Below are 140,778 nucleotides of genomic sequence, written 5' to 3' on the forward strand. Positions count from 1 at the left end.
GGACTGATGGTCGACCTCGCGGGTCTTTGGACATGAGTCCGAGACGCCCGGGGGTATACTCGACACCGCTGGCACCCGTACCCGAGCCAGAGTAGCCTAGGAAAAATGGTCGACCCCATGGGCCATCGCACATGAGCTCGAGTCGCCCGGGGGTGCTGGTGGACACTGCGGGACCTCGGAACAGAGCTCGAGTCGCCCGGGAGAGCTGGTGGACACCGTGTGCCCTCGGAGAAGAGTGCGAGTCGCCTGGGAGAGCTGGTCGACTTCGTGGGTTAAAGGAGCCGGGCGCGAGTCACCTGGGAGAGCTGGTCGACCCCGCGGGCCCTCGGAACAGGGCCCGAGAAGACTGGGACAGCTGGTCGACCCCGCAGACCATCGGACCCTGGCCCGAGACGCCCGGGAGAGCTGGTCAACCCCGCAGGCACTGGAACACGGCCCCAGGTCGGCCGGCACATCGGGTCGAGCCCGCAGGCCCTCAGGCATGGGCCCGAGTCTCCCAGGAGAGCTGGTCGACAACGTGGGCCATCGACCGGAGCGCGAGTCGCCTGGGAATGCTGGTGAACCCTGCGGGACCTCGGAACCGAGCTCTAGTCGCCCGGGAGAGCTGGTGGACCACGCGGGACCTCGGACCATAGCCCGAGAAGCCCGGGACATCTGGTCGACCCCACGGGACCTCGGACCCCAGCGCGAGTCGCCCAGCAGAGCTGGTCGACACCGTGGGCCCTCGGACACTGGCCTGAGTCGCCCGGGAGAGCTTGTTGAAACCACTGGCTATCACAGCCGGGCACGAGTCGTGCGGTAGAGCTGGTCGACCCCGCGGGCCCTCGGAACAGGGCCCGAGAAGACTGGGACAGCTGGTCGACCCCGCGGGACCTCGCAAGCGAGCACGAGTCGCCAAGGATTGCTGGTCGACACTGCGGGCCCTTGGACCGGAGCGCGAGTCGCCCGGGAGAGTTGGTGTAACCTGCGGGTCATCGGACCCGAGCACGAGTAACCCGGGAAGGCTGGTCGACCCCATGGGCCCTTGGACCTGAGCGCAAGTCATCAAGGACACTGGTCGACATCGCGGGCCTTCGGGCGAGGGCCCCGAGACGCTCGGGAGAGCTGTGCGACACCGCAGGCAGTGGAACTCCACCCCAGGTCGGCCGGGACATCTGGTCGAGCCCGCAGGACCTCAGGCTTGGGCCCGAGTCTCCCGGGAGAGCTAGTCGACAATGCGGGCCCTCGACCGGAGCGCGAGTCGCCCGGGAATGCTGCCGGACACCGCGGGCCCTCGGAGAGGACTGCGAGTCGCTCGGGAGAGCTGGTCGACCTCGCGGGTTATCGGAGCCGGGCGCGAGTCTCCCGGGAGAGCTGGTGGACCCTGCGGGCCCTCGGAACAGGGCCCGAGAAGGATGGACAGCTGGTCAACCCCGTGGACCATCGGACCGGGGCCCGAGTCGCACGGGACTGATGGTCGACCTCGCGGGTCTTTGGACATGAGTCCGAGACGCCCGGGGGTGTACTCGACACCGCTGGCACCCGTACCCGAGCCAGAGTAGCCTAGGAAAAATGGTCGACCCCGTGGGCCATCGCACATGAGCTCGAGACGCCCGGGGGTGCTGGTGGACACTGCGGGACCTCGGAACAGAGCTCGAGTCGCCCGGGAGAGCTGGTGGACACCGTGTGCCCTCGGAGAAGAGTGCGAGTCGCCTGGGAGAGCTGGTCGACTTCGTGGGTTAAAGGAGCCGGGCGCGAGCCGCCCGGGAGAGCTGGTCGACCCCGCGGGCCCTCGGAACAGGGCCCGAGAAGACTGGGACAGCTGGTCGACCCCGCAGACCATCGGACCCTGGCCCGAGTCGCCCGGGAGAGCTGGTCAACCTCGCAGGCACTGGAACACGGCCCCAGGTCGGCCGGGACATCGGGTCGAGCCCGCAGGCCCTCAGGCATGGGCCCGAGTCTCCCAGGAGAGCTGGTCGACAACGTGGGCCATCGACCGGAGCGCGAGTCGCCTGGGAATGCTGGTGAACCCTGCGGGACCTCGGAACCGAGCTCTAGTCGCCCGGGAGAGCTGGTGGACCACGCGGGACCTCGGACCATAGCCCGAGAAGCCCGGGACATCTGGTCGACCCCACGGGACCTCGGACCCCAGCGCGAGTCGCCCAGCAGAGCTGGTCGACACCGTGGGCCCTCGGACACTGGCCTGAGTCGCCCGGGAGAGCTTGTTGAAACCACTGGCTATCACAGCCGGGCACGAGTCGTGCGGTAGAGCTGGTCGACCCCGCGGGCCCTCGGAACAGGGCCCGAGAAGACTGGGACAGCTGGTCGACCCCGCAGACCATCGGACCCTGGCCCGAGTCGCCGGGAGAGCTGGTCAACCCCGCAGGCACTGGAACACGGCCCCAGGTCGGCCGGGACATCGGGTCGAGCCCGCAGGCCCTCAGGCATGGGCCCGAGTCTCCCAGGAGAGCTGGTCGACAACGTGGGCCATCGACCGGAGCGCGAGTCGCCTGGGAATGCTGGTGAACCCTGCGGGACCTCGGAACCGAGCTCTAGTCGCCCGGGAGAGCTGGTGGACCACGCGGGACCTCGGACCATAGCCCGAGAAGCCCGGGACATCTGGTCGACCCCACGGGACCTCGGACCCCAGCGCGAGTCGCCCCGGAGAGCTGGTCGACACCGTGGGCCCTCGGACACTGGCCTGAGTCGCCCGGGAGAGCTTGTTGAAACCACTGGCTATCACAGCCGGGCACGAGTCGTGCGGTAGAGCTGGTCGACCCCGCGGGCCCTCGGAACAGGGCCCGAGAAGACTGGGACAGCTGGTCGACCCCGCGGGACCTCGCAAGCGAGCACGAGTCGCCAAGGATTGCTGGTCGACACTGCGGGCCCTTGGACCGGACGCGAGTCGCCCGGGAGAGTTGGTGTAACCTGCGGGTCATCGGACCCGAGCACGAGTAACCCGGGAAGGCTGGTCGACCCCATGGGCCCTTGGACCTGAGCGCAAGTCATCAAGGACACTGGTCGACATCGCGGGCCTTCGGGCGAGGGCCCCGAGACGCTCGGGAGAGCTGTGCGACACCGCAGGCAGTGGAACTCCACCCCAGGTCGGCCGGGACATCTGGTCGAGCCCGCAGGACCTCAGGCTTGGGCCCGAGTCTCCCGGGAGAGCTAGTCGACAATGCGGGCCCTCGACCGGAGCGCGAGTCGCCCGGGAATGCTGCCGGACACCGCGGGCCCTCGGAGAGGACTGCGAGTCGCTCGGGAGAGCTGGTCGACCTCGCGGGTTATCGGAGCCGGGCGCGAGTCTCCCGGGAGAGCTGGTCGACCCCGCGGGCCCTCGGAACAGGGCCCGAGAAGGCTGGACAGCTGGTCAACCCCGTGGACCATCGGACCCGGGCCCGAGTCGCACGGGACTGATGGTCGACCTCGCGGGTCTTTGGACATGAGTCTGAGACGCCCGGGGGTATACTCGACACCGCTGGCACCCGTACCCGAGCCAGAGTAGCCTAGGAAAAATGGTCGACCCCATGGGCCATCGCACATGAGCTCGAGTCGCCCGGGGGTGCTGGTGGACACTGCGGGACCTCGGAACAGAGCTCGAGTCGCCCGGGAGAGCTGGTGGACACCGTGTGCCCTCGGAGAAGAGTGCGAGTCGCCTGGGAGAGCTGGTCGACTTCGTGGGTTAAAGGAGCCGGGCGCGAGTCACCTGGGAGAGCTGGTCGACCCCGCGGGCCCTCGGAACAGGGCCCGAGAAGACTGGGACAGCTGGTCGACCCCGCAGACCATCGGACCCTGGCCCGAGACGCCCGGGAGAGCTGGTCAACCCCGCAGGCACTGGAACACGGCCCCAGGTCGGCCGGCACATCGGGTCGAGCCCGCAGGCCCTCAGGCATGGGCCCGAGTCTCCCAGGAGAGCTGGTCGACAACGTGGGCCATCGACCGGAGCGCGAGTCGCCTGGGAATGCTGGTGAACCCTGCGGGACCTCGGAACCGAGCTCTAGTCGCCCGGGAGAGCTGGTGGACCACGCGGGACCTCGGACCATAGCCCGAGAAGCCCGGGACATCTGGTCGACCCCACGGGACCTCGGACCCCAGCGCGAGTCGCCCAGCAGAGCTGGTCGACACCGTGGGCCCTCGGACACTGGCCTGAGTCGCCCGGGAGAGCTTGTTGAAACCACTGGCTATCACAGCCGGGCACGAGTCGTGCGGTAGAGCTGGTCGACCCCGCGGGCCCTCGGAACAGGGCCCGAGAAGACTGGGACAGCTGGTCGACCCCGCGGGACCTCGCAAGCGAGCACGAGTCGCCAAGGATTGCTGGTCGACACTGCGGGCCCTTGGACCGGAGCGCGAGTCGCCCGGGAGAGTTGGTGTAACCTGCGGGTCATTGGACCCGAGCACGAGTAACCCGGGAAGGCTGGTCGACCCCATGGGCCCTTGGACCTGAGCGCAAGTCATCAAGGACACTGGTCGACATCGCGGGCCTTCGGGCGAGGGCCCCGAGACGCTCGGGAGAGCTGTGCGACACCGCAGGCAGTGGAACTCCACCCCAGGTCGGCCGGGACATCTGGTCGAGCCCGCAGGACCTCAGGCTTGGGCCCGAGTCTCCCGGGAGAGCTAGTCGACAATGCGGGCCCTCGACCGGAGCGCGAGTCGCCCGGGAATGCTGCCGGACACCGCGGGCCCTCGGAGAGGACTGCGAGTCGCTCGGGAGAGCTGGTCGACCTCGCGGGTTATCGGAGCCGGGCGCGAGTCTCCCGGGAGAGCTGGTCGACCCCGCGGGCCCTCGGAACAGGGCCCGAGAAGGCTGGACAGCTGGTCAACCCCGTGGACCATCGGACCCGGGCCCGAGTCGCACGGGACTGATGGTCGACCTCGCGGGTCTTTGGACATGAGTCCGAGACGCCCGGGGGTGTACTCGACACCGCTGGCACCCGTACCCGAGCCAGAGTAGCCTAGGAAAAATGGTCGACCCCGTGGGCCATCGCACATGAGCTCGAGACGCCCGGGGGTGCTGGTGGACACTGCGGGACCTCGGAACAGAGCTCGAGTCGCCCGGGAGAGCTGGTGGACACCGTGTGCCCTCGGAGAAGAGTGCGAGTCGCCTGGGAGAGCTGGTCGACTTCGTGGGTTAAAGGAGCCGGGCGCGAGCCGCCCGGGAGAGCTGGTCGACCCCGCGGGCCCTCGGAACAGGGCCCGAGAAGACTGGGACAGCTGGTCGACCTCGCAGACCATCGGACCCTGGCCCGAGTCGCCCGGGAGAGCTGGTCAACCTCGCAGGCACTGGAACACGGCCCCAGGTCGGCCGGGACATCGGGTCGAGCCCGCAGGCCCTCAGGCATGGGCCCGAGTCTCCCAGGAGAGCTGGTCGACAACGTGGGCCATCGACCGGAGCGCGAGTCGCCTGGGAATGCTGGTGAACCCTGCGGGACCTCGGAACCGAGCTCTAGTCGCCCGGGAGAGCTGGTGGACCACGCGGGACCTCGGACCATAGCCCGAGAAGCCCGGGACATCTGGTCGACCCCACGGGACCTCGGACCCCAGCGCGAGTCGCCCAGCAGAGCTGGTCGACACCGTGGGCCCTCGGACACTGGCCTGAGTCGCCCGGGAGAGCTTGTTGAAACCACTGGCTATCACAGCCGGGCACGAATCGTGCGGTAGAGCTGGTCGACCCCGCGGGCCCTCGGAACAGGGCCCGAGAAGACTGGGACAGCTGGTCGACCCCGCAGACCATCGGACCCTGGCCCGAGTCGCCGGGAGAGCTGGTCAACCCCGCAGGCACTGGAACACGGCCCCAGGTCGGCCGGGACATCGGGTCGAGCCCGCAGGCCCTCAGGCATGGGCCCGAGTCTCCCAGGAGAGCTGGTCGACAACGTGGGCCATCGACCGGAGCGCGAGTCGCCTGGGAATGCTGGTGAACCCTGCGGGACCTCGGAACCGAGCTCTAGTCGCCCGGGAGAGCTGGTGGACCACGCGGGACCTCGGACCATAGCCCGAGAAGCCCGGGACATCTGGTCGACCCCACGGGACCTCGGACCCCAGCGCGAGTCGCCCCGGAGAGCTGATCGACACCGTGGGCCCTCGGACACTGGCCTGAGTCGCCCGGGAGAGCTTGTTGAAACCACTGGCTATCACAGCCGGGCACGAGTCGTGCGGTAGAGCTGGTCGACCCCGCGGGCCCTCGGAACAGGGCCCGAGAAGACTGGGACAGCTGGTCGACCCCGCGGGACCTCGCAAGCGAGCACGAGTCGCCAAGGATTGCTGGTCGACACTGCGGGCCCTTGGACCGGACGCGAGTCGCCCGGGAGAGTTGGTGTAACCTGCGGGTCATCGGACCCGAGCACGAGTAACCCGGGAAGGCTGGTCGACCCCATGGGCCCTTGGACCTGAGCGCAAGTCATCAAGGACACTGGTCGACATCGCGGGCCTTCGGGCGAGGGCCCCGAGACGCTCGGGAGAGCTGTGCGACACCGCAGGCAGTGGAACTCCACCCCAGGTCGGCCGGGACATCTGGTCGAGCCCGCAGGACCTCAGGCTTGGGCCCGAGTCTCCCGGGAGAGCTAGTCGACAATGCGGGCCCTCGACCGGAGCGCGAGTCGCCCGGGAATGCTGCCGGACACCGCGGGCCCTCGGAGAGGACTGCGAGTCGCTCGGGAGAGCTGGTCGACCTCGCGGGTTATCGGAGCCGGGCGCGAGTCTCCCGGGAGAGCTGGTCGACCCCGCGGGCCCTCGGAACAGGGCCCGAGAAGGCTGGACAGCTGGTCAACCCCGTGGACCATCAGACCCGGGCCCGAGTCGCACGGGACTGATGGTCGACCTCGCGGGTCTTTGGACATGATTCCGAGACGCCCGGGGGTGTACTCGACACCGCTGGCACCCGTACACGAGCCAGAGTAGCCTAGAAAAAATGGTCGACCCCGTGGGCCATCGCACATGAGCTCGAGTCGCCCGGGGGTGCTGGTGGACACTGCGGGACCTCGGAACAGAGCTCGAGTCGCCCGGGAGAGCTGGTGGACACCGTGTGCCCTCAGAGAAGAGTGCGAGTCGCCTGGGAGAGCTGGTCGACTTCGTGGGTTAAAGGAGCCGGGCGCAAGCCGCCCGGGAGAGCTGGTCGACCCCGCGGGCCCTCGGAACAGGGCCCGAGAAGACTGGGACAGCTGGTCGACCCCGCAGACCATCGGACCCTGGCCCGAGTCGCCCGGGAGAGCTGGTCAACCCCGCAGGCACTGGAACACGGCCCCAGGTCGGCCGGGACATCGGGTCAAGCCCGCAGGCCCTCAGGCATGGGCCCGAGTCTCCCAGGAGAGCTGGTCGACAACGTGGGCCATCGACCGGAGCGCGAGTCGCCTGGGAATGCTGGTGAACGCTGCGGGACCTCGGAACCGAGCTCTAGTCGCCCGGGAGAGCTGGTGGACCACGCGGGACCTCGGACCATAGCCCGAGAAGCCCGGGACATCTGGTCGACCCCACGGGACCTCGGACCCCAGCGCGAGTCGCCCAGCAGAGCTGGTCGACACCGTGGGCCCTCGGACACTGGCCTGAGTCGCCCGGGAGAGCTTGTTGAAACCACTGGCTATCACAGCCGGGCACGAGTCGTGCGGTAGAGCTGGTCGACCCCGCGGGCCCTCGGAACAGGGCCCGAGAAGACTGGGACAGCTGGTCGACCCCGCGGGACCTCGCAAGCGAGCACGAGTCGCCAAGGATTGCTGGTCGACACTGCGGGCCCTTGGACCGGACGCGAGTCGCCCGGGAGAGTTGGTGTAACCTGCGGGTCATCGGACCCGAGCACGAGTAACCCGGGAAGGCTGGTCGACCCCATGGGCCCTTGGACCTGAGCGCAAGTCATCAAGGACACTGGTCGACATCGCGGGCCTTCAGGCGAGGGCCCCGAGACGCTCGGGAGAGCTGTGCGACACCGCAGGCAGTGGAACTCCACCCCAGGTCGGCCGGGACATCTGGTCGAGCCCGCAGGACCTCAGGCTTGGGCCCGAGTCTCCCGGGAGAGCTAGTCGACAATGCGGGCCCTCGACCGGAGCGCGAGTCGCCCGGGAATGCTGCCGGACACCGCGGGCCCTCGGAGAGGACTGCGAGTCGCTCGGGAGAGCTGGTCGACCTCGCGGGTTATTGGAGCCGGGCGCGAGTCTCCCGGGAGAGCTGGTCGACCCCGCGGGCCCTCGGAACAGGGCCCGAGAAGGCTGGACAGCTGGTCAACCCCGTGGACCATCGGACCCGGGCCCGAGTCGCACGGGACTGATGGTCGACCTCGCGGGTCTTTGGACATGAGTCCGAGACGCCCGGGGGTATACTCGACACCGCTGGCACCCGTACCCGAGCCAGAGTAGCCTAGGAAAAATGGTCGACCCCATGGGCCATCGCACATGAGCTCGAGTCGCCCGGGGGTGCTGGTGGACACTGCGGGACCTCGGAACAGAGCTCGAGTCGCCCGGGAGAGCTGGTGGACACCGTGTGCCCTCGGAGAAGAGTGCGAGTCGCCTGGGAGAGCTGGTCGACTTCGTGGGTTAAAGGAGCCGGGCGCGAGTCACCTGGGAGAGCTGGTCGACCCCGCGGGCCCTCGGAACAGGGCCCGAGAAGACTGGGACAGCTGGTCGACCCCGCAGACCATCGGACCCTGGCCCGAGACGCCCGGGAGAGCTGGTCAACCCCGCAGGCACTGGAACACGGCCCCAGGTCGGCCGGCACATCGGGTCGAGCCCGCAGGCCCTCAGGCATGGGCCCGAGTCTCCCAGGAGAGCTGGTCGACAACGTGGGCCATCGACCGGAGCGCGAGTCGCCTGGGAATGCTGGTGAACCCTGCGGGACCTCGGAACCGAGCTCTAGTCGCCCGGGAGAGCTGGTGGACCACGCGGGACCTCGGACCATAGCCCGAGAAGCCCGGGACATCTGGTCGACCCCACGGGACCTCGGACCCCAGCGCGAGTCGCCCAGCAGAGCTGGTCGACACCGTGGGCCCTCGGACACTGGCCTGAGTCGCCCGGGAGAGCTTGTTGAAACCACTGGCTATCACAGCCGGGCACGAGTCGTGCGGTAGAGCTGGTCGACCCCGCGGGCCCTCGGAACAGGGCCCGAGAAGACTGGGACAGCTGGTCGACCCCGCGGGACCTCGCAAGCGAGCACGAGTCGCCAAGGATTGCTGGTCGACACTGCGGGCCCTTGGACCGGAGCGCGAGTCGCCCGGGAGAGTTGGTGTAACCTGCGGGTCATCGGACCCGAGCACGAGTAACCCGGGAAGGCTGGTCGACCCCATGGGCCCTTGGACCTGAGCGCAAGTCATCAAGGACACTGGTCGACATCGCGGGCCTTCGGGCGAGGGCCCCGAGACGCTCGGGAGAGCTGTGCGACACCGCAGGCAGTGGAACTCCACCCCAGGTCGGCCGGGACATCTGGTCGAGCCCGCAGGACCTCAGGCTTGGGCCCGAGTCTCCCGGGAGAGCTAGTCGACAATGCGGGCCCTCGACCGGAGCGCGAGTCGCCCGGGAATGCTGCCGGACACCGCGGGCCCTCGGAGAGGACTGCGAGTCGCTCGGGAGAGCTGGTCGACCTCGCGGGTTATCGGAGCCGGGCGCGAGTCTCCCGGGAGAGCTGGTCGACCCCGCGGGCCCTCGGAACAGGGCCCGAGAAGGCTGGACAGCTGGTCAACCCCGTGGACCATCGGACCCGGGCCCGAGTCGCACGGGACTGATGGTCGACCTCGCGGGTCTTTGGACATGAGTCCGAGACGCCCGGGGGTGTACTCGACACCGCTGGCACCCGTACCCGAGCCAGAGTAGCCTAGGAAAAATGGTCGACCCCGTGGGCCATCGCACATGAGCTCGAGTCGCCCGGGGGTGCTGGTGGACACTGCGGGACCTCGGAACAGAGCTCGAGTCGCCCGGGAGAGCTGGTGGACACCGTGTGCCCTCGGAGAAGAGTGCGAGTCGCCTGGGAGAGCTGGTCGACTTCGTGGGTTAAAGGAGCCGGGCACGAGCCGCCCGGGAGAGCTGGTCGACCCCGCGGGCCCTCGGAACAGGGCCCGAGAAGACTGGGACAGCTGGTCGACCCCGCAGACCATCGGACCCTGGCCCGAGTCGCCCGGGAGAGCTGGTCAACCCCGCAGGCACTGGAACACGGCCCCAGGTCGGCCGGGACATCGGGTCGAGCCCGCAGGCCCTCAGGCATGGGCCCGAGTCTCCCAGGAGAGCTGGTCGACAACGTGGGCCATCGACCGGAGCGCGAGTCGCCTGGGAATGCTGGTGAACCCTGCGGGACCTCGGAACCGAGCTCTAGTCGCCCGGGAGAGCTGGTGGACCACGCGGGACCTCGGACCATAGCCCGAGAAGCCCGGGACATCTGGTCGACCCCACGGGACCTCGGACCCCAGCGCGAGTCGCCCAGCAGAGCTGGTCGACACCGTGGGCCCTCGGACACTGGCCTGAGTCGCCCGGGAGAGCTTGTTGAAACCACTGGCTATCACAGCCGGGCACGAGTCGTGCGGTAGAGCTGGTCGACCCCGCGGGCCCTCGGAACAGGGCCCGAGAAGACTGGGACAGCTGGTCGACCCCGCGGGACCTCGCAAGCGAGCACGAGTCGCCAAGGATTGCTGGTCGACACTGCGGGCCCTTGGACCGGACGCGAGTCGCCCGGGAGAGTTGGTGTAACCTGCGGGTCATCGGACCCGAGCACGAGTAACCCGGGAAGGCTGGTCGACCCCATGGGCCCTTGGACCTGAGCGCAAGTCATCAAGGACACTGGTCGACATCGCGGGCCTTCGGGCGAGGGCCCCGAGACGCTCGGGAGAGCTGTGCGACACCGCAGGCAGTGGAACTCCACCCCAGGTCGGCCGGGACATCTGGTCGAGCCCGCAGGACCTCAGGCTTGGGCCCGAGTCTCCCGGGAGAGCTAGTCGACAATGCGGGCCCTCGACCGGAGCGCGAGTCGCCCGGGAATGCTGCCGGACACCGCGGGCCCTCGGAGATGACTGCGAGTCGCTCGGGAGAGCTGGTCGACCTCGCGGGTTATCGGAGCCGGGCGCGAGTCTCCCGGGAGAGCTGGTCGACCCCGCGGGCCCTCGGAACAGGGCCCGAGAAGGCTGGACAGCTGGTCAACCCCGTGGACCATCGGACCCGGGCCCGAGTCGCACGGGACTGATGGTCGACCTCGCGGGTCTTTGGACATGAGTCCGAGACGCCCGGGGGTATACTCGACACCGCTGGCACCCGTACCCGAGCCAGAGTAGCCTAGGAAAAATGGTCGACCCCATGGGCCATCGCACATGAGCTCGAGTCGCCCGGGGGTGCTGGTGGACACTGCGGGACCTCGGAACAGAGCTCGAGTCGCCCGGGAGAGCTGGTGGACACCGTGTGCCCTCGGAGAAGAGTGCGAGTCGCCTGGGAGAGCTGGTCGACTTCGTGGGTTAAAGGAGCCGGGCGCGAGTCGCCCGGGAGAGCTAGTCGAACCCGCGGGCCCTCGGAACAGGGCCCGAGAAGACTGGGACAGCTGGTCGACCCCGCAGACCATCAGACCCTGGCCCGAGTGGCCCGGGAGAGCTGGTCAACACCGCAGGCACTGGAACACGGCCCCAGGTCGGCCGGGACATCGGGTCGAGCCCGCAGGCCCTCAGGCATGGGCCCGAGTCTCCCAGGAGAGCTGGTCGACAACGTGGGCCATCGAACGGAGCGCGAGTCGCCTGGGAATGCTGGTGAACCCTGCGGGACCTCGGAACCGAGCTCTAGTCGCCCGGGAGAGCTGGTGGACCACGCGGGACCTCGGACCATAGCCCGAGAAGCCCGGGACATCTGGTCGACCCCACGGGACCTCGGACCCCAGCGCGAGTCGCCCAGCAGAGCTGGTCGACACCGTGGGCCCTCGGAACAGGGCCCGAGAAGACTGGGACAGCTGGTCGACCCCGCGGGACCTCGCAAGCGAGCGCGAGTCGCCAAGGATTGCTGGTCGACCCCGCGGGCCCTCGGAACAGGGCCCGAGAAGGCTGGACAGATTGTCAACCCCGTGGACCATCGGACCCGGGCCCGAGTCGCACGGGACTGATGGTCGACCTCGCGGGTCTTTGGACATGAGTCCGAGACGCCCGGGGGTGTACTCGACACCGCTGGCACCCGTACCCGAGCCAGAGTAGCCTAGGAAAAATGGTCGACCCCGTGGGCCATCGCACATGAGCTCGAGTCGCCCGGGGGTGCTGGTGGACACTGCGGGACCTCGGAACAGAGCTCGAGTCGCCCGGGAGAGCTGGTGGACACCGTGTGCCCTCGGAGAAGAGTGCGAGTCGCCTGGGAGAGCTGGTCGACTTCGTGGGTTAAAGGAGCCGGGCGCGAGCCGCCCGGGAGAGCTGGTCGACCCCGCGGGCCCTCGGAACAGGGCCCGAGAAGACTGGGACAGCTGGTCGACCCCGCAGACCATCGGACCCTGGCCCGAGTCGCCCGGGAGAGCTGGTCAACCCCGCAGGCACTGGAACACGGCCCCAGGTCGGCCGGGACATCGGGTCGAGCCCGCAGGCCCTCAGGCATGGGCCCGAGTCTCCCAGGAGAGCTGGTCGACAACGTGGGCCATCGACCGGAGCGCGAGTCGCCTGGGAATGCTGGTGAACCCTGCGGGACCTCGGAACCGAGCTCTAGTCGCCCGGGAGAGCTGGTGGACCACGCGGGACCTCGGACCATAGCCCGAGAAGCCCGGGACATCTGGTCGACCCCACGGGACCTCGGACCCCAGCGCGAGTCGCCCAGCAGAGCTGGTCGACACCGTGGGCCCTCGGACACTGGCCTGAGTCGCCCGGGAGAGCTTGTTGAAACCACTGGCTATCACAGCCGGGCACGAGTCGTGCGGTAGAGCTGGTCGACCCCGCGGGCCCTCGGAACAGGGCCCGAGAAGACTGGGACAGCTGGTCGACCCCGCGGGACCTCGCAAGCGAGCACGAGTCGCCAAGGATTGCTGGTCGAAACTGCGGGCCCTTGGACCGGACGCGAGTCGCCCGGGAGAGTTGGTGTAACCTGCGGGTCATCGGACCCGAGCACGAGTAACCCGGGAAGGCTGGTCGACCCCATGGTCCCTTGGACCTGAGCGCAAGTCATCAAGGACACTGGTCGACATCGCGGGCCTTCGGGCGAGGGCCCCGAGACGCTCGGGAGAGCTGTGCGACACCGCAGGCAGTGGAACTCCACCCCAGGTCGGCCGGGACATCTGGTCGAGCCCGCAGGACCTCAGGCTTGGGCCCGAGTCTCCCGGGAGAGCTAGTCGACAATGCGGGCCCTCGACCGGATCGCGAGTCGCCCGGGAATGCTGCCGGACACCGCGGGCCCTCGGAGAGGACTGCGAGTCGCTCGGGAGAGCTGGTCGACCTCGCGGGTTATCGGAGCCGGGCGCGAGTCTCCCGGGAGAGCTGGTCGACCCCGCGGGCCCTCGGAACAGGGCCCGAGAAGGCTGGACAGCTGGTCAACCCCGTGGACCATCGGACCCGGGCCCGAGTCGCACGGGACTGATGGTCGACCTCGCGGGTCTTTGGACATGAGTCCGAGACGCCCGGGGGTATACTCGACACCGCTGGCACCCGTACCCGAGCCAGAGTAGCCTAGGAAAAATGGTCGGCCCCATGGGCCATCGCACATGAGCTCGAGTCGCCCGGGGGTGCTGGTGGACACTGCGGGACCTCGGAACAGAGCTCGAGTCGCCCGGGAGAGCTGGTGGACACCGTGTGCCCTCGGAGAAGAGTGCGAGTCGCCTGGGAGAGCTGGTCGACTTCGTGGGTTAAAGGAGCCTGGCGCGAGTCACCTGGGAGAGCTGGTCGACCCCGCGGGCCCTCGGAACAGGGCCCGAGAAGACTGGGACAGCTGGTCGACCCCGCAGACCATCGGACCCTGGCCCGAGTCGCCCGGGAGAGCTGGTCAACCCCGCAGGCACTGGAACACGGCCCCAGGTCGGCCGGGACATCGGGTCGAGCCCGCAGGCCCTCAGGCATGGGCCCGAGTCTCCCAGGAGAGCTGGTCGACAACGTGGGCCATCGACCGGAGCGCGAGTCGCCTGGGAATGCTGGTGAACCCTGCGGGACCTCGGAACCGAGCTCTAGTCGCCCGGGAGAGCTGGTGGACCACGCGGGACCTCGGACCATAGCCCGAGAAGCCCGGGACATCTGGTCGACCCCACGGGACCTCGGACCCCAGCGCGAGTCGCCCAGCAGAGCTGGTCGACACCGTGGGCCCTCGGACACTGGCCTGAGTCGCCCGGGAGAGCTTGTTGAAACCACTGGCTATCACAGCCGGGCACGAGTCGTGCGGTAGAGCTGGTCGACCCCGCGGGCCCTCGGAACAGGGCCCGAGAAGACTGGGACAGCTGGTCGACCCCGCGGGACCTCGCAAGCGAGCACGAGTCGCCAAGGATTGCTGGTCGACACTGCGGGTCCTTGGACCGGACGCGAGTCACCCGGGAGAGTTGGTGTAACCTGCGGGTCATCGGACCCGAGCACGAGTAACCCGGGAAGGCTGGTCGACCCCATGGGCCCTTGGACCTGAGCGCAAGTCATCAAGGACACTGGTCGACATCGCGGGCCTTCGGGCGAGGGCCCCGAGACGCTCGGGAGAGCTGTGCGACACCGCAGGCAGTGGAACTCCACCCCAGGTCGGCCGGGACATCTGGTCGAGCCCGCAGGACCTCAGGCTTGGGCCCGAGTCTCCCGGGAGAGCTAGTCGACAATGCGGGCCCTCGACCGGAGCGCGAGTCGCCCGGGAATGCTGCCGGACACCGCGGGCCCTCGGAGAGGACTGCGAGTCGCTCGGGAGAGCTGGTCGACCTCGCGGGTTATCGGAGCCGGGCGCGAGTCTCCCGGGAGAGCTGGTCGACCCCGCGGGCCCTCGGAACAGGGCCCGAGAAGGCTGGACAGCTGGTCAACCCCGTGGACCATCGGACCCGGGCCCGAGTCGCACGGGACTGATGGTCGACCTCGCGGGTCTTTGGACATGAGTCCGAGACGCCCGGGGGTATACTCGACACCGCTGGCACCCGTACCCGAGCCAGAGTAGCCTAGGAAAAATGGTCGACCCCATGGGCCATCGCACATGAGCTCGAGTCGCCCGGGGGTGCTGGTGGACACTGCGGGACCTCGGAACAGAGCTCGAGTCGCCCGGGAGAGCTGGTGGACACCGTGTGCCCTCGGAGAAGAGTGCGAGTCGCCTGGGAGAGCTGGTCGAATTCGTGGGTTAAAGGAGCCGGGCGCGAGTCACCTGGGAGAGCTGGTCGACCCCGCGGGCCCTCGGAACAGGGCCCGAGAAGACTGGGACAGCTGGTCGACCCCGCAGACCATCGGACCCTGGCCCGAGTCGCCCGGGAGAGCTGGTCAACCCCGCAGGCACTGGAACACGGCCCCAGGTCGGCCGGGACATCGGGTCGAGCCCGCAGGCCCTCAGGCATGGGCCCGAGTCTCCCAGGAGAGCTGGTCGACAACGTGGGCCATCGACCGGAGCGCGAGTCGCCTGGGAATGCTGGTGAACGCTGCGGGACCTCGGAACCGAGCTCTAGTCGCCCGGGAGAGCTGGTGGACCACGCGGGACCTCGGACCATAGCCCGAGAAGCCCGGGACATCTGGTCGACCCCACGGGACCTCGGACCCCAGCGCGAGTCGCCCAGCAGAGCTGGTCGACACCGTGGGCCCTCGGACACTGGCCTGAGTCGCCTGGGAGAGCTTGTTGAAACCACTGGCTATCACAGCCGGGCACGAGTCGTGCGGTAGAGCTGGTCGACCCCGCGGGCCCTCGGAACAGGGCCCGAGAAGACTGGGACAGCTGGTCGACCCCGCGGGACCTCGCAAGCGAGCACGAGTCGCCAAGGATTGCTGGTCGACACTGCGGGCCCTTGGACCGGACGCGAGTCGCCCGGGAGAGTTGGTGTAACCTGCGGGTCATCGGACCCGAGCACGAGTAACCCGGGAAGGCTGGTCGACCCCATGGGCCCTTGGACCTGAGCGCAAGTCATCAAGGACACTGGTCGACATCGCGGGCCTTCGGGCGAGGGCCCCGAGACGCTCGGGAGAGCTGTGCGACACCGCAGGCAGTGGAACTCCACCCCAGGTCGGCCGGGACATCTGGTCGAGCCCGCAGGACCTCAGGCTTGGGCCCGAGTCTCCCGGGAGAGCTAGTCGACAATGCGGGCCCTCGACCGGAGCGCGAGTCGCCCGGGAATGCTGCCGGACACCGCGGGCCCTCGGAGAGGACTGCGAGTCGCTCGGGAGAGCTGGTCGACCTCGCGGGTTATCGGAGCCGGGCGCGAGTCTCCCGGGAGAGCTGGTCGACCCCGCGGGCCCTCGGAACAGGGCCCGAGAAGGCTGGACAGCTGGTCAACCCCGTGGACCATCGGACCCGGGCCCGAGTCGCACGGGACTGATGGTCGACCTCGCGGGTCTTTGGACATGAGTCCGAGACGCCCGGGGGTGTACTCGACACCGCTGGCACCCGTACCCGAGCCAGAGTAGCCTAGGAAAAATGGTCGACCCCGTGGGCCATCGCACAAGAGCTCGAGTCGCCCGGGGGTGCTGGTGGACACTGCGGGACCTCGGAACAGAGCTCGAGTCGCCCGGGAGAGCTGGTGGACACCGTGTGCCCTCGGAGAAGAGTGCGAGTCGCCTGGGAGAGCTGGTCGACTTCGTGGGTTAAAGGAGCCGGGCGCGAGCCGCCCGGGAGAGCTGGTCGACCCCGCGGGCCCTCGGAACAGGGCCCGAGAAGACTGGGACAGCTGGTCGACCCCGCAGACCATCGGACCCTGGCCCGAGTCGCCCGGGAGAGCTGGTCAACCCCGCAGGCACTGGAACACGGCCCCAGGTCGGCCGGGACATCGGGTCGAGCCCGCAGGCCCTCAGGCATGGGCCCGAGTCTCCCAGGAGAGCTGGTCGACAACGTGGGCCATCGACCGGAGCGCGAGTCGCCTGGGAATGCTGGTGAACCCTGCGGGACCTCGGAACCGAGCTCTAGTCGCCCGGGAGAGCTGGTGGACCACGCGGGACCTCGGACCATAGCCCGAGAAGCCCGGGACATCTGGTCGACCCCACGGGACCTCGGACCCCAGCAAGAGTCGCCCAGCAGAGCTGGTCGACACCGTGGGCCCTCGGACACTGGCCTGAGTCGCCCGGGAGAGCTTGTTGAAACCACTGGCTATCACAGCCGGGCACGAGTCGTGCGGTAGAGCTGGTCGACCCCGCGGGCCCTCGGAACAGGGCCCGAGAAGACTGGGACAGCTGGTCGACCCCGCGGGACCTCGCAAGCGAGCACGAGTCGCCAAGGATTGCTGGTCGACACTGCGGGCCCTTGGACCGGAGCGCGAGTCGCCCGGGAGAGTTGGTGTAACCTGCGGGTCATCGGACCCGAGCACGAGTAACCCGGGAAGGCTGGTCGACCCCATGGGCCCTTGGACCTGAGCGCAAGTCATCAAGGACACTGGTCGACATCGCGGGCCATCGGACGAGGGCCCCGAGACGCTCGGGAGAGCTGTGCGACACCGCAGGCAGTGGAACTCCACCCCAGGTCAGCCAGGACCTCAGGCTTGGGCCCGAGTCTCCCGGGAGAGCTAGTCGACAATGCGGGCCATCGACCGGAGCGCGAGTCGCCCGGGAATGCTGCCGGACACCGCGGGCCCTCGGAGAGGACTGCGAGTCGCTCGGGAGAGCTGGTCGACCTCGCGGGTTATCGGAGCCGGGCGCGAGTCTCCCGGGAGAGCTGGTCGACCCCGCGGGCCCTCGGAACAGGGCCCGAGAAGGCTGGACAGCTGGTCAACCCCGTGGACCATCGGACCCGGGCCCGAGTCGCACGGGACTGATGGTCGACCTCGCGGGTCTTTGGACATGAGTCCGAGACGCCCGGGGGTGTACTCGACACCGCTGGCACCCGTACCCGAGCCAGAGTAGCCTAGGAAAAATGGTCGACCCCGTGGGCCATCGCACATGAGCTCGAGTCGCCCGGGGGTGCTGGTGGACACTGCGGGACCTCGGAACAGAGCTCGAGTCGCCTGGGAGAGCTGGTGGACACCGTGTGCCCTCGGAGAAGAGTGCGAGTCGCCTCGGAGAGCTGGTCGACTTCGTGGGTTAAAGGAGCTGGGCGCGAGTCGCCCGGGAGAGCTGGTCGACCCCGCGGGCCCTCGGAACAGGGCCCGAGAAGACTGGGACAGCTGGTCGACCCCGCAGACCATCGGACCCTGGCCCGAGTCGCCCGGGAGAGCTGGTCAACCCCGCAGGCACTGGAACACGGCCCCAGGTCGGCCGGGACATCGGGTCGAGCCCGCAGGCCCTCAGGCATGGGCCCGAGTCTCCCAGGAGAGCTGGTCGACAACGTGGGCCATCGACCGGAGCGCGAGTCGCCTGGGAATGCTGGTGAACCCTGCGGGACCTCGGAACCGAGCTCTAGTCGCCCGGGAGAGCTGGTGGACCACGCGGGACCTTGGACCATAGCCCGAGAAGCCCGGGACATCTGGTCGACCCCACGGGACCTCGGACCCCAGCGCGAGTCGCCCAGCAGAGCTGGTCGACACCGTGGGCCCTCGGACACTGGCCTGAGTCGCCCGGGAGAGCTTGTTGAAACCACTGGCTATCACAGCCGGGCACGAGTCGTGCGGTAGAGCTGGTCGACCCCGCGGGCCCTCGGAAGAGGGCCCGAGAAGACTGGGACAGCTGGTCGACCCCGCGGGACCTCGCAAGCGAGCACGAGTCGCCAAGGATTGCTGGTCGACACTGCGGGCCCTTGGACCGGAGCGCGAGTCGCCCGGGAGAGTTGGTGTAACCTGCGGGTCATCGGACCCGAGCACGAGTAACCCGGGAAGGCTGGTCGACCCCATGGGCCCTTGGACCTGAGCGCAAGTCATCAAGGACCCTGGTCGACATCGCGGGCCATCGGACGAGGGCCCCGAGACGCTCGGGAGAGCTGTGCGACACCGCAGGCAGTGGAACTCCACCCCAGGTCGGCCAGGACCTCAGACTTGGGCCCGAGTCTCCCGGGAGAGCTAGTCGACAATGCGGGCCATCGACCGGAGCGCGAGTCGCCCGGGAATGCTGCCGGACACCGCGGGCCCTCGGAGAGGACTGCGAGTCGCTCGGGAGAGCTGGTCGACCTCGCGGGTTATCGGAGCCGGGCGCGAGTCTCCCGGGAGAGCAGGTCGACCCCGCGGGCCCTCGGAACAGGGCCCGAGAAGGCTGGACAGCTGGTCAACCCCGTGGACCATCGGACCCGGGCCCGAGTCGCACGGGACTGATGGTCGACCTCGCGGGTCTTTGGACATGAGTCCGAGACGCCCGGGGGTATACTCGACACCGCTGGCACCCGTACCCGAGCCAGAGTAGCCTAGGAAAAATGGTCGACCCCATGGGCCATCGCACATGAGCTCGAGTCGCCCGGGGGTGCTGGTGGACACTGCGGGACCTCGGAACAGAGCTCGAGTCGCCCGGGAGAGCTGGTGGACACCGTGTGCCCTCGGAGAAGAGTGCGAGTCGCCTGGGAGAGCTGGTCGAATTCGTGGGTTAAAGGAGCCGGGCGCGAGTCATCTGGGAGAGCTGGTCGACCCCGCGGGCCCTCGGAACAGGGCCCGAGAAGACTGGGACAGCTGGTCGACCCCGCAGACCATCGGACCCTGGCCCGAGTCGCCCGGGAGAGCTGGTCAACCCCGCAGGCACTGGAACACGGCCCCAGGTCGGCCGGGACATCGGGTCGAGCCCGCAGGCCCTCAGGCATGGGCCCGAGTCTCCCAGGAGAGCTGGTCGACAACGTGGGCCATCGACCGGAGCGCGAGTCGCCTGGGAATGCTGGTGAACCCTGCGGGACCTCGGAACCGAGCTCTAGTCGCCCGGGAGAGCTGGTGGACCACGCGGGACCTCGGACCATAGCCCGAGAAGCCCGGGACATCTGGTCGACCCCACGGGACCTCGGACCCCAGCGCGAGTCGCCCAGCAGAGCTGGTCGACACCGTGGGCCCTCGGACACTGGCCTGAGTCGCCTGGGAGAGCTTGTTGAAACCACTGGCTATCACAGCCGGGCACGAGTCGTGCGGTAGAGCTGGTCGACCCCGCGGGCCCTCGGAACAGGGCCCGAGAAGACTGGGACAGCTGGTCGACCCCGCGGGACCTCGCAAGCGAGCACGAGTCACCAAGGATTGCTGGTCGACACTGCGGGCCCTTGGACCGGAGCGCGAGTCGCCCGGGAGAGTTGGTGTAACCTGCGGGTCATCGGACCCGAGCACGAGTAACCTGGGAAGGCTGGTCGACCCCATGGGCCCTTGGACCTGAGCGCAAGTCATCAAGGACACTGGTCGACATCGCGGGCCTTCGGGCGAGGGCCCCGAGACGCTCGGGAGAGCTGTGCGACACCGCAGGCAGTGGAACTCCACCCCAGGTCGGCCGGGACATCTGGTCGAGCCCGCAGGACCTCAGGCTTGGGCCCGAGTCTCCCGGGAGAGCTAGTCGACAATGCGGGCCCTCGACCGGAGCGCGAGTCGCCCGGGAATGCTGCCGGACACCGCGGGCCCTCGGAGAGGACTGCGAGTCGCTCGGGAGAGCTGGTCGACCTCGCGGGTTATCGGAGCCGGGCGCGAGTCTCCCGGGAGAGCTGGTCGACACCGCGGGCCCTCGGAACAGGGCCCGAGAAGGCTGGACAGCTGGTCAACCCCGTGGACCATCGGACCCGGGCCCGAGTCGCACGGGACTGATGGTCGACCTCGCGGGTCTTTGGACATGAGTCCGAGACGCCCGGGGGTGTACTCGACACCGCTGGCACCCGTACCCGAGCCAGAGTAGCCTAGGAAAAATGGTCGACCCCGTGGGCCATCACACATGAGCTCGAGTCGCCCGGGGGTGCTGGTGGACACTGCGGGACCTCGGAACAGAGCTCGAGTCGCCTGGGAGAGCTGGTGGACACCGTGTGCCCTCGGAGAAGAGTGCGAGTCGCCTGGGAGAGCTGGTCGACTTCGTGGGTTAAAGGAGCCGGGCGCGAGCCGCCCGGGAGAGCTGGTCGACCCCGCGGGCCCTCGGAACAGGGCCCGAGAAGACTGGGACAGCTGGTCGACCCCGCAGACCATCGGACCCTGGCCCGAGTCGCCCGGGAGAGCTGGTCAACCCCGCAGGCACTGGAACACGGCCCCAGGTCGGCCGGGACATCGGGTCGAGCCCGCAGGCCCTCAGGCATGGGCCCGAGTCTCCCAGGAGAGCTGGTCGACAACGTGGGCCATCGACCGGAGCGCGAGTCGCCTGGGAATGCTGGTGAACCCTGCGGGACCTCGGAACCGAGCTCTAGTCGCCCGGGAGAGCTGGTGGACCACGCGGGACCTCGGACCATAGCCCGAGAAGCCCGGGACATCTGGTCGACCCCACGGGACCTCGGACCCCAGCGCGAGTCGCCCAGCAGAGCTGGTCGACACCGTGGGCCCTCGGACAGTGGCCTGAGTCGCCCGGTAGAGCTTGTTGAAACCACTGGCTATCACAGCCGGGCACGAGTCGTGCGGTAGAGCTGGTCGACCCCGCGGGCCCTCGGAACAGGGCCCGAGAAGACTGGGACAGCTGGTCGACCCCGCGGGACCTCGCAAGCGAGCACGAGTCGCCAAGGATTGCTGGTCGACACTGCGGGCCCTTGGACCGGAGCGCGAGTCGCCCGGGAGAGTTGGTGTAACCTGCGGGTCATCGGACCCGAGCACGAGTAACCCGGGAAGGCTGGTCGACCCCATGGGCCCTTGGACCTGAGCGCAAGTCATCAAGGACACTGGTCGACATCGCGGGCCATCGGACGAGGGCCCCGAGACGCTCGGGAGAGCTGTGCGACACCGCAGGCAGTGGAAATCCACCCCAGGTCAGCCAGGACCTCAGGCTTGGGCCCGAGTCTCCCGGGAGAGCTAGTCGACAATGCGGGCCATCGACCGGAGCGCGAGTCGCCCGGGAATGCTGCCGGACACCGCGGGCCCTCGGAGAGGACTGCGAGTCGCTCGGGAGAGCTGGTCGACCTCGCGGGTTATCGGAGCCGGGCGCGAGTCTCCCGGGAGAGCTGGTCGACCCCGCGGGCCCTCGGAACAGGGCCCGAGAAGGCTGGACAGCTGGTCAACCCCGTGGACCATCGGACCCGGGCCCGAGTCGCACGGGACTGATGGTCGACCTCGCGGGTCTTTGGACATGAGTCCGAGACGCCCGGGGGTGTACTCGACACCGCTGGCACCCGTACCCGAGCCAGAGTAGCCTAGGAAAAATGGTCGACCGCATGGGCCATCGCACATGAGCTCGAGTCGCCCAGGGGTGCTGGTGGACACTGCGGGACCACGGAACAGAGCTCGAGTCGCCCGGGAGAGCTGGTGGACACCGTGTGCCCTCGGAGAAGAGTGCGAGTCGCCTGGGAGAGCTGGTCGACTTCGTGGGTTAAAGGAGCCGGGCGCAAGCCGCCCGGGAGAGCTGGTCGACCCCGCGGGCCCTCGGAACAGGGCCCGAGAAGACTGGGACAGCTGGTCGACCCCGCAGACCATCGGACCCTGGCCCGAGTCGCCCGGGAGAGCTGGTCAACCCCGCAGGCACTGGAACACGGCCCCAGGTCGGCCGGGACATCGGGTCGAGCCCGCAGGCCCTCAGGCATGGGCCCGAGTCTCCCAGGAGAGCTGGTCGACAACGTGGGCCATCGACCGGAGCGCGAGTCGCCTGGGAATGCTGGTGAACCCTGCGGGACCTCGGAACCGAGCTCTAGTCGCCCGGGAGAGCTGGTGGACCACGCGGGACCTCGGACCATAGCCCGAGAAGCCCGGGACATCTGGTCGACCCCACGGGACCTCGGACCCCAGCGCGAGTCGCCCAGCAGAGCTGGTCGACACCGTGGGCCCTCGGACACTGGCCTGAGTCGCCTGGGAGAGCTTGTTGAAACCACTGGCTATCACAGCCGGGCACGAGTCGTGCGGTAGAGCTGGTCGACCCCGCGGGCCCTCGGAACAGGGCCCGAGAAGACTGGGACAGCTGGTCGACCCCGCGGGACCTCGCAAGCGAGCACGAGTCACCAAGGATTGCTGGTCGACACTGCGGGCCCTTGGACCGGAGCGCGAGTCGCCCGGGAGAGTTGGTGTAACCTGCGGGTCATCGGACCCGAGCACGAGTAACCTGGGAAGGCTGGTCGACCCCATGGGCCCTTGGACCTGAGCGCAAGTCATCAAGGACACTGGTCGACATCGCGGGCCTTCGGGCGAGGGCCCCGAGACGCTCGGGAGAGCTGTGCGACACCGCAGGCAGTGGAACTCCACCCCAGGTCGGCCGGGACATCTGGTCGAGCCCGCAGGACCTCAGGCTTGGGCCCGAGTCTCCCGGGAGAGCTAGTCGACAATGCGGGCCCTCGACCGGAGCGCGAGTCGCCCGGGAATGCTGCCGGACACCGCGGGCCCTCGGAGAGGACTGCGAGTCGCTCGGGAGAGCTGGTCGACCTCGCGGGTTATCGGAGCCGGGCGCGAGTCTCCCGGGAGAGCTGGTCGACCCCGCGGGCCCTCGGAACAGGGCCCGAGAAGGCTGGACAGCTGGTCAACCCCGTGGACCATCGGACCCGGGCCCGAGTCGCACGGGACTGATGGTCGACCTCGCGGGTCTTTGGACATGAGTCCGAGACGCCCGGGGGTGTACTCGACACCGCTGGCACCCGTACCCGAGCCAGAGTAGCCTAGGAAAAATGGTCGACCCCGTGGGCCATCGCACATGAGCTCGAGTCGCCCGGGGGTGCTGGTGGACACTGCGGGACCTCGGAACAGAGCTCGAGTCGCCTGGGAGAGCTGGTGGACACCGTGTGCCCTCGGAGAAGAGTGCGAGTCGCCTGGGAGAGCTGGTCGACTTCGTGGGTTAAAGGAGCCGGGCGCGAGCCGCCCGGGAGAGCTGGTCGACCCCGCGGGCCCTCGGAACAGGGCCCGAGAAGACTGGGACAGCTGGTCGACCCCGCAGACCATCGGACCCTGGCCCGAGTCGCCCGGGAGAGCTGGTCAACCCCGCAGGCACTGGAACACGGCCCCAGGTCGGCCGGGACATCGGGTCGAGCCCGCAGGCCCTCAGGCATGGGCCCGAGTCTCCCAGGAGAGCTGGTCGACAACGTGGGCCATCGACCGGAGCGCGAGTCGCCTGGGAATGCTGGTGAACCCTGCGGGACCTCGGAACCGAGCTCTAGTCGCCCGGGAGAGCTGGTGGACCACGCGGGACCTCGGACCATAGCCCGAGAAGCCCGGGACATCTGGTCGACCCCACGGGACCTCGGACCCCAGCGCGAGTCGCCCAGCAGAGCTGGTCGACACCGTGGGCCCTCGGACAGTGGCCTGAGTCGCCCGGTAGAGCTTGTTGAAACCACTGGCTATCACAGCCGGGCACGAGTCGTGCGGTAGAGCTGGTCGACCCCGCGGGCCCTCGGAACAGGGCCCGAGAAGACTGGGACAGCTGGTCGACCCCGCGGGACCTCGCAAGCGAGCACGAGTCGCCAAGGATTGCTGGTCGACACTGCGGGCCCTTGGACCGGAGCGCGAGTCGCCCGGGAGAGTTGGTGTAACCTGCGGGTCATCGGACCCGAGCACGAGTAACCCGGGAAGGCTGGTCGACCCCATGGGCCCTTGGACCTGAGCGCAAGTCATCAAGGACACTGGTCGACATCGCGGGCCATCGGACGAGGGCCCCGAGACGCTCGGGAGAGCTGTGCGACACCGCAGGCAGTGGAAATCCACCCCAGGTCAGCCAGGACCTCAGGCTTGGGCCCGAGTCTCCCGGGAGAGCTAGTCGACAATGCGGGCCATCGACCGGAGCGCGAGTCGCCCGGGAATGCTGCCGGACACCGCGGGCCCTCGGAGAGGACTGCGAGTCGCTCGGGAGAGCTGGTCGACCTCGCGGGTTATCGGAGCCGGGCGCGAGTCTCCCGGGAGAGCTGGTCGACCCCGCGGGCCCTCGGAACAGGGCCCGAGAAGGCTGGACAGCTGGTCAACCCCGTGGACCATCGGACCCGGGCCCGAGTCGCACGGGACTGATGGTCGACCTCGCGGGTCTTTGGACATGAGTCCGAGACGCCCGGGGGTGTACTCGACACCGCTGGCACCCGTACCCGAGCCAGAGTAGCCTAGGAAAAATGGTCGACCGCATGGGCCATCGCACATGAGCTCGAGTCGCCCAGGGGTGCTGGTGGACACTGCGGGACCACGGAACAGAGCTCGAGTCGCCCGGGAGAGCTGGTGGACACCGTGTGCCCTCGGAGAAGAGTGCGAGTCGCCTGGGAGAGCTGGTCGACTTCGTGGGTTAAAGGAGCCGGGCGCAAGCCGCCCGGGAGAGCTGGTCGACCCCGCGGGCCCTCGGAACAGGGCCCGAGAAGACTGGGACAGCTGGTCGACCCCGCAGACCATCGGACCCTGGCCCGAGTCGCCCGGGAGAGCTGGTCAACCCCGCAGGCACTGGAACACGGCCCCAGGTCGGCCGGGACATCGGGTCGAGCCCGCAGGCCCTCAGGCATGGGCCCGAGTCTCCCAGGAGAGCTGGTCGACAACGTGGGCCATCGACCGGAGCGCGAGTCGCCTGGGAATGCTGGTGAACCCTGCGGGACCTCGGAACCGAGCTCTAGTCGCCCGGGAGAGCTGGTGGACCACGCGGGACCTCGGACCATAGCCCGAGAAGCCCGGGACATCTGGTCGACCCCACGGGACCTCGGACCCCAGCGCGAGTCGCCCAGCAGAGCTGGTCGACACCGTGGGCCCTCGGACACTGGCCTGAGTCGCCCGGGAGAGCTTGTTGAAACCACTGGCTATCACAGCCGGGCACGAGTCGTGCGGTAGAGCTGGTCGACCCCGCGGGCCCTCGGAACAGGGCCCGAGAAGACTGGGACAGCTGGTGGACCCCGCGGGACCTCGCAAGCGAGCACGAGTCGCCAAGGATTGCTGGTCGACACTGCGGGCCCTTGGACCGGAGCGCGAGTCGCCCGGGAGAGTTGGTGTAACCTGCGGGTCATCGGACCCGAGCACGAGTAACCCGGGAAGGCTGGTCGACCCCATGGGCCCTTGGACCTGAGCGCAAGTCATCAAGGACACTGGTCGACATCGCGGGCCATCGGACGAGGGCCCCGAGACGCTCGGGAGAGCTGTGCGACACCGCAGGCAGTGGAACTCCACCCCAGGTCGGCCAGGACCTCAGGTTTGGGCCCGAGTCTCCCGGGAGAGCTAGTCGACAATGCGGGCCCTCGACCGGAGCGCGAGTCGCCCGGGAATGCTGCCGGACACCGCGGGCCCTCGGAGAGGACTGCGAGTCGCTCGGGAGAGCTGGTCGACCTCGCGGGTTATCGGAGCCGGGCGCGAGTCTCCTGGGAGAGCTGGTCGACCCCGCGGGCCCTCGGAACAGGGCCCGAAAAGGCTGGACAGCTGGTCAACCCCGTGGACCATCGGACCCGGGCCCGAGTCGCACGGGACTGATGGTCGACCTCGCGGGTCTTTGGACATGAGTCCGAGACGCCCGGGGGTGTACTCGACACCGCTGGCACCCGTACCCGAGCCAGAGTAGCCTAGGAAAAATGGTCGACCCCGTGGGCCATCGCACATGAGCTCGAGTCGCCCGGGGGTGCTGGTGGACACTGCGGGACCTCGGAACAGAGCTCGAGTCGCCTGGGAGAGCTGGTGGACACCGTGTGCCCTCGGAGAAGAGTGCGAGTCGCCTGGGAGAGCTGGTCGACTTCGTGGGTTAAAGGAGCTGGGCGCGAGTCGCCCGGGAGAGCTGGTCGACCCCGCGGGCCCTCGGAACAGGGCCCGAGAAGACTGGGACAGCTGGTCGACCCCGCAGACCATCGGACCCTGGCCCGAGTCGCCCGGGAGAGCTGGTCAACCCCGCAGGCACTGGAACACGGCCCCAGGTCGGCCGGGACATCGGGTCGAGCCCGCAGGCCCTCAGGCATGGGCCCGAGTCTCCCAGGAGAGCTGGTCGACAACGTGGGCCATCGACCGGAGCGCGAGTCGCCTGGGAATGCTGGTGAACCCTGCGGGACCTCGGAACCGAGCTCTAGTCGCCCGGGAGAGCTGGTGGACCACGCGGGACCTCGGACCATAGCCCGAGAAGCCCGGGACATCTGGTCGACCCCACGGGACCTCGGACCCCAGCGCGAGTCGCCCAGCAGAGCTGGTCGACACCGTGGGCCCTCGGACAGTGGCCTGAGTCGCCCGGTAGAGCTTGTTGAAACCACTGGCTATCACAGCCGGGCACGAGTCGTGCGGTAGAGCTGGTCGACCCCGCGGGCCCTCGGAACAGGGCCCGAGAAGACTGGGACAGCTGGTCGACCCCGCGGGACCTCGCAAGCGAGCACGAGTCGCCAAGGATTGCTGGTCGACACTGCGGGCCCTTGGACCGGAGCGCGAGTCGCCCGGGAGAGTTGGTGTAACCTGCGGGTCATCGGACCCGAGCACGAGTAACCCGGGAAGGCTGGTCGACCCCATGGGCCCTTGGACCTGAGCGCAAGTCATCAAGGACACTGGTCGACATCGCGGGCCATCGGACGAGGGCCCCGAGACGCTCGGGAGAGCTGTGCGACACCGCAGGCAGTGGAACTCCACCCCAGGTCGGCCAGGACCTCAGGCTTGGGCCCGAGTCTCCCGGGAGAGCTAGTCGACAATGCGGGCCATCGACCGGAGCGCGAGTCGCCCGGGAATGCTGCCGGACACCGCGGGCCCTCGGAGAGGACTGCGAGTCGCTCGGGAGAGCTGGTCGACCTCGCGGGTTATCGGAGCCGGGCGCGAGTCTCCCGGGAGAGCTGGTCGACCCCGCGGGCCCTCGGAACAGGGCCCGAAAAGGCTGGACAGCTGGTCAACCCCGTGGACCATCGGACCCGGGCCCGAGTCGCACGGGACTGATGGTCGACCTCGCGGGTCTTTGGACATGAGTCCGAGACGCCCGGGGGTGTACTCGACACCGCTGGCACCCGTACCCGAGCCAGAGTAGCCTAGGAAAAATGGTCGACCCCGTGGGCCATCGCACATGAGCTCGAGTCGCCCGGGGGTGCTGGTGGACACTGCGGGACCTCGGAACAGAGCTCGAGTCGCCTGGGAGAGCTGGTGGACACCGTGTGCCCTCGGAGAAGAGTGCGAGTCGCCTGGGAGAGCTGGTCGACTTCGTGGGTTAAAGGAGCTGGGCGCGAGTCGCCCGGGAGAGCTGGTCGACCCCGCGGGCCCTCGGAACAGGGCCCGAGAAGACTGGGACAGCTGGTCGACCCCGCAGACCATCGGACCCTGGCCCGAGTCGCCCGGGAGAGCTGGTCAACCCCGCAGGCACTGGAACACGGCCCCAGGTCGGCCGGGACATCGGGTCGAGCCCGCAGGCCCTCAGGCATGGGCCCGAGTCTCCCAGGAGAGCTGGTCGACAACGTGGGCCATCGACCGGAGCGCGAGTCGCCTGGGAATGCTGGTGAACCCTGCGGGACCTCGGAACCGAGCTCTAGTCGCCCGGGAGAGCTGGTGGACCACGCGGGACCTTGGACCATAGCCCGAGAAGCCCGGGACATCTGGTCGACCCCACGGGACCTCGGACCCCAGCGCGAGTCGCCCAGCAGAGCTGGTCGACACCGTGGGCCCTCGGACACTGGCCTGAGTCGCCCGGGAGAGCTTGTTGAAACCACTGGCTATCACAGCCGGGCACGAGTCGTGCGGTAGAGCTGGTCGACCCCGCGGGCCCTCGGAAGAGGGCCCGAGAAGACTGGGACAGCTGGTCGACCCCGCGGGACCTCGCAAGCGAGCACGAGTCGCCAAGGATTGCTGGTCGACACTGCGGGCCCTTGGACCGGAGCGCGAGTCGCCCGGGAGAGTTGGTGTAACCTGCGGGTCATCGGACCCGAGCACGAGTAACCCGGGAAGGCTGGTCGACCCCATGGGCCCTTGGACCTGAGCGCAAGTCATCAAGGACCCTGGTCGACATCGCGGGCCATCGGACGAGGGCCCCGAGACGCTCGGGAGAGCTGTGCGACACCGCAGGCAGTGGAACTCCACCCCAGGTCGGCCAGGACCTCAGGCTTGGGCCCGAGTCTCCCGGGAGAGCTAGTCGACAATGCGGGCCATCGACCGGAGCGCGAGTCGCCCGGGAATGCTGCCGGACACCGCGGGCCCTCGGAGAGGACTGCGAGTCGCTCGGGAGAGCTGGTCGACCTCGCGGGTTATCGGAGACGGGCGCGAGTTTCCCGGGAGAGCAGGTCGACCCCGCGGGCCCTCGGAACAGGGCCCGAGAAGGCTGGACAGCTGGTCAACCCCGTGGACCATCGGACCCGGGCCCGAGTCGCACGGGACTGATGGTCGACCTCGCGGGTCTTTGGACATGAGTCCGAGACGCCCGGGGGTGTACTCGACACCGCTGGCACCCGTACCCGAGCCAGAGTAGCCTAGGAAAAATGGTCGACCCCGTGGGCCATCGCACATGAGCTCGAGTCGCCCGGGGGTGCTGGTGGACACTGCGGGACCTCGGAACAGAGCTCGAGTCGCCCGGGAGAGCTGGTGGACACCGTGTGCCCTCGGAGAAGAGTGCGAGTCGCCTGGGAGAGCTGGTCGACTTCGTGGGTTAAAGGAGCCGGGCGCGAGCCGCCCGGGAGAGCTGGTCGACCCCGCGGGCCCTCGGAACAGGGCCCGAGAAGACTGGGACAGCTGGTCGACCCCGCAGACCATCGGACCCTGGCCCGAGTCGCCCGGGAGAGCTGGTCAACCCCGCAGGCACTGGAACACGGCCCCAGGTCGGCCGGGACATCGGGTCGAGCCCGCAGGCCCTCAGGCATGGGCCCGAGTCTCCCAGGAGAGCTGGTCGACAACGTGGGCCATCGACCGGAGCGCGAGTCGCCTGGGAATGCTGGTGAACCCTGCGGGACCTCGGAACCGAGCTCTAGTCGCCCGGGAGAGCTGGTGGACCACGCGGGACCTCGGACCATAGCCCGAGAAGCCCGGGACATCTGGTCGACCCCACGGGACCTCGGACCCCAGCGCGAGTCGCCCAGCAGAGCTGGTCGACACCGTGGGCCCTCGGACACTGGCCTGAGTCGCCCGGGAGAGCTTGTTGAAACCACTGGCTATCACAGCCGGGCACGAGTCGTGCGGTAGAGCTGGTCGACCCCGCGGGCCCTCGGAACAGGGCCCGAGAAGACTGGGACAGCTGGTCGACCCCGCGGGACCTCGCAAGCGAGCACGAGTCGCCAAGGATTGCTGGTCGACACTGCGGGCCCTTGGACCGGAGCGCGAGTCGCCCGGGAGAGTTGGTGTAACCTGCGGGTCATCGGACCCGAGCACGAGTAACCCGGGAAGGCTGGTCGACCCCATGGGCCCTTGGACCTGAGCGCAAGTCATCAAGGACACTGGTCGACATCGCGGGCCATCGGACGAGGGCCCCGAGACGCTCGGGAGAGCTGTGCGACACCGCAGGCAGTGGAACTCCACCCCAGGTCGGCCAGGACCTCAGGCTTGGGCCCGAGTCTCCCGGGAGAGCTAGTCGACAATGCGGGCCATCGACCGGAGCGCGAGTCGCCCGGGAATGCTGCCGGACACCGCGGGCCCTCGGAGAGGACTGCGAGTCGCTCGGGAGAGCTGGTCGACCTCGCGGGTTATCGGAGCCGGGCGCGAGTCTCCCGGGAGAGCAGGTCGACCCCGCGGGCCCTCGGAACAGGGCCAGAGAAGGCTGGACAGCTGGTCAACCCCGTGGACCATCGGACCCGGGCCCGAGTCGCACGGGACTGATGGTCGACCTCGCGGGTCTTTGGACATGAGTCCGAGACGCCCGGGGGTGTACTCGACACCGCTGGCACCCGTACCCGAGCCAGAGTAGCCTAGGAAAAATGGTCGACCGCATGGGCCATCGCACATGAGCTCGAGTCGCCCAGGGGTGCTGGTGGACACTGCGGGACCACGGAACAGAGCTCGAGTCGCCCGGGAGAGCTGGTGGACACCGTGTGCCCTCGGAGAAGAGTGCGAGTCGCCTGGGAGAGCTGGTCGACTTCGTGGGTTAAAGGAGCCGGGCGCAAGTCGCCCGGGAGAGCTGGTCGACCCCGCGGGCCCTCGGAACAGGGCCCGAGAAGACTGGGACAGCTGGTCGACCCCGCAGACCATCGGACCCTGGCCCGAGTCGCCCGGGAGAGCTGGTCAACCCCGCAGGCACTGGAACACGGCCCCAGGTCGGCCGGGACATCGGGTCGAGCCCGCAGGCCCTCAGGCATGGGCCCGAGTCTCCCAGGAGAGCTGGTCGACAACGTGGGCCATCGACCGGAGCGCGAGTCGCCTGGGAATGCTGGTGAACCCTGCGGGACCTCGGAACCGAGCTCTAGTCGCCCGGGAGAGCTGGTGGACCACGCGGGACCTCGGACCATAGCCCGAGAAGCCCGGGACATCTGGTCGACCCCACGGGACCTCGGACCCCAGCGCGAGTCGCCCAGCAGAGCTGGTCGACACCGTGGGCCCTCGGACACTGGCCTGAGTCGCCCGGGAGAGCTTGTTGAAACCACTGGCTATCACAGCCGGGCACGAGTCGTGCGGTAGAGCTGGTCGACCCCGCGGGCCCTCGGAACAGGGCCCGAGAAGACTGGGACAGCTGGTCGACCCCGCGGGACCTCGCAAGCAAGCACGAGTCGCCAAGGATTGCTGGTCGACACTGCGGGCCCTTGGACCGGAGCGCGAGTCGCCCGGGAGAGTTGGTGTAACCTGCGGGTCATCGGACCCGAGCACGAGTAACCCGGGAAGGCTGGTCGACCCCATGGGCCCTTGGACCTGAGCGCAAGTCATCAAGGACACTGGTCGACATCGCGGGCCATCGGACGAGGGCCCCGAGACGCTCGGGAGAGCTGTGCGACACCGCAGGCAGTGGAACTCCACCCCAGGTCGGCCAGGACCTCAGGCTTGGGCCCGAGTCTCCCGGGAGAGCTAGTCGACAATGCGGGCCCTCGACCGGAGCGCGAGTCGCCCGGGAATGCTGCCGGACACCGCGGGCCCTCGGAGAGGACTGCGAGTCGCTCGGGAGAGCTGGTCGACCTCGCGGGTTATCGGAGCCGGGCGCGAGTCTCCCGGGAGAGCTGGTCGACCCCGCGGGCCCTCGGAACAGGGCCCGAGAAGGCTGGACAGCTGGTCAACCCCGTGGACCATCGGACCCGGGCCCGAGTCGCACGGGACTGATGGTCGACCTCGCGGGTCTTTGGACATGAGTCCGAGACGCCCGGGGGTGTACTCGACACCGCTGGCACCCGTACCCGAGCCAGAGTAGCCTAGGAAAAATGGTCGACCGCATGGGCCATCGCACATGAGCTCGAGTCGCCCAGGGGTGCTGGTGGACACTGCGGGACCACGGAACAGAGCTCGAGTCGCCCGGGAGAGCTGGTGGACACCGTGTGCCCTCGGAGAAGAGTGCGAGTCGCCTGGGAGAGCTGGTCGACTTCGTGGGTTAAAGGAGCCGGGCGCAAGTCGCCCGGGAGAGCTGGTCGACCCCGCGGGCCCTCGGAACAGGGCCCGAGAAGACTGGGACAGCTGGTCGACCCCGCAGACCATCGGACCCTGGCCCGAGTCGCCCGGGAGAGCTGGTCAACCCCGCAGGCACTGGAACACGGCCCCAGGTCGGCCGGGACATCGGGTCGAGCCCGCAGGCCCTCAGGCATGGGCCCGAGTCTCCCAGGAGAGCTGGTCGACAACGTGGGCCATCGACCGGAGCGCGAGTTGCCTGGGAATGCTGGTGAACCCTGCGGGACCTCGGAACCGAGCTCTAGTCGCCCGGGAGAGCTGGTGGACCACGCGGGACCTCGGACCATAGCCCGAGAAGCCCGGGACATCTGGTCGACCCCACGGGACCTCGGACCCCAGCGCGAGTCGCCCAGCAGAGCTGGTCGACACCGTGGGCCCTCGGACACTGGCCTGAGTCGCCCGGGAGAGCTTGTTGAAACCACTGGCTATCACAGCCGGGCACGAGTCGTGCGGTAGAGCTGGTCGACCCCGCGGGCCCTCGGAACAGGGCCCGAGAAGACTGGGACAGCTGGTCGACCCCGCGGGACCTCGCAAGCGAGCACGAGTCGCCAAGGATTGCTGGTTGACACTGCGGGCCCTTGGACCGGAGCGCGAGTCGCCCGGGAGAGTTGGTGTAACCTGCGGGTCATCGGACCCGAGCACGAGTAACCCGGGAAGGCTGGTCGACCCCATGGGCCCTTGGACCTGAGCGCAAGTCATCAAGGACCCTGGTCGACATCGCGGGCCATCGGACGAGGGCCCCGAGACGCTCGGGAGAGCTGTGCGACACCGCAGGCAGTGGAACTCCACCCCAGGTCGGCCGGGACATCTGGTCGAGCCCGCAGGACCTCAGGCTTGGGCCCGAGTCTCCCGGGAGAGCTAGTCGACAATGCGGGCCCTCGACCGGACCGCGAGTCGCCCGGGAATGCTGCCGGACACCGCGGGCCCTCGGAGAGGACTGCGAGTCGCTCGGGAGAGCTGGTCGACCTCGCGGGTTATCGGAGCCGGGCGCGAGTCTCCCGGGAGAGCTGGTCGACCCCGCGGGCCCTCGGAACAGGGCCCGAGAAGGCTGGACAGCTGGTCAACCCCGTGGACCATCGGACCCGGGCCCGAGTCGCACGGGACTGATGGTCGACCTCGCGGGTCTTTGGACATGAGTCCGAGACGCCCGGGGGTGTACTCGACACCGCTGGCACCCGTACCCGAGCCAGAGTAGCCTAGGAAAAATGGTCGACCCCGTGGGCCATCGCACATGAGCTCGAGTCGCCCGGTGGTGCTGGTGGACACTGCGGGACCTCGGAACAGAGCTCGAGTCGCCCGGGAGAGCTGGTGGACACCGTGTGCCCTCGGAGAAGAGTGCGAGTCGCCTGGGAGAGCTGGTCGACTTCGTGGGTTAAAGGAGCCGGGCGCGAGTCGCCCGGGAGAGCTGGTCGACCCCGCGGGCCCTCGGAACAGGGCCCGAGAAGACTGGGACAGCTGGTCGACCCCACAGACCATCGGACCCTGGCCCGAGTCGCCCGGGAGAGCTGGTCAACCCCGCAGGCACTGGAACACGGCCCCAGGTCGGCCGGGACATCGGGTCGAGCCCGCAGGCCCTCAGGCATGGGCCCGAGTCTCCCAGGAGAGCTGGTCGACAACGTGGGCCATCGACCGGAGCGCGAGTCGCCTGGGAATGCTGGTGAACCCTGCGGGACCTCGGAACCGAGCTCTAGTCGCCCGGGACATCTGGTCGACCCCACGGGACCTCGGACCCCAGCGCGAGTCGCCCAGCAGAGCTGGTCGACACCGTGGGCCCTCGGACACTGGCCTGAGTCGCCCGGGAGAGCTTGTTGAAACCACTGGCTATCACAGCCGGGCACGAGTCGTGCGGTAGAGCTGGTCGACCCCGCGGGCCCTCGGAACAGGGCCCGAGAAGACTGGGACAGCTGGTCGACCCCGCGGGACCTCGCAAGCGAGCACGAGTCGCCAAGGATTGCTGGTCGACACTGCGGGCCCTTGGACCGGAGCGCGAGTCGCCCGGGAGAGTTGGTGTAACCTGCGGGTCATTGGACCCGAGCAGGAGTAACCCGGGAAGGCTGGTCGACCCCATGGGCCCTTGGACCTGAGCGCAAGTCATCAAGGACCCTGGTCGACATCGCGGGCCATCGGACGAGGGCCCCGAGACGCTCGGGAGAGCTGTGCGACACCGCAGGCAGTGGAACTCCACCCCAGGTCGGCCGGGACATCTGGTCGAGCCCGCAGGACCTCAGGCTTGGGCCCGAGTCTCCCGGGAGAGCTAGTCGACAATGCGGGCCCTCGACCGGACCGCGAGTCGCCCGGGAATGCTGCCGGACACCGCGGGCCCTCGGAGAGGACTGCGAGTCGCTCGGGAGAGCTGGTCGACCTCGCGGGTTATCGGAGCCGGGCGCGAGTCTCCCGGGAGAGCTGGTCGACCCCGCGGGCCCTCGGAACAGGGCCCGAGAAGGCTGGACAGCTGGTCAACCCCGTGGACCATCGGACCCGGGCCCGAGTCGCACGGGACTGATGGTCGACCTCGCGGGTCTTTGGACATGAGTCCGAGACGCCCGGGGGTGTACTCGACACCGCTGGCACCCGTACCCGAGCCAGAGTAGCCTAGGAAAAATGGTCGACCCCGTGGGCCATCGCACATGAGCTCGAGTCGCCCGGTGGTGCTGGTGGACACTGCGGGACCTCGGAACAGAGCTCGAGTCGCCCGGGAGAGCTGGTGGACACCGTGTGCCCTCGGAGAAGAGTGCGAGTCGCCTGGGAGAGCTGGTCGACTTCGTGGGTTAAAGGAGCCGGGCGCGAGTCGCCCGGGAGAGCTGGTCGACCCCGCGGGCCCTCGGAACAGGGCCCGAGAAGACTGGGACAGCTGGTCGACCCCGCAGACCATCGGACCCTGGCCCGAGTCGCCCGGGAGAGCTGGTCAACCCCGCAGGCACTGGAACACGGCCCCAGGTCGGCCGGGACATCGGGTCGAGCCCGCAGGCCCTCAGGCATGGGCCCGAGTCTCCCAGGAGAGCTGGTCGACAACGTGGGCCATCGACCGGAGCGCGAGTCGCCTGGGAATGCTGGTGAACCCTGCGGGACCTCGGAACCGAGCTCTAGTCGCCCGGGACATCTGGTCGACCCCACGGGACCTCGGACCCCAGCGCGAGTCGCCCAGCAGAGCTGGTCGACACCGTGGGCCCTCGGACACTGGCCTGAGTCGCCCGGGAGAGCTTGTTGAAACCACTGGCTATCACAGCCGGGCACGAGTCGTGCGGTAGAGCTGGTCGACCCCGCGGGCCCTCGGAACAGGGCCCGAGAAGACTGGGACAGCTGGTCGACCCCGCGGGACCTCGCAAGCGAGCACGAGTCGCCAAGGATTGCTGGTCGACACTGCGGGCCCTTGGACCGGAGCGCGAGTCGCCCGGGAGAGTTGGTGTAACCTGCGGGTCATTGGACCCGAGCAGGAGTAACCCGGGAAGGCTGGTCGACCCCATGGGCCCTTGGACCTGAGCGCAAGTCATCAAGGACCCTGGTCGACATCGCGGGCCATCGGACGAGGGCCCCGAGACGCTCGGGAGAGCTGTGCGACACCGCAGGCAGTGGAACTCCACCCCAGGTCGGCCGGGACATCTGGTCGAGCCCGCAGGACCTCAGGCTTGGGCCCGAGTCTCCCGGGAGAGCTAGTCGACAATGCGGGCCATCGACCGGAGCGCGAGTCGCCCGGGAATGCTGCCGTACACCGCGGGCCCTCGGAGAGGACTGCGAGTCGCTCGGGAGAGCTGGTCGACCTCGCGGGTTATCGGAGCCGGGCGCGAGTCTCCCGGGAGAGCTGGTCGACCCCGCGGGCCCTCGGAACAGGGCCCGAAAAGGCTGGACAGCTGGTCAACCCCGTGGACCATCGGACCCGGGCCCGAGTCGCACGGGACTGATGGTCGACCTCGCGGGTCTTTGGACATGAGTCCGAGACGCCCGGGGGTGTACTCGACACCGCTGGCACCCGTACCCGAGCCAGAGTAGCCTAGGAAAAATGGTCGACCCCGTGGGCCATCGCACATGAGCTCGAGTCGCCCGGGGGTGCTGGTGGACACTGCGGGACCTCGGAACAGAGCTCGAGTCGCCCGGGAGAGCTGGTGGACACCGTGTGCCCTCGGAGAAGAGTGCGAGTCGCCTGGGAGAGCTGGTCGACTTCGTGGGTTAAAGGAGCCGGGCGCGAGCCGCCCGGGAGAGCTGGTCGACCCCGCGGGCCCTCGGAACAGGGCCCGAGAAGACTGGGACAGCTGGTCGACCCCGCAGACCATCGGACCCTGGCCCGAGTCGCCCGGGAGAGCTGGTCAACCCCGCAGGCACTGGAACACGGCCCCAGGTCGGCCGGGACATCGGGTCGAGCCCGCAGGCCCTCAGGCATGGGCCCGAGTCTCCCAGGAGAGCTGGTCGACAACGTGGGCCATCGACCGGAGCGCGAGTCGCCTGGGAATGCTGGTGAACCCTGCGGGACCTCGGAACCGAGCTCTAGTCGCCCGGGAGAGCTGGTGGACCACGCGGGACCTCGGACCATAGCCCGAGAAGCCCGGGACATCTGGTCGACCCCACGGGACCTCGGACCCCAGCGCGAGTCGCCCAGCAGAGCTGGTCGACACCGTGGGCCCTCGGACACTGGCCTGAGTCGCCCGGGAGAGCTTGTTGAAACCACTGGCTATCACAGCCGGGCACGAGTCGTGCGGTAGAGCTGGTCGACCCCGCGGGCCCTCGGAACAGGGCCCGAGAAGACTGGGACAGCTGGTCGACCCCGCGGGACCTCGCAAGCGAGCACGAGTCGCCAAGGATTGCTGGTCGACACTGCGGGCCCTTGGACCGGAGCGCGAGTCGCCCGGGAGAGTTGGTGTAACCTGCGGGTCATCGGACCCGAGCACGAGTAACCCGGGAAGGCTGGTCGACCCCATGGGCCCTTGGACCTGAGCGCAAGTCATCAAGGACACTGGTCGACATCGCGGGCCATCGGACGAGGGCCCCGAGACGCTCGGGAGAGCTGTGCGACACCGCAGGCAGTGGAACTCCACCCCAGGTCGGCCAGGACCTCAGGCTTGGGCCCGAGTCTCCCGGGAGAGCTAGTCGACAATGCGGGCCATCGACCGGAGCGCGAGTCGCCCGGGAATGCTGCCGGACACCGCGGGCCCTCGGAGAGGACTGCGAGTCGCTCGGGAGAGCTGGTCGACCTCGCGGGTTATCGGAGCCGGGCGCGAGTCTCCCGGGAGAGCAGGTCGACCCCGCGGGCCCTCGGAACAGGGCCAGAGAAGGCTGGACAGCTGGTCAACCCCGTGGACCATCGGACCCGGGCCCGAGTCGCACGGGACTGATGGTCGACCTCGCGGGTCTTTGGACATGAGTCCGAGACGCCCGGGGGTGTACTCGACACCGCTGGCACCCGTACCCGAGCCAGAGTAGCCTAGGAAAAATGGTCGACCGCATGGGCCATCGCACATGAGCTCGAGTCGCCCAGGGGTGCTGGTGGACACTGCGGGACCACGGAACAGAGCTCGAGTCGCCCGGGAGAGCTGGTGGACACCGTGTGCCCTCGGAGAAGAGTGCGAGTCGCCTGGGAGAGCTGGTCGACTTCGTGGGTTAAAGGAGCCGGGCGCAAGTCGCCCGGGAGAGCTGGTCGACCCCGCGGGCCCTCGGAACAGGGCCCGAGAAGACTGGGACAGCTGGTCGACCCCGCAGACCATCGGACCCTGGCCCGAGTCGCCCGGGAGAGCTGGTCAACCCCGCAGGCACTGGAACACGGCCCCAGGTCGGCCGGGACATCGGGTCGAGCCCGCAGGCCCTCAGGCATGGGCCCGAGTCTCCCAGGAGAGCTGGTCGACAACGTGGGCCATCGACCGGAGCGCGAGTCGCCTGGGAATGCTGGTGAACCCTGCGGGACCTCGGAACCGAGCTCTAGTCGCCCGGGAGAGCTGGTGGACCACGCGGGACCTCGGACCATAGCCCGAGAAGCCCGGGACATCTGGTCGACCCCACGGGACCTCGGACCCCAGCGCGAGTCGCCCAGCAGAGCTGGTCGACACCGTGGGCCCTCGGACACTGGCCTGAGTCGCCCGGGAGAGCTTGTTGAAACCACTGGCTATCACAGCCGGGCACGAGTCGTGCGGTAGAGCTGGTCGACCCCGCGGGCCCTCGGAACAGGGCCCGAGAAGACTGGGACAGCTGGTCGACCCCGCGGGACCTCGCAAGCAAGCACGAGTCGCCAAGGATTGCTGGTCGACACTGCGGGCCCTTGGACCGGAGCGCGAGTCGCCCGGGAGAGTTGGTGTAACCTGCGGGTCATCGGACCCGAGCACGAGTAACCCGGGAAGGCTGGTCGACCCCATGGGCCCTTGGACCTGAGCGCAAGTCATCAAGGACACTGGTCGACATCGCGGGCCATCGGACGAGGGCCCCGAGACGCTCGGGAGAGCTGTGCGACACCGCAGGCAGTGGAACTCCACCCCAGGTCGGCCAGGACCTCAGGCTTGGGCCCGAGTCTCCCGGGAGAGCTAGTCGACAATGCGGGCCCTCGACCGGAGCGCGAGTCGCCCGGGAATGCTGCCGGACACCGCGGGCCCTCGGAGAGGACTGCGAGTCGCTCGGGAGAGCTGGTCGACCTCGCGGGTTATCGGAGCCGGGCGCGAGTCTCCCGGGAGAGCTGGTCGACCCCGCGGGCCCTCGGAACAGGGCCAGAGAAGGCTGGACAGCTGGTCAACCCCGTGGACCATCGGACCCGGGCCCGAGTCGCACGGGACTGATGGTCGACCTCGCGGGTCTTTGGACATGAGTCCGAGACGCCCGGGGGTGTACTCGACACCGCTGGCACCCGTACCCGAGCCAGAGTAGCCTAGGAAAAATGGTCGACCGCATGGGCCATCGCACATGAGCTCGAGTCGCCCAGGGGTGCTGGTGGACACTGCGGGACCACGGAACAGAGCTCGAGTCGCCCGGGAGAGCTGGTGGACACCGTGTGCCCTCGGAGAAGAGTGCGAGTCGCCTGGGAGAGCTGGTCGACTTCGTGGGTTAAAGGAGCCGGGCGCAAGTCGCCCGGGAGAGCTGGTCGACCCCGCGGGCCCTCGGAACAGGGCCCGAGAAGACTGGGACAGCTGGTCGACCCCGCAGACCATCGGACCCTGGCCCGAGTCGCCCGGGAGAGCTGGTCAACCCCGCAGGCACTGGAACACGGCCCCAGGTCGGCCGGGACATCGGGTCGAGCCCGCAGGCCCTCAGGCATGGGCCCGAGTCTCCCAGGAGAGCTGGTCGACAACGTGGGCCATCGACCGGAGCGCGAGTTGCCTGGGAATGCTGGTGAACCCTGCGGGACCTCGGAACCGAGCTCTAGTCGCCCGGGAGAGCTGGTGGACCACGCGGGACCTCGGACCATAGCCCGAGAAGCCCGGGACATCTGGTCGACCCCACGGGACCTCGGACCCCAGCGCGAGTCGCCCAGCAGAGCTGGTCGACACCGTGGGCCCTCGGACACTGGCCTGAGTCGCCCGGGAGAGCTTGTTGAAACCACTGGCTATCACAGCCGGGCACGAGTCGTGCGGTAGAGCTGGTCGACCCCGCGGGCCCTCGGAACAGGGCCCGAGAAGACTGGGACAGCTGGTCGACCCCGCGGGACCTCGCAAGCGAGCACGAGTCGCCAAGGATTGCTGGTTGACACTGCGGGCCCTTGGACCGGAGCGCGAGTCGCCCGGGAGAGTTGGTGTAACCTGCGGGTCATCGGACCCGAGCACGAGTAACCCGGGAAGGCTGGTCGACCCCATGGGCCCTTGGACCTGAGCGCAAGTCATCAAGGACACTGGTCGACATCGCGGGCCATCGGACGAGGGCCCCGAGACGCTCGGGAGAGCTGTGCGACACCGCAGGCAGTGGAACTCCACCCCAGGTCGGCCGGGACATCTGGTCGAGCCCGCAGGACCTCAGGCTTGGGCCCGAGTCTCCCGGGAGAGCTAGTCGACAATGCGGGCCCTCGACCGGACCGCGAGTCGCCCGGGAATGCTGCCGGACACCGCGGGCCCTCGGAGAGGACTGCGAGTCGCTCGGGAGAGCTGGTCGACCTCGCGGGTTATCGGAGCCGGGCGCGAGTCTCCCGGGAGAGCTGGTCGACCCCGCGGGCCCTCGGAACAGGGCCCGAGAAGGCTGGACAGCTGGTCAACCCCGTGGACCATCGGACCCGGGCCCGAGTCGCACGGGACTGATGGTCGACCTCGCGGGTCTTTGGACATGAGTCCGAGACGCCCGGGGGTGTACTCGACACCGCTGGCACCCGTACCCGAGCCAGAGTAGCCTAGGAAAAATGGTCGACCCCGTGGGCCATCGCACATGAGCTCGAGTCGCCCGGTGGTGCTGGTGGACACTGCGGGACCTCGGAACAGAGCTCGAGTCGCCCGGGAGAGCTGGTGGACACCGTGTGCCCTCGGAGAAGAGTGCGAGTCGCCTGGGAGAGCTGGTCGACTTCGTGGGTTAAAGGAGCCGGGCGCGAGTCGCCCGGGAGAGCTGGTCGACCCCGCGGGCCCTCGGAACAGGGCCCGAGAAGACTGGGACAGCTGGTCGACCCCACAGACCATCGGACCCTGGCCCGAGTCGCCCGGGAGAGCTGGTCAACCCCGCAGGCACTGGAACACGGCCCCAGGTCGGCCGGGACATCGGGTCGAGCCCGCAGGCCCTCAGGCATGGGCCCGAGTCTCCCAGGAGAGCTGGTCGACAACGTGGGCCATCGACCGGAGCGCGAGTCGCCTGGGAATGCTGGTGAACCCTGCGGGACCTCGGAACCGAGCTCTAGTCGCCCGGGACATCTGGTCGACCCCACGGGACCTCGGACCCCAGCGCGAGTCGCCCAGCAGAGCTGGTCGACACCGTGGGCCCTCGGACACTGGCCTGAGTCGCCCGGGAGAGCTTGTTGAAACCACTGGCTATCACAGCCGGGCACGAGTCGTGCGGTAGAGCTGGTCGACCCCGCGGGCCCTCGGAACAGGGCCCGAGAAGACTGGGACAGCTGGTCGACCCCGCGGGACCTCGCAAGCGAGCACGAGTCGCCAAGGATTGCTGGTCGACACTGCGGGCCCTTGGACCGGAGCGCGAGTCGCCCGGGAGAGTTGGTGTAACCTGCGGGTCATCGGACCCGAGCACGAGTAACCCGGGAAGGCTGGTCGACCCCATGGGCCCTTGGACCTGAGCGCAAGTCATCAAGGACCCTGGTCGACATCGCGGGCCATCGGACGAGGGCCCCGAGACGCTCGGGAGAGCTGTGCGACACCGCAGGCAGTGGAACTCCACCCCAGGTCGGCCGGGACATCTGGTCGAGCCCGCAGGACCTCAGGCTTGGGCCCGAGTCTCCCGGGAGAGCTAGTCGACAATGCGGGCCATCGACCGGAGCGCGAGTCGCCCGGGAATGCTGCCGTACACCGCGGGCCCTCGGAGAGGACTGCGAGTCGCTCGGGAGAGCTGGTCGACCTCGCGGGTTATCGGAGCCGGGCGCGAGTCTCCCGGGAGAGCTGGTCGACCCCGCGGGCCCTCGGAACAGGGCCTGAGAAGGCTGGACAGCTGGTCAACCCCGTGGACCATCGGACCCGGGCCCGAGTCGCACGGGACTGATGGTCGACCTCGCGGGTCTTTGGACATGAGTCTGAGACGCCCGGGGGTGTACTCGACACCGCTGGCACCCGTACCCGAGCCAGAGTAGCCTAGGAAAAATGGTCGACCCCGTGGGCCATCGCACATGAGCTCGAGTCGCCCGGGGGTGCTGGTGGACACTGCGGGACCTCGGAACAGAGCTCGAGTCGCCCGTGAGAGCTGGTGGACACCGTGTGCCCTCGGAGAAGAGTGCGAGTCGCCTGGGAGAGCTGGTCGACTTCGTGGGTTAAAGGAGCCAGGCGCGAGTCGCCCGGGAGAGCTGGTCGACCCCGCGGGCCCTCGGAACAGGGCCCGAGAAGACTGGGACAGCTGGTCGACCCCGCAGACCATCGGACCCTGGCCCGAGTCGCCCGGGAGAGCTGGTCAACCCCGCAGGCACTGGAACACGGCCCCAGGTCGGCCGGGACATCGGGTCGAGCCCGCAGGCCCTCAGGCATGGGCCCGAGTCTCCCAGGAGAGCTGGTCGACAACGTGGGCCATCGACCGGAGCGCGAGTCGCCTGGGAATGCTGGTGAACCCTGCGGGACCTCGGAACCGAGCTCTAGTCGCCCGGGAGAGCTGGTGGACCACGCGGGACCTCGGACCATAGCCCGAGAAGCCCGGGACATCTGGTCGACCCCACGGGACCTCGGACCCCAGCGCGAGTCGCCCAGCAGAGCTGGTCGACACCGTGGGCCCTCGGACACTGGCCTGAGTCGCCCGGGAGAGCTTGTTGACACCACTGGCTATCACAGCCGGGCACGAGTCGTGCGGTAGAGCTGGTCGACCCCGCGGGCCCTCGGAACAGGGCCCGAGAAGACTGGGACAGCTGGTCGACCCCGCGGGACCTCGCAAGCGAGCACGAGTCGCCAAGGATTGCTGGTTGACACTGCGGGCCCTTGGACCGGAGCGCGAGTCGCCCGGGAGAGTTGGTGTAACCTGCGGGTCATCGGACCCGAGCACGAGTAACCCGGGAAGGCTGGTCGACCCCATGGGCCCTTGGACCTGAGCGCAAGTCATCAAGGACACTGGTCGACATCGCGGGCCATCGGACGAGGGCCCCGAGACGCTCGGGAGAGCTGTGCGACACCGCAGGCAGTGGAACTCCACCCCAGGTCGGCCGGGACATCTGGTCGAGCCCGCAGGACCTCAGGCCTGGGCCCGAGTCTCCCGGGAGAGCTAGTCGACAATGCGGGCCATCGACCGGAGCGCGAGTCGCCCGGGAATGCTGCCGGACACCGCGGGCCCTCGGAGAGGACTGCGAGTCGCTCGGGAGAGCTGGTCGACCTCGCGGGTTATCGGAGCCGGGCGCGAGTCTCCCGGGAGAGCTGGTCGACCCCGCGGGCCCTCGGAACAGGGCCCGAGAAGGCTGGACAGCTGGTCAACCCCGTGGACCATCGGACCCAGGCCCGAGTCGCACGGGACTGATGGTCGAACTCGCGGGTCTTTGGACATGAGCCTGAGACGCCCGGGGGTGTACTCGACACCGCTGGCACCCGTACCCGAGCCAGAGTAGCCTAGGAAAAATGGTCGACCCCGTGGGCCATCGCACATGAGCTCGAGTCGCCCGGGGGTGCTGGTGGACACTGCGGGACCTCGGAACAGAGCTCGAGTCGCCCGGGAGAGCTGGTGGACACCGTGTGCCCTCGGAGAAGAGTGCGAGTCGCCTGGGAGAGCTGGTCGACTTCGTGGGTTAAAGGAGCCGGGCGCGAGTCGCCCGGGAGAGCTGGTCGACCCCGCGGGCCCTCGGAACAGGGCCCGAGAAGACTGGGACAGCTGGTCGACCCCGCAGACCATCGGACCCTGGCCCGAGTCGCCCGGGAGAGCTGGTCAACCCCGCAGGCACTGGAACACGGCCCCAGGTCGGCCGGGACATCGGGTCGAGCCCGCAGGCCCTCAGGCATGGGCCCGAGTCTCCCAGGAGAGCTGGTCGACAACGTGGGCCATCGACCGGAGCGCGAGTTGCCTGGGAATGCTGGTGAACCCTGCGGGACCTCGGAACCGAGCTCTAGTCGCCCGGGAGAGCTGGTGGACCACGCGGGACCTCGGACCATAGCCCGAGAAGCCCGGGACATCTGGTCGACCCCACGGGACCTCGGACCCCAGCGCGAGTCGCCCAGCAGAGCTGGTCGACACCGTGGGCCCTCGGACACTGGCCTGAGTCGCCCGGGAGAGCTTGTTGAAACCACTGGCTATCACAGCCGGGCACGAGTCGTGCGGTAGAGCTGGTCGACCCCGCGGGCCCTCGGAACAGGGCCCGAGAAGACTGGGACAGCTGGTCGACCCCGCGGGACCTCGCAAGCGAGCACGAGTCGCCAAGGATTGCTGGTTGACACTGCGGGCCCTTGGACCGGAGCGCGAGTCGCCCGGGAGAGTTGGTGTAACCTGCGGGTCATCGGACCCGAGCACGAGTAACCCGGGAAGGCTGGTCGACCCCATGGGCCCTTGGACCTGAGCGCAAGTCATCAAGGACCGTGGTCGACATCGCGGGCCATCGGACGAGGGCCCCGAGACGCTCGGGAGAGCTGTGCGACACCGCAGGCAGTGGAACTCCACCCCAGGTCGGCCGGGACATCTGGTCGAGCCCGCAGGACCTCAGGCTTGGGCCCGAGTCTCCCGGGAGAGCTAGTCGACAATGCGGGCCCTCGACCGGACCGCGAGTCGCCCGGGAATGCTGCCGGACACCGCGGGCCCTCGGAGAGGACTGCGAGTCGCTCGGGAGAGCTGGTCGACCTCGCGGGTTATCGGAGCCGGGCGCGAGTCTCCCGGGAGAGCTGGTCGACCCCGCGGGCCCTCGGAACAGGGCCCGAGAAGGCTGGACAGCTGGTCAACCCCGTGGACCATCGGACCCGGGCCCGAGTCGCACGGGACTGATGGTCGACCTCGCGGGTCTTTGGACATGAGTCCGAGACGCCCGGGGGTGTACTCGACACCGCTGGCACCCGTACCCGAGCCAGAGTAGCCTAGGAAAAATGGTCGACCCCGTGGGCCATCGCACATGAGCTCGAGTCGCCCGGTGGTGCTGGTGGACACTGCGGGACCTCGGAACAGAGCTCGAGTCGCCCGGGAGAGCTGGTGGACACCGTGTGCCCTCGGAGAAGAGTGCGAGTCGCCTGGGAGAGCTGGTCGACTTCGTGGGTTAAAGGAGCCGGGCGCGAGTCGCCCGGGAGAGCTGGTCGACCCCGCGGGCCCTCGGAACAGGGCCCGAGAAGACTGGGACAGCTGGTCGACCCCACAGACCATCGGACCCTGGCCCGAGTCGCCCGGGAGAGCTGGTCAACCCCGCAGGCACTGGAACACGGCCCCAGGTCGGCCGGGACATCGGGTCGAGCCCGCAGGCCCTCAGGCATGGGCCCGAGTCTCCCAGGAGAGCTGGTCGACAACGTGGGCCATCGACCGGAGCGCGAGTCGCCTGGGAATGCTGGTGAACCCTGCGGGACCTCGGAACCGAGCTCTAGTCGCCCGGGACATCTGGTCGACCCCACGGGACCTCGGACCCCAGCGCGAGTCGCCCAGCAGAGCTGGTCGACACCGTGGGCCCTCGGACACTGGCCTGAGTCGCCCGGGAGAGCTTGTTGAAACCACTGGCTATCACAGCCGGGCACGAGTCGTGCGGTAGAGCTGGTCGACCCCGCGGGCCCTCGGAACAGGGCCCGAGAAGACTGGGACAGCTGGTCGACCCCGCGGGACCTCGCAAGCGAGCACGAGTCGCCAAGGATTGCTGGTCGACACTGCGGGCCCTTGGACCGGAGCGCGAGTCGCCCGGGAGAGTTGGTGTAACCTGCGGGTCATTGGACCCGAGCAGGAGTAACCCGGGAAGGCTGGTCGACCCCATGGGCCCTTGGACCTGAGCGCAAGTCATCAAGGACCCTGGTCGACATCGCGGGCCATCGGACGAGGGCCCCGAGACGCTCGGGAGAGCTGTGCGACACCGCAGGCAGTGGAACTCCACCCCAGGTCGGCCGGGACATCTGGTCGAGCCCGCAGGACCTCAGGCTTGGGCCCGAGTCTCCCGGGAGAGCTAGTCGACAATGCGGGCCCTCGACCGGACCGCGAGTCGCCCGGGAATGCTGCCGGACACCGCGGGCCCTCGGAGAGGACTGCGAGTCGCTCGGGAGAGCTGGTCGACCTCGCGGGTTATCGGAGCCGGGCGCGAGTCTCCCGGGAGAGCTGGTCGACCCCGCGGGCCCTCGGAACAGGGCCCGAGAAGGCTGGACAGCTGGTCAACCCCGTGGACCATCGGACCCGGGCCCGAGTCGCACGGGACTGATGGTCGACCTCGCGGGTCTTTGGACATGAGTCCGAGACGCCCGGGGGTGTACTCGACACCGCTGGCACCCGTACCCGAGCCAGAGTAGCCTAGGAAAAATGGTCGACCCCGTGGGCCATCGCACATGAGCTCGAGTCGCCCGGTGGTGCTGGTGGACACTGCGGGACCTCGGAACAGAGCTCGAGTCGCCCGGGAGAGCTGGTGGACACCGTGTGCCCTCGGAGAAGAGTGCGAGTCGCCTGGGAGAGCTGGTCGACTTCGTGGGTTAAAGGAGCCGGGCGCGAGTCGCCCGGGAGAGCTGGTCGACCCCGCGGGCCCTCGGAACAGGGCCCGAGAAGACTGGGACAGCTGGTCGACCCCACAGACCATCGGACCCTGGCCCGAGTCGCCCGGGAGAGCTGGTCAACCCCGCAGGCACTGGAACACGGCCCCAGGTCGGCCGGGACATCGGGTCGAGCCCGCAGGCCCTCAGGCATGGGCCCGAGTCTCCCAGGAGAGCTGGTCGACAACGTGGGCCATCGACCGGAGCGCGAGTCGCCTGGGAATGCTGGTGAACCCTGCGGGACCTCGGAACCGAGCTCTAGTCGCCCGGGACATCTGGTCGACCCCACGGGACCTCGGACCCCAGCGCGAGTCGCCCAGCAGAGCTGGTCGACACCGTGGGCCCTCGGACACTGGCCTGAGTCGCCCGGGAGAGCTTGTTGAAACCACTGGCTATCACAGCCGGGCACGAGTCGTGCGGTAGAGCTGGTCGACCCCGCGGGCCCTCGGAACAGGGCCCGAGAAGACTGGGACAGCTGGTCGACCCCGCGGGACCTCGCAAGCGAGCACGAGTCGCCAAGGATTGCTGGTCGACACTGCGGGCCCTTGGACCGGAGCGCGAGTCGCCCGGGAGAGTTGGTGTAACCTGCGGGTCATTGGACCCGAGCAGGAGTAACCCGGGAAGGCTGGTCGACCCCATGGGCCCTTGGACCTGAGCGCAAGTCATCAAGGACCCTGGTCGACATCGCGGGCCATCGGACGAGGGCCCCGAGACGCTCGGGAGAGCTGTGCGACACCGCAGGCAGTGGAACTCCACCCCAGGTCGGCCGGGACATCTGGTCGAGCCCGCAGGACCTCAGGCTTGGGCCCGAGTCTCCCGGGAGAGCTAGTCGACAATGCGGGCCATCGACCGGAGCGCGAGTCGCCCGGGAATGCTGCCGTACACCGCGGGCCCTCGGAGAGGACTGCGAGTCGCTCGGGAGAGCTGGTCGACCTCGCGGGTTATCGGAGCCGGGCGCGAGTCTCCCGGGAGAGCTGGTCGACCCCGCGGGCCCTCGGAACAGGGCCCGAAAAGGCTGGACAGCTGGTCAACCCCGTGGACCATCGGACCCGGGCCCGAGTCGCACGGGACTGATGGTCGACCTCGCGGGTCTTTGGACATGAGTCCGAGACGCCCGGGGGTGTACTCGACACCGCTGGCACCCGTACCCGAGCCAGAGTAGCCTAGGAAAAATGGTCGACCCCGTGGGCCATCGCACATGAGCTCGAGTCGCCCGGGGGTGCTGGTGGACACTGCGGGACCTCGGAACAGAGCTCGAGTCGCCTGGGAGAGCTGGTGGACACCGTGTGCCCTCGGAGAAGAGTGCGAGTCGCCTGGGAGAGCTGGTCGACTTCGTGGGTTAAAGGAGCTGGGCGCGAGTCGCCCGGGAGAGCTGGTCGACCCCGCGGGCCCTCGGAACAGGGCCCGAGAAGACTGGGACAGCTGGTCGACCCCGCAGACCATCGGACCCTGGCCCGAGTCGCCCGGGAGAGCTGGTCAACCCCGCAGGCACTGGAACACGGCCCCAGGTCGGCCGGGACATCGGGTCGAGCCCGCAGGCCCTCAGGCATGGGCCCGAGTCTCCCAGGAGAGCTGGTCGACAACGTGGGCCATCGACCGGAGCGCGAGTCGCCTGGGAATGCTGGTGAACCCTGCGGGACCTCGGAACCGAGCTCTAGTCGCCCGGGAGAGCTGGTGGACCACGCGGGACCTTGGACCATAGCCCGAGAAGCCCGGGACATCTGGTCGACCCCACGGGACCTCGGACCCCAGCGCGAGTCGCCCAGCAGAGCTGGTCGACACCGTGGGCCCTCGGACACTGGCCTGAGTCGCCCGGGAGAGCTTGTTGAAACCACTGGCTATCACAGCCGGGCACGAGTCGTGCGGTAGAGCTGGTCGACCCCGCGGGCCCTCGGAAGAGGGCCCGAGAAGACTGGGACAGCTGGTCGACCCCGCGGGACCTCGCAAGCGAGCACGAGTCGCCAAGGATTGCTGGTCGACACTGCGGGCCCTTGGACCGGAGCGCGAGTCGCCCGGGAGAGTTGGTGTAACCTGCGGGTCATCGGACCCGAGCACGAGTAACCCGGGAAGGCTGGTCGACCCCATGGGCCCTTGGACCTGAGCGCAAGTCATCAAGGACCCTGGTCGACATCGCGGGCCATCGGACGAGGGCCCCGAGACGCTCGGGAGAGCTGTGCGACACCGCAGGCAGTGGAACTCCACCCCAGGTCGGCCAGGACCTCAGGCTTGGGCCCGAGTCTCCCGGGAGAGCTAGTCGACAATGCGGGCCATCGACCGGAGCGCGAGTCGCCCGGGAATGCTGCCGGACACCGCGGGCCCTCGGAGAGGACTGCGAGTCGCTCGGGAGAGCTGGTCGACCTCGCGGGTTATCGGAGACGGGCGCGAGTTTCCCGGGAGAGCAGGTCGACCCCGCGGGCCCTCGGAACAGGGCCCGAGAAGGCTGGACAGCTGGTCAACCCCGTGGACCATCGGACCCGGGCCCGAGTCGCACGGGACTGATGGTCGACCTCGCGGGTCTTTGGACATGAGTCCGAGACGCCCGGGGGTGTACTCGACACCGCTGGCACCCGTACCCGAGCCAGAGTAGCCTAGGAAAAATGGTCGACCCCGTGGGCCATCGCACATGAGCTCGAGTCGCCCGGGGGTGCTGGTGGACACTGCGGGACCTCGGAACAGAGCTCGAGTCGCCCGGGAGAGCTGGTGGACACCGTGTGCCCTCGGAGAAGAGTGCGAGTCGCCTGGGAGAGCTGGTCGACTTCGTGGGTTAAAGGAGCCGGGCGCGAGCCGCCCGGGAGAGCTGGTCGACCCCGCGGGCCCTCGGAACAGGGCCCGAGAAGACTGGGACAGCTGGTCGACCCCGCAGACCATCGGACCCTGGCCCGAGTCGCCCGGGAGAGCTGGTCAACCCCGCAGGCACTGGAACACGGCCCCAGGTCGGCCGGGACATCGGGTCGAGCCCGCAGGCCCTCAGGCATGGGCCCGAGTCTCCCAGGAGAGCTGGTCGACAACGTGGGCCATCGACCGGAGCGCGAGTCGCCTGGGAATGCTGGTGAACCCTGCGGGACCTCGGAACCGAGCTCTAGTCGCCCGGGAGAGCTGGTGGACCACGCGGGACCTCGGACCATAGCCCGAGAAGCCCGGGACATCTGGTCGACCCCACGGGACCTCGGACCCCAGCGCGAGTCGCCCAGCAGAGCTGGTCGACACCGTGGGCCCTCGGACACTGGCCTGAGTCGCCCGGGAGAGCTTGTTGAAACCACTGGCTATCACAGCCGGGCACGAGTCGTGCGGTAGAGCTGGTCGACCCCGCGGGCCCTCGGAACAGGGCCCGAGAAGACTGGGACAGCTGGTCGACCCCGCGGGACCTCGCAAGCGAGCACGAGTCGCCAAGGATTGCTGGTCGACACTGCGGGCCCTTGGACCGGAGCGCGAGTCGCCCGGGAGAGTTGGTGTAACCTGCGGGTCATCGGACCCGAGCACGAGTAACCCGGGAAGGCTGGTCGACCCCATGGGCCCTTGGACCTGAGCGCAAGTCATCAAGGACACTGGTCGACATCGCGGGCCATCGGACGAGGGCCCCGAGACGCTCGGGAGAGCTGTGCGACACCGCAGGCAGTGGAACTCCACCCCAGGTCGGCCAGGACCTCAGGCTTGGGCCCGAGTCTCCCGGGAGAGCTAGTCGACAATGCGGGCCATCGACCGGAGCGCGAGTCGCCCGGGAATGCTGCCGGACACCGCGGGCCCTCGGAGAGGACTGCGAGTCGCTCGGGAGAGCTGGTCGACCTCGCGGGTTATCGGAGCCGGGCGCGAGTCTCCCGGGAGAGCAGGTCGACCCCGCGGGCCCTCGGAACAGGGCCAGAGAAGGCTGGACAGCTGGTCAACCCCGTGGACCATCGGACCCGGGCCCGAGTCGCACGGGACTGATGGTCGACCTCGCGGGTCTTTGGACATGAGTCCGAGACGCCCGGGGGTGTACTCGACACCGCTGGCACCCGTACCCGAGCCAGAGTAGCCTAGGAAAAATGGTCGACCGCATGGGCCATCGCACATGAGCTCGAGTCGCCCAGGGGTGCTGGTGGACACTGCGGGACCACGGAACAGAGCTCGAGTCGCCCGGGAGAGCTGGTGGACACCGTGTGCCCTCGGAGAAGAGTGCGAGTCGCCTGGGAGAGCTGGTCGACTTCGTGGGTTAAAGGAGCCGGGCGCAAGTCGCCCGGGAGAGCTGGTCGACCCCGCGGGCCCTCGGAACAGGGCCCGAGAAGACTGGGACAGCTGCTCGACCCCGCAGACCATCGGACCCTGGCCCGAGTCGCCCGGGAGAGCTGGTCAACCCCGCAGGCACTGGAACACGGCCCCAGGTCGGCCGGGACATCGGGTCGAGCCCGCAGGCCCTCAGGCATGGGCCCGAGTCTCCCAGGAGAGCTGGTCGACAACGTGGGCCATTGACCGGAGCGCGAGTCGCCTGGGAATGCTGGTGAACCCTGCGGGACCTCGGAACCGAGCTCTAGTCGCCCGGGAGAGCTGGTGGACCACGCGGGACCTCGGACCATAGCCCGAGAAGCCCGGGACATCTGGTCGACCCCACGGGACCTCGGACCCCAGCGCGAGTCGCCCAGCAGAGCTGGTCGACACCGTGGGCCCTCGGACACTGGCCTGAGTCGCCCGGGAGAGCTTGTTGAAACCACTGGCTATCACAGCCGGGCACGAGTCGTGCGGTAGAGCTGGTCGACCCCGCGGGCCCTCGGAACAGGGCCCGAGAAGACTGGGACAGCTGGTCGACCCCGCGGGACCTCGCAAGCAAGCACGAGACGCCAAGGATTGCTGGTCGACACTGCGGGCCCTTGGACCGGAGCGCGAGTCGCCCGGGAGAGTTGGTGTAACCTGCGGGTCATCGGACCCGAGCACGAGTAACCCGGGAAGGCTGGTCGACCCCATGGGCCCTTGGACCTGAGCGCAAGTCATCAAGGACACTGGTCGACATCGCGGGCCATCGGACGAGGGCCCCGAGACGCTCGGGAGAGCTGTGCGACACCGCAGGCAGTGGAACTCCACCCCAGGTCGGCCAGGACCTCAGGCTTGGGCCCGAGTCTCCCGGGAGAGCTAGTCGACAATGCGGGCCCTCGACCGGAGCGCGAGTCGCCCGGGAATGCTGCCGGACACCGCGGGCCCTCGGAGAGGACTGCGAGTCGCTCGGGAGAGCTGGTCGACCTCGCGGGTTATCGGAGCCGGGCGCGAGTCTCCCGGGAGAGCTGGTCGACCCCGCGGGCCCTCGGAACAGGGCCAGAGAAGGCTGGACAGCTGGTCAACCCCGTGGACCATCGGACCCGGGCCCGAGTCGCACGGGACTGATGGTCGACCTCGCGGGTCTTTGGACATGAGTCCGAGACGCCCGGGGGTGTACTCGACACCGCTGGCACCCGTACCCGAGCCAGAGTAGCCTAGGAAAAATGGTCGACCGCATGGGCCATCGCACATGAGCTCGAGTCGCCCAGGGGTGCTGGTGGACACTGCGGGACCACGGAACAGAGCTCGAGTCGCCCGGGAGAGCTGGTGGACACCGTGTGCCCTCGGAGAAGAGTGCGAGTCGCCTGGGAGAGCTGGTCGACTTCGTGGGTTAAAGGAGCCGGGCGCAAGTCGCCCGGGAGAGCTGGTCGACCCCGCGGGCCCTCGGAACAGGGCCCGAGAAGACTGGGACAGCTGGTCGACCCCGCAGACCATCGGACCCTGGCCCGAGTCGCCCGGGAGAGCTGGTCAACCCCGCAGGCACTGGAACACGGCCCCAGGTCGGCCGGGACATCGGGTCGAGCCCGCAGGCCCTCAGGCATGGGCCCGAGTCTCCCAGGAGAGCTGGTCGACAACGTGGGCCATCGACCGGAGCGCGAGTTGCCTGGGAATGCTGGTGAACCCTGCGGGACCTCGGAACCGAGCTCTAGTCGCCCGGGAGAGCTGGTGGACCACGCGGGACCTCGGACCATAGCCCGAGAAGCCCGGGACATCTGGTCGACCCCACGGGACCTCGGACCCCAGCGCGAGTCGCCCAGCAGAGCTGGTCGACACCGTGGGCCCTCGGACACTGGCCTGAGTCGCCCGGGAGAGCTTGTTGAAACCACTGGCTATCACAGCCGGGCACGAGTCGTGCGGTAGAGCTGGTCGACCCCGCGGGCCCTCGGAACAGGGCCCGAGAAGACTGGGACAGCTGGTCGACCCCGCGGGACCTCGCAAGCGAGCACGAGTCGCCAAGGATTGCTGGTTGACACTGCGGGCCCTTGGACCGGAGCGCGAGTCGCCCGGGAGAGTTGGTGTAACCTGCGGGTCATCGGACCCGAGCACGAGTAACCCGGGATGGCTGGTCGACCCCATGGGCCCTTGGACCTGAGCGCAAGTCATCAAGGACACTGGTCGACATCGCGGGCCATCGGACGAGGGCCCCGAGACGCTCGGGAGAGCTGTGCGACACCGCAGGCAGTGGAACTCCACCCCAGGTCGGCCGGGACATCTGGTCGAGCCCGCAGGACCTCAGGCTTGGGCCCGAGTCTCCCGGGAGAGCTAGTCGACAATGCGGGCCCTCGACCGGACCGCGAGTCGCCCGGGAATGCTGCCGGACACCGCGGGCCCTCGGAGAGGACTGCGAGTCGCTCGGGAGAGCTGGTCGACCTCGCGGGTTATCGGAGCCGGGCGCGAGTCTCCCGGGAGAGCTGGTCGACCCCGCGGGCCCTCGGAACAGGGCCCGAGAAGGCTGGACAGCTGGTCAACCCCGTGGACCATCGGACCCGGGCCCGAGTCGCACGGGACTGATGGTCGACCTCGCGGGTCTTTGGACATGAGTCCGAGACGCCCGGGGGTGTACTCGACACCGCTGGCACCCGTACCCGAGCCAGAGTAGCCTAGGAAAAATGGTCGACCCCGTGGGCCATCGCACATGAGCTCGAGTCGCCCGGTGGTGCTGGTGGACACTGCGGGACCTCGGAACAGAGCTCGAGTCGCCCGGGAGAGCTGGTGGACACCGTGTGCCCTCGGAGAAGAGTGCGAGTCGCCTGGGAGAGCTGGTCGACTTCGTGGGTTAAAGGAGCCGGGCGCGAGTCGCCCGGGAGAGCTGGTCGACCCCGCGGGCCCTCGGAACAGGGCCCGAGAAGACTGGGACAGCTGGTCGACCCCACAGACCATCGGACCCTGGCCCGAGTCGCCCGGGAGAGCTGGTCAACCCCGCAGGCACTGGAACACGGCCCCAGGTCGGCCGGGACATCGGGTCGAGCCCGCAGGCCCTCAGGCATGGGCCCGAGTCTCCCAGGAGAGCTGGTCGACAACGTGGGCCATCGACCGGAGCGCGAGTCGCCTGGGAATGCTGGTGAACCCTGCGGGACCTCGGAACCGAGCTCTAGTCGCCCGGGACATCTGGTCGACCCCACGGGACCTCGGACCCCAGCGCGAGTCGCCCAGCAGAGCTGGTCGACACCGTGGGCCCTCGGACACTGGCCTGAGTCGCCCGGGAGAGCTTGTTGAAACCACTGGCTATCACAGCCGGGCACGAGTCGTGCGGTAGAGCTGGTCGACCCCGCGGGCCCTCGGAACAGGGCCCGAGAAGACTGGGACAGCTGGTCGACCCCGCGGGACCTCGCAAGCGAGCACGAGTCGCCAAGGATTGCTGGTCGACACTGCGGGCCCTTGGACCGGAGCGCGAGTCGCCCGGGAGAGTTGGTGTAACCTGCGGGTCATTGGACCCGAGCAGGAGTAACCCGGGAAGGCTGGTCGACCCCATGGGCCCTTGGACCTGAGCGCAAGTCATCAAGGACCCTGGTCGACATCGCGGGCCATCGGACGAGGGCCCCGAGACGCTCGGGAGAGCTGTGCGACACCGCAGGCAGTGGAACTCCACCCCAGGTCGGCCGGGACATCTGGTCGAGCCCGCAGGACCTCAGGCTTGGGCCCGAGTCTCCCGGGAGAGCTAGTCGACAATGCGGGCCATCGACCGGAGCGCGAGTCGCCCGGGAATGCTGCCGTACACCGCGGGCCCTCGGAGAGGACTGCGAGTCGCTCGGGAGAGCTGGTCGACCTCGCGGGTTATCGGAGCCGGGCGCGAGTCTCCCGGGAGAGCTGGTCGACCCCGCGGGCCCTCGGAACAGGGCCTGAGAAGGCTGGACAGCTGGTCAACCCCGTGGACCATCGGACCCGGGCCCGAGTCGCACGGGACTGATGGTCGACCTCGCGGGTCTTTGGACATGAGTCTGAGACGCCCGGGGGTGTACTCGACACCGCTGGCACCCGTACCCGAGCCAGAGTAGCCTAGGAAAAATGGTCGACCCCGTGGGCCATCGCACATGAGCTCGAGTCGCCCGGGGGTGCTGGTGGACACTGCGGGACCTCGGAACAGAGCTCGAGTCGCCCGTGAGAGCTGGTGGACACCGTGTGCCCTCGGAGAAGAGTGCGAGTCGCCTGGGAGAGCTGGTCGACTTCGTGGGTTAAAGGAGCCAGGCGCGAGTCGCCCGGGAGAGCTGGTCGACCCCGCGGGCCCTCGGAACAGGGCCCGAGAAGACTGGGACAGCTGGTCGACCCCGCAGACCATCGGACCCTGGCCCGAGTCGCCCGGGAGAGCTGGTCAACCCCGCAGGCACTGGAACACGGCCCCAGGTCGGCCGGGACATCGGGTCGAGCCCGCAGGCCCTCAGGCATGGGCCCGAGTCTCCCAGGAGAGCTGGTCGACAACGTGGGCCATCGACCGGAGCGCGAGTCGCCTGGGAATGCTGGTGAACCCTGCGGGACCTCGGAACCGAGCTCTAGTCGCCCGGGAGAGCTGGTGGACCACGCGGGACCTCGGACCATAGCCCGAGAAGCCCGGGACATCTGGTCGACCCCACGGGACCTCGGACCCCAGCGCGAGTCGCCCAGCAGAGCTGGTCGACACCGTGGGCCCTCGGACACTGGCCTGAGTCGCCCGGGAGAGCTTGTTGACACCACTGGCTATCACAGCCGGGCACGAGTCGTGCGGTAGAGCTGGTCGACCCCGCGGGCCCTCGGAACAGGGCCCGAGAAGACTGGGACAGCTGGTCGACCCCGCGGGACCTCGCAAGCGAGCACGAGTCGCCAAGGATTGCTGGTTGACACTGCGGGCCCTTGGACCGGAGCGCGAGTCGCCCGGGAGAGTTGGTGTAACCTGCGGGTCATCGGACCCGAGCACGAGTAACCCGGGAAGGCTGGTCGACCCCATGGGCCCTTGGACCTGAGCGCAAGTCATCAAGGACACTGGTCGACATCGCGGGCCATCGGACGAGGGCCCCGAGACGCTCGGGAGAGCTGTGCGACACCGCAGGCAGTGGAACTCCACCCCAGGTCGGCCGGGACATCTGGTCGAGCCCGCAGGACCTCAGGCCTGGGCCCGAGTCTCCCGGGAGAGCTAGTCGACAATGCGGGCCATCGACCGGAGCGCGAGTCGCCCGGGAATGCTGCCGGACACCGCGGGCCCTCGGAGAGGACTGCGAGTCGCTCGGGAGAGCTGGTCGACCTCGCGGGTTATCGGAGCCGGGCGCGAGTCTCCCGGGAGAGCTGGTCGACCCCGCGGGCCCTCGGAACAGGGCCCGAGAAGGCTGGACAGCTGGTCAACCCCGTGGACCATCGGACCCAGGCCCGAGTCGCACGGGACTGATGGTCGAACTCGCGGGTCTTTGGACATGAGCCTGAGACGCCCGGGGGTGTACTCGACACCGCTGGCACCCGTACCCGAGCCAGAGTAGCCTAGGAAAAATGGTCGACCCCGTGGGCCATCGCACATGAGCTCGAGTCGCCCGGGGGTGCTGGTGGACACTGCGGGACCTCGGAACAGAGCTCGAGTCGCCCGGGAGAGCTGGTGGACACCGTGTGCCCTCGGAGAAGAGTGCGAGTCGCCTGGGAGAGCTGGTCGACTTCGTGGGTTAAAGGAGCCGGGCGCGAGTCGCCCGGGAGAGCTGGTCGACCCCGCGGGCCCTCGGAACAGGGCCCGAGAAGACTGGGACAGCTGGTCGACCCCGCAGACCATCGGACCCTGGCCCGAGTCGCCCGGGAGAGCTGGTCAACCCCGCAGGCACTGGAACACGGCCCCAGGTCGGCCGGGACATCGGGTCGAGCCCGCAGGCCCTCAGGCATGGGCCCGAGTCTCCCAGGAGAGCTGGTCGACAACGTGGGCCATCGACCGGAGCGCGAGTCGCCTGGGAATGCTGGTGAACCCTGCGGGACCTCGGAACCGAGCTCTAGTCGCCCGGGAGAGCTGGTGGACCACGCGGGACCTCGGACCATAGCCCGAGAAGCCCAGGACATCTGGTCGACCCCACGGGACCTCGGACCCCAGCGCGAGTCGCCCAGCAGAGCTGGTCGACACCGTGGGCCCTCGGACACTGGCCTGAGTCGCCCGGGAGAGCTTGTTGAAACCACTGGCTATCACAGCCGGGCACGAGTCGTGCGGTAGAGCTGGTCGACCCCGCGGGCCCTCGGAACAGGGCCCGAGAAGACTGGGACAGCTGGTCGACCCCGGGGGACCTCGCAAGCGAGCACGAGTCGCCAAGGATTGCTGGTCGACACTGCGGGCCCTTGGACCGGAGCGCGAGTCGCCCGGGAGAGTTGGTGTAACCTGCGGGTCATCGGACCCGAGCACGAGTAACCCGGGAAGGCTGGTCGACCCCATGGGCCCTTGGACCTGAGCGCAAGTCATCAAGGACACTGGTCGACATCGCGGGCCATCGGACGTGGGCCCCGAGACGCTCGGGAGAGCTGTGCGACACCGCAGACAGTGGAACTCCACCCCAGGTCGGCCAGGACCTCAGGCTTGGGCCCGAGTCTCCCGGGAGAGCTAGTCGACAATGCGGGCCATCGACCGGAGCGCGAGTCGCCCGGGAATGCTGCCGGACACCGCGGGCCCTCGGAGAGGACTGCGAGTCGCTCGGGAGAGCTGGTCGACCTCGCGGGTTATCGGAGCCGGGCGCGAGTCTCCCGGGAGAGCTGGTCGACCCCGCGGGCCCTCGGAACAGGGCCCGAGAAGGCTGGACAGCTGGTCAACCCCGTGGACCATCGGACCCGGGCCCGAGTCGCACGGGACTGATGGTCGACCTCGCGGGTCTTTGGACATGAGTCCGAGACGCCCGGGGGTGTACTCGACACCGCTGGCACCCGTACCCGAGCCAGAGTAGCCTAGGAAAAATGGTCGACCCCGTGGGCCATCGCACATGAGCTCGAGTCGCCCGGGGGTGCTGGTGGACACTGCGGGACCTCGGAACAGAGCTCGAGTCGCCCGGGAGAGCTGGTGGACACCGTGTGCCCTCGGAGAAGAGTGCGAGTCGCCTGGGAGAGCTGGTCGACTTCGTGGGTTAAAGGAGCCGGGCGCGAGTCGCCCGGGAGAGCTGGTCGACCCCGCGGGCCCTCGGAACAGGGCCCGAGAAGACTGGGACAGCTGGTCGACCCCGCAGACCATCGGACCCTGGCCCGAGTCGCCCGGGAGAGCTGGTCAACCCCGCAGGCACTGGAACACGGCCCCAGGTCGGCCGGGACATCGGGTCGAGCCCGCAGGCCCTCAGGCATGGGCCCGAGTCTCCCAGGAGAGCTGGTCGACAACGTGGGCCATCGACCGGAGCGCGAGTCGCCTGGGAATGCTGGTGAACCCTGCGGGACCTCGGAACCGAGCTCTAGTCGCCCGGGAGAGCTGGTGGACCACGCGGGACCTCAGACCATAGCCCGAGAAGCCCGGGACATCTGGTCGACACCACGGGACCTCGGACCCCAGCACGAGTCGCCCAGCAGAGCTGGTCGACACCGTGGGCCCTCGGACACTGGCCTGAGTCGCCCGGGAGAGCTTGTTGAAACCACTGGCTATCACAGCCGGGCACGAGTCGTGCGGTAGAGCTGGTCGACCCCGCGGGCCCTCGGAACAGGGCCCGAGAAGACTGGGACAGCTGGTCGACCCCGTGGGACCTCGAAAGCGAGCACGAGACGCCAAGGATTGCTGGTCGACACTGCGGGCCCTTGGACCGGAGCGCGAGTCGCCCGGGAGGGTTGGTGTAACCTGCGGGTCATCGGACCCGAGCACGAGTAACCCGGGAAGGCTGGTCGACCCCATGGGCCCTTGGACCTGAGCGCAAGTCATCAAGGACACTGGTCGACATCGCGGGCCATCGGACGAGGGCCCCGAGACGCTCGGGAGAGCTGTGCGACACCGCAGGCAGTGGAACTCCACCCCAGGTCGGCCAGGACCTCAGGCTTGGGCCCGAGTCTCCCGGGAGAGCTAGTCGACAATGCGGGCCATCGACCGGAGCGCGAGTCGCCCGGGAATGCTGCCGGACACCGCGGGCCCTCGGAGAGGACTGCGAGTCGCTCGGGAGAGCTGGTCGACCTCGCGGGTTATCGGAGCCGGGCGCGAGTCTCCCGGGAGAGCTGGTCGACCCCGCGGGCCCTCGGAACAGGGCCCGAGAAGGCTGGACAGCTGGTCAACCCCGTGGACCATCGGACCCAGGCCCGAGTCGCACGGGACTGATGGTCGACCTCGCGGGTCTTTGGACATGAGTCCGAGACGCCCGGGGGTGTACTCGACACCGCTGGCACCCGTACCCGAGCCAGAGTAGCCTAGGAAAAATGGTCGACCCCGTGGGCCATCGCACATGAGCTCGAGTCGCCCGGGGGTGCTGGTGGACACTGCGGGACCTCGGAACAGAGCTCGAGTCGCCCGGGAGAGCTGGTGGACACCGTGTGCCCTCGGAGAAGAGTGCGAGTCGCCTGGGAGAGCTGGTCGACTTCGTGGGTTAAAGGAGCCGGGCGCGAGTCGCCCGGGAGAGCTGGTCGACCCCGCGGGCCCTCGGAACAGGGCCCGAGAAGACTGGGACAGCTGGTCGACCCCGCAGACCATCGGACCCTGGCCCGAGTCGCCCGGGAGAGCTGGTCAACCCCGCAGGCACTGGAACACGGCCCCAGGTCGGCCGGGACATCGGGTCGAGCCCGCAGGCCCTCAGGCATGGGCCCGAGTCTCCCAGGAGAGCTGGTCGACAACGTGGGCCATCGACCGGAGCGCGAGTCGCCTGGGAATGCTGGTGAACGCTGCGGGACCTCGGAACCGAGCTCTAGTCGCCCGGGAGAGCTGGTGGACCACGCGGGACCTCAGACCATAGCCCGAGAAGCCCGGGACATCTGGTCGACCCCACGGGACCTCGGACCCCAGCGCGAGTCGCCCAGCAGAGCTGGTCGACACCGTGGGCCCTCGGACACTGGCCTGAGTCGCCCGGGAGAGCTTGTTGAAACCACTGGCTATCACAGCCGGGCACGAGTCGTGCGGTAGAGCTGGTCGACCCCGCGGGCCCTCGGAACAGGGCCCGAGAAGACTGGGACAGCTGGTCGACCCCGCGGGACCTCGCAAGCGAGCACGAGTCGCCAAGGATTGCTGGTCGACACTGCGGGCCCTTGGACCGGAGCGTGAGTCGCCCGGGAGAGTTGGTGTAACCTGCGGGTCATCGGACCCGAGCACGAGTAACCCGGGAAGGCTGGTCGACCCCATGGGCCCTTGGACCTGAGCGCAAGTCATCAAGGTCACTGGTCGACATCGCGGGCCATCGGACGAGGGCCCCGAGACGCTCGGGAGAGCTGTGCGACACTGCAGGCAGTGGAACTCCACCCCAGGTCGGCCGGGACATCTGGTCGAGCCCGCAGGACCTCAGGCTTGGGCCCGAGTCTCCCGGGAGAGCTAGTCGACAATGCGGGCCATCGACCGGAGCGCGAGTCGCCCGGGAATGCTGCCGGACACCGCGGGCCCTCGGAGAGGACTGCGAGTCGCTCGGGAGAGCTGGTCGACCTCGCGGGTTATCGGAGCCGGGCGCGAGTCTCCCGGGAGAGCTGGTCGACCCCGCGGGCCCTCGGAACAGGGCCCGAGAAGGCTGGACAGCTGGTCAACCCCGTGGACCATCGGACCCGGGCCCGAGTCGCACGGGACTGATGGTCGACCTCGCGGGTCTTTGGACATGAGTCCGAGACGCCCGGGGGTGTACTCGACACCGCTGGCACCCGTACCCGAGCCAGAGTAGCCTAGGAAAAATGGTCGACCCCGTGGGCCATCGCACATGAGCTCGAGTCGCCCGGGGGTGCTGGTGGACACTGCGGGACCTCGGAACAGAGCTCGAGTCGCCCGGGAGAGCTGGTGGACACCGTGTGCCCTCGGAGAAGAGTGCGAGTCGCCTGGGAGAGCTGGTCGACTTCGTGGGTTAAAGGAGCCGGGCGCGAGTCGCCCGGGAGAGCTGGTCGACCCCGCGGGCCCTCGGAACAGGGCCCGAGAAGACTGGGACAGCTGGTCGACCCCGCAGACCATCGGACCCTGGCCCGAGTCGCCCGGAAGAGCTGGTCAACCCCGCAGGCACTGGAACACGGCCCCAGGTCGGCCGGGACATCGGGTCGAGCCCGCAGGCCCTTAGGCATGGGCCCGAGTCTCCCAGGAGAGCTGGTCGACAACGTGGGCCATCCACCGGAGCGCGAGTCGCCTGGGAATGCTGGTGAACCCTGCGGGACCTCGGAACCGAGCTCTAGTCGCCCGGGAGAGCTGGTGGACCACGCGGGACCTCAGACCATAGCCCGAGAAGCCCGGGACATCTGGTCGACACCACGGGACCTCGGACCCCAGCACGAGACGCCCAGCAGAGCTGGTCGACACCGTGGGCCCTCGGACACTGGCCTGAGTCGCCCGGGAGAGCTTGTTGAAACCACTGGCTATCACAGCCGGGCACGAGTCGTGCGGTAGAGCTGGTCGACCCCGCGGGCCCTCGGAACAGGGCCCGAGAAGACTGGGACAGCTGGTCGACCCCGCAGACCATCGGACCATGGCCCGAGTCGCCCGGGAGAGCTGGTCAACCCCGCAGGCACTGGAACACGGCCCCAGGTCGGCCGGGACATCGGGTCGAGCCCGCAGGCCCTCAGGCATGGGCCCGAGTCTCCCAGGAGAGCTGGTCGACAACGTGGGCCATCGACCGGAGCGCGAGTCGCCTGGGAATGCTGGTGAATGCTGCGGGACCTCGGAAGCGAGCTCTTGTCACCCGGGAGAGCTGGTGGACCACGCGGGACCTCGGACCATAGCCCGAGAAGCCCGGGACCCTTGTCGACCCCACGGGACCTCGGACCCCAGCGCGAGTCGCCCAGCAGAGCTGGTCGACACCGTGGGCCCTCGGACACTGGCCTGAGTCGCCCGGGAGAGCTTGTTGAAACCACTGGCTATCACAGCCGGGCACGAGTCGTGCGGTAGAGCTGGTCCACCCCGCGGGCCCTCGGAACAGGGCCCGAGAAGACTGGGACAGCTGGTCGACCCCGCGGGACCTCGCAAGCGAGCACGAGTCGCCAAGGATTGCTGGTCGACACTGCGGGCCCTTGGACCGGAGCGTGAGTCGCCCGGGAGAGTTGGTGTAACCTGCGGGTCATCGGACCCGAGCACGAGTAACCCGGGAAGGCTGGTCGACCCCATGGGCCCTTGGACCTGAGCGCAAGTCATCAAGGTCACTGGTCGACATCGCGGGCCATCGGACGAGGGCCCCGAGACGCTCGGGAGAGCTGTGCGACACCGCAGGCAGTGGAACTCCACCCCAGGTCGGCCGGGACATCTGGTCGAGCCCGCAGGACCTCAGGCTTGGGCCCGAGTCTCCCGGGAGAGCTAGTCGACAATGCGGGCCATCGACCGGAGCGCGAGTCGCCCGGGAATGCTGCCGGACACCGCGGGCCCTCGGAGAGGACTGCGAGTCGCTCGGGAGAGCTGGTCGACCTCGCGGGTTATCGGAGCCGGGCGCGAGTCTCCCGTGGAGAGCTGGTCGACCCCGCGTGCCCTCGGAACAGGGCCCGAGAAGGCTGGACAGCTGGTCAACCCCGTGGACCATCGGACCCGGGCCCGAGTCGCACGGGACTGATGGTCGACCTCGCGGGTCTTTGGACATGAGTCCGAGACGCCCGGGGGTGTACTCGACACCGCTGGCACCCGTACCCGAGCCAGAGTAGCCTAGGAAAAATGGTCGACCCCGTGGGCCATCGCACATGAGCTCGAGTCGCCCGGGGGTGCTGGTGGACACTGCGGGACCTCGGAACAGAGCTCGAGTCGCCCGGGAGAGCTGGTGGACACCGTGTGCCCTCGGAGAAGAGTGCGAGTCGCCTGGGAGAGCTGGTCGACTTCGTGGGTTAAAGGAGCCGGGCGCGAGTCGCCCGGGAGAGCTGGTCGACCCCGCGGGCCCTCGGAACAGGGCCCGAGAAGACTGGGACAGCTGGTCGACCCCGCAGACCATCGGACCCTGGCCCGAGTCGCCCGGGAGAGCTGGTCAACCCCGCAGGCACTGGAACACGGCCCCAGGTCGGCCGGGACATCGGGTCGAGCCCGCAGGCCCTCAGGCATGGGCCCGAGTCTCCCAGGAGAGCTGGTCGACAACGTGGGCCATCGACCGGAGCGCGAGTCGCCTGGGAATGCTGGTGAACCCTGCGGGACCTCGGAACCGAGCTCTAGTCGCCCGGGAGAGCTGGTGGACCACGCGGGACCTCAGACCATAGCCCGAGAAGCCCGGGACATCTGGTCGACACCACGGGACCTCGGACCCCAGCACGAGTCGCCCAGCAGAGCTGGTCGACACCGTGGGCCCTCGGACACTGGCCTGAGTCGCCCGGGAGAGCTTGTTGAAACCACTGGCTATCACAGCCGGGCACGAGTCGTGCGGTAGAGCTGGTCGACCCCGCGGGCCCTCGGAACAGGGCCCGAGAAGACTGGGACAGCTGGTCGACCCCGTGGGACCTCGAAAGCGAGCACGAGACGCCAAGGATTGCTGGTCGACACTGCGGGCCCTTGGACCGGAGCGCGAGTCGCCCGGGAGGGTTGGTGTAACCTGCGGGTCATCGGACCCGAGCACGAGTAACCCGGGAAGGCTGGTCGACCCCATGGGCCCTTGGACCTGAGCGCAAGTCATCAAGGACACTGGTCGACATCGCGGGCCATCGGACGAGGGCCCCGAGACGCTCGGGAGAGCTGTGCGACACCGCAGGCAGTGGAACTCCACCCCAGGTCGGCCAGGACCTCAGGCTTGGGCCCGAGTCTCCCGGGAGAGCTAGTCGACAATGCGGGCCCTCGACCGGAGCGCGAGTCGCCCGGGAATGCTGCCGGACACCGCGGGCCCTCGGAGAGGACTGCGAGTCGCTCGGGAGAGCTGGTCGACCTCGCGGGTTATCGGAGCCGGGCGCGAGTCTCCCGGGAGAGCTGGTGGACCCCGCGGGCCCTCGGAACAGGGCCCGAGAAGGCTGGACAGCTGGTCAACCCCGTGGACCATCGGACCCGGGCCCGAGTCGCACGGGACTGATGGTCGACCTCGCGGGTCTTTGGACATGAGTCCGAGACGCCCGGGGGTGTACTCGACACCGCTGGCACCCGTACCCGAGCCAGAGTAGCCTAGGAAAAATGGTCGACCCCGTGGGCCATCGCACATGAGCTCGAGCCGCCCGGGGGTGCTGGTGGACACTGCGGGACCTCGGAACAGAGCTCGAGTCGCCCGGGAGAGCTGGTGGACACCGTGTGCCCTCGGAGAAGAGTGCGAGTCGCCTGGGAGAGCTGGTCGACTTCGTGGGTTAAAGGAGCCGGGCGCGAGTCGCCCGGGAGAGCTGGTCGACCCCGCGGGCCCTCGGAACAGGGCCCGAGAAGACTGGGACAGCTGGTCGACCCCGCAGACCATCGGACCCTGGCCCGAGTCGCCCGGGAGAGCTGGTCAACCCCGCAGGCACTGGAACACGGCCCCAGGTCGGCCGGGACATCGGGTCGAGCCCGCAGGCCCTCAGGCATGGGCCCGAGTCTCCCAGGAGAGCTGGTCGACAACGTGGGCCATCGACCGGAGCGCGAGTCGCCTGGGAATGCTGGTGAACCCTGCGGGACCTCGGAACCGAGCTCTAGTCGCCCGGGAGAGCTGGTGGACCACGCGGGACCTCAGACCATAGCCCGAGAAGCCCGGGACATCTGGTCGACCCCACGGGACCTCGGACCCCAGCACGAGTCGCCCAGCAGAGCTGGTCGACACCGTGGGCCCTCGGACACTGGCCTGAGTCGCACGGGAGAGCTTGTTGAAACCACTGGCTATCACAGCCGGGCACGAGTCGTGCGGTAGAGCTGGTCGACCCCGCGGGCCCTCGGAACAGGGCCCGAGAAGACTGGGACAGCTGGTCGACCCCGCAGACCATCGGACCCTGGCCCGAGTCGCCCGGGAGAGCTGGTCAACCCCGCAGGCACTGGAACACGGCCCCAGGTCGGCCGGGACATCGGGTCGAGCCCGCAGGCCCTCAGGCATGGGCCCGAGTCTCCCAGGAGAGCTGGTCGACAACGTGGGCCATCGACCGGAGCGCGAGTCGCCTGGGAATGCTGGTGAACGCTGCGGGACCTCGGAACCGAGCTCTAGTCGCCCGGGAGAGCTGGTGGACCACGCGGGACCTCGGACCATAGCCCGAGAAGCCCGGGACATCTGGTCGACCCCACGGGACCTCGGACCCCAGCGCGAGTCGCCCAGCAGAGCTGGTCGACACCGTGGGCCCTCGGACACTGGCCTGAGTCGCCCGGGAGAGCTTGTTGAAACCACTGGCTATCACAGCCGGGCACGAGTCGTGCGGTAGAGCTGGTCAACCCCGCGGGCCCTCGGAAGAGGGCCCGAGAAGACTGGGACAGCTGGTCGACCCCGCGGGACCTCGCAAGCGAGCACGAGTCGCCAAGGATTGCTGGTCGACACTGCGGGCCCTTGGACCGGAGCGTGAGTCGCCCGGGAGAGTTGGTGTAACCTGCGGGTCATCGGACCCGAGCACGAGTAACCCGGGAAGGCTGGTCGACCCCATGGGCCCTTGGACCTGAGCGCTAGTCATCAAGGTCACTGGTCGACATCGCGGGCCATCGGACGAGGGCCCCGAGACGCTCGGGAGAGCTGTGCGACACCGCAGGCAGTGGAACTCCACCCCAGGTCGGCCGGGACATCTGGTCGAACCCGCAGGACCTCAGGCTTGGGCCCGAGTCTCCCGGGAGAGCTAGTCGACAATGCGGGCCCTCGACCGGAGCGCGAGTCGCCCGGGAATGCTGCCGGACACCACGGGCCCTCGGAGAGGACTGCGAGTCGCTCGGGAGAGCTGGTCGACCTCGCGGGTTATCGGAGCCGGGCGCGAGTCTCCCGTGGAGAGCTGGTCGACCCCGCGTGCCCTCGGAACAGGGCCCGAGAAGGCTGGACAGCTGGTCAACCCCGTGGACCATCGGACCCGGGCCCGAGTCGCACGGGACTGATGGTCGACCTCGCGGGTCTTTGGACATGAGTCCGAGACGCCCGGGGGTGTACTCGACACCGCTGGCACCCGTACCCGAGCCAGAGTAGCCTAGGAAAAATGGTCGACCCCGTGGGCCATCGCACATGAGCTCGAGTCGCCCGGGGGTGCTGGTGGACACTGCGGGACCTCGGAACAGAGCTCGAGTCGCCCGGGAGAGCTGGTGGACACCGTGTGCCCTCGGAGAAGAGTGCGAGTCGCCTGGGAGAGCTGGTCGACTTCGTGGGTTAAAGGAGCCGGGCGCGAGTCGCCCGGGAGAGCTGGTCGACCCCGCGGGCCCTCGGAACAGGGCCCGAGAAGACTGGGACAGCTGGTCGACCCCGCAGACCATCGGACCCTGGCCCGAGTCGCCCGGGAGAGCTGGTCAACCCCGCAGGCACTGGAACACGGCCCCAGGTCGGCCGGGACATCGGGTCGAGCCCGCAGGCCCTCAGGCATGGGCCCGAGTCTCCCAGGAGAGCTGGTCGACAACGTGGGCCATCGACCGGAGCGCGAGTCGCCTGGGAATGCTGGTGAACCCTGCGGGACCTCGGAACCGAGCTCTAGTCGCCCGGGAGAGCTGGTGGACCACGCGGGACCTCAGACCATAGCCCGAGAAGCCCGGGACATCTGGTCGACACCACGGGACCTCGGACCCCAGCACGAGTCGCCCAGCAGAGCTGGTCGACACCGTGGGCCCTCGGACACTGGCCTGAGTCGCCCGGGAGAGCTTGTTGAAACCACTGGCTATCACAGCCGGGCACGAGTCGTGCGGTAGAGCTGGTCGACCCCGCGGGCCCTCGGAACAGGGCCCGAGAAGACTGGGACAGCTGGTCGACCCCGTGGGACCTCGAAAGCGAGCACGAGACGCCAAGGATTGCTGGTCGACACTGCGGGCCCTTGGACCGGAGCGCGAGTCGCCCGGGAGGGTTGGTGTAACCTGCGGGTCATCGGACCCGAGCACGAGTAACCCGGGAAGGCTGGTCGACCCCATGGGCCCTTGGACCTGAGCGCAAGTCATCAAGGACACTGGTCGACATCGCGGGCCATCGGACGAGGGCCCCGAGACGCTCGGGAGAGCTGTGCGACACCGCAGGCAGTGGAACTCCACCCCAGGTCGGCCAGGACCTCAGGCTTGGGCCCGAGTCTCCCGGGAGAGCTAGTCGACAATGCGGGCCCTCGACCGGAGCGCGAGTCGCCCGGGAATGCTGCCGGACACCGCGGGCCCTCGGAGAGGACTGCGAGTCGCTCGGGAGAGCTGGTCGACCTCGCGGGTTATCGGAGCCGGGCGCGAGTCTCCCGGGAGAGCTGGTGGACCCCGCGGGCCCTCGGAACAGGGCCCGAGAAGGCTGGACAGCTGGTCAACCCCGTGGACCATCGGACCCGGGCCCGAGTCGCACGGGACTGATGGTCGACCTCGCGGGTCTTTGGACATGAGTCCGAGACGCCCGGGGGTGTACTCGACACCGCTGGCACCCGTACCCGAGCCAGAGTAGCCTAGGAAAAATGGTCGACCCCGTGGGCCATCGCACATGAGCTCGAGTCGCCCGGGGGTGCTGGTGGACACTGCGGGACCTCGGAACAGAGCTCGAGTCGCCCGGGAGAGCTGGTGGACACCGTGTGCCCTCGGAGAAGAGTGCGAGTCGCCTGGGAGAGCTGGTCGACTTCGTGGGTTAAAGGAGCCGGGCGCGAGTCGCCCGGGAGAGCTGGTCGACCCCGCGGGCCCTCGGAACAGGGCCCGAGAAGACTGGGACAGCTGGTCGACCCCGCAGACCATCGGACCCTGGCCCGAGTCGCCCGGGAGAGCTGGTCAACCCCGCAGGCACTGGAACACGGCCCCAGGTCGGCCGGGACATCGGGTCGAGCCCGCAGGCCCTCAGGCATGGGCCCGAGTCTCCCAGGAGAGCTGGTCGACAACGTGGGCCATCGACCGGAGCGCGAGTCGCCTGGGAATGCTGGTGAACCCTGCGGGACCTCGGAACCGAGCTCTAGTCGCCCGGGAGAGCTGGTGGACCACGCGGGACCTCAGACCATAGCCCGAGAAGCCCGGGACATCTGGTCGACCCCACGGGACCTCGGACCCCAGCACGAGTCGCCCAGCAGAGCTGGTCGACACCGTGGGCCCTCGGACACTGGCCTGAGTCGCCCGGGAGAGCTTGTTGAAACCACTGGCTATCACAGCCGGGCACGAGTCGTGCGGTAGAGCTGGTCGACCCCGCGGGCCCTCGGAACAGGGCCCGAGAAGACTGGGACAGCTGGTCGACCCCGCAGACCATCGGACCATGGCCCGAGTCGCCCGGGAGAGCTGGTCAACCCCGCAGGCACTGGAACACGGCCCCAGGTCGGCCGGGACATCGGGTCGAGCCCGCAGGCCCTCAGGCATGGGCCCGAGTCTCCCAGGAGAGCTGGTCGACAACGTGGGCCATCGACCGGAGCGCGAGTCGCCTGGGAATGCTGGTGAACGCTGCGGGACCTCGGAACCGAGCTCTAGTCGCCCGGGAGAGCTGGTGGACCACGCGGGACCTCGGACCATAGCCCGAGAAGCCCGGGACATCTGGTCGACCCCACGGGACCTCGGACCCCAGCGCGAGTCGCCCAGCAGAGCTGGTCGACACCGTGGGCCCTCGGACACTGGCCTGAGTCGCCCGGGAGAGCTTGTTGAAACCACTGGCTATCACAGCCGGGCACGAGTCGTGCGGTAGAGCTGGTCAACCCCGCGGGCCCTCGGAAGAGGGCCCGAGAAGACTGGGACAGCTGGTCGACCCCGCGGGACCTCGCAAGCGAGCACGAGTCGCCAAGGATTGCTGGTCGACACTGCGGGCCCTTGGACCGGAGCGTGAGTCGCCCGGGAGAGTTGGTGTAACCTGCGGGTCATCGGACCCGAGCACGAGTAACCCGGGAAGGCTGGTCGACCCCATGGGCCCTTGGACCTGAGCGCTAGTCATCAAGGTCACTGGTCGACATCGCGGGCCATCGGACGAGGGCCCCGAGACGCTCGGGAGAGCTGTGCGACACCGCAGGCAGTGGAACTCCACCCCAGGTCGGCCGGGACATCTGGTCGAGCCCGCAGGACCTCAGGCTTGGGCCCGAGTCTCCCGGGAGAGCTAGTCGACAATGCGGGCCATCGACCGGAGCGCGAGTCGCCCGGGAATGCTGCCGGACACCGCGGGCCCTCGGAGAGGACTGCGAGTCGCTCGGGAGAGCTGGTCGACCTCGCGGGTTATCGGAGCCGGGCGCGAGTCTCCCGTGGAGAGCTGGTCGACCCCGCGGGCCCTCGGAACAGGGCCCGAGAAGGCTGGACAGCTGGTCAACCCCGTGGACCATCGGACCCGGGCCCGAGTCGCACGGGACTGATGGTCGACCTCGCGGGTCTTTGGACATGAGTCCGAGACGCCCGGGGGTGTACTCGACACCGCTGGCACCCGTACCCGAGCCAGAGTAGCCTAGGAAAAATGGTCGACCCCGTGGGCCATCGCACATGAGCTCGAGTCGCCCGGGGGTGCTGGTGGACACTGCGGGACCTCGGAACAGAGCTCGAGTCGCCCGGGAGAGCTGGTGGACACCGTGTGCCCTCGGAGAAGAGTGCGAGTCGCCTGGGAGAGCTGGTCGACTTCGTGGGTTAAAGGAGCCGGGCGCGAGTCGCCCGGGAGAGCTGGTCGACCCCGCGGGCCCTCGGAACAGGGCCCGAGAAGACTGGGACAGCTGGTCGACCCCGCAGACCATCGGACCCTGGCCCGAGTCGCCCGGGAGAGCTGGTCAACCCCGCAGGCACTGGAACACGGCCCCAGGTCGGCCGGGACATCGGGTCGAGCCCGCAGGCCCTCAGGCATGGGCCCGAGTCTCCCAGGAGAGCTGGTCGACAACGTGGGCCATCGACCGGAGCGCGAGTCGCCTGGGAATGCTGGTGAACCCTGCGGGACCTCGGAACCGAGCTCTAGTCGCCCGGGAGAGCTGGTGGACCACGCGGGACCTCAGACCATAGCCCGAGAAGCCCGGGACATCTGGTCGACCCCACGGGACCTCGGACCCCAGCACGAGTCGCCCAGCAGAGCTGGTCGACACCGTGGGCCCTCGGACACTGGCCTGAGTCGCCCGGGAGAGCTTGTTGAAACCACTGGCTATCACAGCCGGGCACGAGTCGTGCAGTAGAGCTGGCCGACCCCGCGGGCCCTCGGAACAGGGCCCGAGAAGACTGGGACAGCTGGTCGACCCCGCGGGACCTCGCAAGCGAGCACGAGTCGCCAAGGATTGCTGGTCGACACTGCGGGCCCTTGGACCGGAGCGCGAGTCGCCCGGGAGAGTTGGTGTAACCTGCGGGTCATCGGACCCGAGCACGAGTAACCCGGGAAGGCTGGTCGACCCCATGGGCCCTTGGACCTGAGCGCAAGTCATCAAGGACACTGGTCGACATCGCGGGCCATCGGACGAGGGCCCCGAGACGCTCGGGAGAGCTGTGCGACACCGCAGGCAGTGGAACTCCACCCCAGGTCGGCCAGGACCTCAGGCTTGGGCCCGAGTCTCCCGGGAGAGCTAGTCGACAATGCGGGCCATCGACCGGAGCGCGAGTCGCCCGGGAATGCTGCCGGACACCGCGGGCCCTCGGAGAGGACTGCGAGTCGCTCGGGAGAGCTGGTCGACCTCGCGGGTTATCGGAGCCGGGCGCGAGTCTCCCGGGAGAGCTGGTCGACCCCGCGGGCCCTCGGAACAGGGCCCGAGAAGGCTGGACAGCTGGTCAACCCCGTGAACCATCGGACCCGGGCCCGAGTCTCACGGGACTGATGGTCGACCTTGCGGGTCTTTGGACATGAGTCCGAGACGCCCGGGGGTGTACTCGACACCGCTGGAACCCGTACCCGAGCCAGAGTAGCCTAGGAAAAATGGTCGACCCCGTGGGCCATCGCACATGAGCTCGAGCCGCCCGAGGGTGTTGGTGGACACTGCGGGACCTCGGAACAGAGCTCGAGTCGCCCGGGAGAGCTGGTGGACACCGTGTGCCCTCGGAGAAGAGTGCGAGTCGCCTGGGAGAGCTGGTCGACTTCGTGGGTTAAAGGAGCCGGGCGCAAGCCGCCCGGGAGAGCTGGTCGACCCCGCGGGCCCTCGGAACAGGGCCCGAGAAGACTGGGACAGCTGGTCGACCCCGCAGACCATCGGACCATGGCCCGAGTCGCCCGGGAGAGCTGGTCAACCCCGCAGGCACTGGAACACGGCCCCAGGTCGGCCGGGACATCGGGTCGAGCCCGCAGGCCCTCAGGCATGGGCCCGAGTCTCCCAGGAGAGCTGGTCGACAACGTGGGCCATCGACCGGAGCGCGAGTCGCCTGGGAATGCTGGTGAACGCTGCAGGACCTCGGAACCGAGCTCTAGTCACCCGGGAGAGCTGGTGGACCACGCGGGACCTCGGACCATAGCCCGCGAAGCCCGGGACATCTGGTCGACCCCACGGGACCTCGGACCCCAGCGCGAGTCGCCCAGCAGAGCTGGTCGACACCGTGGGCCCTCGGACACTGGCCTGAGTCGCCCGGGAGAGCTTGTTGAAACCACTGGCTATCACAGCCAGGCACGAGTCGTGCGGTAGAGCTGGTCAACCCCGCGGGCCCTCGGAACAGGGCCCGAGAAGACTGGGACAGCTGGTCGACCCCGCGGGACCTCGCAAGCGAGCACGAGTCGCCAAGGATTGCTGGTCGACACTGCGGGCCCTTGGACCGGAGCGTGAGTCGCCCGGGAGAGTTGGTGTAACCTGCGGGTCATCGGACCCGAGCACGAGTAACCCGGGAAGGCTGGTCGACCCCATGGGCCCTTGGACCTGAGCGCAAGTCATCAAGGTCACTGGTCGACATCGCGGGCCATCGGACGAGGGCCCCGAGACGCTCGGGAGAGCTGTGCGACACCGCAGGCAGTGGAACTCCACCCCAGGTCGGCCGGGACATCTGGTCGAGCCCGCAGGACCTCAGGCTTGGGCCCGAGTCTCCCGGGAGAGCTAGTCGACAATGCGGGCCATCGACCGGAGCGCGAGTCGCCCGGGAATGCTGCCGGACACCGCGGGCCCTCGGAGAGGACTGCGAGTCGCTCGGGAGAGCTGGTCGACCTCGCGGGTTATCCGAGCCGGACGCGAGTCTCCCGGGAGAGCTGGTCGAACCCGCGGGCCCTCGGAACAGGGCCCGAGAAGGCTGGACAGCTGGTCAACCCCGTGGACCATCGGACCCGGGCCCGAGTCGCACGGGACTGATGGTCGACCTCGCGGGTTTTGGACATGAGTCCGAGACGCCCGGGGGTGTACTCGACACCGCTGGCACCCGTACCCGAGCCAGAGTAGCCTAGGAAAAATGGTCGACCCCGTGGGCCATCGCACATGAGCTCGAGTCGCCCGGGGGTGCTGGTGGACACTGCGGGACCTCGGAACAGAGCTCGAGTCGCCCGGGAGAGCTGGTGGACACCGTGTGCCCTCGGAGAAGAGTGCGAGTCGCCTGGGAGAGCTGGTCGACTTCGTGGGTTAAAGGAGCCGGGCGCAAGCCGCCCGGGAGAGCTGGTCGACCCCGCGGGCCCTCGGAACAGGGCCCGAGAAGACTGGGACAGCTGGTCGACCCCGCAGACCATCGGACCCTGGCCCGAGTCGCCCGGGAGAGCTGGTCAACCCCGCAGGCACTGGAACACGGCCCCAGGTCGGCCGGGACATCGGGTCGAGCCCGCAGGCCCTCAGGCATGGGCCCGAGTCTCCCAGGAGAGCTGGTCGACAACGTGGGCCATCGACCGGAGCGCGAGTCGCCTGGGAATGCTGGTGAACCCTGTGGGACCTCGGAACCGAGCTCTAGTCGCCCGGGAGAGCTGGTGGACCACGCGGGACCTCGGACCATAGCCCGAGAAGCCCGGGACATCTGGTCGACCCCACGGGACCTCGGACCCCAGCGCGAGTCGCCCAGCAGAGCTGGTCGACACCGTGGGCCCTCGGACACTGGCCTGAGTCGCCCGGGAGAGCTTGTTGAAACCACTGGCTATCACAGCCGGGCACGAGTCGTGCGGTAGAGCTGGTCGACCCCGCGGGCCCTCGGAACAGGGCCCGAGAAGACTGGGACAGCTGGTCGACCCCGCGGGACCTCGCAAGCGAGCACGAGTCGCCAAGGATTGCTGGTCGACACTGCGGGCCCTTGGACCGGAGCGCGAGTCGCCCGGGAGAGTTGGTGTAACCTGCGGGTCATCGGACCCGAGCACGAGTAACCCGGGAAGGCTGGTCGACCCCATGGGCCCTTGGACCTGAGCGCAAGTCATCAAGGACACTGGTCGACATCGCGGGCCATCGGACGAGGGCCCCGAGACGCTCGGGAGAGCTGTGCGACACCGCAGGGAGTGGAACTCCACCCCAGGTCGGCCGGGACATCTGGTCGAGCCCGCAGGACCTCAGGCTTGGGCCCGAGTCTCCCGGGAGAGCTAGTTGACAATGCGGGCCATCGACCGGAGCGCGAGTCGCCCGGGAATGCTGCCGGACACCGCGGGCCCTCGGAGAGGACTGCGAGTCGCTCGGGAGAGCTGGTCGACCTCGCGGGTTATCGGAGCCGGGCGCGAGTCTCCCGGGAGAGCTGGTCGACCCGCGGGCCCTCGGAACAGGGCCCGAGAAGGCTGGACAGCTGGTCAACCCCGTGGACCATCGGACCCGGGCCCGAGTCGCACGGGACTGATGGTCGACCTCGCGGGTCTTTGGACATGAGTCCGAGACGCCCGGGGGTGTACTCGACACCGCTGGCACCCGTACCCGAGCCAGAGTAGCCTAGGAAAAATGGTCGACCCCGTGGGCCATCGCACATGAGCTCGAGTCGCCCGGGGGTGCTGGTGGACACTGCGGGACCTCGGAACAGAGCTCGAGTCGCCCGGGAGAGCTGGTGGACACCGTGTGCCCTCGGAGAAGAGTGCGAGTCGCCTGGGAGAGCTGGTCGACTTCGTGGGTTAAAGGAGCCGGGCGCGAGTCGCCCGGGAGAGCTGGTCGATCCCGCGGGCCCTCGGAACAGGGCCCGAGAAGACTGGGACAGCTGGTCGACCCCGCAGACCATCGGACCCTGGCCCGAGTCGCCCGGGAGAGCTGGTCAACCCCGCAGGCACTGGAACACGGCCCCAGGTCGGCCGGGACATCGGGTCGAGCCCGCAGGCCCTCAGGCATGGGCCCGAGTCTCCCAGGAGAGCTGGTCGACAACGTGGGCCATCGACCGGAGCGCGAGTCGCCTGGGAATGCTGGTGAACCCTGCGGGACCTCGGAACCGAGCTCTAGTCGCCCGGGAGAGCTGGTGGACCACGCGGGACCTCAGACCATAGCCCGAGAAGCCCGGGACATCTGGTCGACCCCACGGGACCTCGGACCCCAGCACGAGTCGCCCAGCAGAGCTGGTCGACACCGTGGGCCCTCGGACACTGGCCTGAGTCGCCCGGGAGAGCTTGTTGAAACCACTGGCTATCACAGCCGGGCACGAGTCGTGCGGTAGAGCTGGTCGACCCCGCGGGCCCTCGGAACAGGGCCCGAGAAGACTGGGACAGCTGGTCGACCCCGCAGACCATCGGACCATGGCCCGAGTCGCCCGGGAGAGCTGGTCAACCCCGCAGGCACTGGAACACGGCCCCAGGTCGGCCGGGACATCGGGTCGAGCCCGCAGGCCCTCAGGCATGGGCCCGAGTCTCCCAGGAGAGCTGGTCGACAACGTGGGCCATCGACCGGAGCGCGAGTCGCCTGGGAATGCTGGTGAACCCTGCGGGACCTCGGAACCGAGCTCTAGTCGCCCGGGAGAGCTGGTGGACCACGCGGGACCTCAGACCATAGCCCGAGAAGCCCGGGACATCTGGTCGACCCCACGGGACCTCGGACCCCAGCACGAGTCGCCCAGCAGAGCTGGTCGACACCGTGGGCCCTCGGACACTGGCCTGAGTCGCCCGGGAGAGCTTGTTGAAACCACTGGCTATCACAGCCGGGCACGAGTCGTGCGGTAGAGCTGGTCGACCCCGCGGGCCCTCGGAACAGGGCCCGAGAAGACTGGGACAGCTGGTCGACCCCGTGGGACCTCGAAAGCGAGCACGAGACGCCAAGGATTGCTGGTCGACACTGCGGGCCCTTGGACCGGAGCGCGAGTCGCCCGGGAGGGTTGGTGTAACCTGCGGGTCATCGGACCCGAGCACGAGTAACCCGGGAAGGCTGGTCGACCCCATGGGCCCTTGGACCTGAGCGCAAGTCATCAAGGACACTGGTCGACATCGCGGGCCATCGGACGAGGGCCCCGAGACGCTCGGGAGAGCTGTGCGACACCGCAGGCAGTGGAACTCCACCCCAGGTCGGCCAGGACCTCAGGCTTGGGCCCGAGTCTCCCGGGAGAGCTAGTCGACAATGCGGGCCATCGACCGGAGCGCGAGTCGCCCGGGAATGCTGCCGGACACCGCGGGCCCTCGGAGAGGACTGCGAGTCGCTCGGGAGAGCTGGTCGACCTCGCGGGTTATCGGAGCCGGGCGCGAGTCTCCCGGGAGAGCTGGTCGACCCCGCGGGCCCTCGGAACAGGGCCCGAGAAGGCTGGACAGCTGGTCAACCCCGTGGACCATCGGACCCGGGCCCGAGTCGCACGGGACTGATGGTCGACCTCGCGGGTCTTTGGACATGAGTCCGAGACGCCCGGGGGTGTACTCGACACCGCTGGCACCCGTACCCGAGCCAGAGTAGCCTAGGAAAAATGGTCGACCCCGTGGGCCATCGCACATGAGCTCGAGTCGCCCGGGGGTGCTGGTGGACACTGCGGGACCTCGGAACAGAGCTCGAGTCGCCCGGGAGAGCTGGTGGACACCGTGTGCCTTCGGAGAAGAGTGCGAGTCGCCTGGGAGAGCTGGTCGACTTCGTGGGTTAAAGGAGCCGGGCGCGAGCCGCCCGGGAGAGCTGGTCGACCCCGCGGGCCCTCGGAACAGGGCCCGAGAAGACTGGGACAGCTGGTCGACCCCGCAGACCATCGGACCCTGGCCCGAGTCGCCCGGGAGAGCTGGTCAACCCCGCAGGCACTGGAACACGGCCCCAGGTCGGCCGGGACATCGGGTCAAGCCCGCAGGCCCTCAGGCATGGGCCCGAGTCTCCCAGGAGAGCTGGTCGACAACGTGGGCCATCGACCGGAGCGCGAGTCGCCTGGGAATGCTGGTGAACCCTGCGGGACCTCGGAACCGAGCTCTAGTCGCCCGGGAGAGCTGGTGGACCACGCGGGACCTCGGACCATAGCCCGAGAAGCCCGGGACATCTGGTCGACCCCACGGGACCTCGGACCCCAGCGCGAGTCGCCCAGCAGAGCTGGTCGACACCGTGGGCCCTCGGACACTGGCCTGAGTCGCCCGGGAGAGCTTGTTGAAACCACTGGCTATCACAGCCGGGCACGAGTCGTGCGGTAGAGCTGGTCGACCCCGCGGGCCCTCGGAACAGGGCCCGAGAAGACTGGGACAGCTGGTCGACCCCGCGGGACCTCGCAAGCGAGCACGAGTCGCCAAGGATTGCTGGTCGACACTGCGGGCCCTTGGACCGGAGCGCGAGTCGCCCGGGAGAGTTGGTGTAACCTGCGGGTCATCGGACCCGAGCACGAGTAACCCGGGAAGGCTGGTCGACCCCATGGGCCCTTGGACCTGAGCGCAAGTCATCAAGGACACTGGTCGACATCGCGGGCCATCGGACGAGGGCCCCGAGACGCTCGGGAGAGCTGTGCGACACCGCAGGCAGTGGAACTCCACCCCAGGTCGGCCGGGACATCTGGTCGAGCCCGCAGGACCTCAGGCTTGGGCCCGAGTCTCCCGGGAGAGCTAGTTGACAATGCGGGCCATCGACCGGAGCGCGAGTCGCCCGGGAATGCTGCCGGACACCGCGGGCCCTCGGAGAGGACTGCGAGTCGCTCGGGAGAGCTGGTCGACCTCGCGGGTTATCGGAGCCGGGCGCGAGTCTCCCGGGAGAGCTGGTCGACCCGCGGGCCCTCGGAACAGGGCCCGAGAAGGCTGGACAGCTGGTCAACCCCGTGGACCATCGGACCCGGGCCCGAGTCGCACCGGACTGATGGTCGACCTCGCGGGTCTTTGGACATGAGTCCGAGACGCCCGGGGGTGTACTCGACACCGCTGGCACCCGTACCCGAGCCAGAGTAGCCTAGGAAAAATGGTCGACCCCGTGGGCCATCGCACATGAGCTCGAGTCGCCCGGGGGTGCTGGTGGACACTGCGGGACCTCGGAACAGAGCTCGAGTCGCCCGGGAGAGCTGGTGGACACCGTGTGCCCTCGGAGAAGAGTGCGAGTCGCCTGGGAGAGCTGGTCGACTTCGTGGGTTAAAGGAGCCGGGCGCGAGTCGCCCGGGAGAGCTGGTCGATCCCGCGGGCCCTCGGAACAGGGCCCGAGAAGACTGGGACAGCTGGTCGACCCCGCAGACCATCGGACCCTGGCCCGAGTCGCCCGGGAGAGCTGGTCAACCCCGCAGGCACTGGAACACGGCCCCAGGTCGGCCGGGACATCGGGTCGAGCCCGCAGGCCCTCAGGCATGGGCCCGAGTCTCCCAGGAGAGCTGGTCGACAACGTGGGCCATCGACCGGAGCGCGAGTCGCCTGGGAATGCTGGTGAACCCTGCGGGACCTCGGAACCGAGCTCTAGTCGCCCGGGAGAGCTGGTGGACCACGCGGGACCTCAGACCATAGCCCGAGAAGCCCGGGACATCTGGTCGACCCCACGGGACCTCGGACCCCAGCACGAGTCGCCCAGCAGAGCTGGTCGACACCGTGGGCCCTCGGACACTGGCCTGAGTCGCCCGGGAGAGCTTGTTGAAACCACTGGCTATCACAGCCGGGCACGAGTCGTGCGGTAGAGCTGGTCGACCCCGCGGGCCCTCGGAACAGGGCCCGAGAAGACTGGGACAGCTGGTCGACCCCGCAGACCATCGGACCATGGCCCGAGTCGCCCGGGAGAGCTGGTCAACCCCGCAGGCACTGGAACACGGCCCCAGGTCGGCCGGGACATCGGGTCGAGCCCGCAGGCCCTCAGGCATGGGCCCGAGTCTCCCAGGAGAGCTGGTCGACAACGTGGGCCATCGACCGGAGCGCGAGTCGCCTGGGAATGCTGGTGAACCCTGCGGGACCTCGGAACCGAGCTCTAGTCGCCCGGGAGAGCTGGTGGACCACGCGGGACCTCAGACCATAGCCCGAGAAGCCCGGGACATCTGGTCGACCCCACGGGACCTCGGACCCCAGCACGAGTCGCCCAGCAGAGCTGGTCGACACCGTGGGCCCTCGGACACTGGCCTGAGTCGCCCGGGAGAGCTTGTTGAAACCACTGGCTATCACAGCCGGGCACGAGTCGTGCGGTAGAGCTGGTCGACCCCGCGGGCCCTCGGAACAGGGCCCGAGAAGACTGGGACAGCTGGTCGACCCCGTGGGACCTCGAAAGCGAGCACGAGACGCCAAGGATTGCTGGTCGACACTGCGGGCCCTTGGACCGGAGCGCGAGTCGCCCGGGAGGGTTGGTGTAACCTGCGGGTCATCGGACCCGAGCACGAGTAACCCGGGAAGGCTGGTCGACCCCATGGGCCCTTGGACCTGAGCGCAAGTCATCAAGGACACTGGTCGACATCGCGGGCCATCGGACGAGGGCCCCGAGACGCTCGGGAGAGCTGTGCGACACCGCAGGCAGTGGAACTCCACCCCAGGTCGGCCAGGACCTCAGGCTTGGGCCCGAGTCTCCCGGGAGAGCTAGTCGACAATGCGGGCCATCGACCGGAGCGCGAGTCGCCCGGGAATGCTGCCGGACACCGCGGGCCCTCGGAGAGGACTGCGAGTCGCTCGGGAGAGCTGGTCGACCTCGCGGGTTATCGGAGCCGGGCGCGAGTCTCCCGGGAGAGCTGGTCGACCCCGCGGGCCCTCGGAACAGGGCCCGAGAAGGCTGGACAGCTGGTCAACCCCGTGGACCATCGGACCCGGGCCCGAGTCGCACGGGACTGATGGTCGACCTCGCGGGTCTTTGGACATGAGTCCGAGACGCCCGGGGGTGTACTCGACACCGCTGGCACCCGTACCCGAGCCAGAGTAGCCTAGGAAAAATGGTCGACCCCGTGGGCCATCGCACATGAGCTCGAGTCGCCCGGGGGTGCTGGTGGACACTGCGGGACCTCGGAACAGAGCTCGAGTCGCCCGGGAGAGCTGGTGGACACCGTGTGCCCTCGGAGAAGAGTGCGAGTCGCCTGGGAGAGCTGGTCGACTTCGTGGGTTAAAGGAGCCGGGCGCGAGCCGCCCGGGAGAGCTGGTCGACCCCGCGGGCCCTCGGAACAGGGCCCGAGAAGACTGGGACAGCTGGTCGACCCCGCAGACCATCGGACCGTGGCCCGAGTCGCCCGGGAGAGCTGGTCAACCCCGCAGGCACTGGAACACGGCCCCAGGTCGGCCGGGACATCGGGTCAAGCCCGCAGGCCCTCAGGCATGGGCCCGAGTCTCCCAGGAGAGCTGGTCGACAACGTGGGCCATCGACCGGAGCGCGAGTCGCCTGGGAATGCTGGTGAACCCTGCGGGACCTCGGAACCGAGCTCTAGTCGCCCGGGAGAGCTGGTGGACCACGCGGGACCTCAGACCATAGCCCGAGAAGCCCGGGACATCTGGTCGACCCCACGGGACCTCGGACCCCAGCACGAGTCGCCCAGCAGAGCTGGTCGACACCGTGGGCCCTCGGACACTGGCCTGAGTCGCCCGGGAGAGCTTGTTGAAACCACTGGCTATCACAGCCGGGCACGAGTCGTGCGGGAGAGCTGGTCGACCCCGCGGGCCCTCGGAACAGGGCCCGAGAAGACTGGGACAGCTGGTCGACCCCGTGGGACCTCGAAAGCGAGCACGAGACGCCAAGGATTGCTGGTCGACACTGCGGGCCCTTGGACCGGAGCGCGAGTCGCCCGGGAGGGTTGGTGTAACCTGCGGGTCATCGGACCCGAGCACGAGTAACCCGGGAAGGCTGGTCGACCCCATGGGCCCTTGGACCTGAGCGCAAGTCATCAAGGACACTGGTCGACATCGCGGGCCATCGGACGAGGGCCCCGAGACGCTCGGGAGAGCTGTGCGACACCGCAGGCAGTGGAACTCCACCCCAGGTCGGCCAGGACCTCAGGCTTGGGCCCGAGTCTCCCGGGAGAGCTAGTCGACAATGCGGGCCATCGACCGGAGCGCGAGTCGCCCGGGAATGCTGCCGGACACCGCGGGCCCTCGGAGAGGACTGCGAGTCGCTCGGGAGAGCTGGTCGACCTCGCGGGTTATCGGAGCCGGGCGCGAGTCTCCCGGGAGAGCTGGTCGACCCCGCGGGCCCTCGGAACAGGGCCCGAGAAGGCTGGACAGCTGGTCAACCCCGTGGACCATCGGACCCGGGCCCGAGTCGCACGGGACTGATGGTCGACCTCGCGGGTCTTTGGACATGAGTCCGAGACGCCCGGGGGTGTACTCGACACCGCTGGCACCCGTACCCGAGCCAGAGTAGCCTAGGAAAAATGGTCGACCCCGTGGGCCATCGCACATGAGCTCGAGTCGCCCGGGGGTGCTGGTGGACACTGCGGGACCTCGGAACAGAGCTCGAGTCGCCCGGGAGAGCTGGTGGACACCGTGTGCCCTCGGAGAAGAGTGCGAGTCGCCTGGGAGAGCTGGTCGACTTCGTGGGTTAAAGGAGCCGGGCGCGAGCCGCCCGGGAGAGCTGGTCGACCCCGCGGGCCCTCGGAACAGGGCCCGAGAAGACTGGGACAGCTGGTCGACCCCGCAGACCATCGGTCCCTGGCCCGAGTCGCCCGGGAGAGCTGGTCAACCCCGCAGGCACTGGAACACGGCCCCAGGTCGGCCGGGACATCGGGTCAAGCCCGCAGGCCCTCAGGCATGGGCCCGAGTCTCCCAGGAGAGCTGGTCGACAACGTGGGCCATCGACCGGAGCGCGAGTCGCCTGGGAATGCTGGTGAACCCTGCGGGACCTCGGAACCGAGCTCTAGTCGCCCGGGAGAGCTGGTGGACCACGCGGGACCTCGGACCATAGCCCGAGAAGCCCGGGACATCTGGTCGACCCCACGGGACCTCGGACCCCAGCGCGAGTCGCCCAGCAGAGCTGGTCGACACCGTGGGCCCTCGGACACTGGCCTGAGTCGCCCGGGAGAGCTTGTTGAAACCACTGGCTATCACAGCCGGGCACGAGTCGTGCGGTAGAGCTGGTCGACCCCGCGGGCCCTCGGAACAGGGCCCGAGAAGACTGGGACAGCTGGTCGACCCCGCGGGACCTCGCAAGCGAGCACGAGTCGCCAAGGATTGCTGGTCGACACTGCGGGCCCTTGGACCGGAGCGCGAGTCGCCCGGGAGAGTTGGTGTAACCTGCGGGTCATCGGACCCGAGCACGAGTAACCCGGGAAGGCTGGTCGACCCCATGGGCCCTTGGACCTGAGCGCAAGTCATCAAGGACACTGGTCGACATCGCGGGCCATCGGACGAGGGCCCCGAGACGCTCGGGAGAGCTGTGCGACACCGCAGGCAGTGGAACTCCACCCCAGGTCGGCCAGGACCTCAGGCTTGGGCCCGAGTCTCCCGGGAGAGCTAGTCGACAATGCGGGCCATCGACCGGAGCGCGAGTCGCCCGGGAATGCTGCCGGACACCGCGGGCCCTCGGAGAGGACTGCGAGTCGCTCGGGAGAGCTGGTCGACCTCGCGGGTTATCGGAGCCGGGCGCGAGTCTCCTGGGAGAGCTGGTCGACCCCGCGGGCCCTCGGAACAGGGCCCGAGAAGGCTGGACAGCTGGTCAACCCCGTGGACCATCGGACCCAGGCCCGAGTAGCACGGGACTGATGGTCGACCTCGCGGGTCTTTGGACATGAGTCCGAGACGCCCGGGGGTGTACTCGACACCGCTGGCACCCGTACCCGAGCCAGAGTAGCCTAGGAAAAATGGTCGACCCCGTGGGCCATCGCACATGAGCTCGAGTCGCCCGGGGGTGCTGGTGGACACTGCGGGACCTCGGAACAGAGCTCGAGTCGCCCGGGAGAGCTGGTGGACACCGAGTGCCCTCGGAGAAGAGTGCGAGTCGCCTGGGAGAGCTGGTCGACTTCGTGGGTTAAAGGAGCCGGGCGCGAGCCGCCCGGGAGAGCTGGTCGACCCCGCGGGCCCTCGGAACAGGGCCCGAGAAGACTGGGACAGCTGGTCGACCCCGCAGACCATCGGACCCTGGCCCGAGTCGCCCGGGAGAGCTGGTCAACCCCGCAGGCACTGGAACACGGCCCCAGGTCGGCCGGGACATCGGGTCGAGCCCGCAGGCCCTCAGGCATGGGCCCGAGTCTCCCAGGAGAGCTGGTCGACAACGTGGGCCATCGACCGGAGCGCGAGTCGCCTGGGAATGCTGGTGAACCCTGCGGGACCTCGGAACCGAGCTCTAGTCGCCCGGGAGAGCTGGTGGACCACGCAGGACCTCAGACCATAGCCCGAGAAGCCCGGGACATCTGGTCGACCCCACGGGACCTCGGACCCCAGCACGAGTCGCCCAGCAGAGCTGGTCGACACCGTGGGCCCTCGGACACTGGCCTGAGTCGCCCGGGAGAGCTTGTTGAAACCACTGGCTATCACAGCCGGGCACGAGTCGTGCGGTAGAGCTGGTCGACCCCGCGGGCCCTCGGAACAGGGCCCGAGAAGACTGGGACAGCTGGTCGACCCCGTGGGACCTCGAAAGCGAGCACGAGACGCCAAGGATTGCTGGTCGACACTGCGGGCCCTTGGACCGGAGCGCGAGTCGCCCGGGAGGGTTGGTGTAACCTGCGGGTCATCGGACCCGAGCACGAGTAACCCGGGAAGGCTGGTCGACCCCATGGGCCCTTGGACCTGAGCGCAAGTCATCAAGGACACTGGTCGACATCGCGGGCCATCGGACGAGGGCCCCGAGACGCTCGGGAGAGCTGTGCGACACCGCAGGCAGTGGAACTCCACCCCAGGTCGGCCGGGACATCTGGTCGAGCCCGCAGGACCTCAGGCTTGGGCCCGAGTCTCCCGGGAGAGCTAGTCGACAATGCGGGCCATCGACCGGAGCGCGAGTCGCCCGGGAATGCTGCCGGACACCGCGGGCCCTCGGAGAGGACTGCGAGTCGCTCGGGAGAGCTGGTCGACCTCGCGGGTTATCGGAGCCGGGCGCGAGTCTCCCGGGAGAGCTGGTGGACCCCGCGGGCCCTCGGAACAGGGCCCGAGAAGGCTGGACAGCTGGTCAACCCCGTGGACCATCGGACCCGGGCCCGAGTCGCACGGGACTGATGGTCGACCTCGCGGGTCTTTGGACATGAGTCCGAGACGCCCGGGGGTGTACTCGACACCGCTGGCACCCGTACCCGAGCCAGAGTAGCCTAGGAAAAATGGTCGACCCCGTGGGCCATCGCACATGAGCTCGAGTCGCCCGGGGGTGCTGGTGGACACTGCGGGACCTCGGAACAGAGCTCGAGTCGCCCGGGAGAGCTGGTGGACACCGTGTGCCCTCGGAGAAGAGTGCGAGTCGCCTGGGAGAGCTGGTCGACTTCGTGGGTTAAAGGAGCCGGGCGCGAGTCGCCCGGGAGAGCTGGTCGACCCCGCGGGCCCTCGGAACAGGGCCCGAGAAGACTGGGACAGCTGGTCGACCCCGCAGACCATCGGACCCTGGCCCGAGTCGCCCGGGAGAGCTGGTCAACCCCGCAGGCACTGGAACACGGCCCCAGGTCGGCCGGGACATCGGGTCGAGCCCGCAGGCCCTCAGGCATGGGCCCGAGTCTCCCAGGAGAGCTGGTCGACAACGTGGGCCATCGACCGGAGCGCGAGTCGCCTGGGAATGCTGGTGAACCCTGCGGGACCTCGGAACCGAGCTCTAGTCGCCCGGGAGAGCTGGTGGACCACGCGGGACCTCAGACCATAGCCCGAGAAGCCCGGGACATCTGGTCGACCCCACGGGACCTCGGACCCCAGCACGAGACGCCCAGCAGAGCTGGTCGACACCGTGGGCCCTCGGACACTGGCCTGAGTCGCCCGGGAGAGCTTGTTGAAACCACTGGCTATCACAGCCGGGCACGAGTCGTGCGGTAGAGCTGGTCGACCCCGCGGGCCCTCGGAAGAGGGCCCGAGAAGACTGGGACAGCTGGTCGACCTCGCAGACCATCGGACCATGGCCCGAGTCGCCCGGGAGAGCTGGTCAACCCCGCAGGCACTGGAACACGGCCCCAGTTCGGCCGGGACATCGGGTCGAGCCCGCAGGCCCTCAGGCATGGGCCCGAGTCTCCCAGGAGAGCTGGTCGACAACGTGGGCCATCGACCGGAGCGCGAGTCGCCTGGGAATTCTGGTGAACCCTGCGGGACCTCGGAACCGAGCTCTAGTCACCCGGGAGACCTGGTGGACCACGCGGGACCTCGGACCATAGCCCGAGAAGCCCGGGACATCTGGTCGACCCCACGGGACCTCGGACCCCAGCGCGAGTCGCCCAGCAGAGCTGGTCGACACCGTGGGCCCTCGGACACTGGCCTGAGTCGCCCGGGAGAGCTTGTTGAAACCACTGGCTAGCACAGCCGGGCACGAGTCGTGCGGTAGAGCTGGTCGACCCCGCGGGCCCTCGGAACAGGGCCCGAGAAGACTGGGACAGCTGGTCGACCCCGCGGGACCTCGCAAGCGAGCACGAGTCGCCAAGGATTGCTGGTCGACACTGCGGGCCCTTGGACCGGAGCGCGAGTCGCCCGGGAGAGTTGGTGTAACCTGCGGGTCATCGGACCCGAGCACGAGTAACCCGGGAAGGCTGGTCGACCCCATGGGCCCTTGGACCTGAGCGCAAGTCATCAAGGACACTGGTCGACATCGCGGGCCATCGGACGAGGGCCCCGAGACGCTCGGGAGAGCTGTGCGACACCGCAGGCAGTGGAACTCCACCCCAGGTCGGCCGGGACATCTGGTCGAGCCCGCAGGACCTCAGGCTTGGGCCCGAGTCTCCCGGGAGAGCTAGTCGACAATGCGGGCCATCGACCGGAGCGCGAGTCGCCCGGGAATGCTGCCGGACACCGCGGGCCCTCGGAGAGGACTGCGAGTCGCTCGGGAGAGCTGGTCGACCTCGCGGGTTATCGGAGCCGGGCGCGAGTCTCCCGGGAGAGCTGGTCGACCCCGCGGGCCCTCGGAACAGGGCCCGAGAAGGCTGGACAGCTGGTCAACCCCGTGGACCATCGGACCCGGGCCCGAGTCGCACGGGACTGATGGTCGACCTCGCGGGTCTTTGGACATGAGTCCGAGACGCCCGGGGGTGTACTCGACACCGCTGGCACCCGTACCCGAGCCAGAGTAGCCTAGGAAAAATGGTCGACCCCGTGGGCCATCGCACATGAGCTCGAGTCGCCCGGGGGTGCTGGTGGACACTGCGGGACCTCGGAACAGAGCTCGAGTCGCCCGGGAGAGCTGGTGGACACCGTGTGCCCTCGGAGAAGAGTGCGAGTCGCCTGGGAGAGCTGGTCGACTTCGTGGGTTAAAGGAGCCGGGCGCGAGTCGCCCGGGAGAGCTGGTCGACCCCGCGGGCCCTCGGAACAGGGCCCGAGAAGACTGGGACAGCTGGTCGACCCCGCAGACCATCGGACCCTGGCCCGAGTCGCCCGGGAGAGCTGGTCAACCCCGCAGGCACTGGAACACGGCCCCAGGTCGGCCGGGACATCGGGTCGAGCCCGCAGGCCCTCAGGCATGGGCCCGAGTCTCCCAGGAGAGCTGGTTGACAACGTGGGCCATCGACCGGAGCGCGAGTCGCCTGGGAATGCTGGTGAACCCTGCGGGACCTCGGAACCGAGCTCTAGTCGCCCGGGAGAGCTGGTGGACCACGCGGGACCTCAGACCATAGCCCGAGAAGCCCGGGACATCTGGTCGACCCCACGGGACCTCGGACCCCAGCACGAGACGCCCAGCAGAGCTGGTCGACACCGTGGGCCCTCGGACACTGGCCTGAGTCGCCCGGGAGAGCTTGTTGAAACCACTGGCTATCACAGCCGGGCACGAGTCGTGCGGTACAGCTGGTCGACCCCGCGGGCCCTCGGAACAGGGCTCGAGAAGACTGGGACAGCTGGTCGACCCCGCAGACCATCGGACCATGGCCCGAGTCGCCCGGGAGAGCTGGTCAACCCCGCAGGCACTGGAACACGGCCCCAGTTCGGCCGGGACATCGGGTCGAGCCCGCAGGCCCTCAGGCATGGGCCCGAGTCTCCCAGGAGAGCTGGTCGACAACGTGGGCCATCGACCGGAGCGCGAGTCGCCTGGGAATGCTGGTGAACGCTGCGGGACCTCGGAACCGAGCTCTAGTCACCCGGGAGACCTGGTGGACCACGCGGGACCTCGGACCATAGCCCGAGAAGCCCGGGACATCTGGTCGACCCCACGGGACCTCGGACCCCAGCGCGAGTCGCCCAGCAGAGCTGGTCGACACCGTGGGCCCTCGGACACTGGCCTGAGTCGCCCGGGAGAGCTTGTTGAAACCACTGGATATCACAGCCGGGCACGAGTCGTGCGGTAGAGCTGGTCAACCCCGCGGGCCCTCGGAACAGGGCCCGAGAAGACTGGGACAGCTGGTCGACCCCGCGGGACCTCGCAAGCGAGCACGAGTCGCCAAGGATTGCTGGTCGACACTGCGGGCCCTTGGACCGGAGCGTGAGTCGCCCGGGAGAGTTGGTGTAACCTGCGGGTCATCGGACCCGAGCACGAGTAACCCGGGAAGGCTGGTCGACCCCATGGGCCCTTGGACCTGAGCGCAAGTCATCAAGGTCACTGGTCGACATCGCGGGCCATCGGACGAGGGCCCCGAGACGCTCGGGAGAGCTGTGCGACACCGCAGGCAGTGGAACTCCACCCCAGGTCGGCCGGGACATCTGGTCGAGCCCGCAGGACCTCAGGCTTGGGCCCGAGTCTCCCGGGAGAGCTAGTCGACAATGCGGGCCATCGACCGGAGCGCGAGTCGCCCGGGAATGCTGCCGGACACCGCGGGCCCTCGGAGAGGACTGCGAGTCGCTCGGGAGAGCTGGTCGACCTCGCGGGTTATCGGAGCCGGGCGCGAGTCTCCCGTGGAGAGCTGGTCGACCCCGCGGGCCCTCGGAACAGGGCCCGAGAAGGCTGGACAGCTGGTCAACCCCGTGGACCATCGGACCCGGGCCCGAGTCGCACGGGACTGATGGTCGACCTCGCGGGTCTTTGGACATGAGTCCGAGACGCCCGGGGGTGTACTCGACACCGCTGGCACCCGTACCCGAGCCAGAGTAGCCTAGGAAAAATGGTCGACCCCGTGGGCCATCGCACATGAGCTCGAGTCGCCCGGGGGTGCTGGTGGACACTGCGGGACCTCGGAACAGAGCTCGAGTCGCCCGGGAGAGCTGGTGGACACCGTGTGCCCTCGGAGAAGAGTGCGAGTCGCCTGGGAGAGCTGGTCGACTTCGTGGGTTAAAGGAGCCGGGCGCGAGTCGCCCGGGAGAGCTGGTCGACCCCGCGGGCCCTCGGAACAGGGCCCGAGAAGACTGGGACAGCTGGTCGACCCCGCAGACCATCGGACCCTGGCCCGAGTCGCCCGGGAGAGCTGGTCAACCCCGCAGGCACTGGAACACGGCCCCAGGTCGGCCGGGACATCGGGTCGAGCCCGCAGGCCCTCAGGCATGGGCCCGAGTCTCCCAGGAGAGCTGGTCGACAACGTGGGCCATCGACCGGAGCGCGAGTCGCCTGGGAATGCTGGTGAACCCTGCGGGACCTCGGAACCGAGCTCTAGTCGCCCGGGAGAGCTGGTGGACCACGCGGGACCTCAGACCATAGCCCGAGAAGCCCGGGACATCTGGTCGACCCCACGGGACCTCGGACCCCAGCACGAGTCGCCCAGCAGAGCTGGTCGACACCGTGGGCCCTCGGACACTGGCCTGAGTCGCCCGGGAGAGCTTGTTGAAACCACTGGCTATCACAGCCGGGCACGAGTCGTGCGGTAGAGCTGGTCGACCCCGCGGGCCCTCGGAACAGGGCCCGAGAAGACTGGGACAGCTGGTCGACCCCGTGGGACCTCGAAAGCGAGCACGAGACGCCAAGGATTGCTGGTCGACACTGCGGGCCCTTGGACCGGAGCGCGAGTCGCCCGGGAGGGTTGGTGTAACCTGCGGGTCATCGGACCCGAGCACGAGTAACCCGGGAAGGCTGGTCGACCCCATGGGCCCTTGGACCTGAGCGCAAGTCATCAAGGACACTGGTCGACATCGCGGGCCATCGGACGAGGGCCCCGAGACGCTCGGGAGAGCTGTGCGACACCGCAGGCAGTGGAACTCCACCCCAGGTCGGCCAGGACCTCAGGCTTGGGCCCGAGTCTCCCGGGAGAGCTAGTCGACAATGCGGGCCATCGACCGGAGCGCGAGTCGCCCGGGAATGCTGCCGGACACCGCGGGCCCTCGGAGAGGACTGCGAGTCGCTCGGGAGAGCTGGTCGACCTCGCGGGTTATCGGAGCCGGGCGCGAGTCTCCCGGGAGAGCTGGTCGAACCCGCGGGCCCTCGGAACAGGGCCCGAGAAGGCTGGACAGCTGGTCAACCCCGTGGACCATCGGACCCAGGCCCGAGTCGCACGGGACTGATGGTCGACCTCGCGGGTCTTTGGACATGAGTCCGAGACGCCCGGGGGTGTACTCGACACCGCTGGCACCCGTACCCGAGCCAGAGTAGCCTAGGAAAAATGGTCGACCCCGTGGGCCATCGCACATGAGCTCGAGTCGCCCGGGGGTGCTGGTGGACACTGCGGGACCTCGGAACAGAGCTCGAGTCGCCCGGGAGAGCTGGTGGACACCGTGTGCCCTCGGAGAAGAGTGCGAGTCGCCTGGGAGAGCTGGTCGACTTCGTGGGTTAAAGGAGCCGGGCGCGAGTCGCCCGGGAGAGCTGGTCGACCCCGCGGGCCCTCGGAACAGGGCCCGAGAAGACTGGGACAGCTGGTCGACCCCGCAGACCATCGGACCCTGGCCCGAGTCGCCCGGGAGAGCTGGTCAACCCCGCAGGCACTGGAACACGGCCCCAGGTCGGCCGGGACATCGGGTCGAGCCCGCAGGCCCTCAGGCATGGGCCCGAGTCTCCCAGGAGAGCTGGTCGACAACGTGGGCCATCGACCGGAGCGCGAGTCGCCTGGGAATGCTGGTGAACCCTGCGGGACCTCGGAACCGAGCTCTAGTCGCCCGGGAGAGCTGGTGGACCACGCGGGACCTCGGACCATAGCCCGAGAAGCCCGGGACATCTGGTCGACCCCACGGGACCTCGGACCCCAGCGCGAGTCGCCCAGCAGAGCTGGTCGACACCGTGGGCCCTCGGACACTGGCCTGAGTTGCCCGGGAGAGCTTGTTGAAACCACTGGCTATCACAGCCGGGCACGAGTCGTGCGGTAGAGCTGGTCGACCCCGCGGGCCCTCGGAACAGGGCCCGAGAAGACTGGGACAGCTGGTCGACCCCGCGGGACCTCGCAAGCGAGCACGAGTCGCCAAGGATTGCTGGTCGACACTGCGGGCCCTTGGACCGGAGCGCGAGTCGCCCGGGAGAGTTGGTGTAACCTGCGGGTCATCGGACCCGAGCACGAGTAACCCGGGAAGGCTGGTCGACCCCATGGGCCCTTGGACCTGAGCGCAAGTCATCAAGGACACTGGTCGACATCGCGGGCCATCGGACGAGGGCCCCGAGACGCTCGGGAGAGCTGTGCCACACCGCAGGCAGTGGAACTCCACCCCAGGTCGGCCGGGACATCTGGTCGAGCCCGCAGGACCTCAGGCTTGGGCCCGAGTCTCCCGGGAGAGCTAGTCGACAATGCGGGCCATCGACCGGAGCGCGAGTCGCCCGGGAATGCTGCCGGACACCGCGGGCCCTCGGAGAGGACTGCGAGTCGCTCGGGAGAGCTGGTCGACCTCGCGGGTTATCGGAGCCGGGCGCGAGTCTCCCGGGAGAGCTGGTCGACCCCGCGGGCCCTCGGAACAGGGCCCGAGAAGGCTGGACAGCTGGTCAACCCCGTGGACCATCGGACCCAGGCCCGAGTCGCACGGGACTGATGGTCGACCTCGCGGGTCTTTGGACATGAGTCCGAGACGCCCGGGGGTGTACTCGACACCGCTGGCACCCGTACCCGAGCCAGAGTAGCCTAGGAAAAATGGTCGACCCCGTGGGCCATCGCACATGAGCTCGAGTCGCCCGGGGGTGCTGGTGGACACTGCGGGACCTCGGAACAGAGCTCGAGTCGCCCGGGAGAGCTGGTGGACACCGTGTGCCCTCGGAGAAGAGTGCGAGTCGCCTGGGAGAGCTGGTCGACTTCGTGGGTTAAAGGAGCCGGGCGCGAGCCGCCCGGGAGAGCTGGTCGACCCCGCGGGCCCTCGGAACAGGGCCCGAGAAGACTGGGACAGCTGGTCGACCCCGCAGACCATCGGACCCTGGCCCGAGTCGCCCGGGAGAGCTGGTCAACCCCGCAGGCACTGGAACACGGCCCCAGGTCGGCCGGGACATCGGGTCGAGCCCGCAGGCCCTCAGGCATGGGCCCGAGTCTCCCAGGAGAGCTGGTCGACAACGTGGGCCATCGACCGGAGCGCGAGTCGCCTGGGAATGCTGGTGAACCCTGCGGGACCTCGGAACCGAGCTCTAGTCGCCCGGGAGAGCTGGTGGACCACGCGGGACCTCGGACCATAGCCCGAGAAGCCCGGGACATCTGGTCGACCCCACGGGACCTCGGACCCCAGCGCGAGTCGCCCAGCAGAGCTGGTCGACACCGTGGGCCCTCGGACACTGGCCTGAGTCGCCCGGGAGAGCTTGTTGAAACCACTGGCTATCACAGCCGGGCACGAGTCGTGCGGTAGAGCTGGTCGACCCCGCGGGCCCTCGGAACAGGGCCCGAGAAGGCTGGACAGCTGGTCAACCCCGTGGACCATCGGACCCGGGCCCGAGTCGCACGGGACTGATGGTCGACCTCGCGGGTCTTTGGACATGAGTCCGAGACGCCCGGGGGTGTACTCGACACCGCTGGCACCCGTACCCGAGCCAGAGTAGCCTAGGAAAAATGGTCGACCCCGTGGGCCATCGCACATGAGCTCGAGTCGCCCGGGGGTGCTGGTGGACACTGCGGGACCTCGGAACAGAGCTCGAGTCGCCCGGGAGAGCTGGTGGACACCGTGTGCCCTCGGAGAAGAGTGCGAGTCGCCTGGGAGAGCTGGTCGACTTCGTGGGTTAAAGGAGCCGGGCGCGAGTCGCCCGGGAGAGCTGGTCGACCCCGCGGGCCCTCGGAACAGGGCCCGAGAAGACTGGGACAGCTGGTCGACCACGCAGACCATCGGACCCTGGCCCGAGTCGCCCGGGAGAGCTGGTCAACCCCGCAGGCACTGGAACACGGCCCCAGGTCGGCCGGGACATCGGGTCGAGCCCGCAGGCCCTTAGGCATGGGCCCGAGTCTCCCAGGAGAGCTGGTCGACAACGTGGGCCATCCACCGGAGCGCGAGTCGCCTGGGAATGCTGGTGAACCCTGCGGGACCTCGGAACCGAGCTCTAGTCGCCCGGGAGAGCTGGTGGACCACGCGGGACCTCAGACCATAGCCCGAGAAGCCCGGGACATCTGGTCGACCCCACGAGACCTCGGACCCCAGCGCGAGTCGCCCAGCAGAGCTGGTCGACACCGTGGGCCCTCGGACACTGGCCTGAGTCGCCCGGGAGAGCTTGTTGAAACCACTGGCTATCACAGCCGGGCACGAGTCGTGCGGTAGAGCTTGTCGACCCCGCGGGCCCTCGGAACAGGGCTCGAGAAGACTGGGACAGCTGGTCGACCCCGTGGGACCTCGAAAGCGAGCACGAGACGCCAAGGATTGCTGGTCGACACTGCGGGCCCTTGGACCGGAGCACGAGTCGCCCGGGAGGGTTGGTGTAACCTGCGGGTCATCGGACCCGAGCACGAGTAACCCGGGAAGGCTGGTCGACCCCATGGGCCCTTGGACCTGAGCGCAAGTCATCAAGGACACTGGTCGACATCGCAGGCCATCGGACGAGGGCCCCGAGACGCTCGGGAGAGCTGTGCGACACCGCAGGCAGTGGAACTCCACCCCAGGTCGGCCAGGACCTAAGGCTTGGGCCCGAGTCTCCCGGGAGAGCTAGTCGACAATGCGGGCCATCGACCGGAGCGCGAGTCGCCCGGGAATGCTGCCGGACACCGCGGGCCCTCGGAGAGGACTGCGAGTCGCTCGGGAGAGCTGGTCGACCTCGCGGGTTATCGGAGCCGGGCGCGAGTCTCCCGGGAGAGCTGGTCGACCCCGCGGGCCCTCGGAACAGGGCCCGAGAAGGCTGGACAGCTGGTCAACCCCGTGGACCATCGGACCCAGGCCCGAGTCGCACGGGACTGATGGTCGACCTCGCGGGTCTTTGGACATGAGTCCGAGACGCCCGGGGGTGTACTCGACACCGCTGGCACCCGTACCCGAGCCAGAGTAGCCTAGGAAAAATGGTCGACCCCGTGGGCCATCGCACATGAGCTCGAGTCGCCCGGGGGTGCTGGTGGACACTGCGGGACCACGGAACAGAGCTCGAGTCGCCCGGGAGAGCTGGTGGACACCGTGTGCCCTCGGAGAAGAGTGCGAGTCACCTGGGAGAGCTGGTCGACTTCGTGGGTTAAAGGAGCAGGGCGCGAGTCGCCCGGGAGAGCTGGTCGACCCCGCGGGCCCTCGGAACAGGGCCCGAGAAGACTGGGACAGCTGGTCGACCCCGCAGACCATCGGACCCTGGCCCGAGTCGCCCGGGAGAGCTGGTCAACCCCGCAGGCACTGGAACACGGCCCCAGGTCGGCCGGGACATCGGGTCGAGCCCGCAGGCCCTCAGGCATGGGCCCGAGTCTCCCAGGAGAGCTGGTCGACAACGTGGGCCATCGACCGGAGCGCGAGTCGCCTGGGAATGCTGGTGAACCCTGCGGGACCTCGGAACCGAGCTCTAGTCGCCCGGGAGAGCTGGTGGACCACGCGGGACCTCGGACCATAGCCCGAGAAGCCCGGGACATCTGGTCGACCCCACGGGACCTCGGACCCCAGCGCGAGTCGCCCAGCAGAGCTGGTCGACACCGTGGGCCCTCGGACACTGGCCTGAGTCGCCCGGGAGAGCTTGTTGAAACCACTGGCTATCACAGCCGGGCACGAGTCGTGCGGTAGAGCTGGTCGACCCCGCGGGCCCTCGGAACAGGGCCCGAGAAGACTGGGACAGCTGGTCGACCCCGCAGACCATCGGACCATGGCCCGAGTCGCCCGGGAGAGCTGGTCAACCCCGCAGGCACTGGAACACGGCCCCAGGTCGGCCGGGACATCGGGTCGAGCCCGCAGGCCCTCAGGCATGGGCCCGAGTCTCCCAGGAGAGCTGGTCGACAACGTGGGCCATCGACCGGAGCGCGAGTCGCCTGGGAATGCTGGTGAACGCTGCGGGACCTCGGAACCGAGCTCTAGTCACCCGGGAGAGCTGGTGGACCACGCGGGACCTCGGACCATAGCCCGAGAAGCCCGGGACATCTGGTCGACCCCACGGGACCTCGGACCCCAGCGCGAGTCGCCCAGCAGAGCTGGTCGACACCGTGGGCCCTCGGACACTGGCCTGAGTCGCCCGGGAGAGCTTGTTGAAACCACTGGCTATCACAGCCGGGCACGAGTCGTGCGGTAGAGCTGGTCAACCCCGCGGGCCCTCGGAACAGGGCCCGAGAAGACTGGGACAGCTGGTCGACCCCGCGGGACCTCGCAAGCGAGCACGAGTCGCCAAGGATTGCTGGTCGACACTGCGGGCCCTTGGACCGGAGCGTGAGTCGCCCGGGAGAGTTGGTGTAACCTGCGGGTCATCGGACCCGAGCACGAGTAACCCGGGAAGGCTGGTCGACCCCATGGGCCCTTGGACCTGAGCGCAAGTCATCAAGGTCACTGGTCGACATCGCGGGCCATCGGACGAGGGCCCCGAGACGCTCGGGAGAGCTGTGCGACACCGCAGGCAGTGGAACTCCACCCCAGGTCGGCCGGGACATCTGGTCGAGCCCGCAGGACCTCAGGCTTGGGCCCGAGTCTCCCGGGAGAGCTAGTCGACAATGCGGGCCATCGACCGGAGCGCGAGTCGCCCGGGAATGCTGCCGGACACCGCGGGCCCTCGGAGAGGACTGCGAGTCGCTCGGGAGAGCTGGTCGACCTCGCGGGTTATCGGAGCCGGGCGCGAGTCTCCCGGGAGAGCTGGTCGACCCCGCGGGCCCTCGGAACAGGGCCCGAGAAGGCTGGACAGCTGGTCAACCCCGTGGACCATCGGACCCGGGCCCGAGTCGCACGGGACTGATGGTCGACCTCGCGGGTCTTTGGACATGAGTCCGAGACGCCCGGGGGTGTACTCGACACCGCTGGCACCCGTACCCGAGCCAGAGTAGCCTAGGAAAAATGGTCGACCCCGTGGGCCATCGCACATGAGCTCGAGTCGCCCGGGGGTGCTGGTGGACACTGCGGGACCACGGAACAGAGCTGGAGTCGCCCGGGAGAGCTGGTGGACACCGTGTGCCCTCGGAGAAGAGTGCGAGTCGCCTGGGAGAGCTGGTCGACTTCGTGGGTTAAAGGAGCAGGGCGCGAGTCGCCCGGGAGAGCTGGTCGACCCCGCGGGCCCTCGGAACAGGGCCCGAGAAGACTGGGACAGCTGGTCGACCCCGCAGATCATCGGACCCTGGCCCGAGTCGCCCGGGAGAGCTGGTCAACCCCGCAGGCACTGGAACACGGCCCCAGGTCGGCCGGGACATCGGGTCGAGCCCGCAGGCCCTCAGGCATGGGCCCGAGTCTCCCAGGAGAGCTGGTCGACAACGTGGGCCATCGACCGGAGCGCGAGTCGCCTGGGAATGCTGGTGAACCCTGCGGGACCTCGGAACCGAGCTCTAGTCGCCCGGGAGAGCTGGTGGACCACGCGGGACCTCGGACCATAGCCCGAGAAGCCCGGGACATCTGGTCGACCCCACGGGACCTCGGACCCCAGCGCGAGTCGCCCAGCAGAGCTGGTCGACACCGTGGGCCCTCGGACACTGGCCTGAGTCGCCCGGGAGAGCTTGTTGAAACCACTGGCTATCACAGCCGGGCACGAGTCGTGCGGTAGAGCTGGTCGACCCCGCGGGCCCTCGGAACAGGGCCCGAGAAGACTGGGACAGCTGGTCGACCCCGCAGACCATCGGACCATGGCCCGAGTCGCCCGGGAGAGCTGGTCAACCCCGCAGGCACTGGAACACGGCCCCAGGTCGGCCGGGACATCGGGTCGAGCCCGCAGGCCCTCAGGCATGGGCCCGAGTCTCCCAGGAGAGCTGGTCGACAACGTGGGCCATCGACCGGAGCGCGAGTCGCCTGGGAATGCTGGTGAACGCTGCGGGACCTCGGAACCGAGCTCTAGTCACCCGGGAGAGCTGGTGGACCACGCGGGACCTCGGACCATAGCCCGAGAAGCCCGGGACATCTGGTCGACCCCACGGGACCTCGGACCCCAGCGCGAGTCGCCCAGCAGAGCTGGTCGACACCGTGGGCCCTCGGACACTGGCCTGAGTCGCCCGGGAGAGCTTGTTGAAACCACTGGCTATCACAGCCGGGCACGAGTCGTGCGGTAGAGCTGGTCAACCCCGCGGGCCCTCGGAAGAGGGCCCGAGAAGACTGGGACAGCTGGTCGACCCCGCGGGACCTCGCAAGCGAGCACGAGTCGCCAAGGATTGCTGGTCGACACTGCGGGCCCTTGGACCGGAGCGTGAGTCGCCCGGGAGAGTTGGTGTAACCTGCGGGTCATCGGACCCGAGCACGAGTAACCCGGGAAGGCTGGTCGACCCCATGGGCCCTTGGACCTGAGCGCAAGTCATCAAGGTCACTGGTCGACATCGCGGGCCATCGGACGAGGGCCCCGAGACGCTCGGGAGAGCTGTGCGACACCGCAGGCAGTGGAACTCCACCCCAGGTCGGCCGGGACATCTGGTCGAGCCCGCAGGACCTCAGGCTTGGGCCCGAGTCTCCCGGGAGAGCTAGTCGACAATGCGGGCCATCGACCGGAGCGCGAGTCGCCCGGGAATGCTGCCGGACACCGCGGGCCCTCGGAGAGGACTGCGAGTCGCTCGGGAGAGCTGGTCGACCTCGCGGGTTATCGGAGCCGGGCGCGAGTCTCCCGGGAGAGCTGGTCGACCCCGCGGGCCCTCGGAACAGGGCCCGAGAAGGCTGGACAGCTGGTCAACCCCGTGGACCATCGGACCCGGGCCCGAGTCGCACGGGACTGATGGTCGACCTCGCGGGTCTTTGGACATGAGTCCGAGACGCCCGGGGGTGTACTCGACACCGCTGGCACCCGTACCCGAGCCAGAGTAGCCTAGGAAAAATGGTCGACCCCGTGGGCCATCGCACATGAGCTCGAGTCGCCCGGGGGTGCTGGTGGACACTGCGGGACCTCGGAACAGAGCTCGAGTCGCCCGGGAGAGCTGGTGGACACCGTGTGCCCTCGGAGAAGAGTGCGAGTCGCCTGGGAGAGCTGGTCGACTTCGTGGGTTAAAGGAGCCGGGCGCGAGTCGCCCGGGAGAGCTGGTCGACCCCGCGGGCCCTCGGAACAGGGCCCGAGAAGACTGGGACAGCTGGTCGACCCCGCAGACCATCGGACCCTGGCCCGAGTCGCCCGGGAGAGCTGGTCAACCCCGCAGGCACTGGAACACGGCCCCAGGTCGGCCGGGACATCGGGTCGAGCCCGCAGGCCCTCAGGCATGGGCCCGAGTCTCCCAGGAGAGCTGGTCGACAACGTGGGCCATCGACCGGAGCGCGAGTCGCCTGGGAATGCTGGTGAACCCTGCGGGACCTCGGAACCGAGCTCTAGTCGCCCGGGAGAGCTGGTGGACCACGCGGGACCTCAGACCATAGCCCGAGAAGCCCGGGACATCTGGTCGACCCCACGGGACCTCGGACCCCAGCACGAGTCGCCCAGCAGAGCTGGTCGACACCGTGGGCCCTCGGACACTGGCCTGAGTCGCCCGGGAGAGCTTGTTGAAACCACTGGCTATCACAGCCGGGCACGAGTCGTGCGGTAGAGCTGGTCGACCCCGCGGGCCCTCGGAACAGGGCCCGAGAGGACTGGGACAGCTGGTCGACCCCGTGGGACCTCGAAAGCGAGCACGAGACGCCAAGGATTGCTGGTCGACACTGCGGGCCCTTGGACCGGAGCGCGAGTCGCCCGTGAGGGTTGGTGTAACCTGCGGGTCATCGGACCCGAGCACGAGTAACCCGGGAAGGCTGGTCGACCCCATGGGCCCTTTGACCTGAGCGCAAGTCATCAAGGACACTGGTCGACATCGCGGGCCATCGGACGAGGGCCCCGAGACGCTCGGGAGAGATGTGCGACACCGCAGGCAGTGGAACTCCACCCCAGGTCGGCCAGGACCTCAGGCTTGGGCCCGAGTCTCCCGGGAGAGCTAGTCGACAATGCGGGCCATCGACCGGAGCGCGAGTCGCCCGGGAATGCTGCCGGACACCGCGGGCCCTCGGAGAGGACTGCGAGTCGCTCGGGAGAGCTGGTCGACCTCGCGGGTTATCGGAGCCGGGCGCGAGTCTCCCGGGAGAGCTGGTCGACCCCGCGGGCCCTCGGAACAGGGCCCGAGAAGGCTGGACAGCTGGTCAACCCCGTGGACCATCGGACCCAGGCCCGAGTCGCACGGGACTGATGGTCGACCTCGCGGGTCTTTGGACATGAGTCCGAGACGCCCGGGGGTGTACTCGACACCGCTGGCACCCGTACCCGAGCCAGAGTAGCCTAGGAAAAATGGTCGACCCCGTGGGCCATCGCACATGAGCTCGAGTCGCCCGGGGGTGCTGGTGGACACTGCGGGACCTCGGAACAGAGCTCGAGTCGCCCGGGAGAGCTGGTGGACACCGTGTGCCCTCGGAGAAGAGTGCGAGTCGCCTGGGAGAGCTGGTCGACTTCGTGGGTTAAAGGAGCCGGGCGCGAGCCGCCCGGGAGAGTTGGTCGACCCCGCGGGCCCTCGGAACAGGGCCCGAGAAGACTGGGACAGCTGGTCGACCCCGCAGACCATCGGACCCTGGCCCGAGTCGCCCGGGAGAGCTGGTCAACCCCGCAGGCACTGGAACACGGCCCCAGGTCGGCCGGGACATCGGGTCGAGCCCGCAGGCCCTCAGGCATGGGCCCGAGTCTCCCAGGTGAGCTGGTCGACAACGTGGGCCATCGACCGGAGCGCGAGTCGCCTGGGAATGCTGGTGAACCCTGCGGGACCTCGGAACCGAGCTCTAGTCGCCCGGGAGAGCTGGTGGACCACGCGGGACCTCGGACCATAGCCCGAGAAGCCCGGGACATCTGGTCGACCCCACGGGACCTCGGACCCCAGCGCGAGTCGCCCAGCAGAGCTGGTCGACACCGTGGGCCCTCGGACACTGGCCTGAGTCGCCCGGGAGAGCTTGTTGAAACCACTGGCTATCACAGCCGGGCACGAGTCGTGCGGTAGAGCTGGTCGACCCCGCGGGCCCTCGGAACAGGGCCCGAGAAGTCTGGACAGCTGGTCAACCCCGTGGACCATCGGACCCGGGCCCGAGTCGCACGGGACTGATGGTCGACCTCGCGGGTCTTTGGACATGAGTCCGAGACGCCCGGGGGTGTACTCGACACCGCTGGCACCCGTACCCGAGCCAGAGTAGCCTAGGAAAAATGGTCGACCCCGTGGGCCATCGCACATGAGCTCGAGTCGCCCGGGGGTGCTGGTGGACACTGCGGGACCTCGGAACAGAGCTCGAGTCGCCCGGGAGAGCTGGTGGACACCGTGTGCCCTCGGAGAAGAGTGCGAGTCGCCTGGGAGAGCTGGTCGACTTCGTGGGTTAAAGGAGCCGGGCGCGAGTCGCCCGGGAGAGCTGGTCGACCCCGCGGGCCCTCGGAACAGGGCCCGAGAAGACTGGGACAGCTGGTCGACCCCGCAGACCATCGGACCCTGGCCCGAGTCGCCCGGGAGAGCTGGTCAACCCCGCAGGCACTGGAACACGGCCCCAGGTCGGCCGGGACATCGGGTCGAGCCCGCAGGCCCTTAGGCATGGGCCCGAGTCTCCCAGGAGAGCTGGTCGACAACGTGGGCCATCCACCGGAGCGCGAGTCGCCTGGGAATGCTGGTGAACCCTGCGGGACCTCGGAACCGAGCTCTAGTCGCCCGGGAGAGCTGGTGGACCACGCGGGACCTCAGACCATAGCCCGAGAAGCCCGGGACATCTGGTCGACCCCACGAGACCTCGGACCCCAGCGCGAGTCGCCCAGCAGAGCTGGTCGACACCGTGGGCCCTCGGACACTGGCCTGAGTCGCCCGGGAGAGCTTGTTGAAACCACTGGCTATCACAGCCGGGCACGAGTCGTGCGGTAGAGCTGGTCGACCCCGCGGGCCCTCGGAACAGGGCTCGAGAAGACTGGGACAGCTGGTCGACCCCGTGGGACCTCGAAAGCGAGCACGAGACGCCAAGGATTGCTGGTCGACACTGCGGGCCCTTGGACCGGAGCACGAGTCGCCCGGGAGGGTTGGTGTAACCTGCGGGTCATCGGACCCGAGCACGAGTAACCCGGGAAGGCTGGTCGACCCCATGGGCCCTTGGACCTGAGCGCAAGTCATCAAGGACACTGGTCGACATCGCAGGCCATCGGACGAGGGCCCCGAGACGCTCGGGAGAGCTGTGCGACACCGCAGGCAGTGGAACTCCACCCCAGGTCGGCCAGGACCTAAGGCTTGGGCCCGAGTCTCCCGGGAGAGCTAGTCGACAATGCGGGCCATCGACCGGAGCGCGAGTCGCCCGGGAATGCTGCCGGACACCGCGGGCCCTCGGAGAGGACTGCGAGTCGCTCGGGAGAGCTGGTCGACCTCGCGGGTTATCGGAGCCGGGCGCGAGTCTCCCGGGAGAGCTGTTCGACCCCGCGGGCCCTCGGAACAGGGCCCGAGAAGGCTGGACAGCTGGTCAACCCCGTGGACCATCGGACCCAGGCCCGAGTCGCACGGGACTGATGGTCGACCTCGCGGGTCTTTGGACATGAGTCCGAGACGCCCGGGGGTGTACTCGACACCGCTGGCACCCGTACCCGAGCCAGAGTAGCCTAGGAAAAATGGTCGACCCCGTGGGCCATCGCACATGAGCTCGAGTCGCCCGGGGGTGCTGGTGGACACTGCGGGACCACGGAACAGAGCTCGAGTCGCCCGGGAGAGCTGGTGGACACCGTGTGCCCTCGGAGAAGAGTGCGAGTCGCCTGGGAGAGCTGGTCGACTTCGTGGGTTAAAGGAGCAGGGCGCGAGTCGCCCGGGAGAGCTGGTCGACCCCGCGGGCCCTCGGAACAGGGCCCGAGAAGACTGGGACAGCTGGTCGACCCCGCAGACCATCGGACCCTGGCCCGAGTCGCCCGGGAGAGCTGGTCAACCCCGCAGGCACTGGAACACGGCCCCAGGTCGGCCGGGACATCGGGTCGAGCCCGCAGGCCCTCAGGCATGGGCCCGAGTCTCCCAGGAGAGCTGGTCGACAACGTGGGCCATCGACCGGAGCGCGAGTCGCCTGGGAATGCTGGTGAACCCTGCGGGACCTCGGAACCGAGCTCTAGTCGCCCGGGAGAGCTGGTGGACCACGCGGGACCTCGGACCATAGCCCGAGAAGCCCGGGACATCTGGTCGACCCCACGGGACCTCGGACCCCAGCGCGAGTCGCCCAGCAGAGCTGGTCGACACCGTGGGCCCTCGGACACTGGCCTGAGTCGCCCGGGAGAGCTTGTTGAAACCACTGGCTATCACAGCCGGGCACGAGTCGTGCGGTAGAGCTGGTCGACCCCGCGGGCCCTCGGAACAGGGCCCGAGAAGACTGGGACAGCTGGTCGACCCCGCAGACCATCGGACCATGGCCCGAGTCGCCCGGGAGAGCTGGTCAACCCCGCAGGCACTGGAACACGGCCCCAGGTCGGCCGGGACATCGGGTCGAGCCCGCAGGCCCTCAGGCATGGGCCCGAGTCTCCCAGGAGAGCTGGTCGACAACGTGGGCCATCGACCGGAGCGCGAGTCGCCTGGGAATGCTGGTGAACGCTGCGGGACCTCGGAACCGAGCTCTAGTCACCCGGGAGAGCTGGTGGACCACGCGGGACCTCGGACCATAGCCCGAGAAGCCCGGGACATCTGGTCGACCCCACGGGACCTCGGACCCCAGCGCGAGTCGCCCAGCAGAGCTGGTCGACACCGTGGGCCCTCGGACACTGGCCTGAGTCGCCCGGGAGAGCTTGTTGAAACCACTGGCTATCACAGCCGGGCACGAGTCGTGCGGTAGAGCTGGTCAACCCCGCGGGCCCTCGGAAGAGGGCCCGAGAAGACTGGGACAGCTGGTCGACCCCGCGGGACCTCGCAAGCGAGCACGAGTCGCCAAGGATTGCTGGTCGACACTGCGGGCCCTTGGACCGGAGCGTGAGTCGCCCGGGAGAGTTGGTGTAACCTGCGGGTCATCGGACCCGAGCACGAGTAACCCGGGAAGGCTGGTCGACCCCATGGGCCCTTGGACCTGAGCGCAAGTCATCAAGGTCACTGGTCGACATCGCGGGCCATCGGACGAGGGCCCCGAGACGCTCGGGAGAGCTGTGCGACACCGCAGGCAGTGGAACTCCACCCCAGGTCGGCCGGGACATCTGGTCGAGCCCGCAGGACCTCAGGCTTGGGCCCGAGTCTCCCGGGAGAGCTAGTCGACAATGCGGGCCATCGACCGGAGCGCGAGTCGCCCGGGAATGCTGCCGGACACCGCGGGCCCTCGGAGAGGACTGCGAGTCGCTCGGGAGAGCTGGTCGACCTCGCGGGTTATCGGAGCCGGGCGCGAGTCTCCCGGGAGAGCTGGTCGACCCCGCGGGCCCTCGGAACAGGGCCCGAGAAGGCTGGACAGCTGGTCAACCCCGTGGACCATCGGACCCGGGCCCGAGTCGCACGGGACTGATGGTCGACCTCGCGGGTCTTTGGACATGAGTCCGAGACGCCCGGGGGTGTACTCGACACCGCTGGCACCCGTACCCGAGCCAGAGTAGCCTAGGAAAAATGGTCGACCCCGTGGGCCATCGCACATGAGCTCGAGTCGCCCGGGGGTGCTGGTGGACACTGCGGGACCACGGAACAGAGCTCGAGTCGCCCGGGAGAGCTGGTGGACACCGTGTGCCCTCGGAGAAGAGTGCGAGTCGCCTGGGAGAGCTGGTCGACTTCGTGGGTTAAAGGAGCAGGGCGCGAGTCGCCCGGGAGAGCTGGTCGACCCCGCGGGCCCTCGGAACAGGGCCCGAGAAGACTGGGACAGCTGGTCGACCCCGCAGACCATCGGACCCTGGCCCGAGTCGCCCGGGAGAGCTGGTCAACCCCGCAGGCACTGGAACACGGCCCCAGGTCGGCCGGGACATCGGGTCGAGCCCGCAGGCCCTCAGGCATGGGCCCGAGTCTCCCAGGAGAGCTGGTCGACAACGTGGGCCATCGACCGGAGCGCGAGTCGCCTGGGAATGCTGGTGAACCCTGCGGGACCTCGGAACCGAGCTCTAGTCGCCCGGGAGAGCTGGTGGACCACGCGGGACCTCGGACCATAGCCCGAGAAGCCCGGGACATCTGGTCGACCCCACGGGACCTCGGACCCCAGCGCGAGTCGCCCAGCAGAGCTGGTCGACACCGTGGGCCCTCGGACACTGGCCTGAGTCGCCCGGGAGAGCTTGTTGAAACCACTGGCTATCACAGCCGGGCACGAGTCGTGCGGTAGAGCTGGTCGACCCCGCGGGCCCTCGGAACAGGGCCCGAGAAGACTGGGACAGCTGGTCGACCCCGCAGACCATCGGACCATGGCCCGAGTCGCCCGGGAGAGCTGGTCAACCCCGCAGGCACTGGAACACGGCCCCAGGTCGGCCGGGACATCGGGTCGAGCCCGCAGGCCCTCAGGCATGGGCCCGAGTCTCCCAGGAGAGCTGGTCGACAACGTGGGCCATCGACCGGAGCGCGAGTCGCCTGGGAATGCTGGTGAACGCTGCGGGACCTCGGAACCGAGCTCTAGTCACCCGGGAGAGCTGGTGGACCACGCGGGACCTCGGACCATAGCCCGAGAAGCCCGGGACATCTGGTCGACCCCACGGGACCTCGGACCCCAGCGCGAGTCGCCCAGCAGAGCTGGTCGACACCGTGGGCCCTCGGACACTGGCCTGAGTCGCCCGGGAGAGCTTGTTGAAACCACTGGCTATCACAGCCGGGCACGAGTCGTGCGGTAGAGCTGGTCAACCCCGCGGGCCCTCGGAAGAGGGCCCGAGAAGACTGGGACAGCTGGTCGACCCCGCGGGACCTCGCAAGCGAGCACGAGTCGCCAAGGATTGCTGGTCGACACTGCGGGCCCTTGGACCGGAGCGTGAGTCGCCCGGGAGAGTTGGTGTAACCTGCGGGTCATCGGACCCGAGCACGAGTAACCCGGGAAGGCTGGTCGACCCCATGGGCCCTTGGACCTGAGCGCAAGTCATCAAGGTCACTGGTCGACATCGCGGGCCATCGGACGAGGGCCCCGAGACGCTCGGGAGAGCTGTGCGACACCGCAGGCAGTGGAACTCCACCCCAGGTCGGCCGGGACATCTGGTCGAGCCCGCAGGACCTCAGGCTTGGGCCCGAGTCTCCCGGGAGAGCTAGTCGACAATGCGGGCCATCGACCGGAGCGCGAGTCGCCCGGGAATGCTGCCGGACACCGCGGGCCCTCGGAGAGGACTGCGAGTCGCTCGGGAGAGCTGGTCGACCTCGCGGGTTATCGGAGCCGGGCGCGAGTCTCCCGGGAGAGCTGGTCGACCCCGCGGGCCCTCGGAACAGGGCCCGAGAAGGCTGGACAGCTGGTCAACCCCGTGGACCATCGGACCCGGGCCCGAGTCGCACGGGACTGATGGTCGACCTCGCGGGTCTTTGGACATGAGTCCGAGACGCCCGGGGGTGTACTCGACACCGCTGGCACCCGTACCCGAGCCAGAGTAGCCTAGGAAAAATGGTCGACCCCGTGGGCCATCGCACATGAGCTCGAGTCGCCCGGGGGTGCTGGTGGACACTGCGGGACCTCGGAACAGAGCTCGAGTCGCCCGGGAGAGCTGGTGGACACCGTGTGCCCTCGGAGAAGAGTGCGAGTCGCCTGGGAGAGCTGGTCGACTTCGTGGGTTAAAGGAGCCGGGCGCGAGTCGCCCGGGAGAGCTGGTCGACCCCGCGGGCCCTCGGAACAGGGCCCGAGAAGACTGGGACAGCTGGTCGACCCCGCAGACCATCGGACCCTGGCCCGAGTCGCCCGGGAGAGCTGGTCAACCCCGCAGGCACTGGAACACGGCCCCAGGTCGGCCGGGACATCGGGTCGAGCCCGCAGGCCCTCAGGCATGGGCCCGAGTCTCCCAGGAGAGCTGGTCGACAACGTGGGCCATCGACCGGAGCGCGAGTCGCCTGGGAATGCTGGTGAACCCTGCGGGACCTCGGAACCGAGCTCTAGTCGCCCGGGAGAGCTGGTGGACCACGCGGGACCTCAGACCATAGCCCGAGAAGCCCGGGACATCTGGTCGACCCCACGGGACCTCGGACCCCAGCACGAGTCGCCCAGCAGAGCTGGTCGACACCGTGGGCCCTCGGACACTGGCCTGAGTCGCCCGGGAGAGCTTGTTGAAACCACTGGCTATCACAGCCGGGCACGAGTCGTGCGGTAGAGCTGGTCGACCCCGCGGGCCCTCGGAACAGGGCCCGAGAAGACTGGGACAGCTGGTCGACCCCGTGGGACCTCGAAAGCGAGCACGAGACGCCAAGGATTGCTGGTCGACACTGCGGGCCCTTGGACCGGAGCGCGAGTCGCCCGTGAGGGTTGGTGTAACCTGCGGGTCATCGGACCCGAGCACGAGTAACCCGGGAAGGCTGGTCGACCCCATGGGCCCTTTGACCTGAGCGCAAGTCATCAAGGACACTGGTCGACATCGCGGGCCATCGGACGAGGGCCCCGAGACGCTCGGGAGAGATGTGCGACACCGCAGGCAGTGGAACTCCACCCCAGGTCGGCCAGGACCTCAGGCTTGGGCCCGAGTCTCCCGGGAGAGCTAGTCGACAATGCGGGCCATCGACCGGAGCGCGAGTCGCCCGGGAATGCTGCCGGACACCGCGGGCCCTCGGAGAGGACTGCGAGTCGCTCGGGAGAGCTGGTCGACCTCGCGGGTTATCGGAGCCGGGCGCGAGTCTCCCGGGAGAGCTGGTCGACCCCGCGGGCCCTCGGAACAGGGCCCGAGAAGGCTGGACAGCTGGTCAACCCCGTGGACCATCGGACCCAGGCCCGAGTCGCACGGGACTGATGGTCGACCTCGCGGGTCTTTGGACATGAGTCCGAGACGCCCGGGGGTGTACTCGACACCGCTGGCACCCGTACCCGAGCCAGAGTAGCCTAGGAAAAATGGTCGACCCCGTGGGCCATCGCACATGAGCTCGAGTCGCCCGGGGGTGCTGGTGGACACTGCGGGACCTCGGAACAGAGCTCGAGTCGCCCGGGAGAGCTGGTGGACACCGTGTGCCCTCGGAGAAGAGTGCGAGTCGCCTGGGAGAGCTGGTCGACTTCGTGGGTTAAAGGAGCCGGGCGCGAGCCGCCCGGGAGAGCTGGTCGACCCCGCGGGCCCTCGGAACAGGGCCCGAGAAGACTGGGACAGCTGGTCGACCCCGCAGACCATCGGACCCTGGCCCGAGTCGCCCGGGAGAGCTGGTCAACCCCGCAGGCACTGGAACACGGCCCCAGGTCGGCCGGGACATCGGGTCGAGCCCGCAGGCCCTCAGGCATGGGCCCGAGTCTCCCAGGAGAGCTGGTTGACAACGTGGGCCATCGACCGGAGCGCGAGTCGCCTGGGAATGCTGGTGAACCCTGCGGGACCTCGGAACCGAGCTCTAGTCGCCCGGGAGAGGTGGTGGACCACGCGGGACCTCGGACCATAGCCCGAGAAGCCCGGGATATCTGGTCGACCCCACGGGACCTCGGACCCCAGCGCGAGTCGCCCAGCAGAGCTGGTCGACACCGTGGGCCCTCGGACACTGGCCTGAGTCGCCCGGGAGAGCTTGTTGAAACCACTGGCTATCACAGCCGGGCACGAGTCGTGCGGTAGAGCTGGTCGACCCCGCGGGCCCTCGGAACAGGGGCCGAGAAGGCTGGACAGCTGGTCAACCCCGTGGACCATCGGACCCGGGCCCGAGTCGCACGGGACTGATGGTCGACCTCGCGGGTCTTTGGACATGAGTCCGAGACGCCCGGGGGTGTACTCGACACCGCTGGCACCCGTACCCGAGCCAGAGTAGCCTAGGAAAAATGGTCGACCCCGTGGGCCATCGCACATGAGCTCGAGTCGCCCGGGGGTGCTGGTGGACACTGCGGGACCTCGGAACAGAGCTCGAGTCGCCCGGGAGAGCTGGTGGACACCGTGTGCCCTCGGAGAAGAGTGCGAGTCGCCTGGGAGAGCTGGTCGACTTCGTGGGTTAAAGGAGCCGGGCGCGAGTCGCCCGGGAGAGCTGGTCGACCCCGCGGGCCCTCGGAACAGGGCCCGAGAAGACTGGGACAGCTGGTCGACCCCGCAGACCATCGGACCCTGGCCCGAGTCGCCCGGGAGAGCTGGTCAACCCCGCAGGCACTGGAACACGGCCCCAGGTCGGCCGGGACATCGGGTCGAGCCCGCAGGCCCTTAGGCATGGGCCCGAGTCTCCCAGGAGAGCTGGTCGACAATGTGGGCCATCGACCGGAGCGCGAGTCGCCTGGGAATGCTGGTGAACCCTGCGGGACCTCGGAACCGAGCTCTAGTCGCCCGGGAGAGCTGGTGGACCACGCGGGACCTCGGACCATAGCCCGAGAAGCCCGGGACATCTGGTCGACCCCACGGGACCTCGGACCCCAGCGCGAGTCGCCCAGCAGAGCTGGTCGACACCGTGGGCCCTCGGACACTGGCCTGAGTCGCCCGGGAGAGCTTGTTGAAACCACTGGCTATCACAGCCGGGCACGAGTCGTGCGGTAGCGCTGGTCGACCCCGCGGGCCCTCGGAACAGGGCCCGAGAAGGCTGGACAGCTGGTCAACCCCGTGGACCATCGGACCCGGGCCCGAGTCGCACGGGACTGATGGTCGACCTCGCGGGTCTTTGGACATGAGTCCGAGACGCCCGGGGGTGTACTCGACACCGCTGGCACCCGTACCCGAGCCAGAGTAGCCTAGGAAAAATGGTCGACCCCGTGGGCCATCGCACATGAGCTCGAGTCGCCCGGGGGTGCTGGTGGACACTGCGGGACCTCGGAACAGAGCTCGAGTCGCCCGGGAGAGCTGGTGGACACCGTGTGCCCTCGGAGAAGAGTGCGAGTCGCCTGGGAGAGCTGGTCGACTTCGTGGGTTAAAGGAGCCGGGCGCGAGTCGCCCGGGAGAGCTGGTCGACCCCGCGGGCCCTCGGAACAGGGCCCGAGAAGACTGGGACAGCTGGTCGACCCCGCAGACCATCGGACCCTGGCCCGAGTCGCCCGGGAGAGCTGGTCAACCCCGCAGGCACTGGAACACGGCCCCAGGTCGGCCGGGACATCGGGTCGAGCCCGCAGGCCCTTAGGCATGGGCCCGAGTCTCCCAGGAGAGCTGGTCGACAACGTGGGCCATCCACCGGAGCGCGAGTCGCCTGGGAATGCTGGTGAACCCTGCGGGACCTCGGAACCGAGCTCTAGTCGCCCGGGAGAGCTGGTGGACCACGCGGGACCTCAGACCATAGCCCGAGAAGCCCGGGACATCTGGTCGACCCCACGAGACCTCGGACCCCAGCGCGAGTCGCCCAGCAGAGCTGGTCGACACCGTGGGCCCTCGGACACTGGCCTGAGTCGCCCGGGAGAGCTTGTTGAAACCACTGGCTATCACAGCCGGGCACGAGTCGTGCGGTAGAGCTGGTCGACCCCGCGGGCCCTCGGAACAGGGCTCGAGAAGACTGGGACAGCTGGTCGACCCCGTGGGACCTCGAAAGCGAGCACGAGACGCCAAGGATTGCTGGTCGACACTGCGGGCCCTTGGACCGAAGCGCGAGTCGCCCGGGAGGGTTGGTGTAACCTGCGGGTCATCGGACCCGAGCACGAGTAACCCGGGAAGGCTGGTCGACCCCATGGGCCCTTGGACCTGAGCGCAAGTCATCAAGGACACTGGTCGACATCGCGGGCCATCGGACGAGGGCCCCGAGACGCTCGGGAGAGCTGTGCGACACCGCAGGCAGTGGAACTCCACCCCAGGTCGGCCAGGACCTCAGGCTTGGGCCCGAGTCTCCCGGGAGAGCTAGTCGACAATGCGGGCCATCGACCGGAGCGCGAGTCGCCCGGGAATGCTGCCGGACACCGCGGGCCCTCGGAGAGGACTGCGAGTCGCTCGGGAGAGCTGGTCGACCTCGCGGGTTATCGGAGCCGGGCGCGAGTCTCCCGGGAGAGCTGGTCGACCCCGCGGGCCCTCGGAACAGGGCCCGAGAAGGCTGGACAGCTGGTCAACCCCGTGGACCATCGGACCCAGGCCCGAGTCGCACGGGACTGATGGTCGACCTCGCGGGTCTTTGGACATGAGTCCGAGACGCCCGGGGGTGTACTCGACACCGCTGGCACCCGTACCCGAGCCAGAGTAGCCTAGGAAAAATGGTCGACCCCGTGGGCCATCGCACATGAGCTCGAGTCGCCCGGGGGTGCTGGTGGACACTGCGGGACCTCGGAACAGAGCTCGAGTCGCCCGGGAGAGCTGGTGGACACCGTGTGCCCTCGGAGAAGAGTGCGAGTCGCCTGGGAGAGCTGGTCGACTTCGTGGGTTAAAGGAGCCGGGCGCGAGCCGCCCGGGAGAGCTGGTCGACCCCGCGGGCCCTCGGAACAGGGCCCGAGAAGACTGGGACAGCTGGTCGACCCCGCAGACCATCGGACCCTGGCCCGAGTCGCCCGGGAGAGCTGGTCAACCCCGCAGGCACTGGAACACGGCCCCAGGTCGGCCGGGACATCGGGTCGAGCCCGCAGGCCCTCAGGCATGGGCCCGAGTCTCCCAGGAGAGCTGGTCGACAACGTGGGCCATCGACCGGAGCGCGAGTCGCCTGGGAATGCTGGTGAACCCTGCGGGACCTCGGAACCGAGCTCTAGTCGCCCGGGAGAGCTGGTGGACCACGCGGGACCTCAGACCATAGCCCGAGAAGCCCGGGACATCTGGTCGACCCCACGGGACCTCGGACCCCAGCACGAGTCGCCCAGCAGAGCTGGTCGACACCGTGGGCCCTCGGACACTGGCCTGAGTCGCCCGGGAGAGCTTGTTGAAACCACTGGCTATCACAGCCGGGCACGAGTCGTGCGGTAGAGCTGGTCGACCCCGCGGGCCCTCGGAACAGGGCCCGAGAAGACTGGGACAGCTGGTCGACCCCGTGGGACCTCGAAAGCGAGCACGAGACGCCAAGGATTGCTGGTCGACACTGCGGGCCCTTGGACCGGAGCGCGAGTCGCCCGTGAGGGTTGGTGTAACCTGCGGGTCATCGGACCCGAGCACGAGTAACCCGGGAAGGCTGGTCGACCCCATGGGCCCTTGGACCTGAGCGCAAGTCATCAAGGACACTGGTCGACATCGCGGGCCATCGGACGAGGGCCCCGAGACGCTCGGGAGAGCTGTGCGACACCGCAGGCAGTGGAACTCCACCCCAGGTCGGCCAGGACCTCAGGCTTGGGCCCGAGTCTCCCGGGAGAGCTAGTCGACAATGCGGGCCATCGACCGGAGCGCGAGTCGCCCGGGAATGCTGCCGGACACCGCGGGCCCTCGGAGAGGACTGCGAGTCGCTCGGGAGAGCTGGTCGACCTCGCGGGTTATCGGAGCCGGGCGCGAGTCTCCCGGGAGAGCTGGTCGACCCCGCGGGCCCTCGGAACAGGGCCCGAGAAGGCTGGACAGCTGGTCAACCCCGTGGACCATCGGACCCGGGCCCGAGTCGCACGGGACTGATGGTCGACCTCGCGGGTCTTTGGACATGAGTCCGAGACGCCCGGGGGTGTACTCGACACCGCTGGCACCCGTACCCGAGCCAGAGTAGCCTAGGAAAAATGGTCGACCCCGTGGGCCATCGCACATGAGCTCGAGTCGCCCGGGGGTGCTGGTGGACACTGCGGGACCTCGGAACAGAGCTCGAGTCGCCCGGGAGAGCTGGTGGACACCGTGTGCCCTCGGAGAAGAGTGCGAGTCGCCTGGGAGAGCTGGTCGACTTCGTGGGTTAAAGGAGCCGGGCGCGAGCCGCCCGGGAGAGCTGGTCGACCCCGCGGGCCCTCGGAACAGGGCCCGAGAAGACTGGGACAGCTGGTCGACCCCGCAGACCATCGGACCCTGGCCCGAGTCGCCCGGGAGAGCTGGTCAACCCCGCAGGCACTGGAACACGGCCCCAGGTCGGCCGGGACATCGGGTCGAGCCCGCAGGCCCTCAGGCATGGGCCCGAGTCTCCCAGGTGAGCTGGTCGACAACGTGGGCCATCGACCGGAGCGCGAGTCGCCTGGGAATGCTGGTGAACCCTGCGGGACCTCGGAACCGAGCTCTAGTCGCCCGGGAGAGCTGGTGGACCACGCGGGACCTCGGACCATAGCCCGAGAAGCCCGGGACATCTGGTCGACCCCACGGGACCTCGGACCCCAGTGCGAGTCGCCCAGCAGAGCTGGTCGACACCGTGGGCCCTCGGACACTGGCCTGAGTCGCCCGGGAGAGCTTGTTGAAACCACTGGCTATCACAGCCGGGCACGAGTCGTGCGGTAGAGCTGGTGGACCCCGCGGGCCCTCGGAACAGGGCCCGAGAAGGCTGGACAGCTGGTCAACCCCGTGGACCATCGGACCCGGGCCAGAGTCGCACGGGACTGATGGTCGACCTCGCGGGTCTTTGGACATGAGTCCGAGACGCCCGGGGGTGTACTCGACACCGCTGGCACCCGTACCCGAGCCAGAGTAGCCTAGGAAAAATGGTCGACCCCGTGGGCCATCGCACATGAGCTCGAGTCGCCCGGGGGTGCTGGTGGACACTGCGGGACCTCGGAACAGAGCTCGAGTCGCCCGGGAGAGCTGGTGGACACCGTGTGCCCTCGGAGAAGAGTGCGAGTCGCCTGGGAGAGCTGGTCGACTTCGTGGGTTAAAGGAGCCGGGCGCGAGCCGCCCGGGAGAGCTGGTCGACCCCGCGGGCCCTCGGAACAGGGCCCGAGAAGACTGGGACAGCTGGTCGACCCCGCAGACCATCGGACCCTGGCCCGAGTCGCCCGGGAGAGCTGGTCAACCCCGCAGGCACTGGAACACGGCCCCAGGTCGGCCGGGACATCGGGTCGAGCCCGCAGGCCCTTAGGCATGGGCCCGAGTCTCCCAGGAGAGCTGGTCGACAACGTGGGCCATCGACCGGAGCGCGAGTCGCCTGGGAATGCTGGTGAACGCTGCGGGACCTCGGAACCGAGCTCTAGTCGCCCGGGAGAGCTGGTGGACCACGCGGGACCTCGGACCATAGCCCGAGAAGCCCGGGACATCTGGTCGACCCCACGGGACCTTGGACCCCAGCGCGAGTCGCCCAGCAGAGCTGGTCGACACCGTGGGCCCTCGGACACTGGCCTGAGTCGCCCGGGAGAGCTTGTTGAAACCACTGGCTATCACAGCCGGGCACGAGTCGTGCGGTAGAGCTGGTCAACCCCGCGGGCCCTCGGAAGAGGGCCCGAGAAGACTGGGACAGCTGGTCGACCCCGCGGGACCTCGCAAGCGAGCACGAGTCGCCAAGGATTGCTGGTCGACACTGCGGGCCCTTGGACCGGAGCGTGAGTCGCCCGGGAGAGTTGGTGTAACCTGCGGGTCATCGGACCCGAGCACGAGTAACCCGGGAAGGCTGGTCGACCCCATGGGCCCTTGGACCTGAGCGCAAGTCATCAAGGTCACTGGTCGACATCGCGGGCCATCGGACGAGGGCCCCGAGACGCTCGGGAGAGCTGTGCGACACCGCAGGCAGTGGAACTCCACCCCAGGTCGGCCGGGACATCTGGTCGAGCCCGCAGGACCTCAGGCTTGGGCCCGAGTCTCCCGGGAGAGCTAGTCGACAATGCGGGCCATCGACCGGAGCGCGAGTCGCCCGGGAATGCTGCCGGACACCGCGGGCCCTCGGAGAGGACTGCGAGTCGCTCGGGAGAGCTGGTCGACCTCGCGGGTTATCGGAGCCGGGCGCGAGTCTCCCGGGAGAGCTGGTCGACCCCGCGGGCCCTCGGAACAGGGCCCGAGAAGGCTGGACAGCTGGTCAACCCCGTGGACCATCGGACCCGGGCCCGAGTCGCACGGGACTGATGGTCGACCTCGCGGGTCTTTGGACATGAGTCCGAGACGCCCGGGGGTGTACTCGACACCGCTGGCACCCGTACCCGAGCCAGAGTAGCCTAGGAAAAATGGTCGACCCCGTGGGCCATCGCACATGAGCTCGAGTCGCCCGGGGGTGCTGGTGGACACTGCGGGACCTCGGAACAGAGCTCGAGTCGCCCGGGAGAGCTGGTGGACACCGTGTGCCCTCGGAGAAGAGTGCGAGTCGCCTGGGAGAGCTGGTCGACTTCGTGGGTTAAAGGAGCCGGGCGCGAGTCGCCCGGGAGAGCTGGTCGACCCCGCGGTCCCTCGGAACAGGGCCCGAGAAGACTGGGACAGCTGGTCGACCCCGCAGACCATCGGACCCTGGCCCGAGTCGCCCGGGAGCGCTGGTCAACCCCGCAGGCACTGGAACACGGCCCCAGGTCGGCCGGGACATCGGGTCGAGCCCGCAGGCCCTCAGGCATGGGCCCGAGTCTCCCAGGAGAGCTGGTCGACAACGTGGGCCATCGACCGGAGCGCGAGTCGCCTGGGAATACTGGTGAACCCTGCGGGACCTCGGAACCGAGCTCTAGTCGCCCGGGAGAGCTGGTGGACCACGCGGGACCTCAGACCATAGCCCGAGAAGCCCGGGACATCTGGTCGACCCCACGGGACCTCGGACCCCAGCGCGAGTCGCCCAGCAGAGCTGGTCGACACCGTGGGCCCTCGGACACTGGCCTGAGTCGCCCGGGAGAGCTTGTTGAAACCACTGGCTATCACAGCCGGGCACGAGTCGTGCGGTAGAGCTGGTCGACCCCGCGGGCCCTCGGAACAGGGCCCGAGAAGACTGGGACAGCTGGTCGACCCCGTGGGACCTCGAAAGCGAGCACGAGACGCCAAGGATTGCTGGTCGACACTGCGGGCCCTTGGACCGAAGCGCGAGTCGCCCGTGAGGGTTGGTGTAACCTGCGGGTCATCGGACCCGAGCACGAGTAACCCGGGAAGGCTGGTCGACCCCATGGGCCCTTGGACCTGAGCGCAAGTCATCAAGGACACTGGTCGACATCGCGGGCCATCGGACGAGGGCCCCGAGACGCTCGGGAGAGCTGTGCGACACCGCAGGCAGTGGAACTCCACCCCAGGTCGGCCAGGACCTCAGGCTTGGGCCCGAGTCTCCCGGGAGAGCTAGTCGACAATGCGGGCCATCGACCGGAGCGCGAGTCGCCCGGGAATGCTGCCGGACACCGCGGGCCCTCGGAGAGGACTGCGAGTCGCTCGGGAGAGCTGGTCGACCTCGCGGGTTATCGGAGCCGGGCGCGAGTCTCCCGGGAGAGCTGGTCGAACCCGCGGGCCCTCGGAACAGGGCCCGAGAAGGCTGGACAGCTGGTCAACCCCGTGGACCATCGGACCCAGGCCCGAGTCGCACGGGACTGATGGTCGACCTCGCGGGTCTTTGGACATGAGTCCGAGACGCCCGGGGGTGTACTCGACACCGCTGGCACCCGTACCCGAGCCAGAGTAGCCTAGGAAAAATGGTCGACCCCGTGGGCCATCGCACATGAGCTCGAGTCGCCCGGGGGTGCTGGTGGACACTGCGGGACCTCGGAACAGAGCTCGAGTCGCCCGGGAGAGCTGGTGGACACCGTGTGCCCTCGGAGAAGAGTGCGAGTCGCCTGGGAGAGCTGGTCGACTTCGTGGGTTAAAGGAGCCGGGCGCGAGCCGCCCGGGAGAGCTGGTCGACCCCGCGGGCCCTCGGAACAGGGCCCGAGAAGACTGGGACAGCTGGTCGACCCCGCAGACCATCGGACCCTGGCCCGAGTCGCCCGGGAGAGCTGGTCAACCCCGCAGGCACTGGAACACGGCCCCAGGTCGGCCGGGACATCGGGTCGAGCCCGCAGGCCCTCAGGCATGGGCCCGAGTCTCCCAGGTGAGCTGGTCGACAACGTGGGCCATCGACCGGAGCGCGAGTCGCCTGGGAATGCTGGTGAACCCTGCGGGACCTCGGAACCGAGCTCTAGTCGCCCGGGAGAGCTGGTGGACCACGCGGGACCTCGGACCATAGCCCGAGAAGCCCGGGACATCTGGTCGACCCCACGGGACCTCGGACCCCAGCGCGAGTCGCCCAGCAGAGCTGGTCGACACCGTGGGCCCTCGGACACTGGCCTGAGTCGCCCGGGAGAGCTTGTTGAAACCACTGGCTATCACAGCCGGGCACGAGTCGTGCGGTAGAGCTGGTCGACCCCGCGGGCCCTCGGAACAGGGCCCGAGAAGACTGGGACAGCTGGTCGACCCCGTGGGACCTCGCAAGCGAGCACGAGTCGCCAAGGATTGCTGGTCGACACTGCGGGCCCTTGGACCAGAGCGTGAGTCGCCCGGGAGAGTTGGTGTAACCTGCGGGTCATCGGACCCGAGCACGAGTAACCCGGGAAGGCTGGTCGACCCCATGGGCCCTTGGACCTGAGCGCAAGTCATCAAGGTCACTGGTCGACATCGCGGGCCATCGGACGAGGGCCCCGAGACGCTCGGGAGAGCTGTGCGACACCGCAGGCAGTGGAACTCCACCCCAGGTCGGCCAGGACCTCAGGCTTGGGCCCGAGTCTCCCGGGAGAGCTAGTCGACAATGCGGGCCATCGACCGGAGCGCGAGTCGCCCGGGAATGCTGCCGGACACCGCGGGCCCTCGGAGAGGACTGCGAGTCGCTCGGGAGAACTGGTCGACCTCGCGGGTTATCGGAGCCGGGCGCGAGTCTCCCGGGAGAGCTGGTCGACCCCGCGGGCCCTCGGAACAGGGCCCGAGAAGGCTGGACAGCTGGTCAACCCCGTGGACCATCGGACCCGGGCCCGAGTCGCACGGGACTGATGGTCGACCTCGCGGGTCTTTGGACATGAGTCCGAGACGCCCGGGGGTGTACTCGACACCGCTGGCACCCGTACCCGAGCCAGAGTAGCCTAGGAAAAATGGTCGACCCCGTGGGCCATCGCACATGAGCTCGAGTCGCCCGGGGGTGCTGGTGGACACTGCGGGACCACGGAACAGAGCTCGGGTCGCCCGGGAGAGCTGGTGGACACCGTGTGCCCTCGGAGAAGAGTGCGAGTCGCCTGGGAGAGCTGGTCGACTTCGTGGGTTAAAGGAGCCGGGCGCGAGTCGCCCGGGAGAGCTGGTCGACCCCGCGGGCCCTCGGAACAGGGCCCGAGAAGACTGGGACAGCTGGTCGACCCCGCAGACCATCGGACCCTGGCCCGAGTCGCCCGGGAGAGCTGGTCAACCCCGCAGGCACTGGAACACGGCCCCAGGTAGGCCGGGACATCGGGTCGAGCCCGCAGGCCTTCAGGCATGGGCCCGAGTCTCCCAGGAGAGCTGGTCGACAACGTGGGCCATCGACCGGAGCGCGAGTCGCCTGGGAATGCTGGTGAACCCTGCGGGACCTCGGAACCGAGCTCTAGTCGCCCGGGAGAGCTGGTGGACCACGCGGGACCTCGGACCATAGCCCGAGAAGCCCGGGACATCTGGTCGACCCCACGGGACCTCGGACCCCAGCGCGAGTCGCCCAGCAGAGCTGGTCGACACCGTGGGCCCTCGGACACTGGCCTGAGTCGCCCGGGAGAGCTTGTTGAAACCACTGGCTATCACAGCCGGGCACGAGTCGTGCGGTAGAGCTGGTCGACCCCGCGGGCCCTCGGAACAGGGCCCGAGAAGACTGGGACAGCTGGTCGACCCCGCGGGACCTCGCAAGCGAGCACGAGTCGCCAAGGATTGCTGGTCGACACTGCGGGCCCTTGGACCGGAGCGCGAGTCGCCCGGGAGAGTTGGTGTAACCTGCGGGTCATCGGACCCGAGCACGAGTAACCCCGGAAGGCTGGTCGACCCCATGGGCCCTTGGACCTGAGCGCAAGTCATCAATGTCACTGGTCGACATCACGGGCCATCGGACGAGGGCCCCGAGACGCTCGGGAGAGCTGTGCGACACTGCAGGCAGTGGAACTCCACCCCAGGTCGGCCGGGACATCTGGTCGAGCCCGCAGGACCTCAGGCTTGGGCCCGAGTCTCCCGGGAGAGCTAGTCGACAATGCGGGCCATCGACCGGAGCGCGAGTCGCCCGGGAATGCTGCCGGACACCGCGGGCCCTCGGAGAGGACTGCAAGTCGCTCGGGAGAGCTGGTCGACCTCGCGGGTTATCGGAGCCGGGCGCGAGTCTCCCGGGAGAGCTGGTCGACCCCGCGGGCCCTCGGAACAGGGCCCGAGAAGGCTGGACACCTGGTCAACCCCGTGGACCATCGGACCCGGGCCCGAGTCTCACGGGACTGATGGTCGACCTCGCGGGTCTTTGGACATGAGTCCGAGACGCCCGGGGGTGTACTCGACACCGCTGGCACCCGTACCCGAGCCAGAGTAGCCTAGGAAAAATGGTCGACCCCGTGGGCCATCGCACATGAGCTCGAGTCGCCCGGGGGTGCTGGTGGACACTGCGGGACCTCGGAACAGAGCTCGAGTCGCCCGGGAGAGCTGGTGGACACCGTGTGCCCTCGGAGAAGAGTGCGAGTCGCCTGGGAGAGCTGGTCGACTTCGTGGGTTAAAGGAGCCGGGCGCGAGCCGCCCGGGAGAGCTGGTCGACCCCGCGGGCCCTCGGAACAGGGCCCGAGAAGACTGGGACAGCTGGTCGACCCCGCAGACCATCGGACCCTGGCCCGAGTCGCCCGGGAGAGCTGGTCAACCCCGCTGGCACTGGAACACGGCCCCAGGTCGGCCGGGACATCGGGTCGAGCCCGCAGGCCCTCAGGCATGGGCCCGAGTCTCCCAGGAGAGCTGGTCGACAACGTGGGCCATCGACCGGAGCGCGAGTCACCTGGGAATGCTGGTGAACCCTGCGGGACCTCGGAACCGAGCTCTAGTCACCCGGGAGAGCTGGTGGACCACGCGGGACCTCGGACCATAGCCCGAGAAGCCCGGGACATCTGGTCGACCCCACGGGACCTCGGACCCCAGCGCGAGTCGCCCAGCAGAGCTGGTCGACACCGTGGGCCCTCGGACACTGGCCTGAGTCGCCCGGGAGAGCTTGTTGAAACCACTGGCTATCACAGCCGGGCACGAGTCGTGCGGTAGAGCTGGTCGACCCCGCGGGCCCTCGGAACAGGGCCCGAGAAGACTGGGACAGCTGGTCGACCCCGCGGGACCTCGCAAGCGAGCACGAGTCGCCAAGGATTGCTGGTCGACACTGCGGGCCCTTGGACCGGAGCGCGAGTCGCCCGGGAGAGTTGGTGTAACCTGCGGGTCATCGGACCCGAGCACGAGTAACCCGGGAAGGCTGGTCGACCCCATGGGCCCTTGGACCTGAGCGCAAGTCATCAAGGACACTGGTCGACATCGCGGGCCATCGGACGAGGGCCCCGAGACGCTCGGGAGAGCTGTGCGACACCGCAGGCAGTGGAACTCCACCCCAGGTCGGCCAGGACCTCAGGCTTGGGCCCGAGTCTCCCGGGAGAGCTAGTCGACAATGCGGGCCATCGACCGGAGCGCGAGTCGCCCGGGAATGCTGCCGGACACCGCGGGCCCTCGGAGAGGACTGCGAGTCGCTCGGGAGAGCTGGTCGACCTCGCGGGTTATCGGAGCCGGGCGCGAGTCTCCCGGGAGAGCTGGTCGACCCCGCGGGCCCTCGGAACAGGGCCCGAGAAGGCTGGACAGCTGGTCAACCCCGTGGACCATCGGACCCAGGCCCGAGTCGCACGGGACTGATGGTCGAGCTCGCGGGTCTTTGGACATGAGTCCGAGACGCCCGGGGGTGTACTCGACACCGCTGGCACCCGTACCCGAGCCAGAGTAGCCTAGGAAAAATGGTCGACCCCGTGGGCCATCGCACATGAGCTCGAGTCGCCCGGGGGTGCTGGTGGACACTGCGGGACATCGGAACAGAGCTCGAGTCGCCCGGGAGAGCTGGTGGACACCGTGTGCCCTCGGAGAAGAGTGCGAGTCGCCTGGGAGAGCTGGTCGACTTCGTGGGTTAAAGGAGCCGGGCGCGAGCCGCCCGGGAGAGCTGGTCGACCCCGCGGGCCCTCGGAACAGGGCCCGAGAAGACTGGGACAGCTGGTCGACCCCGCAGACCATCGGACCCTGGCCCGAGTCGCCCGGGAGAGCTGGTCAACCCCGCAGGCACTGGAACACGGCCCCAGGTCGGCCGGGACATCGGGTCGAGCCCGCAGGCCCTCAGGCATGGGCCCGAGTCTCCCAGGTGAGCTGGTCGACAACGTGGGCCATCGACCGGAGCGCGAGTCGCCTGGGAATGCTGGTGAACCCTGCGGGACCTCGGAACCGAGCTCTAGTCGCCCGGGAGAGCTGGTGGACCACGCGGGACCTCGGACCATAGCCCGAGAAGCCCGGGACATCTGGTCGACCCCACGGGACCTCGGACCCCAGCGCGAGTCGCCCAGCAGAGCTGGTCGACACCGTGGGCCCTCGGACACTGGCCTGAGTCGCCCGGGAGAGCTTGTTGAAACCACTGGCTATCACAGCCGGGCACGAGTCGTGCGGTAGAGCTGGTCGACCCCGCGGGCCCTCGGAACAGGGCCCGAGAAGACTGGGACAGCTGGTCGACCCCGCGGGACCTCGCAATCGAGCACGAGTCGCCAAGGATTGCTGGTCGACACTGCGGGCCCTTGGACCGGAGCGCGAGTCGCCCGGGAGAGTTGGTGTAACCTGCGGGTCATCGGACCCGAGCACGAGTAACCCGGGAAGGCTGGTCGACCCCATGGGCCCTTGGACCTGAGCGCAAGTCATCAATGTCACTGGTCGACATCACGGGCCATCGGACGAGGGCCCCGAGACGCTCGGGAGAGCTGTGCGACACTGCAGGCTGTGGAACTCCACCCCAGGTCGGCCGGGACATCTGGTCGAGCCCGCAGGACCTCAGGCTTGGGCCCGAGTCTCCCGGGAGAGCTAGTCGACAATGCGGGCCATCGACCGGAGCGCGAGTCGCCCGGGAATGCTGCCGGACACCGCGGGCCCTCGGAGAGGACTGCAAGTCGCTCGGGAGAGCTGGTCGACCTCGCGGGTTATCGGAGCCCGGCGCGAGTCTCCCGGGAGAGCTGGTCGACCCCGCGGGCCCTCGGAACAGGGCCCGAGAAGGCTGGACACCTGGTCAACCCCGTGGACCATCGGACCCGGGCCCGAGTCTCACGGGACTGATGGTCGACCTCGCGGGTCTTTGGACATGAGTCCGAGACGCCCGGGGGTGTACTCGACACCGCTGGCACCCGTACCCGAGCCAGAGTAGCCTAGGAAAAATGGTCGACCCCGTGGGCCATCGCACATGAGCTCGAGTCGCCCGGGGGTGCTGGTGGACACTGCGGGACCTCGGAACAGAGCTCGAGTCGCCCGGGAGAGCTGGTGGACACCGTGTGCCCTCGGAGAAGAGTGCGAGTCGCCTGGGAGAGCTGGTCGACTTCGTGGGTTAAAGGAGCCGGGCGCGAGCCGCCCGGGAGAGCTGGTCGACCCCGCGGGCCCTCGGAACAGGGCCCGAGAAGACTGGGACAGCTGGTCGACCCCGCAGACCATCGGACCCTGGCCCGAGTCGCCCGGGAGAGCTGGTCAACCCCGCTGGCACTGGAACACGGCCCCAGGTCGGCCGGGACATCGGGTCGAGCCCGCAGGCCCTCAGGCATGGGCCCGAGTCTCCCAGGTGAGCTGGTCGACAACGTGGGCCATCGACCGGAGCGCGAGTCACCTGGGAATGCTGGTGAACCCTGCGGGACCTCGGAACCGAGCTCTAGTCACCCGGGAGAGCTGGTGGACCACGCGGGACCTCGGACCATAGCCCGAGAAGCCCGGGACATCTGGTCGACCCCACGGGACCTCGGACCCCAGCGCGAGTCGCCCAGCAGAGCTGGTCGACACCGTGGGCCCTCGGACACTGGCCTGAGTCGCCCGGGAGAGCTTGTTGAAACCACTGGCTATCACAGCCGGGCACGAGTCGTGCGGTAGAGCTGGTCGACCCCGCGGGCCCTCGGAACAGGGCCCGAGAAGACTGGGACAGCTGGTCGACCCCGCGGGACCTCGCAAGCGAGCACGAGTCGCCAAGGATTGCTGGTCGACACTGCGGGCCCTTGGACCGGAGCGCGAGTCGCCCGGGAGAGTTGGTGTAACCTGCGGGTCATCGGACCCGAGCACGAGTAACCCGGGAAGGCTGGTCGACCCCATGGGCCCTTGGACCTGAGCGCAAGTCATCAATGTCACTGGTCGACATCACGGGCCATCGGACGAGGGCCCCGAGACGCTCGGGAGAGCTGTGCGACACTGCAGGCTGTGGAACTCCACCCCAGGTCGGCCGGGACATCTGGTCGAGCCCGCAGGACCTCAGGCTTGGGCCCGAGTCTCCCGGGAGAGCTAGTCGACAATGCGGGCCATCGACCGGAGCGCGAGTCGCCCGGGAATGCTGCCGGACACCGCGGGCCCTCGGAGAGGACTGCGAGTCGCTCGGGAGAGCTGGTCGACCTCGCGGGTTATCGGAGCCGGGCGCGAGTCTCCCGGGAGAGCTGGTCGACCCCGCGGGCCCTCGGAACAGGGCCCGAGAAGGCTGGACACCTGGTCAACCCCGTGGACCATCGGACCCGGGCCCGAGTCTCACGGGACTGATGGTCGACCTCGCGGGTCTTTGGACATGAGTCCGAGACGCCCGGGGGTGTACTCGACACCGCTGGCACCCGTACCCGAGCCAGAGTAGCCTAGGAAAAATGGTCGACCCCGTGGGCCATCGCACATGAGCTCGAGTCGCCCGGGGGTGCTGGTGGACACTGCGGGACCTCGGAACAGAGCTCGAGTCGCCCGGGAGAGCTGGTGGACACCGTGTGCCCTCGGAGAAGAGTGCGAGTCGCCTGGGAGAGCTGGTCGACTTCGTGGGTTAAAGGAGCCGGGCGCGAGCCGCCCGGGAGAGCTGGTCGACCCCGCGGGCCCTCGGAACAGGGCCCGAGAAGACTGGGACAGCTGGTCGACCCCGCAGACCATCGGACCCTGGCCCGAGTCGCCCGGGAGAGCTGGTCAACCCCGCTGGCACTGGAACACGGCCCCAGGTCGGCCGGGACATCGGGTCGAGCCCGCAGGCCCTCAGGCATGGGCCCGAGTCTCCCAGGAGAGCTGGTCGACAACGTGGGCCATCGACCGGAGCGCGAGTCACCTGGGAATGCTGGTGAACCCTGCGGGACCTCGGAACCGAGCTCTAGTCACCCGGGAGAGCTGGTGGACCACGCGGGACCTCGGACCATAGCCCGAGAAGCCCGGGACATCTGGTCGACCCCACGGGACCTCGGACCCCAGCGCGAGTCGCCCAGCAGAGCTGGTCGACACCGTGGGCCCTCGGACAGTGGCCTGAGTCGCCCGGGAGAGCTTGTTGAAACCACTGGCTATCACAGCCGGGCACGAGTCGTGCGGTAGAGCTGGTCGACCCCGCGGGCCCTCGGAACAGGGCCCGAGAAGACTGGGACAGCTGGTCGACCCCGCGGGACCTCGCAAGCGAGCACGAGTCGCCAAGGATTGCTGGTCGACACTGCGGGCCCTTGGACCGGAGCGCGAGTCGCCCGGGAGAGTTGGTGTAACCTGCGGGTCATCGGACCCGAGCACGAGTAACCCGGGAAGGCTGGTCGACCCCATGGGCCCTTGGACCTGAGCGCAAGTCATCAATGTCACTGGTCGACATCACGGGCCATCGGACGAGGGCCCCGAGACGCTCGGGAGAGCTGTGCGACACCGCAGGCAGTGGAACTCCACCCCAGGTCGGCCGGGATATCTGGTCGAGCCCGCAGGACCTCAGGCTTGGGCCCGAGTCTCCCGGGAGAGCTAGTCGACAATGCGGGCCATCGACCGGAGCGCGAGTTGCCCGGGAATGCTGCCGGACACCGCGGGCCCTCGGATAGGACTGCGAGTCGCTCGGGAGAGCTGGTCGACCTCGCGGGTTATCGGAGCCGGGTGCGAGTCTCCCGGGAGAGCTGGTGGACCCCGCGGGCCCTCGGAACAGGGCCCGAGAAGGCTGGACAGCTGGTCAACCCCGTGGACCATCGGACCCGGGCCCGAGTCGCACGGGACTGATGGTCGACCTCGCGGGTCTTTGGACATGAGTCCGAGACGCCCGGGGGTGTACTCGACACCGCTGGCACCCGTACCCGAGCCAGAGTAGCCTAGGAAAAATGGTCGACCCCGTGGGCCATCGCACATGAGCTTGAGTCGCCCGGGGGTGCTGGTGGACACTGCGGGACCTCGGAACAGAGCTCGAGTCGCCCGGGAGAGCTGGTGGACACCGTGTGCCCTCGGAGAAGAGTGCGAGTCGCCTGGGAGAGCTGGTCGACTTCGTGGGTTAAAGGAGCCGGGCGCGAGTCGCCCGGGAGAGCTGGTCGACCCCGCGGGCCCTCGGAACAGGGCCCGAGAAGACTGGGACAGCTGGTCGACCCCGCAGACCATCGGACCCTGGCCCGAGTCGCCCGGGAGAGCTGGTCAACACCGCAGGCACTGGAACACGGCCCCAGGTCGGCCGGGACATCGGGTCGAGCCCGCAGGCCCTCAGGCATGGGCCCGAGTCTCCCAGGAGAGCTGGTCGACAACGTGGGCCATCGACCGGAGCGCGAGTCGCCTGGGAATGCTGGTGAACCCTGCGGGACCTCGGAACCGAGCTCTAGTCCCCCGGGAGAGCTGGTGGACCACGCGGGACCTCGGACCATAGCCCGAGAAGCCCGGGACATCTGGTCGACCCCACGGGACCTTGGACCCCAGCGCGAGTCGCCCAGCAGAGCTGGTCGACACCGTGGGCCCTCGGACAGTGGCCTGAGTCGCCCGGGAGAGCTTGTTGACACCACTGGCTATCACAGCCGAGCACGAGTCGTGCGGTATAGCTGGTCGACCCCGCGGGCCCTCGGAACAGGGCCCGAGAAGACTGGGACAGCTGGTCGACCCCGCGGGACCTCGCAAGCGAGCACGAGTCGCCAAGGATTGCTGGTCGACACTGCGGGCCCTTGGACCGGAGCGCGAGTCGCCCGGGAGAGTTGGTGTAACCTGCGGGTCATCGGACCCGAGCACGAGTAACCCGGGAAGGCTGGTCGACCCCATGGGCCCTTGGACCTGAGCGCAAGTCATCAAGGTCACTGGTCGACATCGCGGGCCATCGGACGAGGGCCCCGAGACGCTCGGGAGAGCTGTGCGACACCGCAGGCAGTGGAACTCCACCCCAGGTCGGCCAGGACCTCAGGCTTGGGCCCGAGTCTCCCGGGAGAGCTAGTCGACAATGCGGGCCCTCGACCGGACCGCGAGTCGCCCGGGAATGCTGCCGGACACCGCGGGCCCTCGGAGAGGACTGCGAGTCGCTCGGGAGAGCTGGTCGACCTCGCGGGTTATCGGAGCCGGGCGCGAGTCTCCCGGGAGAGCTGGTCGACCCCGCGGGCCCTCGGAACAGGGCCCGAGAAGGCTGGACAGCTGGTCAACCCCGTGGACCATCGGACCCGGGCCCGAGTCGCACGGGACTGATGGTCGACCTCGCGGGTCTTTGGACATGAGTCCGAGACGCCCGGGGGTGTACTCGACACCGCTGGCACCCGTACCCGAGCCAGAGTAGCCTAGGAAAAATGGTCGACCCCGTGGGCCATCGCACATGAGCTCGAGTCGCCCGGGGGTGCTGGTGGACACTGCGGGACCTCGGAACAGAGCTCGAGTCGCCCGGGAGAGCTGGTGGACACCGTGTGCCCTCGGAGAAGAGTGCGAGTCGCCTGGGAGAGCTGGTCGACTTCGTGGGTTAAAGGAGCCGGGCGCGAGCTGCCCGGGAGAGCTGGTCGACCCCGCGGGCCCTCGGAACAGGGCCCGAGAAGACTGGGACAGCTGGTCGACCCCACAGACCATCGGACCCTGGCCCGAGTCGCCCGGGAGAGCTGGTCAACCCCGCTGGCACTGGAACACGGCCCCAGGTCGGCCGGGACATCGGGTCGAGCCCGCAGGCCCTCAGGCATGGGCCCGAGTCTCCCAGGAGAGCTGGTCGACAACGTGGGCCATCGACCGGAGCGCGAGTCACCTGGGAATGCTGGTGAACGCTGCGGGACCTCGGAACCGAGCTCTAGTCGCCCGGGAGAGCTGGTGGACCACGCGGGACCTCGGACCATAGCCCGAGAAGCCCGGGACATCTGGTCGACCCCACGGGACCTCGGACCCCAGCGCGAGTCGCCCAGCAGAGCTGGTCGACACCGTGGGCCCTCGGACAGTGGCCTGAGTCGCCCGGGAGAGCTTGTTGAAACCACTAGCTATCACAGCCGGGCACGAGTCGTGCGGTAGAGCTGGTCGACCCCACGGGCCCTCGGAACAGGGCCCGAGAAGACTGGGACAGCTGGTCGACCCCGCGGGACCTCGCAAGCGAGCACGAGTCGCCAAGGATTGCTGGTCGACACTGCGGGCCCTTGGACCGGAGCGCGAGTCGCCCGGGAGAGTTGGTGTAACCTGCGGGTCATCGGACCCGAGCACGAGTAACCCGGGAAGGCTGGTCGACCCCATGGGCCCTTGGACCTGAGCGCAAGTCATCAAGGACACTGGTCGACATCGCGGGCCATCGGACGAGGGCCCCGAGACGCTCGGGAGAGCTGTGCGACACCGCAGGCAGTGGAACTCCACCCCAGGTCGGCCGGGACATCTGGTCGAGCCCGCAGGACCTCAGGCTTGGGCCCGAGTCTCCCGGGAGAGCTAGTCGACAATGCGGGCCATCGACCGGAGCGCGAGTCGCCCGGGAATGCTGCCGGACACCGCGGGCCCTCGGAGAGGACTGCGAGTCGCTCGGGAGAGCTGGTCGACCTCGCGGGTTATCGGAGCCGGGCGCGAGTCTCCCGGGAGAGCTGGTCGACCCCGCGGGCCCTCGGAACAGGGCCCGAGAAGGCTGGACAGCTGGTCAACCCCGTGGACCATCGGACCCGGGCCCGAGTCTCACGGGACTGATGGTCGACCTCGCGGGTCTTTGGACATGAGTCCGAGACGCCCGGGGGTGTACTCGACACCGCTGGCACCCGTACCCGAGCCAGAGTAGCCTAGGAAAAATGGTCGACCCCGTGGGCCATCGCACATGAGCTCGAGTCGCCCGGGGGTGCTGGTGGACACTGCGGGACCTCGGAACAGAGCTCGAGTCGCCCGGGAGAGCTGGTGGACACCGTGTGCCCTCGGAGAAGAGTGCGAGTCGCCTGGGAGAGCTGGTCGACTTCGTGGGTTAAAGGAGCCGGGCGCGAGTCGCCCGGGAGAGCTGGTCGACCCCGCGGGCCCTCGGAACAGGGCCCGAGAAGACTGGGACAGCTGGTCGACCCCGCAGACCATCGGACCCTGGCCCGAGTCGCCCGGGAGAGCTGGTCAACCCCGCAGGCACTGGAACACGGCCCCAGGTCGGCCGGGACATCGGGTCGAGCCCGCAGGCCCTCAGGCATGGGCCCGAGTCTCCCAGGAGAGCTGGTCGACAACGTGGGCCATCGACCGGAGCGCGAGTCACCTGGGAATGCTGGTGAACCCTGCGGGACCTCGGAACCGAGCTCTAGTCACCCGGGAGAGCTGGTGGACCACGCGGGACCTCGGACCATAGCCCGAGAAGCCCGGGACATCTGGTCGACCCCACGGGACCTCGGACCCCAGCGCGAGTCGCCCAGCAGAGCTGGTCGACACCGTGGGCCCTCGGACACTGGCCTGAGTCGCCCGGGAGAGCTTGTTGAAACCACTGGCTATCACAGCCGGGCACGAGTCGTGCGGTAGAGCTGGTCGACCCCGCGGGCCCTCGGAACAGGGCCCAAGAAGAGTGGGACAGCTGGTCGACCCCGCGGGACCTCGCAAGCGAGCACGAGTCGCCAAGGATTGCTGGTCGACACTGCGGGCCCTTGGACCGGAGCGCGAGTCGCCCGTGAGAGTTGGTGTAACCTGCGGGTCATCGGACCCGAGCACGAGTAACCCGGGAAGGCTGGTCGACCCCATGGGCCCTTGGACCTGAGCGCAAGTCATCAAGGACACTGGTCGACATCGCGGGCCATCGGACGAGGGCCCCGAGACGCTCGGGAGAGCTGTGCGACACCGCAGGCAGTGGAACTCCACCCCAGGTCGGCCGGGACATCTGGTCGAGCCCGCAGGACCTCAGGCTTGGGCCCGAGTCTCCCGGGAGAGCTAGTCGACAATGCGGGCCATCGACCGGAGCGCGAGTCGCCCGGGAATGCTGCCGGACACCGCGGGCCCTCGGAGAGGACTGCGAGTCACTCGGGAGAGCTGGTCGACCTCGCGGGTTATCGGAGCCGGGCGCGAGTCTCCCGGGAGAGCTGGTGGACCCCGCGGGCCCTCGGAACAGGGCCCGAGAAGGCTGGACAGCTGGTCAACCCCGTGGACCATCGGACCCGGGCCCGAGTCGCACGGGACTGATGGTCGACCTCGCGGGTCTTTGGACATGAGTCCGAGACGCCCGGGGGTGTACTCGACACCGCTGGCACCCGTACCCGAGCCAGAGTAGCCTAGGAAAAATGGTCGACCCCGTGGGCCATCGCACATGAGCTCGAGTCGCCCGGGGGTGCTGGTGGACACTGCGGGACCTCGGAACAGAGCTCGAGTCGCCCGGGAGAGCTGGTGGACACCGTGTGCCCTCGGAGAAGAGTGCGAGTCGCCTGGGAGAGCTGGTCGACTTCGTGGGTTAAAGGAGCCGGGCGCGAGCCGCCCGGGAGAGCTGGTCGACCCCGCGGGCCCTCGGAACAGGGCCCGAGAAGACTGGGACAGCTGGTCGACCCCGCAGACCATCGGACCCTGGCCCGAGTCGCCCGGGAGAGCTGGTCAACCCCGCAGGCACTGGAACACGGCCCCAGGTCGGCCGGGACATCGGGTCGAGCCCGCAGGCCCTCAGGCATGGGCCCGAGTCTCCCAGGAGAGCTGGTCGACAACGTGGGCCATCGACCGGAGCGCGAGTCACCTGGGAATGCTGGTGAACCCTGCGGGACCTCGGAACCGAGCTCTAGTCGCCCGGGAGAGCTGGTGGACCACGCGGGACCTCGGACCATAGCCCGAGAAGCCCGGGACATCTGGTTGACCCCACGGGACCTCGGACCCCAGCGCGAGTCGCCCAGCAGAGCTGGTCGACACCGTGGGCCCTCGGACACTGGCCTGAGTCGCCCGGGAGAGCTTGTTGAAACCACTGGCTATCACAGCCGGGCACGAGTCGTGCGGTAGAGCTGGTCGACCCCGCGGGCCCTCGGAACAGGGCCCAAGAAGACTGGGACAGCTGGTCGACCCCGCGGGACCTCGCAAGCGAGCACGAGTCGCCAAGGATTGCTGGTCGACACTGCGGGCCCTTGGACCGGAGCGCGAGTCGCCCGGGAGAGTTGGTGTAACCTGCGGGTCATCGGACCCGAGCACGAGTAACCCGGGAAGGCTGGTCGACCCCATGGGCCCTTGGACCTGAGCGCAAGTCATCAAGGACACTGGTCGACATCGCGGGCCATCGGACGAGGGCCCCGAGACGCTCGGGAGAGCTGTGCGACACCGCAGGCAGTGGAACTCCACCCCAGGTCGGCCGGGACATCTGGTCGAGCCCGCAGGACCTCAGGCTTGGGCCCGAGTCTCCCGGGAGAGCTAGTCGACAATGCGGGCCATCGACCGGAGCGCGAGTCGCCCGGGAATGCTGCCGGACACCGCGGGCCCTCGGAGAGGACTGCGAGTCGCTCGGGAGAGCTGGTCGACCTCGCGGGTTATCGGAGCCGGGCGCGAGTCTCCCGGGAGAGCTGGTGGACCCCGCGGGCCCTCGGAACAGGGCCCGAGAAGGCTGGACAGCTGGTCAACCCCGTGGACCATCGGACCCGGGCCCGAGTCGCACGGGACTGATGGTCGACCTCGCGGGTCTTTGGACATGAGTCCGAGACGCCCGGGGGTGTACTCGACACCGCTGGCACCCGTACCCGAGCCAGAGTAGCCTAGGAAAAATGGTCGACCCCGTGGGCCATCGCACATGAGCTCGAGTCGCACGGGGGTGCTGGTGGACACTGCGGGACCTCGGAACAGAGCTCGAGTCGCCCGGGAGAGCTGGTGGACACCGTGTGCCCTCGGAGAAGAGTGCGAGTCGCCTGGGAGAGCTGGTCGACTTCGTGGGTTAAAGGAGCCGGGCGCGAGTCGCCCGGGAGAGCTGGTCGACCCCGCGGGCCCTCGGAACAGGGCCCGAGAAGACTGGGACAGCTGGTCGACCCCGCAGACCATCGGACCCTGGCCCGAGTCGCCCGGGAGAGCTGGTCAACCCCGCAGGCACTGGAACACGGCCCCAGGTCGGCCGGGACATCGGGTCGAGCCCGCAGGCCCTCAGGCATGGGCCCGAGTCTCCCAGGAGAGCTGGTCGACAACGTGGGCCATCGACCGGAGCGCGAGTCGCCTGGGAATGCTGGTGAACCCTGCGGGACCTCGGAACCGAGCTCTAGTCGCCCGGGAGAGCTGGTGGACCACGCGGGACCTCGGACCATAGCCCGAGAAGCCCGGGACATCTGGTCGACCCCACGGGACCTCGGACCCCAGCGCGAGTCGCCCAGCAGAGCTGGTCGACACCGTGGGCCCTCGGACACTGGCCTGAGTCGCCCGGGAGAGCTTGTTGAAACCACTGGCTATCACAGCCGGGCACGAGTCGTGCGGTAGAGCTGGTCGACCCCGCGGGCCCTCGGAACAGGGCCCAAGAAGACTGGGACAGCTGGTTGACCCCGCGGGACCTCGCAAGCGAGCACGAGTCGCCAAGGATTGCTGGTCGACACTGCGGGCCCTTGGACCGGAGCGCGAGTCGCCCGGGAGAGTTGGTGTAACCTGCGGGTCATCGGACCCGAGCACGAGTAACCCGGGAAGGCTGGTCGACCCCATGGGCCCTTGGACCTGAGCGCAAGTCATCAAGGACACTGGTCGACATCGCGGGCCATCGGACGAGGGCCCCGAGACGCTCGGGAGAGCTGTGCGACACCGCAGGCAGTGGAACTCCACCCCAGGTCGGCCGGGACATCTGGTCGAGCCCGCAGGACCTCAGGCTTGGGCCCGAGTCTCCCGGGAGAGCTAGTCGACAATGCGGGCCATCGACCGGAGCGCGAGTCGCCCGGGAATGCTGCCGGACACCGCGGGCCCTCGGAGAGGACTGCGAGTCGCTCGGGAGAGCTGGTCGACCTCGCGGGTTATCGGAGCCGGGCGCGAGTCTCCCGGGAGAGCTGGTCGACCCCGCGGGCCCTCGGAACAGGGCCCGAGAAGGCTGGACAGCTGGTCAACCCCGTGGACCATCGGACCCGGGCCCGAGTCGCACGGGACTGATGGTCGACCTCGCGGGTCTTTGGACATGAGTCCGAGACGCCCGGGGGTGTACTCGACACCGCTGGCACCCGTACCCGAGCCAGAGTAGCCTAGGAAAAATGGTCGACCCCGTGGGCCATCGCACATGAGCTCGAGTCGCCCGGGGGTGCTGGTGGACACTGCGGGACCTCGGAACAGAGCTCGAGTCGCCCGGGAGAGCTGGTGGACACCGTGTGCCCTCGGAGAAGAGTGCGAGTCGCCTGGGAGAGCTGGTCGACTTCGTGGGTTAAAGGAGCCGGGCGCGAGCCGCCCGGGAGAGCTGGTCGACCCCGCGGGCCCTCGGAACAGGGCCCGAGAAGACTGGGACAGCTGGTCGACCCCGCAGACCATCGGACCCTGGCCCGAGTCGCCCGGGAGAGCTGGTCAACCCCGCAGGCACTGGAACACGGCCCCAGGTCGGCCGGGACATCGGGTCGAGCCCGCAGGCCCTCAGGCATGGGCCCGAGTCTCCCAGGAGAGCTGGTCGACAACGTGGGCCATCGACCGGAGCGCGAGTCACCTGGGAATGCTGGTGAACCCTGCGGGACCTCGGAACCGAGCTCTAGTCGCCCGGAAGAGCTGGTGGACCACGCGGGACCTCGGACCATAGCCCGAGAAGCCCGGGACATCTGGTCGACCCCACGGGACCTCGGACCCCAGCGCGAGTCGCCCAGCAGAGCTGGTCGACACCGTGGGCCCTCGGACACTGGCCTGAGTCGCCCGGGAGAGCTTGTTGAAACCACTGGCTATCACAGCCGGGCACGAGTCGTGCGGTAGAGCTGGTCGACCCCGCGGGCCCTCGGAACAGGGCCCAAGAAGACTGGGACAGCTGGTCGACCCCGCGGGACCTCGCAAGCGAGCACGAGTCGCCAAGGATTGCTGGTCGACACTGCGGGCCCTTGGACCGGAGCGCGAGTCGCCCGGGAGAGTTGGTGTAACCTGCGGGTCATCGGACCCGAGCACGAGTAACCCGGGAAGGCTGGTCGACCCCATGGGCCCTTGGACCTGAGCGCAAGTCATCAAGGACACTGGTCGACATCGCGGGCCATCGGACGAGGGCCCCGAGACGCTCGGGAGAGCTGTGCGACACCGCAGGCAGTGGAACTCCACCCCAGGTCGGCCGGGACATCTGGTCGAGCCCGCAGGACCTCAGGCTTGGGCCCGAGTCTCCCGGGAGAGCTAGTCGACAATGCGGGCCATCGACCGGAGCGCGAGTCGCCCGGGAATGCTGCCGGACACCGCGGGCCCTCGGAGAGGACTGCGAGTCGCTCGGGAGAGCTGGTCGACCTCGCGGGTTATCGGAGCCGGGCGCGAGTCTCCCGGGAGAGCTGGTGGACCCCGCGGGCCCTCGGAACAGGGCCCGAGAAGGCTGGACAGCTGGTCAACCCCGTGGACCATCGGACCCGGGCCCGAGTCGCACGGGACTGATGGTCGACCTCGCGGGTCTTTGGACATGAGTCCGAGACGCCCGGGGGTGTACTCGACACCGCTGGCACCCGTACCCGAGCCAGAGTAGCCTAGGAAAAATGGTCGACCCCGTGGGCCATCGCACATGAGCTCGAGTCGCCCGGGGGTGCTGGTGGACACTGCGGGACCTCGGAACAGAGCTCGAGTCGCCCGGGAGAGCTGGTGGACACCGTGTGCCCTCGGAGAAGAGTGCGAGTCGCCTGGGAGAGCTGGTCGACTTCGTGGGTTAAAGGAGCCGGGCGCGAGCCGCCCGGGAGAGCTGGTCGACCCCGCGGGCCCTCGGAACAGGGCCCGAGAAGACTGGGACAGCTGGTCGACCCCGCAGACCATCGGACCCTGGTCCGAGTCGCCCGGGAGAGCTGGTCAACCCCGCAGGCACTGGAACACGGCCCCAGGTCGGCCGGGACATCGGGTCGAGCCCGCAGGCCCTCAGGCATGGGCCCGAGTCTCCCAGGAGAGCTGGTCGACAACGTGGGCCATCGACCGGAGCGCGAGTCACCTGGGAATGCTGGTGAACCCTGCGGGACCTCGGAACCGAGCTCTAGTTGCCCGGGAGAGCTGGTGGACCACGCGGGACCTCGGACCATAGCCCGAGAAGCCCGGGACATCTGGTCGACCCCACGGGACCTCGGACCCCAGCGCGAGTCGCCCAGCAGAGCTGGTCGACACCGTGGGCCCTCGGATACTGGCCTGAGTCGCCCGGGAGAGCTTGTTGAAACCACTGGCTATCACAGCCGGGCACGAGTCGTGCGGTAGAGCTGGTCGACCCCGCGGGCCCTCGGAACAGGGCCCGAGAAGACTGGGACAGCTGGTTGACCCCGCGGGACCTCGCAAGCGAGCACGAGTCGCCAAGGATTGCTGGTCGACACTGCGGGCCCTTGGACCGGAGCGCGAGTCGCCCGGGAGAGTTGGTGTAACCTGCGGGTCATCGGACCCGAGCACGAGTAACCCGGGAAGGCTGGTCGACCCCATGGGCCCTTGGACCTGAGCGCAAGTCATCAAGGACACTGGTCGACATCGCGGGCCATCGGACGAGGGCCCCGAGACGCTCGGGAGAGCTGTGCGACACCGCAGGCAGTGGAACTCCACCCCAGGTCGGCCGGGACATCTGGTCGAGCCCGCAGGACCTCAGGCTTGGGCCCGAGTCTCCCGGGAGAGCTAGTCGACAATGCGGGCCATCGACCGGAGCGCGAGTCGCCCGGGAATGCTGCCGGACACCGCGGGCCCTCGGAGAGGACTGCGAGTCGCTCGGGAGAGCTGGTCGACCTCGCGGGTTATCGGAGCCGGGCGCGAGTCGCCCGGGAGAGCTGGTGGACCCCGCGGGCCCTCGGAACAGGGCCCGAGAAGGCTGGACAGCTGGTCAACCCCGTGGACCATCGGACCCGGGCCCGAGTCGCACGGGACTGATGGTCGACCTCGCGGGTCTTTGGACATGAGTCCGAGACGCCCGGGGGTGTACTCGACACCGCTGGCACCCGTACCCGAGCCAGAGTAGCCTAGGAAAAATGGTCGACCCCGTGGGCCATCGCACATGAGCTCGAGTCGCCCGGGGGTGCTGGTGGACACTGCGGGACCTCGGAACAGAGCTCGAGTCGCCCGGGAGAGCTGGTGGACACCGTGTGCCCTCGGAGAAGAGTGCGAGTCGCCTGGGAGAGCTGGTCGACTTCGTGGGTTAAAGGAGCCGGGCGCGAGCCGCCCGGGAGAGCTGGTCGACCCCGCGGGCCCTCGGAACAGGGCCCGAGAAGACTGGGACAGCTGGTCGACCCCGCAGACCATCGGACCCTGGTCCGAGTCGCCCGGGAGAGCTGGTCAACCCCGCAGGCACTGGAACACGGCCCCAGGTCGGCCGGGACATCGGGTCGAGCCCGCAGGCCCTCAGGCATGGGCCCGAGTCTCCCAGGAGAGCTGGTCGACAACGTGGGCCATCGACCGGAGCGCGAGTCACCTGGGAATGCTGGTGAACCCTGCGGGACCTCGGAACCGAGCTCTAGTTGCCCGGGAGAGCTGGTGGACCACGCGGGACCTCGGACCATAGCCCGAGAAGCCCGGGACATCTGGTCGACCCCACGGGACCTCGGACCCCAGCGCGAGTCGCCCAGCAGAGCTGGTCGACACCGTGGGCCCTCGGATACTGGCCTGAGTCGCCCGGGAGAGCTTGTTGAAACCACTGGCTATCACAGCCGGGCACGAGTCGTGCGGTAGAGCTGGTCGACCCCGCGGGCCCTCGGAACAGGGCCCGAGAAGACTGGGACAGCTGGTTGACCCCGCGGGACCTCGCAAGCGAGCACGAGTCGCCAAGGATTGCTGGTCGACACTGCGGGCCCTTGGACCGGAGCGCGAGTCGCCCGGGAGAGTTGGTGTAACCTGCGGGTCATCGGACCCGAGCACGAGTAACCCGGGAAGGCTGGTCGACCCCATGGGCCCTTGGACCTGAGCGCAAGTCATCAAGGACACTGGTCGACATCGCGGGCCATCGGACGAGGGCCCCGAGACGCTCGGGAGAGCTGTGCGACACCGCAGGCAGTGGAACTCCACCCCAGGTCGGCCGGGACATCTGGTCGAGCCCGCAGGACCTCAGGCTTGGGCCCGAGTCTCCCGGGAGAGCTAGTCGACAATGCGGGCCATCGACCGGAGCGCGAGTCGCCCGGGAATGCTGCCGGACACCGCGGGCCCTCGGAGAGGACTGCGAGTCGCTCGGGAGAGCTGGTCGACCTCGCGGGTTATCGGAGCCGGGCGCGAGTCTCCCGGGAGAGCTGGTGGACCCCGCGGGCCCTCGGAACAGGGCCCGAGAAGGCTGGACAGCTGGTCAACCCCGTGGACCATCGGACCCGGGCCCGAGTCGCACGGGACTGATGGTCGACCTCGCGGGTCTTTGGACATGAGTCCGAGACGCCCGGGGGTGTACTCGACACCGCTGGCACCCGTACCCGAGCCAGAGTAGCCTAGGAAAAATGGTCGACCCCGTGGGCCATCGCACATGAGCTCGAGTCGCCCGGGGGTGCTGGTGGACACTGCGGGACCTCGGAACAGAGCTCGAGTCGCCCGGGAGAGCTGGTGGACACCGTGTGCCCTCGGAGAAGAGTGCGAGTCGCCTGGGAGAGCTGGTCGACTTCGTGGGTTAAAGGAGCCGGGCGCGAGCCGCCCGGGAGAGCTGGTCGACCCCGCGGGCCCTCGGAACAGGGCCCGAGAAGACTGGGACAGCTGGTCGACCCCGCAGACCATCGGACCCTGGTCCGAGTCGCCCGGGAGAGCTGGTCAACCCCGCAGGCACTGGAACACGGCCCCAGGTCGGCCGGGACATCGGGTCGAGCCCGCAGGCCCTCAGGCATGGGCCCGAGTCTCCCAGGAGAGCTGGTCGACAACGTGGGCCAACGACCGGAGCGCGAGTCGCCTGGGAATGCTGGTGAACGCTGCGGGACCTCGGAACCGAGCTCTAGTCCCCCGGGAGAGCTGGTGGACCACGCGGGACCGCGGACCATAGCCCGAGAAGCCCGGGACATCTGGTCGACCCCACAGGACCTCGGACCCCAGCGCGAGTCACCCAGCAGAGCTGGTCGACACCGTGGGCCCTCGGACAGTGGCCTGAGTCGCCCGGGAGAGCTTGTTGAAACCACTGGCTATCACAGCCGGGCACGAGTCGTGCGGTATAGCTGGTCGACCCCGCGGGCCCTCGGAACAGGGCCCGAGAAGACTGGGACAGCTGGTCGACCCCGCGGGACCTCGCAAGCGAGCACGAGTCGCCAAGGATTGCTGGTCGACACTGCGGGCCCTTGGACCGGAGCGTGAGTCGCCCGGGAGAGTTGGTGTAACCTGCGGGTCATCGGACCCGAGCACGAGTAACCCGGGAAGGCTGGTCGACCCCATGGGCCCTTGGACCTGAGCGCAAGTCATCAAGGTCACTGGTCGACATCGCGGGCCATCGGACGAGGGCCCCGAGATGCTCGGGAGAGCTGTGCGACACCGCAGGCAGTGGAACTCCACCCCAGGTCGGCCAGGACCTCAGGCTTGGGCCCGAGTCTCCCGGGAGAGCTAGTCGACAATGCGGGCCATCGACCGGAGCGCGAGTCGCCCGGGAATGCTGCCGGACACCGCGGGCCCTCGGAGAGGACTGCGAGTCGCTCGGGAGAGCTGGTCGACCTCGCGGGTTATCGGAGCCGGGCGCGAGTCTCCCGGGAGAGCTGGTGGACCCCGCGGGCCCTCGGAACAGGGCCCGAGAAGGCTGGACAGCTGGTCAACCCCGTGGACCATCGGACCCGGGCCCGAGTCGCACGGGACTGATGGTCGACCTCGCGGGTCTTTGGACATGAGTCCGAGACGCCCGGGGGTGTACTCGACACCGCTGGCACCCGTACCCGAGCCAGAGTAGCCTAGGAAAAATGGTCGACCCCGTGGGCCATCGCACATGAGCTCGAGTCGCCCGGGGGTGCTGGTGGACACTGCGGGACCTCGGAACAGAGCTCGAGTCGCCCGGGAGAGCTGGTGGACACCGTGTGCCCTCGGAGAAGAGTGCGAGTCGCCTGGGAGAGCTGGTCGACTTCGTGGGTTAAAGGAGCCGGGCGCGAGCCGCCCGGGAGAGCTGGTCGACCCCGCGGGCCCTCGGAACAGGGCCCGAGAAGACTGGGACAGCTGGTCGACCCCGCAGACCATCGGACCCTGGTCCGAGTCGCCCGGGAGAGCTGGTCAACCCCGCAGGCACTGGAACACGGCCCCAGGTCGGCCGGGACATCGGGTCGAGCCCGCAGGCCCTCAGGCATGGGCCCGAGTCTCCCAGGAGAGCTGGTCGACAACGTGGGCCATCGACCGGAGCGCGAGTCGCCTGGGAATGCTGGTGAACGCTGCGGGACCTCGGAACCGAGCTCTAGTCCCCCGGGAGAGCTGGTGGACCACGCGGGACCGCGGACCATAGCCCGAGAAGCCCGGGACATCTGGTCGACCCCACAGGACCTCGGACCCCAGCGCGAGTCACCCAGCAGAGCTGGTCGACACCGTGGGCCCTCGGACAGTGGCCTGAGTCGCCCGGGAGAGCTTGTTGAAACCACTGGCTATCACAGCCGGGCACGAGTCGTGCGGTATAGCTGGTCGACCCCGCGGGCCCTCGGAACAGGGCCCGAGAAGACTGGGACAGCTGGTCGACCCCGCGGGACCTCGCAAGCGAGCACGAGTCGCCAAGGATTGCTGGTCGACACTGCGGGCCCTTGGACCGGAGCGTGAGTCGCCCGGGAGAGTTGGTGTAACCTGCGGGTCATCGGACCCGAGCACGAGTAACCCGGGAAGGCTGGTCGACCCCATGGGCCCTTGGACCTGAGCGCAAGTCATCAAGGTCACTGGTCGACATCGCGGGCCATCGGACGAGGGCCCCGAGATGCTCGGGAGAGCTGTGCGACACCGCAGGCAGTGGAACTCCACCCCAGGTCGGCCAGGACCTCAGGCTTGGGCCCGAGTCTCCCGGGAGAGCTAGTCGACAATGCGGGCCATCGACCGGAGCGCGAGTCGCCCGGGAATGCTGCCGGACACCGCGGGCCCTCGGAGAGGACTGCGAGTCGCTCGGGAGAGCTGGTCGACCTCGCGGGTTATCGGAGCCGGGCGCGAGTCTCCCGGGAGAGCTGGTGGACCCCGCGGGCCCTCGGAACAGGGCCCGAGAAGGCTGGACAGCTGGTCAACCCCGTGGACCATCGGACCCGGGCCCGAGTCGCACGGGACTGATGGTCGACCTCGCGGGTCTTTGGACATGAGTCCGAGACGCCCGGGGGTGTACTCGACACCGCTGGCACCCGTACCCGAGCCAGAGTAGCCTAGGAAAAATGGTCGACCCCGTGGGCCATCGCACATGAGCTCGAGTCGCCCGGGGGTGCTGGTGGACACTGCGGGACCTCGGAACAGAGCTCGAGTCGCCCGGGAGAGCTGGTGGACACCGTGTGCCCTCGGAGAAGAGTGCGAGTCGCCTGGGAGAGCTGGTCGACTTCGTGGGTTAAAGGAGCCGGGCGCGAGTCGCCCGGGAGAGCTGGTCGACCCTGCGGGCCCTCGGAACAGGGCCCGAGAAGACTGGGACAGCTGGTCGACCCCGCAGACCATCGGACCCTGGCCCGAGTCGCCCGGGAGAGCTGGTCAACCCCGCAGGCACTGGAACACGGCCCCAGGTCGGCCGGGACATCGGGTCGAGCCCGCAGGCCCTCAGGCATGGGCCCGAGTCTCCCAGGAGAGCTGGTCGACAACGTGGGCCATCGACCGGAGCGCGAGTCACCTGGGAATGCTGGTGAACCCTGCGGGACCTCGGAACCGAGCTCTAGTCGCCCGGGAGAGCTGGTGGACCACGCGGGACCTCGGACCATAGCCCGAGAAGCCCGGGACATCTGGTCGACCCCACGGGACCTCGGACCCCAGCGCGAGTCGCCCAGCAGAGCTGGTCGACACCGTGGGCCCTCGGACACTGGCCTGAGTCGCCCGGGAGAGCTTGTTGAAACCACTGGCTATCACAGCCGGGCACGAGTCGTGCGGTAGAGCTGGTCGACCCCGCGGGCCCTCGGAACAGGGCCCGAGAAGACTGGGACAGCTGGTCGACCCCGCGGGACCTCGCAAGCGAGCACGAGTCGCCAAGGATTGCTGGTCGACACTGCGGGCCCTTGGACCGGAGCGCGAGTCGCCCGGGAGAGTTGGTGTAACCTGCGGGTCATCGGACCCGAGCACGAGTAACCCGGGAAGGCTGGTCGACCCCATGGGCCCTTGGACCTGAGCGCAAGTCATCAAGGACACTGGTCGACATCGCGGGCCATCGGACGAGGGCCCCGAGACGCTCGGGAGAGCTGTGCGACACCGCAGGCAGTGGAACTCCACCCCAGGTCGGCCGGGACATCTGGTCGAGCCCGCAGGACCTCAGGCTTGGGCCCGAGTCTCCCGGGAGAGCTAGTCGACAATGCGGGCCATCGACCGGAGCGGGAATCGCCCGGGAATGCTGCCGGACACCGCGGGCCCTCGGAGAGGACTGCGAGTCGCTCGGGAGAGCTGGTCGACCTCGCGGGTTATCGGAGCCGGGCGCGAGTCTCCCGGGAGAGCTGGTCGACCCCGCGGGCCCTCGGAACAGGGCCCGAGAAGGCTGGACAGCTGGTCAACCCCGTGGACCATCGGACCCGGGCCCGAGTCGCACGGGACTGATGGTCGACCTCGCGGGTCTTTGGACATGAGTCCGAGACGCCCGGGGGTGTACTCGACACCGCTGGCACCCGTACCCGAGCCAGAGTAGCCTAGGAAAAATGGTCGACCCCGTGGGCCATCGCACATGAGCTCGAGTCGCCCGGGGGTGCTGGTGGACACTGCGGGACCTCGGAACAGAGCTCGAGTCGCCCGGGAGAGCTGGTGGACACCGTGTGCCCTCGGAGAAGAGTGCGAGTCGCCTGGGAGAGCTGGTCGACTTCGTGGGTTAAAGGAGCCGGGCGCGAGTCGCCCGGGAGAGCTGGTCGACCCCGCGGGCCCTCGGAACAGGGCCCGAGAAGACTGGGACAGCTGGTCGACCCCGCAGACCATCGGACCCTGGCCCGAGTCGCCCGGGAGAGCTGGTCAACCCCGCAGGCACTGGAACACGGCCCCAGGTCGGCCGGGACATCGGGTCGAGCCCGCAGGCCCTCAGGCATGGGCCCGAGTCTCCCAGGAGAGCTGGTCGACAACGTGGGCCATCGACCGGAGCGCGAGTCACCTGGGAATGCTGGTGAACCCTGCGGGACCTCGGAACCGAGCTCTAGTCGCCCGGGAGAGCTGGTGGACCACGCGGGACCTCGGACCATAGCCCGAGAAGCCCGGGACATCTGGTCGACCCCACGGGACCTCGGACCCCAGCGCGAGTCGCCCAGCAGAGCTGGTCGACACCGTGGGCCCTCGGACACTGGCCTGAGTCGCCCGGGAGAGCTTGTTGAAACCACTGGCTATCACAGCCGGGCACGAGTCGTGCGGTAGAGCTGGTCAACCCCGCGGGCCCTCGGAAGAGGGCCCGAGAAGACTGGGACAGCTGGTCGACCCCGCGGGACCTCGCAAGCGAGCACGAGTCGCCAAGGATTGCTGGACGACACTGCGGGCCCTTGGACCGGAGCGTGAGTCGCCCGGGAGAGTTGGTGTAACCTGCGGGTCATCGGACCCGAGCACGAGTAACCCGGGAAGGCTGGTCGACCCCATGGGCCCTTGGACCTGAGCGCAAGTCATCAAGGTCACTGGTCGACATCGCGGGCCATCGGACGAGGGCCCCGAGACGCTCGGGAGAGCTGTGCGACACCGCAGGCAGTGGAACTCCACCCCAGGTCGGCCGGGACATCTGGTCGAGCCCGCAGGACCTCAGGCTTGGGCCCGAGTCTCCCGGGAGAGCTAGTCGACAATGCGGGACATCGACCGGAGCGCGAGTCGCCCGGGAATGCTGCCGGACACCGCGGGCCCTCGGAGAGGACTGCGAGTCTCTCGGGAGAGCTGGTCGACCTCGCGGGTTATCGGAGCAGGGCGCGAGTCTCCCGGGAGAGCTGGTCGACCTCGCGGGCCCTCGGAACAGGGCCCGAGAAGGCTGGACAGCTGGTCAACCCCGTGGACCATCGGACCGGGGCCCGAGTCGCACGGGACTGATGGTCGACCTCGCGGGTCTTTGGACATGAGTCCGAGACGCCCGGGGGTGTACTCGACACCGCTGGCACCCGTACCCGAGCCAGAGTAGCCTAGGAAAAATGGTCGACACCGTGGGCCATCGCACATGAGCTCGAGTCGCCCGGGGGTGCTGGTGGACACTGCGGGACCTCGGAACAGAGCTCGAGTCGCCCGGGAGAGCTGGTGGACACCGTGTGCCCTCGGAGAAGAGTGCGAGTCGCCTGGGAGAGCTGGTCGACTTCGTGGGTTAAAGGAGCCGGGCGCGAGTCGCCCGGGAGAGCTGGTCGACCCCGCGGGCCCTCGGAACAGGGCCCGAGAAGACTGGGACAGCTGGTCGACCCCGCAGACCATCGGACCCTGGCCCGAGTCGCCCGGGAGAGCTGGTCAACCCCGCAGGCACTGGAACACGGCCCCAGGTCGGCCGGGACATCGGGTCGAGCCCGCAGGCCCTCAGGCATGGGCCCGAGTCTCCCAGGAGAGCTGGTCGACAACGTGGGCCATCGACCGGAGCGCGAGTCGCCTGGGAATGCTGGTGAACCCTGCGGGACCTCGGAACCGAGCTCTAGTCGCCCGGGAGAGCTGGTGGACCACGCGGGACCTCAGACCATAGCCCGAGAAGCCCGGGACATCTGGTCGACCCCACGGGACCTCGGACCCCAGCACGAGTCGCCCAGCAGAGCTGGTCGACACCGTGGGCCCTCGGACACTGGCCTGAGTCGCCCGGGAGAGCTTGTTGAAACCACTGGCTATCACAGCCGGGCACGAGTCGTGCGGTAGAGCTGGTCGACCCCGCGGGCCCTCGGAACAGGGCCCGAGAAGACTGGGACAGCTGGTCGACCCCGTGGGACCTCAAAAGCGAGCACGAGACGCCAAGGATTGCTGGTCGACACTGCGGGCCCTTGGACCGGAGCGCGAGTCGCCCGTGAGGGTTGGTGTAACCTGCGGGTCATCGGACCCGAGCACGAGTAACCCGGGAAGGCTGGTCGACCCCATAGGCCCTTGGACCTGAGCGCAAGTCATCAAGGACACTGGTCGACATCGCGGGCCATCGGACGAGGGCCCCGAGACGCTCGGGAGAGCTGTGCGACACCGCAGGCAGTGGAACTCCACCCCAGGTCGGCCAGGACCTCAGGCTTGGGCCCGAGTCTCCCGGGAGAGCTAGTCGACAATGCGGGCCATCGACCGGAGCGCGAGTCGCCCGGGAATGCTGCCGGACACCGCGGGCCCTCGGAGAGGACTGCGAGTCGCTCGGGAG

The sequence above is a fragment of the Sus scrofa genome, chromosome 9, assembly GCF_054392235.1.
Source record: "Sus scrofa isolate SSC_HxYL_T2T_F1_AM1 chromosome 9, Sscrofa_HxYL_maternal_Yorkshire_Landrace_v2.0, whole genome shotgun sequence".
In the NCBI taxonomy this organism is placed as follows: domain Eukaryota; kingdom Metazoa; phylum Chordata; class Mammalia; order Artiodactyla; family Suidae; genus Sus; species Sus scrofa.